Genomic DNA, 144,179 nt, shown 5'->3' with positions numbered 1-144,179 from the left:
ACTTTGAAAAGGGATTATACGTATGGGGAAGAGGCAAAAGGGTCTTGATGAGAAGGTGTATTACATACCAAGTTTATAAACTGCCCAGAAATAAAATTCTCAGAAAAGAAGATTGCTACTAAATTGACACATTCCACAGATGTGACTTCAGTGCACTCACTGCTGGAGATACCAGTACTCAGCACATGAAGAACTGAGTGCCTTGCCAGACTATTAGTAACAAATAGCTTTCACTAGACAGATACTAGATCAACAGTCATAAATTATTATGTGAACTGATTTCCATAGCCAAAGCCCAGGGACTTCAAATACAAGCATTTAGAGAAGTCTCACTAAGACAAGGACTCATATACCAGATTTGTTACTTTACAAGAGAAAATAAAACAATTTTTTGTAAGGCATATTTCATTTCTAAAAGAAAATTTTGCTGGTATACTGTGGTTGGGAAAATCTATTATTTAATACCATACATAATCCCTCTGAAGTAAAAAGTTATATAAATGATCAGTTTGGTTCTCAATATGCATTATTAATTCTTCATGATTTCATACAGTTTTCTGTTCTTTTCAAACTAAAATGTTTCAGACTCTTCGAACTATATTTTTCTTTTCTACTTTAATGTAATTTCTAGTAGCAATTAATTGTGTATTCTGTATTAATGAAGGAAATACAATATCATTTATGTGAACATCATGTAAAATATCTTCATGCAAAAATGCAAAATAATTTTTTTAAAATCATCTTTTGATTTATTTTATCATCATTTCATGCAGATTCCTACATATGCTTTTGACATCAATCCTATAAAATATGAAAGCCCCTAAATATACACTAGGGTAAACATTCTCTATAGCTAAGGACATGGTGAATGCATAATACTAAGAATATTTTTATTTTCAGAGCACTGAATATTTGGCAATTTCTGCTAACTTTTTGAAATTGTAAATAGGGAGAAATATTCTGCAGGAAAAAATGGAATAACACATTGCAATTTGGAACAAAAATATTGCTAAAATAATATACACTCACAAAATACTCAGAATACTAACAGAAGACTAACCAGAGTTAGTTTCCTGGAATTTCTTAACTCACAAAAGAAAAACAGAAGAGAAATTAGATTAATAGCTTTCTTAAAACGTGTTTTTCCTAAGTGCACGATTTGTACAGCCAAATGAGAAGTTTAAATGTAGCATGTCAAGTAACAAGCTCATTCAGTGCGCTGTACTTCAAATATATATATAAAAACATTTGCATTAAGTAACTTAGGGGGGTGGCTAGAATGCACCCATTAAATTTAAACCCAAGTTTTAAAACAACAGTAAGTCTTGTAAGGAAAAGTCTGCTATTTATATTGTAACAGAAACAAAAACAAAGAACTTCAAGGTATGAAATTTAGGGCATGTCTATACTGTGAAATGGACCATGGTGCTGTTATTCTTGAGTCACCAGAGGACCAAGACGATATGTCCGTATGGTTTAGTACTGTACTATGCAGTCTTAGTTGCATGAGCAACTCTTATGTGACAACAGTTATTAGCTCATCTATAATGCTGGAATAAAATGGTTATCCTAGGCCACAGACTTGTTGCCAGTACTGCAGTGGTGAGTTTAAGTCTGAATAAAGCAAGGGCAGATTCTTCAAGCACATCTAAATAAATGTGTTCTTACTGCTATTGGGACTTCAGTCTTTACTGACAAAGGGAAGCCACTTATTAGTAACTCTAAAGTGGAGTGGTCTACACAGACATTCACAGTCTGTGCATGTGTGTGTAGTCAAATATCTTAGACTAGGGATAGCCATAAGGTTTGTGCTCCCCTGTTTGCTGTCCTGCTGTCTGAACGTGAGATAAAAGCCACATAGAGTGACACACCTTTGGCTACAAACCTAACCTTTCCCTTTCAAAAGGACTTCAAATCAAGGGGAAGGAATGCAATTGTGAATATGGGCAACACTTTTCTAAAAATCCCCCCACCCCAAGTTTTTAAGGAAACACATTTTTCCTTCAGGTGATTATCCCCGCACACTCATGCTCCGGGTGACTCCAAGCAGTATCATTCCTAGTCTAACTGATTAGACAAACTCAGAGATACTAGGACATGTTCACTTCAGCAGTAGCACAATTTGTAACAAAAGCATGGGTTAATCTTCAGGCAGCAAGTTACGCACCACTACCTTAGAAACATTTCCAGAATTTTCATGGGAGTCCCTTTGGCTTAAGCTGACATCTTGCTGATGATAGCTCTCTCCAGGACCTTCACAGCAGATAAGCACAAAGCTCGCACTACCGTGGAGGAGAACTTAGTGAAAGCCTTAAAATAATCACATCAGGAAAAAGAAATAATATGCAGCAGTTCTTTTTAAAAAGCCTAAATCTATCTATTTTTTCCAGGGAAGACGACGGTCACCAAAAGGTCATTTGCATTGAAATATAAAGACACTAGGTACAGACATAAAGGTTCGCAGCAAACTGACATCCCTTTCTGGAATATGGTCTCTAGAAGAAGAAAATTTCATTTGCTTGAAGAGCTTAAGGGAGTCAGCATGTGAAAAAAATTAAACACTCTTCCACAAAAGTACTGAGCAGAATGATGCTACCTGCATCTTCACACAGTTCACAGAATTCCTCATGGTAAAGGGAGCCTAAATATTCGGGGGGGGCTGAAAGAAATCTGACTAATCCTACATTAGAATGCCAGTCCACTGCCTGTTTGCAGGTTCCTTTCTGTTATTAGTTATTACAGTGTTCCTTTCTGTTATTAGCCAAGTAAATTCGCTTTAGTCCTCAGAATCATAAAATATTCCAGTAGTCTGGACCAGATTATAAAGTCTGTGTGGATGCTTCATTCCAAGCTATTAGACAAGTCTGCCACCAAAGTTAAAGACTGCACTAGTAAGCAGAGTACATCCCAAAATCAAGACTTGTAACTACTATGGATGTGAAGTAATCTTCTTGGAAACATGCTGCCTTGCTTTCTTCTGTATTTATAGTACTAGAGGAAAACAGCTTGATAAAGCAGAAACAAAAAGACACATATCAGAGCCTCAGATAAAGACAACAGATAGATCCAACAGGGATCCATAGGCTAGCTCTGGAGTAGAAAAACTGGCATCTTCCTATTGGTGGAAGAGCTAGCAGTAGAGGAAAACTGGGAAAAGGTCCATTATGGGGCCAGTTCCTGGATGGCAGCAGAAGCTCCTGGGTTCAAGCCAGTGCACAGCCTGAGGGCACTACAGACACTGGCTGTTTCAGGGGAAGCAGAGCACTGTACTTTTTCTTTCCTTTATATTCCCCTGAATTATTCTCATGTAACATAAAGAAGCACCAGTTGTTATAGGCTTCCTCACATAATGCACCAGTCATGCAGAAGGTGAGCATGACCTTCCTTACAAATCCTGGACCAAAAAAAAATCCTTGAAATCTAGAACCAAATTATCAACTGAAAACACTCAGATTTTTCTCTGCAACTAAATCAGAGTCCAAAACCTGAACATCCATGAGTGCCTGATGAAACAAACAGTAGTGAGAATGTCAGAGTTTTTCCTGATAATTCTGCCTAATTCAGGGTTTGGATATCCAAACACTTAGATGCATGCACTGTTCTTTTAAAGAGTGGAAACGGACCCCCAAAACAGTGGCACAGCTGAATCTCAAGCAGTTCATCTGGGAGACAATAGAGAGACCAATGATAGAAAATTATGAAATGAACACTGAAATGTCAACATGAGAAACATAAACCAAAAACCAGTAAGTAAGGCAGAAGATTAACATATAGAATACAGCTGAAACACTGCAGCAGAAGACCTTTTCCTCCCCTGGACAGTTAAAAAGAGAGGTGGTATATTCTCTAAGAGTTTCACATAGTAAACAATGGAAGATTAGGAACATGCCTAATGCAGAGCGTATAAATGTCTGGGGTCTTGTTTACTGCCAAGTTTTGCAGGTCAGGCTTTAATTTTATCCTTTCACATCTAATCCTGTCAAGTTAATTAGAAGATACCTAGATGTGTTTGAAAACTTACAGAAATCAGTCCCATTGCACCTGTGTGGAACACTTACACAGGAAATAATGCCAAGAATCTTTCTTCGTACTTTCAAGCTTTTAACATTTCTTGAATAAGTTCTGAAAAAAAAACCCTAATTGTTTACACCTTTCACAAAGAACTGGGTTATTTTGCGTATTTAGGTTCCCTATTTATTATGTTATATAACTGTGGCTCTAAGTACCACTCTAGTAGGCTTTGCTACTGTTTACTATTCTTTCATGACAGCCTCTGGACACAATACTGCTCCAAATGAAACAGACAGCTGTTTCCACTAATGTCAATCAGAGCAAGGTCTACAGTTTTGATCCGGTACTTTCAGCATACAAAACATGAAAGCACCTTTGCTTATATTTTGAAATCATTGTAAAATTAAGTCCAACTACAGTGATTAACCTTTAAAAAAAGATCTGTATTTAGAAAAAGATCCTGTCTCCAAATATCAAGATTTTTCACCATACATACTGTATAATGTCCTATTCAGGCTAATCAAACCCTAAGCTCTTGGCCTGAAATGCAGAATCCACATCCAAATAAAATAGCAGCGTGGATCTGTTATAAACATTTGATGAAAATTTGTCAAACCTAGAGTTTTCAATCCTGTGAGTATATTCTGTATTCTAAAGAACTGAAATTCCTTCTGAAGTTAATTAAGCTTTTTTCCAGTTTTTCTCTCAATTTTAACACGTATAAGAAGATGTCTCTGGTGTAAATTAGTAATATACTATTTCTTTTTAAATTAGAATACTTACTAAAACAATTTCCTTCCCAGAACTCTGGAATTTGAAACTATATTTTTTTAATTTATAAGTCTGGAAAATTGGATCTACTTGCAAAAGTATGTTTGACACTACTACTATTATTAGTAGTCCTTATGCACAGTGGTTCAGATAATCCTTTGCATTTCAAGATGACATTAGAATCTACTGTTCCATAACACAAACTTTCTCCCATATGGCTATCAGAGCAAAATTCAATTTCTGTTGAATTATTACTATTTTTGGTGAAATGTAATTTCTAATGTCATTGTCTTGCAAATAAAAATCGCATCTCTTTTTTATTCACCTCATACTTACTGGTTTTTTTTAGTATTTTTTTTTTTCCATTACTCTGTTTTTGAAGAACTTTTCACCTTGTAAAAATAAACATTCTACCCTTTCCTGCACTTTAAAGCTTTACACTAAAATTGTGAGTGAATATGCAACTCTCCTTTGCTTCTTTCTTTCTTTTCTTTCAGGATGTTTACGTCTTCTTCTTCTTTTTTTGTTGTTACATTCCATGAGTTTAATTGTATACAATTATCTTACATGATGTTTTAATACTGTGATGTGCTAAATTGCTAATACTTCTTTTGAATGATAATTTTAAGTCAAATCACTGTCAAATATATTCCAGTATATACAAAAGAATAAACCTGTGATCTCAATAGATTTTTTTCTGTTATTTTTTCCTAGGAATTCTCCTTTTGGTCACAGAAAGAGCAGAAACAGGGAGAAATCTTATTACATACTTACTTAGTAGGTGTGTTTCTTTCTGGAATAAAAGGCTCTGCAAATGGAAACAAATAATCTTTTCTTCCTTTTTTTTTTTTTATTTTTTTCTTAGGTGACAGTATAAAATCAAGAATGTTAAACTGTCAAGGTCTGAAAGGTGTACACAGTGCTAATACCTCCTTTTTTAAAGGTACCTTTAGAATAAACACAAGCAACCAGATTAATAATATGTTACATGTATTACTGTAGAGTAGGATGGTGCAATTAGTCTTTTGGCAATCTAGAATTTCACATGGAGAATATAAAGTATAGCTATTTTGTCAAGTAATTATTCAAACATTTATTATTGGCATAAGCTAACACTAGTAAAAACTACCCATAAAGCAAATTTTTTTCCCTTGGTTCTTACTTCATTTGAAAAAGTCAGAACTTAAAAGAAGTTGTAAGACTGATGGATCACTTTGGAACAGCATGTCAAAGAGTTGCCATCATTCCTATAAAGTGTAATCCATAAAGATTATATTGGCCTATATAGCTAATAAAGAAAGATTTTAAGAGGCTCAAATGGATCTATGTTAAAATTGAGAAGAAAAGATTCTAGACACTTTTAAAGAAGATTACTCCATCCTCTTCCCCAAAAGCATAAGTTTCACAGCACTTTGCATAATGATACATAATATCAAAAAGATTAAACAAAGAACAATTGTAAAAATCTCTGCATACTCCATGAAGGGCTTCTATCTATACTTTGTGTGCTCAAAGTACAGATCTCAAACATAAGTCCTCTGAAGATAAAATATGGAATACCAGGAACTGCAATAGAAAAAAAGACAACAAACCCCTTCCCTAATGACAGATAAAATCTGCTTTATATGTGTATGGGTCCAGGAGCAACAATTTATACCTGACCTGGCAAACTGTGCTGCATCAGTTAAGCAGAAGAACAGCTTTAACTGTAGGAACTGTCAAGAAGTGTTTCAATTAAGATTCTGAGAACTATTTTTCTCTGCTTCTGGTGTGGTTACAACCTTGGCTAAATAATACTACTTTTCTAGCATGAAATTTCATGTCTGTAACCCCCATTGCTTCTTTCCTAACAGTCTTTATTTCTCCACAGTATTTTCCAGCTTTCAGCTTCCTTTTTCCCTACTGCAATGCCTGCTTCCTTGTCATTTGAGAAATTTCTCTTCTGTTCTCCTTTCCTGCCCCAAAGCCCCAGTCTCACAGATTAACTTATTTCCTTTATTCTCTCCCTTACTTATTAACCTATCAATGTCATCTGGCTCTTCCTCCTTCCAATGTAAACATTCCTTAGTTTCTGTGTCCTTAAAAGGCCTGCTGTTGTCCACACTTCTTTCTCCAGTTACAGACCATCTCTCATTTACTTAACAAAGAAAGTGCTGTTTGCAGTCAGGTTTGGTGGGTTTTTTCCAGTCCTTTTCTCTAATGTACGTTGTGCACTGAATTTCATTGAAATGACTCCTCACAATCCCTCTGTTCCTAGCCATAACTGAAAATAAATATCATCCTTATTTGCTTCCACCTATCAAGCTGCCTTCAATATAGCTGAAAATGGTTTTCCTGGAATCTAGATCTCTCTTGGCTTCTTTGGTTCCTCTCTGTCCTGATTATCTTTCTGCTCCATAAATCAGCCCTTCAGAAGAGTATTCTCATTTTCCAGTCAACTCCCTACAACCTCTCACAGAAGTCTTTTCTTTTTCCACCTCCCTCTTTACATCTTAATTTCAGATATCAAACCACTAGCTCTCTAAGCATGGCTCACAGTTAAACCTCTGTTCCTGTCCTATCTCCACATCTAATTATTCACCATTATTTCAAATCCAACAGGATTAGAACAAAGATCCTCATTTTAATTCTACTGAAATTTTTGCTCAAAACTTCTCCATCACTTCAGACAGCAACTTCTCATCGGTACAGGTAAGTTCGCAATTATCTACAACTTCGACTTCCTTCTGCATCATCACTTCTAGGTTATGTGTTCGTCCTACAAATTCTTTCTACTTATGGCATCAGGGACACAGTCTTCCACATTCATTTAAACAGCTAAAACACTTCTCTAAGTCTAGGTCTCATTGCAACAATGTCCTTTTTTCTTGCCTTGCTAGTTGCTTTTGTCCTTCCTTTCCTTCACTATCGGCACCCCTTGATTCAAAACAAAAATCACAAGTCCATCACTTTGACCATGCCACCACCTTCCCTTCTTTTTTTCACTGCATCAGACCTAAGCTAGTCATTTTCACTACCAAATTTGCAAAGTTTGTTCCTGCATCAAGCTTTGAGCATCTTGCTTGCACGGGAGCACAACTCATCTGTATCAGGCAACTCTGCAATGAATGATTCATTACCCTGCCTTTCTATTTAGAAAAAACAAAACAGTTATTGTGAAATGCTCCAAAGTGTTTATTAGTGCTACACTGATCTCTTTTCACATTCAAAGGTAGAAATTAATCTAATTGGTTCAAAACTAAGTTAATAACCAAAATGAGAAAATCAAAAAGATGATGTTTGAATGCCAAAGAAAATTACTCCTGAAAAGATTACTAATATAAATATAATTATCTTTGAGGTTTACTGCTATGTTAGTATAAAGTAAGAGAAAGCATGCAAGCAAGGTATACTGCTATTCTGTCAGAGTATTAATTCTTTTAGGTTATTAATAGAAAATGTGAATGTTGAATAAAGTTCTTTCACAGAATGACCAAGGACTTACAGACAGACAGGTCTGAAGAAATTATTTTATATTTACTCCGAGCAGAATAATGAAGACTCACAGGGAAGAGATAAAAAATGACTGTGATGTAAAAACACAAAGAGACATACCACTATTATTCTTTAATAGCACAATAACAAATTTAAATTGAAAATATTTACTAGTTTCATAACATGTCATCTATAACTATATTATTATTCTTTATATAACCTTTTGGTTTAAAAAGACCGTATTACATCAGCTATAATAATATGCGTTTCATGTCTCAAAAAAATAGCCTAAAATAAGCATTCAACACAAATTGCTAATGTCAAACAGAGATTAAGTTTCTTTGGAACTTGGAATATTTAGCTTCGGGAATGCCGAATGTGGGTCTAATGTGAAATTCCAGTACTTACAGTTGCCCACACATTGACCATAGAATCCCTTTATAGCACAAGAACAAACTATAACAAGGCAGGGTAAGCAATCTCTGGATTTTCTTTAACTACATGCTATGGCAGGAAACTTTCTTACTCAAGCAGACACACAATGGATGCTCATGAAGTCATTTCTTTAAAAATACATTCTTACCTTGTTGCAAACTCTCTGTCTCATTCGTTGGAAGTTTAGAAAATTCCCTAATGGGCTGGTCCCAAAGAAATACATCCTTAAAACATGTCAGGAATTCACTCAAAATAGGTAATTTTGCCTTTTTTTTTTTTAATTTTTTGTGGCTCCCTTTGTTTTCTCTCTCCTGTTACTCCTTCTTTATCTACATGCAATTCACTCTCATCAGCCTATTTCCTTCTCTCTTCTCTCCAGCTCCACTCCTGACTCAGGATCCATGCAGTTTCTAAAGGGCACAGTTTCCTTGCAGATCAAATGCTGTGCAGAAGCCTAGATGGTGACTATATTTCGGGCAATCTCACTGCCCTGTCAAAGCTTTTCATGTATGCAACTCTTGACATAAAGCAATTTCTTGAGACATGGACAACTTACCAGTTTTCCATTATTACAATTTTTACAAAGAAAGTTGTTAAATAGAAACCAGAAGTGATGGAGGTAACAGGTTGGTTTTGTTGCAAATACTTTAATGATTGATCTTGTTCTGTCACTTGTTATAAGCAAAGAACAAAAGTACAGACTGTTGACAACATCAAACTACCATTCATTACTCATTCTAAGCACCCAAAGTCCATTAAAATGAGATAGAGACATATGAGCCATTCTGCAGATGCTTCACTTTCTGAAAAATTAGTTAGCGTGATATCCCTTAAAAATCCACAGGTGAATTGAATCAAAGCAGAGTAGTGTGCGGGGTTGTCCAGCAGAGCCAACAGATAATCACAGACTATTTGAAATGGTGATAGAGCAGCTCAGTTAAGGACACAGAGAAATCAAAAAGAGCTGCCAACAGTTCTGCAAGATTTAATTATCCCCGGCCTGTCCACCTCAGCACGGTATCAGATCATATATGGGATCTAGCTGTGTAAAAATATTTTTTCAGCTGTAATGACAGGAAAAGATTGCTGCCTAAATTAAATTTCCATTTAGAAGTGTTCAAGAACATGTAAAAGCACAAACAGGTCATTAATTTGCTTTCATTTTCTGCAATCCCAGAAAGATTTCTCTGTCATTACCAATCAGGAAAAAAAAACAAAACAAAACCAAACAAACAAACAAACAAAGAAAAAAACAAAACAAAACAAACAAACAAAAAAAAAAAACAACAAAAAAAAGGTTTTCATTATGCCCAAATAACTAATTTACTTTTTCAAAATACCTACATTTCTTAAATAGCATGAAGGAATAAATGTCTTCAGTGACAACTGACAATATTTATAGCACCATAGTTATAAGCAGGCTGTAATGGCAGCCACAAACAGAATCATAGAATAGTTAGGGTTGGAAAAGACCTTAAGATCATCAAGTTCTAACTCCCCTGCCATGGGCAGGGACACCTCACATGAAACCATGTCACCCAAGAGTGTTCAGCCTGGCCTTGAACACTGCCAGGGATGAAGCATTTACCACTTCTTTGGGCAACCCATTCCAGTGCCTCACCAGCCTCACAGGAAAGAATTTCTTCCTTATATCCAATCGAAACTTCCCCTGTTTAAGTTTTAACCCATTACCCCTTGTCCTATCACTACAGTCCCTAATGAAGAGTCCCTCTCCAGCATCCCTATAGGCCCCCTTCAGATACTGGAAGGCTGCTATGAGGTCTCCATGCAGCCTTCTCTTCTCCAGGCTCAACAGCTCCAACTTTGTCAGCCTGTCTTCATACGGGAGGTGCTCCAGCCCCCTGATCATCCTCGTGGCCCTTCTCTGGACTTGTTCCAACAGTTCCGTGTCCTTTTTATGTTGAGGACACCAGAACTGCACACAATGCTCCAGGTGAGGTCTCACAAGAGCAGAGTAGAGGGGCAGGATCACCTCCTTCGACCTGCTGGTCACGCTCCTTTTGATGCGGCCCAGGATACGGTTGGCTTCCACACAATCGAGGAACCTCCTGGGTTGCTTAGGCCAGGCCATGTCATCCCTCCAACAGATATCAGGGCGGTTGAAGTCCCCCATGAGGACAAGGGCCTGTGAGCCTGAGGCTGCTCCTATTTGTCTATAGAGTGCTTCATCCACGCAGTCCTCCTGACTGGGTGGTCTGTAACAGACCCCCACAGTAATGTCCCCCATCGCCTTTCTCCCTTTGACCCTGACCCACAAACTCTCTGTTGACTGCTCACCTGTGCTCAGACAGAGTTCCATACTCTCTAGCCAATCACTGACATAAATAGCAACTCCCCCTCCCCATCTGCCAGGCCTGTCTTTCCTAAAGAGCCTATAACCTTCCATTCCAACACTCCAGCCATAGGAGCCATCCCACCATGTTTCATAAATAGCATACTTAACATAAATAGCAACTTCCTTGCCCCATCTGCCTGGCCTGTCTTTCCTAAAAAGCCTATAACCTTCCATTCCAACACTCCAGTCTTATTAACTCATTCCAAACGACAGCAATGTGAATTCAAAAATCATAAAGGGATAGTTTATTCTGTCATAAACACTAATATGCAGAGAAGTGACCATACCATTCAAGAAATCAGCTGCGAAATTAACCTATTCTTAATTTATTTGGTTTCAGGTTCACATGAGGAATTTTGAAAACAAAAGACACCAAGAGCCAATTTTTCTGAAATCACCAGGCAAACTTGAAGTGAATTCAAAATGCTGCCAAATGCACTTGCAAAATCAATTATCAGTGTTTATCTTGGAATAACCTTCATGTTTCTAGCCTAATTAGGCACGGATTTCTAAATAGCAAGATGACAAAGAACCCTAATTACAGCTAAAAGAAAGACTTCAGTAGTCTGTTTCTATTTTCGTATTATCAGAGAAGTAGAGGGATAAGAACAGGGACATAGTGCAGATTTCAGTAACTAGTCTGATTCATATGGTTGCATAACTAACCATAAAATTACCAATAGCTCATTCTGAGCTGTCCTTAATGCCGTTTTCTGTGACAGAATTAACTAATACTAATGCAGTGTAGTTTATTGTTTCTTTCTTTATGATCCTTTTTTCTCCCCACAAAATTAAGCAGCTTAAAGGCTCATGTCAGGTTTGTTGTACATGTGAAACATGATGCAGCAGACAACTGCAACTGTCTCTTCTCCTAAGCCAATGAAAGACACTTCATGAAAATACTAGATCCTGGTTATGATTTTAGTCTCTATTTCAGGCTGCTGAAGTATTCATATTTTTCAAGACAGACAAGAACAAGCACAGAAAACATGCAAATAAGAAGTCTTTTTGCTCACATAAAAAATACTGAAACTTTTTTCTTGAGAGCTGAGAAGAAAAACATGTGTTATTAATTTCCCCAAAAAGCAAAAAAAAACCAGTCAGAAATTAATAAACAACCGATGTGCTAAAATGAAAACATTCACAAAACTCTAGCATGATTCAACCTTAATAGCTGTTTATAGCAACATGCTTTTTCTGTTTTTATTTCGTTTCACTTAGCATAATTGTTTTTTATTATTGGAGGATTGACATTTTACAAAAAGACATGAGACTACTACAGTTTATGCGGAATAAACATACATTACTCAGACTGCTGGAATGAAAAAAAATAAAAAATGCTACTTTGCTGATTTGTCATTGCTGGATTTTACAGTTTACCATCTCTGACATAAATATGTTGATATAAACCACTGAGAATGGATAAATACACCGACATATGGGCAATCGATAGAAGAACTGAAACCATTAACAGTAGCACCACTGATATTTTAAACAAAAGGAACTGTACTACTGGAGGTAGTATCATTCTTAAGAAACAGTCAGCAAAAAGAAACTCTGCTTTAACAACAAGGCAATCAAAGTGATTCACTCCCATACTAAGCAAACAATTCAAATCAACATTTCCCTACAGAAGTCTGGCACACAAATTCCCTTCAGCTTCAAGGTCTGGAAAAGTTCTGTAGCTTGACAAGAAAGAAGCACAAGGGTGCAACTGTATACAGTATTAAGAAGCAAAACTGTATTCTTTCAGAAGAGTGTCACTATGATAATTAATGCAAAGAGTTTATCTATTTTACAGATATTAAAAAGTGTGTAATCAGATGTTCTGATCTTTCACTATCTTACCACAATCCAGTAATTATGCCTGCCTCTCTAGTTATAAATTTAGATTTGCAAACTCTGATTTTCTTCACTGAAAAATAAAAATACAGTTAAACACAGCATGCCTTGAGACTGTGACCTATGGGACCATTTCATACGGAGTTATTATGTATGCAGAATCTCCTTTTCCACATTTTCTATAACGTTTCTCTCCTTCCCAGTGGAGTGGCTGTCACAAGGTCAGCCATGCTTAGCAGAATAAATGGAGAACACATCTATGAACAGAAAGCGTTACTCCCATTCTAAGCACTGTCTTCCTTAAACTGTCCCTCCCAGGAAACCCTTGGACCACCCATGATACATGCTATTGACAGCTATTTGTTATTGACGGACTCTCCCAGACCGCCAGTGTATTATGACCACCCATTGTGGGTTTGCTTGAGGAATGCAATTCAGGCCATTCAACAAAACTGGGAAGAGCCTCCATGAGTTAAGCTAAAGGACTAAAAGCTCAAACCCCGAATAAAAGATCTAACAAATTAATAAATGATAGCTAAAATATGACAATCCCATCTTCAAAAGGATCTTAAAAAAGCTCTCAGAAGCCTGAATCACTTGAGCATCTTTACGTCATGTGACTTAGTCTTTCAGCCAACATGTGTAGTAGATGTCTTGCACTCTTACATATAAAATCCTGGAACAGTACAAAAGCCTCTGATATATTAATATGGATTGTATGTTCTTGCAACCTACTTATATTTCCAGACTGCAATATTACTACTGATAAGGTGTCTCTTTATCCATATGAATAGTTGTCTCATGAGTATGTCATGAATATTGGCATATGACCTATTCTAGCTATAAACCAAAATACTGTCCCTACCATGCACTGAATAAATCTCAGTCACTTTTGATGTTCTGTTAGTTTTAATTGTAGCAGTATTTATTTTTACTTTTAAATCATTCCAATTTTTAGTCTAGGAATTTGTAAGGTAGAAGCATAGTGGAAATGTAAATGGAACAAGAGGATGCACAGTGGATATGGTTTGAATATTGACCATTAATGACCTGTAACTTAAGTTTAGCTCTTAGGTAGCCCTTCATTCTAGGTCTTGAATATAATTCTGATAGACCCTCTCATTTGTTCTTCTCTTGAACTGTGAGGCCATACTTTGTACTCATCAGGCACAAAAGAGCAAAGAGTAAATCAAGTAATGTCAGAGAAACGGTATACATGTCTAAGTTGAAAGGCACTTTGCCATCTAGTATACACTATTCTACTAAATTAAAGTAAGTGCATTTCATATATGCTTTTTATACTCTGCTCACTGGCATCACTTCTTTCAAATCACGGCCCATCAAAACTCCTAAAATAACTCAGTGGAACAGGAAGTGTTTACAGAAGTGGAAGCTTAAAAACTATGACTGTTTTTCAGTTCAGCTGTAAGCACTGTAACAGGTGGACCAGCTGCAGTGGTGTCAGTCAAATGGATTCGTGACCTGATATCATATAGATAGTTACAAAACTATTTAATGAAATATATAAAAATCTCTTGTTTCTTTACAATTTCCCATATAGTGCAATAGATTAAAGAAAATCATCTCTTCTCTAATACAAGTCTGAATTAGTCTTTACTAATATTAGTCTTTACTAATATTAGTCTTTACTAATACAAGTCTGAATTAGGCAATTAAGCAAAAATATTAACATTTGTTTTCCTTATCTTGGTCCTCGAGAATCAAAAAAAAAGTCTCTTCCTCCAGACTCCATCATGGTCTGTTTTGTTTGCATCTCTTTTTTGAAGAGGCCAGAAATGCTAGCTCTAGTCCAGGGCTCCTTTGCATGCACACAGGAGATAATATGGCTCATTTCACTGTATAAAATTCCCTCACACTGATCAGGTTTTATTGGTTATATAATAATCATATTTTCATGAAATGTTAATAGCGATTTGCCTTTTAAAATAACCTATCTGAAAGAAATATTTCTGCCATTCTAACACACCCTGTAGTTCTTAATTCGCAACCTCATCATTCCATCTGAATGACTTAGATAACAACTGATTTTATTAGAAAAGTACTGTTTCCTTTTTTTAGAGGTTTTGTTTTACTCTGGGTGGTACTCACTTATTCTCTGTGGCTGAGAGTTTTATAAAGTATTTATGTGCCTGGATGATATAGCCTGGGACCCAAAATATATTTTATTTCTGAATTATTCCTCCCCATATCTATCTACCAACAGAAAGTTAATTTTATTTTTGGGTATTCCACCTTTTCCTCAGGAAAATATTTGCAGATCATAGCAAATTCAAAAGCCAAACCATGGTCTTAATTGACATACTGCATATTTAAACATTTTCAAGAGAAAGGGATATTCTGTTGTAAAATAATAAAGGCATATAACTGACACTTACAGAAAGTGGAGTCATACTTATTCCATACAGACCTTTGTAACACTTACAGGAACCTTGAAATAATGCATTTCATTTTCAAGATGGGCCTTATTATTTACAAGATGTTCTGAAACCTCTGTTTCTGTATCTAAAGTAAAAGTAACAGGAGCTGTTAAAGTCATGAGATAGCAATGCTTGCATAACACTTGGTAAAACAGTGGGAAAACCAGCTAAACCTGCCAGATTAGCAGCTTCCCAATGGAGAGTATATCATATTCTGCAGTGCAAACAAAACATTTTGAAGTTGAGTCATTCATAGACAGAATTTGTTCCAACCTTCAAATATAGAGTAAATCTGACATTTGGAAAGAGAATGCACTGAGAAGTGAAAAACACTTCACTCAATAAGTATCATAACTGCATGCACACATTATTGATGGAAGAACCTCAAAAGTTGGATTTCTGAGCAGATGCCAGCTAGCTAGCTAGAATTTGTTCAAAACTTTCAGATCTAATATAGATTACAAGGAAAACAAAGTGGTAGTGTGTGTTCATACTTCATACTAAAAATACAATATTCTGCCACACAGAGAAGGAATTTTGGAAATCCTCATGAATTTTGAAAGTAATCACAGTTTGGGTGTCCTTTATTAGGTATTTTTTTAACCTTAGGATGAGTTCTAATAGATATTTAACTAAAATAGCAAAATGAAAAGGTTATTTTTCCCAAATAGCACCTTTTTTTGCAAGTATTATTACTTTTCAGTAGGTAAATTACATATGATAGGTGTTTATAGGCATCTATCGTTATCATTGTGTTCCTCTAGACTTTTGAACTGCTTTGTAAGCGAAACCAAAAAAGATATTTCTTAATTTTGTATCCGACTTCATAGTAAAAAGGCCCTGAAAATAAAATGGAAGCAATGCAATTTTTAGTTAGAATCACAGGAGAAAATGTCACGTGCTCCAGATGCAACAGAATGCTGCCAGATGTAGTGTGATATTTGGTTTACAGTACAATTGCTTGGAAGTTCTCAAGATTCATCTGATGGCTCTATATCTACTACTTTTAAGAAATTCTAAAACAAATATTAACACTTGAAAAAGTAACCTTCATGTCATATTCTTCATAAATTTGTAAGAACTGTAATCTTACTTTATGCCTTCTCTTAGAATGACAGCTCTGAGATTTATTTCCTTTTCCTTATTGTATTATTAATTATATTTGGATCTATATATATTTTTTTTTAAATCTCTACTATAGCAAAGTTAGATAAAATCTGATAACTGGAATCAGCTGTTGCTTTTCACTACTGCAGGCTTTTCAACCCTAGTTCTGTTCAAATTCAACCTGGGCAGCTCAATTCTGATTATTCTGTTCTACAAAGGCTCCTCTACTACACTCCTCATCACATCTCAAAACCAGAATTTTGATTGTAAAAAACATAATCTGCACTGGTACATGCTACATTTTAATGTAAACTAAACGAGTGAAGAACAACCGGTGACTTTGCAGGGCTACTGCTGAGACAGAGCTAGTAAAGTCTAACGGACTCAAGCTGCCTCCATATGATCAGTATCTGTACCAGAATCCCTGGCCTATAATAAAAGTGTCCATATTACATAAATTTTTCATTGCCTGCAGTATGCCAGACCTTATAGAACTAAAAGAAGAAACTGGTGTGGAATAGCTGCCTTTCAAAACTTTTGAACTGCAGTAGATGCATGATAACAATTCTCTCTATGAGTTCCATCACTTATCACACAGTATCACAGTATGCTGGAGATTGGAAGGGACCTCAAAAGATCATCTTTCCCCCTGCCAGAGCAGGAACACCTAGATAACGTTACACAGGAATGTGTCCAGGCGGGCTTTGAATGTCTCCAGGGAAGGAGACTCCACAACCTCCCTGGGCAGCCTGTTCCAGTGTTCCGTCACCCTCACTGAGAAGAAGTTCCTTCTCAAGTTTAAGTGGAACCTCTTGTGTTCCAGTTTGCACCCATTACCCCTTGTCCTATCATTGTTTGCCACTGAGTAGAGCCTGGCTCCATCCTCGTGACACTCCCCCTTTATATATTTATAGACGCTTATAAGGTCACCCCTCAGTCTCCTCTTCTCTAAACTATAAAGACCCAGCTCCCTCATTCTTTCCTCATAAGGGAGATGCTCCACTCCCTTAATCATCTTGGTTGCCCTGCGCTGGACTCTCTCCAGCAGCTCCCTGTCCTTCTTGAACTGAGGGGCCCAGAACTGGACACAATATTCCAGATGGGGTCTCACCAGGGCAGAGTAGAGGGGAAGGAGGACCTCTCTCGACCTACTAACCACCGCCCTTCTAATACATCCCAGGATGCCATTGGCCTTCTTAGCCACAAGGGCACAGTGTTGGCTCATGGTCATCCTGTCGTCCACTAGGACCCCCAGGTCCCTCTCCCCTACACTGCTCTCTAGCAGGTCGTTCCCCAACCTATACTGGAACCTGGGGTTGTTCCTGCCCAGATGCAGGACTCTACACTTTCCCTTGTTATATTTCATCCCGTTATTCCCTGCCCAACTCTCCAGCCTGTCCAGGTCTCGCTGGATGGCAGCACAGCCTTCTGGCGTGTCAGCCACTCCTCCCAGCTTAGTGTCATCAGCAAACTTGCTGATGTGATGAATATATTAAATAATACTGGTCCCAGTACTGACCCTTGAGGCACTCCACTAGTTACAGGCCTCCAACTAGACTCAGCCCCATAGACTACAACTCTCTGGCTTCTCTCCTTCAGCCAGTTCGCAGTCCACCTCACTACCTGATCATCCAGTCCACACTTCCTCAATTTAGCCGTGAGGATGCTGTGGGAGACTGTGTCAAAGGCTTTGCTGAAGTCAAGGTAGACCACATCCACCGCTCTGCCATCATCCATCCACCGTGTTATTTCCTCATATCCACTTATACTGGATAATATGCTGTTAGCATATGAATCATTTTACTTTTAACATTTTTACTAGCAAAGGATGTTTCATATCGATAGTAGAAGTATTAATTTTCACCTTACCTGTGAGGCTTACAAGTGTTAAAATAAATCCAGAAAATTCCAGTGTTCTGAAAGGTCCCTTTTAATTTTTCTCAAATGCTTAAAAGGAGACAAAAGCCAAACCACAGACCAACAGAAAACTCAAAGGTGACAAAACCAGAAATGCACGATGAAAGATCTAGTGCTCCCAAAGTTAAAGCATGTTATTAATGGCATTGTCCAAATGCCTCTTAAACACTGACAGGTTGGGATATCGATCAGTTCTCCGGGAAGACTGTTCCAATGTTTGACTACTGTCTCTTTAGTGAAATGTCTCCTCACGTCAAGTCCAAACCTCCCCTGACGGATGAAGCTTTGAGCCATTCACACATGTCCTGTCACTGGATACAAGGGAGAAGAGGTCAGAACTGTGTCCACATCCCCATCTCAGGAAGTTGTAGAGAGCAGTGAGGTCATCCCTCAGCCTCTTTTCCCACACTTGACAAACCCAAAGGCCTTAGCCACTCCTCGCAGGAGATGAGCTTAAATGAAAGTCATGAATGTTGAAGTCCCGTATGTGGATCTATGGTAAGGTATGGCATGGTAAGATACGGCATGGTATGTCAGTTGGAAAATGATCTATTTCTTTCAGGTAAGGCTCTTGACTGACTAAGCAACTAGCTGGATTGAATACAGCTACAGTTCTGCAAAAAAACTTGTCACAGGGTGTCTCAGCTACTATGATATTCTAGACGAAGTAGATATATTGCATCTGAATTATGAAAAAGCTTAGATGAACCAATCCCCTCAGATTACAATGCCAGTATTTTAATGCATGAATTAATGTAATCATTAAGCATCTCAAATACCACTGTTTAGAAACACAGTGGCTAGGAACAATGGTGATTCCAGCTGCTGAATTTTTCTATGGGGTAGGAAAAAGGATCACAGGATCCCCTTCCCAGCCTTCTCCAGTTCACACTGCAAGCCTGAAAGGAAGAAGGCAAAGGAGAAGTCCCCACAGCTGCCAGATCAGCTCACAGGGGTAAACTTGTTAGGGAGTGCAGAACCAAGCACGTATGAGCCTGCTGTACTTTATGCAGTGAACTGGAAAAAAGAGGCACAAAAGGTAGCTTTAAAGAATTTTTGCTTCCCTCCTTCCCCTCACTATGCTGTACACAGTTCACATACAGCTAGGAGCTGGGCCAAAATGCTTGGTGTGGCTATCATACTCATTCTGACAGCTGGAATCATTCTATGTTGCTATTTTAATTTGAGACAGAAGAAGTTGTGTCTGTTTTTCTTTTCATATTTAATCTGTTAGCTAAGACTCTTCCCTTTCCAAAAGTTCATTTAGAATGCAGTTCATTCCATATTTCCTTTTCCTTATATTTTAACTAATTGTATATTTAATGGCTGAACTCTGCTTTTTATACATCCTCTATACATTTACATCATAATTGCCAAGCATTTTGGCCCTAAGTTTCTTAAAGACCATGTAAAAAGGAAGAATCTTCTTGGAATGCAAGTGCTTGAATTTTATCTAAGTGGGAAAGTGAAACCTACTCCAGAACGGCTTTTAGTATCAGCAAATGTCCAACTGCATTCTATGAATGTTGAGCAAGAGAAACGCATGATAGACACTTTTCAAGATGGCAAAAAAAAGAAATGAGATACTGTAAGGACACCTTCTTAGAGGGCTATGTGAGATAATTAAATTCTAATTTATACTTCTATATAAAAGGCATAACTGAACAAACTCCTAGTGATTTGTCCTTTAGCTCTTCCCATTTGGCAAACCTTCCTCACTTTAGCTTCTCAGGACAGAAGAGGAGACTGTATTCAAAATTCAAAGTACACAACATATATTTCTACATGCCCCTTCATAGAGCATGCTCACTTATCCCTTTCAATAGCGTATTACTGGCTCCTGGAAGACAGTTGTGTAGTGTGTGAAGGGAGTAAGAGAAGTTTATTTTGTCTGGCAGTTCTCTTCATGCCCTTTGAAAAAGCATTTTTTTTTCTGAGGCATTGAATACACTGACTTGCAGAACTGTTAATTCAAGAGCAACCTCTTCTAGCTCTCAGGAAGTCTGAAAACCAGGCCACGGGCATCTCACTTTTTGCAGCCTTTTTCAGAAAAAAAGGCTTAACTAAAAGTGCAGAAAATACAGTTCCCAACCTTGCAGCTATCTTCTCTCTGCAGAGCCTTCAATCCCTCCCTCTAGTCACTCTCGTAATCTCTCCATTATCATCACTTCTCTCCCCACATATGATCTTTCCATCCAGTTCTTACATAGTTAGTCTCCACCATTTGCTCTTCACTCTCATTTTCTATCATCTGATGATTTCCAAGAAGCTGTCTGTTCTCCAAATTATCCCTATGACTACAGTTAGTGCCTTTCCTTCCTACTCCCAGCCAATACTTTCTTTTCAGTCCACAGGGGACCCCCGCCCTTCATGTGTAGATACTTGGTAAACAGAATTTACATTAAACAGCTGAGTAATCAACTGTTTAGTACCACCCCTTTCAACCTAGTAGTACCATTCAATAAAGTATACCCTTGTAAGAAATGCAGTAAAGATTTTATAACAAACCTGCTATGAATTGAGAAGCATGCCACTGCAAGATTAATCTAAAATCATGTGGTGTACAGCTGTTATTTGTTGGCAACACACTTACAATGGCCAGAGTATCCCATGATTAAGCTGAATTATAATATCCCTTTTACTTTACAGAAGGCTTTTTCTTTCTTTTGTAAAAATCTGCCATCCTTCTTCAGAGTTGTCATACGTATTGACAAGAATTTCATTGGTACAAACAATTTTTTCCACTAAGCATCAATTCCTACATTAACTGGCACACAGCACCACAGGGTTTTCTTAGAAACTGTAGAAGAAATGATCTTCCTGCTATAAGTAGAGATATACATGTGCAGTGAGGAACTCTGATTCTGAATTCTCAGGGATTGGAATAAATTCAGTAGGACTATCTGTTGTGTGACATCAATAGGTTCTCCACAGGCTTGACCACTGTCATAGCAAGAGTATGATACAACCCAAAGCCCTACACTGTTTTCCATCAAAGCAGCTTTTAAGAAAGCTTGGCAAGGGCCAAGATTTCCAAATGTAACCAGTGACTCAAACACAGCAGCCAAATGAGGCACTGTAAGAAACCAAGTCCACTTTGAGAATCTCCCAAAGGTGAGTAAAGATGAAGCCCCTCTGTTCCCAGAAGCCACGTAGGGTAGGATTAAATTTAGGATAAAAGACAAACTATACCTCTGTGCTTTGCCTGAATTTCTAAATTCATTTAGCTGTTGAAAGTTGAAAGGTTATGCAATTCTCTAGATTTGAAGACTATCTCACAGGTTATTAACAAGTTACGGCCTTGTAAACTACACAGTGGCATCAGTCAGTGACTGCTAATGATTTTTTTAAAAGTCCTGTCTTACATAAAAAAACCCAAAGGTCTCACTCACTGTCATAATGATTTATTTGCTCACCAGCACTCAGCATGCTGCTACCTTTTGCAGAGATCTTTTTTACTGCAGTGCTTGGTCCAGGGAATCCAACTTCTCCCTCTGATAAATCTTATTTATGAGAATTATAAGAATAAGAAAGGGCACATGAATCTGCCTTAGACTGCATTATGTTAATATCTTAGTACCATTTACAAGTTGATCAAACTGGAACAGCCTTTAGCCCATGAAAATTAAGATAAATTGTATTAAGTTCCATCTCAGGTGTTTTTTTGTTTTACAATTAATACCAAGATAATAAATCTGTACATTTGAGGATAAATGAAGTATATTGAACATGATGGTGAATGAAAACAGAATGTTAATAAAATTTAGGCGGACTGTGATTTCAGTAAATTGGATAGAAAAATTAAACTTATATGTTCATTAAATTTAAGATATGTGTCCTCCAAATCCTTGTTTAATTCCCTGAGGTTACACAAATGAGAGTACACAAATCTGGCTAAAAGACAAGGAAATACATTCGGAAACCTCAGAAAGCATGCATATGAGGTCAGCAGCAGGCTTTTTTTTTTTTTAATGCAGCTGTCTTCTTTGGCTGGACATAGGTAAAGGAAATAATTTCTCAGCAGACACAAGCTGCAGCACAGCCTTTGGCTGTGATGGTCTGCATACAAAGCCTGCATTACTGCACACTACTGCTCATAAAGACAACTGATGAAATTTCTTCCTCAGCACCTTAAAGTAGTACATAGAAAGAGAACAGGTTTGTGAAATAAGTGAAGAGTTGAAAACTCGATGTTAAGAAGCATAAGGATGTGCTAAAAAAACACTAGTCTCTCTCTTTTGCAGTCTGCTCTGTTTTGTCATTTAATTTGAATCACACTTTGCACTTGAAGATTCTCAGCCAAGCCAGCTGAGTGACTGCATATACAGCACCAGACAATCAAAAGAATTAAGTCAAACATGCTAGCTTAAACTGCTATAGTTGCAAGCATGTTTTATTTAACATGTAACCTACATTTTCATAGGAGTACAAACCCTTAAGATGGCAGCACAGCAAATACTTGAAGGTCTCTACAGTAGAAAGTCCTAAAGTAAAAAAAAAAAAAGAGTAGGTTTGGGAATTCTTGTACTCAAGAATAATTAACAACTCAACAGTCTATTTCTGATGAAAAAAACCCACATCTTTGCTTCTTCTTTACCAATAATTCCTGAGCAGGACATTACTGCATTTAGAGAACTATGTTTCATTAACTGTATATTATGTATTATGTAAATTAACTGTAGCTGTTTAACATGCATAGTAGAGGTATATTGAGTTCCAGCTCAGGAAATCTGTGAATTTCCTCAAATTCCAGGAAAGTACGTTTTCTGAGATGAATAGTAACCTACTTGCAAAAGCCTATTACTTCTGAAGATATTTAAAATCCTAAAGAAAGTAATCTGTCTTCAGAGTTTTAGCAGGTGTCCTTTTCCACAGATACGCTTACATCCCTAGCCTCAGTTCCTAACTATCTGAGGCTTCAGAAAACCCATTCTAGCCTTTATATATGTGGATCTTTTTATTTTCTGAGACAGTACAAGAGGATCTCTGCCCATTGGCTGCTGCAGAGTTGACAGATTTTTGTTTAAGTGAGCTATTAACTCTGATCCTGACTGCTTTTCTCAGACTTCATCTCAAGCCTTTTCATTGCTACCTCGCTGCTTTCTTATTCCTTATGAGAGCACTCACACACTCCTGAAGTTTTTCTGACATGACAACAGTTTCCCCTCAGATGTCCAAGCTAGCTTTATTTTCCATCTTCTACTTGTTTCATGAATATATAGGTTGCTCAATCCAAAGGTAGTAAACAAGACAAAGGTATTTTACCAAGTAAGTTTTCAACAAATATCTATAGAAAACTTTTTAAAACCAGATTCTTGAAAGTTATTCTCATCTTCAAGCAGAATTAATTTTTTTTTAAATACATTTCAGAAAAGCAAAAGAAAAAATTGAATTTTAAGAATCTGATAGCATTTTCTGGCCTTTGAATTTGATCTTCTGGAATAGAAGATCAGAAAAGCTGGTAGCTGGCTCCTTATTCCTCTCAGAGATAAAATTACAGGAGAGATAAAACCAAAAATTATGAAACTACATTTACAACTAGCTTTGATGTACTTATGGATTATGAGAGGGAGTAATTGGGATCGGCTGGGACAAACAGTAGGGTCAAAAGAACCATGCGAAAGAGATTTCCTAACTTCTGTGATATCATATTAGAGGTCAAACCGGTCACAAGTTTTAAATCCACATGATCTAGTCTGTGACAAGATAGCCCTGAATCCTAAGGAAGAATATCATGCTGGAAAAAATGTGCTCTACATAGGAATCAGGAGAGACTAATACAATACTAAAGCCAAAACTCAGCAAATTAAAGTCTGAAAAAGAGTTTTCCACATCACTACAAAAGCTACCTCCATTGTGGAAAATCTTATGATTAAGTGAACCATCAATGGTGAACCAAAATTGCAACAGAATGGAGTTTTCATACAAGTTGATTTAAAGTGAAATCTCCAGATGTGACCCCCAGGAAAAATATACTTTGTTAGGAGCTAGTAAAAGGTGATAACTCATATTTCCAGACACATCCAAAACCACCTGTAGCCAACTCTGACTAAGCTGTGGTTTTAGTGTGAAATCGTATTACTATCTACCTGAGACCCACAAGCAAACATCCTGACTGGGAACACGAAATATGTCCCTCTTCAAGCAGGTCAGCAGAAAATCAGCATGAAATTTTCAGTGGCTCCCATGCAAATCTAGTCTGTGAGAGTTTCCAGATCTCTACTATTCATTTAACTTTCTCCAGCTGCCAAGTAATACACATGTGGTGAATTAGTATCTAATCTAAATGTGCCACAATATAATAACACCTAAAACTACTGTTATTTGAAATAGCTGTACCTCTAAACATAAAATCAGACTTATAAATCAATACAAAATAGATATATTCTATTGAGTATAAATTTTCATTAATAACTACCACACATGTAAATTAGATATTTTATTCATAAACAAGCCACTAGCTGAGTGTACATGGAAATCACAAGATGTTAATATTTACTACACAGCAATTTTAAACTGTCATATCTCCAGTAACAAGAGATTTATGGAGCTTCTATATATAGCACAGAGAATAATTCAATTTGCAGGAATAACATGAAATCTTATCATCCAGTCTGCTCGAAGGTGAACACTGAACTCAGACCAGGTTGCTGAGGACTTTGTACATTTTAGTCTAGTTTTGATCTGTGGGGTTTTTTTAATCTTGAAGTTATCTCTCGGGATATCAGTTGGATGGTTACATCATACTGTCAGATATTTACTTCCTTTAAATCTATAGACAAAGAGAATAGAACAGATCTTCCATATTTCATATAATGCAAATTATATTTTTGATTATTTTTCATCAAATGCCCTTCACCAACTTATCGAGCATGTGTTTAAATACCTGCATACTTCAAACAGGAAACCTTCTGAGGACTTGAGGAAATGGTCTCATTCAATCTTCCACTCAAAATAAGGTCAATGCTGAACTCAGATCAGGTTGCTCAGGGCGGGCTTGCTCTATTTAAGTGTAGTTTCTGGTGGGTTTTCTTTCCCTCTCTCAAAGCTACATCTGAGTGTATCAATATGGTGGCAGCAATTGCATACTGAATCCAAAGTTGTGATTCTGTCATAAAACATTAAATTCCAGCACATTGTACTGGCTCAGAGTTTGGAGCTTTTTTCTTCTTCTCTGCATTTTTTTAAATTATTTTTCTTAAGCAGCTACTGATGAGGGTAATAATATGCAAGAGTGTTCACTCAGCTTGTACAAAGATGAAACCAATACTCAACTACAAGCCACCAAAACCCAGCTGATGACAGTAGTATCCCCATTTGTTTTTATCTTGCTTCAAAAACATTTCAAAGAAAGATGATTTATTGTTCCCATATTTGGAAGATAAGACTCCCACCCTATTTTAACTTAGATTGACTCAAATGTGTTATAGTTATCACAATTAAACACTGTAATATCCCTTAATGTATTTTCCCTAAAATAGATTGAATTTCAATTAATATTTTTGATAAGATAAATGCTTTGTGCTATGTAAGTTTTGGACAATAACTGAAAATGAGGAAGTGACAATGAGAATAATAAAACAGATAAATCATCTTGAAAATAAATCTAAGATAATTGCAAAGCTTCTATCTTATTTCTCCTGTCCAGCTTTCATAGCAACCATTTGATAAATCATTCCAGAGTATTATATGATGAAAGCAACAATGCCCCCCATCAGTTAAAAAAAATTGCTATTATACCCATCCAGGTTTTTTCCCTTTTCTGGAAGAACACTTATGCAAGTGAGAGTTATAATAATGGCTGGAACAAACTACCTCATGGACAGGTGCTGGGCAAGCAACCACTGAACTGGAGTTCTGCCAGTACACCTCACTCTTGGCTGGATCTTTCCACAGCAGAAAGCTTAGCCGTAATGTTTGAATTTCACTCATCAGCCACTTCCCTTTTTTCACCCCTTACTTCTTCCCTGCCAGTGTCTCCCATTGAATGTAATGGGGCTTTGTGCAGAGGTTATTCAGAATCCAATATAATTCTCGGTCATATTCATTCAAACTTTGGATGAAACAGGAACAGTGTCAACTTTAAACCCCTCACTAGTGGTAGGTATAAAAATCTTCTAGTTTTGGAAACTCTGGTTGCCTAATGAAGTCCTTCTTTCAAGTCATGGCATTATTCTTCAATGATTTAATAGAAGTTTTCTTCCTTTCCACTCCACAAGATTACCATTTCTTAGCTTCTATTCCTAACTTCATGCTACATCCTATGTTGGAAAGTCCAGGTGATTTTTCTTCTTTTTTTGTTTTGTTTTTTTTTTTGTGGTTCTGCAACTCCCCAAAAGTACTTATTTAGAAAACATTTAGGAGTACTTATTATACAGATTGACTTGATTAATGGAATTTACAATGCAACTGTAACCCTTCTAAGGAGCATTTTCTGCACATTCCTTGCTTTTTAGTAAAGTCTTCCTACTAGCATCAGCTTCAAAATCTTCCCCCAAACCATATCTACAGGGAAATTTGTCAGCTGCTTCAAATCCACAGCTCTTGCTTCCCAGGAAAGCTCTTCAAGAAAAGGGTTTCTGGTCCTTGAACTTCAAATTTGCCTCTTAACCAAACTGACTCTACTTCATACAGTTCAGTATTATGGGCTTTGGGCCCCAAGGAACACTTTGCATTTAGACCAGTATGGCTTGTAACTACAGCCACTGTTTACTTTATACCATTTATGGATTCTACCCACCTGATCAACAACTTATTTGCCTGAACATAGTTACTTCAAAGTCTTGATTCGCAGCATTATTGCAATTGAGCCTCTAGGCTTTTAACAGTTAAACTTTAATAAGATATTTTCCACTAAAATGCATTCCAACAGCTGGACCACAGATCAGGATGCTGCAAGACTACAGATAGCTCTATTACTTGGTATATAATATAACATATTTTTTGCAGAACTCCTTCCAGTGTTAAACCTCAAACTAATTTTTATCTGGGTGCAAAATTTAATAAACTATACCATTTGGTTGAACATAGCATTGCTGAATCCAAAGAACAGAAATTCATAATGCTCACTACAAGATAGCAATTAACAGTTTCTCAGTTCAAACAACACATCGTACACAAGCAATAAAGCTTCCAGCAATTCTAAAATCACAGGAATGCTAGCATCCTTATTTACAAATGAAAGCAGATATGTAAATGTGACAATATTCCCGCATGTAAAGAAATTATGATTCCTCCATAAACATTTTTTGATAGTAACCAGTACAGCCAGTGTTGAGGATGTAAAGAGCTACTGTACACTCTTTTGTATGCAATGACCACTGTTGTCTTTTTAAAATAAGAAGTATAGAAAGCATCAATCCTTCAATGTATTTTCATGTTTCAATGAATGAAAACAAAGAAGGTAAGTCTATAGGATTCAAAACAATATGCAAAAAATTCATGCTGTGGGGAAGCTATTGTTCCAAGAGAAAACATATATACGCAGAAGTCTGTTTTCTACTGCTGCACTATAATTAAACCATTACATTGAAATACAATGCTGTTAACACAGTTTAGTATTAATGATCAATAAAAAATAGGAACTGTCATTGCCTAATACCTAAATTCTTTGGAGTACTTCTTACTTATAGATATCTGAAAGGCTCAAAACACAACAGCGTTCAAAACATTGTGATAAAGTTATTACACTATTTATTCTGACAGGGCATCATTTAAAATAACATTGCTTTTTAAATCTTTCAGGCCTTTGAGTAACTACAGCATGCCTAAGCCCCTTGCTATTTCCCTGCCCCTACTTACTTCTCTCTTATACTTTCTGAATTAATAGTCCAGTCAGGTAATTTGAGGCAGATGTACATTTTCCCAACATTCAACAAGTACAGTTGTGCAACAGTTCCCATGCCAGAATTCTTCTTTGTAGGCACTTAGTCAAAGCATTTGTCTCTGTAGCATGCAGCATTTTGTATGAGTTTATAATTGACACAATAACCACAGTGGAAGTAGATGAACAACCCTTACAGACACACAGCACTTTGGCAGGTGAATAAAAGAGTAGTAAAAAGCAAGCTTATAGTGAAGATTTTGCATATTTTAATTACAAATAGGGGGAAAAAAAGCAATGACTTACCTGTGGAGACGAGGGACTAAAAGTCACATTGATAACAGATTCTGTGTGTCCACCCAGTTTATGTGAAAAAGTGCTTGAACGCATTTCATATATGTAAGCCTAAAAAAAAACAGTAAAATTGTATTCACATTTAAAAAAAAAAAAAAAAAAAAAAAAACCAAAATATTTTGGAAGAAAGAAGTTATAGTATATGAAGACTAAAGATTCAGCCTACAGAGAAGTTAGAAAAATTTCATAATAGCTAAACAGATAGAAAAGTCACCAACATCTTAAAACTGATTTCTATAATTCAGGATAATTTAGCAAATGCTTAAGTTCAATCAAAAAAAAAAATATTTAGAGAGAGTAACACAATCTTTTCCCCTTAAATAACAAAACATTAGTTACATTTCACATAGGCAGGTAAAATGACCCTTTAAAAATGTATTTTAAAGGGTGTCCTTCAGAATTTAAACCATTTATTTTAAGTAGAAATATGTATAATCTAAACCCAAGGTTTAGAAACCTTAGTTTCTAAATTAAAAAACTCTTAAGTTTGTTGTTACACTAAAGAATATTTTTCAGTCTCTACACAGGTCTTTGGAGTTTTTAATTAAACAGTATTGAATTCAATAACAAGTCAATAATATTACAAGTGATGTGGATATCAAAAATGAGAAAAAGCATACTCTCTGCTTTTCTCCTTGAAGGAGAAAGGGAAAAGTACTTTCCAAGGAGTAAATTAATTTCAAAGCAAACTAATTATATTCTTTAATGAAAAAGTACTAATGCAAAACTGCATTAAGAAACGAATCCAGAATTCAGTGGAATTCAGTCATAGACATACTGATGAAAATGGCTGCATTGTGGTATTAAATTAGCATTATCATACATAAATAAAACAGAAAATTATTCAAAATAAATCCTGTAGTATAAGTCCTCCACATAAGAAACACTTGAGAGAGTTACATACAGGCACATAAGATTGTTTTAGACTATGCCTTATCTAGTAAAAATAACAATTATTTGCAGGATACAGTCAGACAGTATGCATACACAAGGCATAGCAAAAAAGACACAAATGTAGATGCAGACTTACTTTGTACATTCTAAATAAAATGTGCCTCTCAAAATAACATATTGTAAAGCATGCAAAAAATAGTCAAATACAACAATCCAAACTTTTCAGTCACAACAAAAAAAATAAAATGTTCCATTGTCTTTACTAAATCTCTGCAGTTAAGACTATGGACATGGAATTAGGAGCACAGCCTAACATATATTAACCCAAACTGCATAGACACTATTACAACAATATACCACTCTGTGACATTTTTTCATTGATACCACCCTTAACTTAGTCATCATTCAGAACCAAGGCAGCTGAGCTTCCCATAGCAGATGGCAAACTGCTACAAGATGTGTGTCCCAAAAACCTGTGGACTCAATAGACAGTCTTCCCAATTTATTAAAAGATTCATGGACCAGTGTAGGTCCTGAAAAACACTTAATGCCTTACTCGGAAAACAAATCTTATCAGTCAACTCCAAAGATTATCTAGTCCAAGCCAGCACTGAAAAAGCACTGGATAGTCCTCAGTGTCAAATATTCCATTCGTGACCATATTGACTGAGAGGTAAACCAACAGGCCAACTGTAAATCTACTTAATTGCATTCAGTTTATATACCTCACATATGCTGGATTCAGTCCAGGGTATAAAATTAAAGACAACTACTGGCATAAATGAAGTACTTAAAAACAGACAGAAACATAGGTATCCATTTTTAACCTCTTGATTTTACGTAGCATTCCACAAAGATATTGCCATACTAGCTGGGAAAGTAGCACAATTCCCAGTAATGTGTTAAAATCATTGCGTCCTTCCTAAAAGGATACAGCAAATGCTTGGTAATTGGAAATTCTCCCTTAAAAAGTAAGACCCTCCTCCCTGCTTTTCAGACGTCTCAGGAAACTGGTCATAATAATGAGTATTTGATTGCTAGTAATATGAAAGCAGATTTTTTTTTATGTTTGTTTTAAAGCATACGGCCCCACCACAATGCCATGACTTATACCATCTGGGACATGATCAGTTCACAAGGGAACAGATAGGAAAGGGGAACCCCAACAAGATAAAAGTGATATATATGATGCCACAAAGAAAACCATTCTGCTGTGTCTCTACGACATGAAATTGTTTTTCCTGATGGAAAGTACAGAATTAAAAAGAACTGAATAAGGAAAATACTGGAGATAATTGAATCAACTCCAAAATTTATAGATTTATGAAACTCCTATTGCAAACAATTATTTCCATTCATAAGCTAATTACTCTGCAATTGCAAGTTGTTTGAATGCCTGAATCGGTTCTTCTGCATATACTAAGACCAGTCTTTGGCAAACAGGTATAGGCACCAGACAGCACTATGCTGTCTATCACACACCATCTTTTCCCTTTCTGACCCCAAACTGCCCTACATTTACTTTTCAATCCTACTTTCCTCCCTCCCTTTCATATAATTAGGCACAAAGAAGAGGGAAAGTCAAGGACAGCAAGAGTCAAAGCACCAAATGCTCAGAATTACAGACCTACAATGCCTTCCAACAATTTCTGAGCTAAGAAGAAACATGGCTTCATGTTTTAACCAAGGGAACATACCACAGAGAGACATCGTTAGTGAAGCTGAAATTTTTCCATCCTAATCTAGTGGCTTATAGACCTTTGCCAAACTTATCCAATAAAAATTAATTTTCCATTCCAGGTTCTCGGTTTAATTTTGGGAGTACATTCATTTTTGGCTTAATCTCTATGTCCCCATTCCTCTCCGTAAAGTAGATGTGATAATATTTCAATGTTGGGTTGGTTTTTTTTTTCAAGACAAATCCAATGCTTGTGAAACCCAGGTATTCTAGTAATTTATGCTCTTCCACACAGTTTCTAAATCAACCATTTGGCTCATGCATTTCTTTCAAAAATAGCTATGCAGCAGTTGTGCAGCTTCAATAGAATCTAGCAAGCACGTATGCAGTTGTCTAAAAGAGATGACATCTAATCACACCTCTCAACCTAAAAAGCACTGAAAGTCTTACAGAAATTATTTCAAGGCCTGAGCTAGAGGGTTGGCTGGGATGCAGCACTCTTGTGAGTCATCACATTGTGTAACAAGAGTCACTCAGACAGAAAAATAATGACAAGCAAGTACTGAGAGATGCCCACCTGTAGCTAACCACTGAAGCATTCATCAGCTAGACAAAACACAGAACATGAGTGGGAACACAACTTTCCCTTGTACTTTATTCATACAATTCTATCCTAACAGAACTAGTGTTAAGCTTCTTTCTGATACTGAATTTCTAGCCCTATAAACATGAAATATTTAGGGTTGGCGGTTCAGCTTAACAAAAAAAAAAAAGTGGTAGATTCCCTAACATCCCAGAATAGTTTATTATGTAGTGGCAGCTATCATCTTCTCTTCCACTTACGGTAGCTTTAAGGAAAGTATAGCAAATATTTTAAATTGGAGAAATCTTGATGTGTAACACAATAAAATGTGATTAAAAGAAAAATATCACCATTAAAAAGTATATAAAAACAGATTCTATTTAAGTAACTCTGGTCACAGATGTTTAAGCTAGCCAGTGATAGTCTTAAATTCTGAGAATAAAAGTCAACTTGGAGCAAGATTGAAAATAAACTTTTCAGTAAATTTATTTTTAACTTCAATAAAAAAAAAAAAAAAGGAAATTGTATTTTAACAGAAATTACGTTCAGGTATTCATAAAAAGTGGAATAACTCCAGTATAAACATTCTCTTACTGTAGCCTGCCATCATTCTAGTTTTACTACATTTTGAAGTCATTCAAACTGGTTTTCTATTCTATACTTATGAGATTATTTTTTTTTAGCATATTCTTCTCTACAGAAAAAAACTTAAAGAACAGTAAGTGGATTATAAATGATACCGTAACACTAGCCAAAGAAGAAAAAAAAAATTAAAGTTGAAAATATAAATTCAATGACAGAGGAAGAACAGATTTTCAGCAAACCAGATGTAATAAAAAAGAAAGCAAAACAGTCTAGGAAGTACTCAGCAATCCCCAAAACACATATGTGCACATAATCTGTTATAGACTTTAGCCAAAGTCAATCCCTTTTTTTTATATTAAGACCAATTTCTTGTAATAAAAATACTGCTTCAGTAGATATTGGCATTTCCTTTCCATTTCTGTCCAAGGGTCAGCCAAAAGTAAAAATCGTTTACCTGTACCAATAGCTTCCAAACAAGTTTCCTGCACCTATAACCACATACATATTTCTGTTTCTTTTCTCTTGAAGTTTGAAGAAAATTTGGAGTAGTCAGTTTTCATTAACCCACAGTGTAAGAGCATATTTAGCACCTTACACATACATACAAACTTGTGCTTTCTTCTTTAAGTTTGTAGCAAGAGACAAGGAAAAAGGGTGAAGATCCCTTCTTAAGGGGAAGGATTTATATCAACATGGAAAACTACTTAATTGTACTGCACTGGTAGAGAGACTATGCTATATAAATTGACTCTTTATCTACAGAGTTTCACTAGACATTTTTTCCACTGTTTCTTATACTCTGTCTTCAAACGAAACTTGTCCCCATCTGTTCCCACAGCACCCTAGTCCAATCTATTGCCATATGCATTTGAGTCAAACTACTTGTACTCCTACTCCCTCCTGGGAGGGGAAAGAAAGGGAAGGAAATCACAGAACCATAGAATCATAGTATGGTTCGGGTTGGAAAGGATCTTAAGATCACCTATTTCCAACTCCCTTGCCAAGGGCAGGGACACCTCACCCTAGACCATGCTGCCAAAGACTCTGTCCAACCTGGCATTCAACACCGCCAGGGATGGAGCATTTACCACTTCTTTGGGCAACCTGTTCCAGTGCCTCACTACACTCACAGTAAAGAACTTCTTCCTTATATCTAACCTGAACTTCCGCTGTTTAAGTTTAAACCCACTACTCCCTTGTCTTAAATCAAGCAAAGAGAAATACTGAAAGCATAACAGAAAAATTCTCCTTTTTATCAGCTCTTGCACAGGGACCAGAAAAGCAACAGCAGTTTCAAGAAAAGACATTTATAATTGCTTTGGCTTTAAACTGGAGCACATATTTTACAAACAAATCACAAAAAAAAAAGAAAAAAAAAAAGAAAAAATAAAAAGAAAAAAAGAGACACTGGTATCCAGGACACTTAATTGGACTTTACAAAAATAAAGCTTTTTTTTAGTTCAGTAGTTTTGCATGGATTGGCCAGCCATCCCTTTCCTATGATTATTTTTACTAATATTTCAAATGAGCTACAGAAGATGGAGGCTTTAAAACCTCTTGATAGAAAAATAAATAATTAATCTTACTTACACTTTTATGAAAGATATCTGGATTCACTAATAAGGTATTAGTCTCCATTACTTCCATTAATGCCAGCAAACCTGATGCACATTCCCACACTACATGATATAATTGTTTGGCTTGTACTCCACCACCACCCCCTGTTTACACTGGGGCACATCTCCCACTGAACCATGTATTTTTCCTCAATCTCATGCTGAAAAAGCACCTGAACTACTTACACTAAAACAAAAAATAACAATCAGCCTAAAGCAGACACCCAGCATGGAAAGTTTCAGCCCAAAATGTTCTCAATTATAAGCAACTGAAAACAGAATTATAGTGGAAAGTGTTAGACTATGGTAACCATAGGCATCAGTGCCAAACCCACACATAATAAAACAGATTTCAGAAGTATCCTAAGTGCTGATTAACTTTCTTTAGTCCCAGGATATCTTATACACTTGCCACATGGTAGCATGGAAAGTCTATTCAACCCTGTCACCAAAATGTTGAGTACAGTATGCCCTCTGAAAGGCCCTTCCCCTTCTAAATGCCTCTTGTAGAGGCTGTCTTTGTGGTAGTCACAGGAAGCTGCCCACTATACTAAGATCCAAGTTTCCATCTGAGTTCTTTCGACATACCTACAAAAGGAGTAAGTGAAAATTAATAATGCTCTTTATTATTAAGAAGTTAATATTATCAAGATTGGTCATCTTTCAATTTGCAGGGGTTACTTTTCAATTGTATCAGTGTGCTGGTAGTTATAGTTAAAGGAGTTTGAATTTTCCTCACTAAAAAAATGATTACATAAACCAATCTAAACCATATCTCTGTAAGCCACCCTTTTTAGAAGCTTCCAATTTATATTTTTCCTTATTTTACTTTCTATTTAATTAGTCAATTTCAAAGCCTCATGTATAAGACCAACTTTACTTATCTGCCTGTGGAATTTGTGTAGCACCAAACACTGTTGTATTTAGGTTCCTTTTACTTTTACAACATACTTAGGTTTGGCAGAGTGCAGAATTATTACCTGAAGATTTTGTTCTAAGAACATAGAAAAGTTCACTTCTCATTACAAAGCAGCATGGTTGGATCACACCCGCTCTGGGCATGCCTCTTTCTGACTGCTGCTGAGATTCTTCTCTATTAACTGAACCAATAATTACATTCCCTGCTCACATGCCAGTGTTGACTGGCAGAAATACTGCAAGATTTACATGATGCAGAGGATCTTCATTCAGATCTTCAGGTATAATAGGAAATCTCATTAGCTTTACAAAGGATTACTCCATCTCAATAAATTTGCAAGCACAATGCAATCATCTTGTAGGTTTATAGGGATATGTACCAATGACACAAAATTCAGCAGCAGTCAAATTTGTGGAGTAGGAGGTACACATATAGAAAACACAAGCCCTCTGGGTATAACTCTATACATATCCGCTTTTGGCACTTCACTGCTACATGCATTCCAAATGAAATTTGGGTATTCATATCTACTTTGGGTTCCTGTTATGCTTACGTTTGAATATGGGGTATTTTTCAGTAAAGTTATTTTTCTTTAGCAAAAAAGGCTAAGTTCTCATGCTTTCACTCAGCTCTCTAATTACCACAATTAAAGGTTAACACAGTAACACACTGCAGCCTCATAAAATTCAGTTTAACAGGCCACTAGAAAAAAAAAAGTTCTGTAGTGGTTAAATATGCACACATCTATAGCCAGCAGAAAAATCCTCCCATAATCTCAACTGCCAGTCTGTTTTCTTGGTGGTCACTTCAGAGGTGCAGAGGCTTAGATAAAGCAATAGTCTGACCCAATCAAGAAGCAAACAAGAACAACTGATGTGCTCAGGCTCACATAATATCATGGTTCATAAAATAATCTTCCAAGGCTAAGATCTGCAATCATCTTTAAAGTTATACCCAAGAGATAACCAAGTAACAGCACTCTGTAAAGTCATGACTGTATTAATAAGAAATCAATGTTTATTTCTTCCCTCCTAGGATAATAGGTCTAAGAGACAATCACACTACCAAAGAATCGAAGAAACTGGGGTTCAAGAGTAACACAAAGTTGTATTCTCGTTTGGAAAGGGATAGATTTTCTCCAGCTGGCAGAGAGGTAGTTGCAGTATCTATCATTCATTCTCTGCCATGGTTTTCCTTCTGCCAAGCAATGTCAGTCATGGTCTTTCCACAGTAAACATTACCAGTGTTATCTTCTCCAGATGTTTTCCCTTAAAGAGTATCTTAGTTAAACAATATGGACATATGAAATAAAACTTGAGCAATATATCATTGGGATACCAAAGACACTGAAAACCAGAACACCCCAAATAGTCCCCGACACTGCTTCATACAATACATTGTGTTCTGCAAGCCTTCTGGTTTGAAGCATAGACCAGACAATATATACTACGCAACACCACTATCAGACATTTCTAGAAGTAACTTCCCAGTAAAGAAACTATCCTCATAGTTTTCAAACCCTGTATTAAAGTCAACACTACAGCATACTCTACTGTATCAAAGATACCTAATTTAAATATCAATGATACCTCCAAATACTCTCAAGAATAATGAACTACTATTAAACTACTTCAAGTTATAGAGCTCCTTTCACTACGGCTTCTCAAAGCCAAAACATATGTGGCTCAGTAAAGTAGATGACGAGTTTGACAGACAGCAGCGCTGAATTTTGAATGCATTTGTGATTGACAAAATAAGAAATAATATATTTAAAGATAGTTTTCCTGATGTAAGAATCAATAAAAATAAAACTAAGAGTTCTATTATACGTATTTTTCTTGTCCTTATAAATTATTTTCCTAATCCAAGAGGGAAAATAATAAAGATATTATGCTATTTGAGACAATGAATAATGAGACAACTAAATAAATATATCGTAGCAAAATATTAAAATATATTGCTCAGTAGGACTGACACTCTATTTGGAATATCAGCCTCTGTAACTAACAGTTCTAACAGTTTGTATTATGGCAGATGCAGAATCCTGTATCTGAAAACAACTGAGTCTGCAAGCACTATCAGGCCCAGGTTTGCACCCAGCCAGAACTCACAGGTTTGCAGAATTCTTTGGATCTGTCCTCTGATCAGTATGTTTTCAGCATCACTTGTATAATGGAAATTTACTCTAAAACCAATTTTGTCCAGATGTTAACATTCAGGGATTAACATGTGGTTAGAACTCTAGCGTTATGTATAAGCATCAAATTGCCTTATCCTGTCTCCTGTTACTTCTTTCAGTGCTGATGCCCTCTGGAGAAGACTTCATCTTACTCTCTCTAGACTTGTTGCCCTCACAGTTAGAAAGCATAAATTTAATCCTGGATTTAGAATGTGCTTCAAAGACAGCGTTTTAGACAAAATCCTTTACTTTGATATAAAGCATAAATAAAATGGAAGACAATTGCATACATTACCTGTTATGGTGAAAAATTTCTGGGTTTGCAATATGCGTCAGTCAGTGTGAACTGTAAGCCCAGGTCTGAGATTTGACATGGACACGGTTTTATGTTAGCAAATTCCATTTCAGCACTAGGATCAAACATGCCCCTTAAAGACTACAGTTCAAAGAGAGCTAGCAAGAATAAATTTGTAAACAACTAAAGAGCCAAATCTTGATTTCTGAACTCCCTGCTTTATTTTCTGGAAACTTGGAATTTAATCAGAGAACCCTAAGGTCTTCAGAAACAGAAATGAAGAACCTAATTAGATGTGAAGCAAACCAGCTAACTAGTACTACATGGAGCACAGGAGAAGTTTAGCAATTTCTATTTTTAAAGGGAGCATTTAACATCCTCCAGATATTTTTGTCCTTTTAAGACTAAGATTGCTTTGGCCAACAAATGTTTAGGTAAACATAATTGTACAGAGCCCAGGAAAATAGAAATCTAAATCAAATCAGAGTATTTGTCCAGCATCCTTAATACTATTGTCTGATAAACAGAAACCTCACACTGCCTTTTTGCACAATGGTTAGAAATTAAAATATTATGTGTATTCATTTAAGAAAATGTCACCCATGTCATTTGCAACCTTAGGCTATTTAAGATAAAGAGAAGATATTAGAAGTGTTGACTTTCTGTGTTTTCTAATCACAATGAATTATGGAAAGGGTAATCACAGTTCAAAGCCAGGATACTGCAGGTACCTGCCTTGATCACACTGTCAGGACCTACACGTGTCTTGACAAAGGTTCTCTTAAAGAAGTTGCAGTAATCAGTTAGGGGAACACTTTCAACATGTGAATTACAATATGTACAAATCTCATACTAACACACACAAAAGCAGTTCAAATAAAAACAAGCAGCTGCTTCAGCCACAGAGAAGTTGTTTTATATGAGAACATTTATATGAGAATGTTCTCATATAAAATAGGTCACCTACTTTGTAAGCAGAGAAAAAGGCAGACAGAATTTGCATCTCTTTGTTTACAATAGCATATTTCAGTTTTCTAATTCTATGCCCTGTGGAAATACGGTTTTGACTTTTATATTAATCAGTGCAGCCAAAATATTCCCCTCCGTCAAACACTTCAAATATTTTGAAATAAAAAAGGCAGTTTAAGATTAATGTCTCTCAATTATATTCCAATTCTGCCTCCTTAGTTGTAAATTCAATCACATTTGTTAACCACAGGGTTCAAGCATTGCACTTGATAAATTAATCTCTGAGATGATTGAAGATGCAGTTGCTGGTCAGTGGAAAGATACATAATGTATTTCCAGAATGCATTATTTTGAGGCAACACTTTGCATCCGCACTGCTGAAGTTTTGTGCAGCTTTTTGAATTCCAGTGGACATTCACTCATAAAATACAATCTGCAAAAATATGTGGCTTCTTGATGCTCTTAAAACAGTTCCAGTTGCACATCAGTCCATCTGTAAGGATATTATTAGTTTAGCAATGTGAATGAACTATTCAGTGCCATGTTCAATTTTCTTTTTTCAATAGGAAACACAAAAGTACATCCAGTCTCAATATTTCAAAGAGAAGCCTCTGAAAAATGCCCTCAAACTGTATTATGTCCTAACAGTACAGATGTAGCAAGAGTCTGAAACTTGACTCCATTTTCCTGAGGGGACAACAACAAGAACAATGAAAGAGCTTTACAGACATACGATGAAAATTATGCAAAATTCCAACCGAAGAGCCATACTAAAAAGTATTGACTGGCACAGCGCCCACCAGAGACCACATGCCAACTGGAGCAGGATGCAGTCCAGATATTCAGCTTCCTTTGACAAGCAGCCAAGTGCCAAGAAATTTGGAGTAATGGCAAAATCAAGTTTTATGCCTTCCTTTTCTTGAATCAGCAGTAATTCCAAATGACTTTAATGCAAAAGAGGAGACAGAAGGTCTTGTGACTGCACCTCTTTATACTAATCAAAATCAACTTTAATTAGCAATCTCAACTAAATATATTTATATCATATGTCATGAGCTGAGATCAATATTAGATGCATTTTGTTTCGCAAACAAAGCAAAAACTCTTTCTTTTGTATTGCAAGCTACATTTTGAAATGCAAATTACCAAAAACTTCAAAAAAATATTTTATCATGGAAATGTCAAGAACACATTAGGTATTGCCAAACCTCTAGCAATATGCCAGTAAAATCTCTAATCTTCACATGATCTGAGCCAGTATTTCAAAACTAGCCGCAACAATAAATTCCTCTTGTTCTGAATTTGAAGTTGACCAAAAAACGCTGTGTCATGGTCCTGGTGAGTCACCAAGAAATACGTAGAAGTTAAATAGCTTTCCTACCTAGTTGTTTTGGAAGGATGTGTTTACAGTGAAACCAACCCTAACCTAGTTTCAAAGGCATATATTACAAGCTAGAAGTCATCTACCTCTTAGAAAACACCAAGAAACTGAGGCAACAATGCAGGACTTACTGAATTAAAAATAAGTGCATAGTCAAAAAGGTAGCAACACACTTTTACTCAGGACTTTTCACTAAGTGTAATAATTTAAATACAGTTGACACTGAATGAGAAGAGAACCTGTCTGAGGAGGAAACACACACACAAAATTACACCATGAATTATCAAAAGTTCTAATTACAGTTGAATGACTTTTCCTTTTGTATTCAGCTGATGGGTTCATACGAAACAAGTAATTAAAGATTCATCATGCTGTATTTGGTAGCTTAAGTAAAATAATGTGTAGTTGATACATAGTTCCTAGTGGTCAGATATGTGCACACTACATAAAGCTGTGCTACAGAGGTATCATTCCCATCTTTGATGGCACGTGACAATTCAGAGTGAAAAAACTATGAAAACATTCAGAAACAAACTGTTAACAATTACTTTGAACAGTAAGATTTGGTTGTTCAGGGATTTTTTCAGGCAAAATAATGAACATACATTACGTATATCTGTATACCTGCTAATCATGTATAACTGCTACATAAAAATTAAAGATATGAAAGTATAATAGACCTGTTTTGCATCAAGCTGAATCCTAGAAACATGCATAAAAAGACTCCTTTGCGTACAGTAGGAGTAGTTCCTATGATTTAAGAGGAAAATAAGGAAAAACATTACTTACATATTTGTCATCTGATCCACTGGCTATAAACCGTCCACAAGGAGACACTGCAATTCCACATGGATAGCAGCGGCTACTGTGCCCTTCAAAACGACGTTCACACCTTCAGAGAAATTTCAGTCTTATTAAAACCAGCGGAAAACTAGCTCCTTTACTGCCATTTTCATGAAATGCTGCTGAAGTGTCATCTATTTCTCTTAGTCTACAAACTTACCGGAGCAAATCCACCACTTAAGTTTTAAATAGCTCTGCAGTAGGATTTTGTCAAAACTGAAAGTCATTAAAGAATATTAACAACTAAAAAGAAAATAAACACACAAAATTGCCACAGGTAAATGCCCAAAAACATACTTGGGCATTGTTTAGTTTACAAAGATCGAAGAATCATTCCTATTTAAAAATGAGAAGCTGCGATGCCTACCACTAAGTTACTGTTAGCCATCACAGCAGGGAAAGCCAAACTCCCCTGCATTAAGGGTAAGGTGCTGTGAAAGCCAGTCTGCCCTGTGACACTTTAGAAATCTCCCTTGAGTAATTTATAATACCAAATGAAAATCCAGTATGTGGAATCATAACATAGACAATTACTGTTTGCTTTTCTTATACCCAAATCTGGATATTTAATCTGTGCTACTCTATTTACATTCCTACTCCATGTACTAATTTATCTTGTAAATTCAAGAAAGACAATATCCAAATGACAATCAAACTGATAAGTCTAGCTATCTACCCTACAGCTGTAGATAACTTCTTACCTATCTGTGTTAATATAGTCTAAAGGAAAGAATGCATTTAAATTTAACACACAAAGAATTAATTTCCTACTTTACATGTTAACATTGCAAGGCACTATTGTAGAGTGAGTTCTTGATAGCTGAGCACACTTGGAACATTTAAAAAGAATGTTTTTAATGAAATGAAGATTAATATCTAAAAAAAATCCATGGTTGTAAAGATAACCTGGTAGCCACTACAAAACTAAGGAAAAAAGTAGTGTTTAAGAGTTGCTTCTATGTTAAAAGACATTTTAATAAAAGTTTCAACCCCATTCAGAATTATCATTTACATATGAATAACTCCTTTCAGAGCTTTATTTCTGTAGCCGTGAGGTATTATTTCAAAAGAGGCATAATAAACTGTTTTCTTCTTTTGCCTTTATTATGAATGTTATCAACTTCACCATAATGCAGCTGTTACACATTTTTTTTTATGCATGCTAGGTCCAGGAACAAATCTGGAAGAGTAAGATCTCCTGCCAACACCTGTGATACACAATTTTTCCTGGCCAGTGAAATCACAGTTTCTGTGTTAATGTGATTGACTGAACCCATATGCAGGAATCTCTAAATCTTTATACCACGTCGTTCTGTTTTAGACACACATCTATATGTAAGAATGCACTGAATACCAAGTTGATTTTGTTCACCCAGGTGAAACAGGCATACTTCAACAAAAACATCACTTTATGACTGATCCAATGGCTATCATGCAGTAAAACATAAAAAAAAGACACATCATTTTACAGAGTCTAACTTTGAACCTTCACAGGTAGTACACATTAATTTCTGTATAACAAAACTACTGATACTAATGGACAATTTCAGTATACAGTAACTGAACCTTTCATCTCAGACTAGTTCTACACTAAAACTGTTGAAGAAAACACTACAGTTCAGAGAAGTAATTTCTAAAGACTGTCAATTACTGTGACTAAGATGTAAAAGTATTCTTTAACTTCAGTTTGCACATAGCTCTGCAAGAATATTCAGGGACTTTGACTAATCGATGGCCACATTCGGGTCATTGAATAACCTACTTCAATTCAAGCTTCCTGTTGACACTAAATGAGGATATTAGCTACCTCAGTCCCTTCTCAAATGCAGCAGTCTAACATATACAACCCCAAATTTTAGGCAGTTTATGACAAGCCACATGTTTGATTTATACTTTCAAAAAACTTTCTTTTCTTGACGGTAATCTAAAAGAAAACATAAAGGGTAAGACACGCTTCTCACACCTCATTCTTCTCACCACAGAATCATAATGATTGAGGTTGGAAGGCATCTCTGGAGGTCACCTTATCCAGCCCCCCTCCCCACCTAGACTGTTACTGAGGACCATGTCTGAACGAGTTTTGAATATCTCCAAGGTACAAAACTCAACAACCTCACTGGGCAACATGTGCCAGTGCTCAGTCACTGGAAATGGTTTTCAGAATTACTTGTTCCATCACCTTCCCAGGGACCAAAACGAAACTGACCAGTCCCTACTTCCATGGGATCTTCTTCTTGGCCTTTCTGAAGATAGGATTAACATCTACTTTCTTTCAGTCTTCAGATACCTCTCCTGACTACCGTGATCTTTCAGAGACAATTGAGAGTGGCCTCACAATGACAGCAGCCATCAATGAGCTGAAGGTTGGCTTTAAAGAAAACAGACTTAGCTCTTTTCAGCAGTGCCCAGCGACAGGACAAGAGGCAATGGAAAAAATTGAAATACAGGAGATTCAGTCTTATCAGGAAACACTTTATTACTGTGAGGGTGACTGAGCACTGGCACAGGTTACCCAAGAGAGATCGCAGAATCTCTATCCTTAGAGATATTCAAGGGCCATCTGGATACAACGCAGACAACTAGCTGTAGGGAACCCTGCTTGAGCAGGGAAGTTAGACAATACCTCCAAAGGTACCTTCCAACCATCATCATTACATAATTCTGTGACTAAGCAGCAAAGGTATTATTGTAACTTTGGGCAATCCTTTCAAATTATTTAGGCAGAAATAAAAACAAAGCATGACGTGTTGCACCTGTCAGCTGTTCCCCTTTGTGGTCTGATTTGACATTGCAAGATTTTGCCCTCAGGCTCCCACCAAATATTCACTGCATACAGTAGATCTCTCCCACAACTTAGCCTCAATCATGTTTTTTTATTGCCTCTGCCAGAGTCTCAGTTGCACTGTTTCTGAACCAGAGTACCACCCCAAGAGAAAGTTCTTGTCAGTGTCGCTGCTCACTGTCACATGTGGAAAACTTTCATAGAAATGTTTGAAGGAAAAGTTTCTTTTTAATCTTGTACCATTCAAGGGCATCCCACGAAAGAAATTTCCTCATAAGAAAAATAAACAAAATTCATATATCCTCTGTCCCTCCTGAATATGCCTTCAGGATGACCATTAAGTAGAGCTCTGGCCAAACAGGACTAGTCCTCAGTGTTTAAGACCTTGGTCTCAAGGCCTGTAAAAGCTAACTTCCTCAATGAGGTGTTTCTTCTTCACAGAATAGTCGCCTAATAAATCACTGCAAACAACTTCCTTTCACAGGAATCTGACTCCTCCACATTTCTGACCAATAACTCAATTACTCCACCTAGAAATAGATGCATAAGAACTAACAGGATTCCAGTGCTTTCACTGATCATTTCTCTGCTATACTACAGCAACATAAAACAATGTCTGGGTGACAGGACAGTGTCACTTTTCCTTGTGCTAGTATGGTCGTAGTAATAACTAACATCCTGGATTCTATTTTCTTAATTGTTTTACTGTTCAACTTTTCCATTACAATCAGGATGTAAGTATTACAACTACAGCCCCACCTCCTCAAAACCCCGCTTTAAAAAGGCATTTAAAAAATTGATTCCAATTAAACTTTCCACAGAATCAAGCAGAAACTTTGTTATGCAATTAACTTCAGATATCTCCAGACAATGGAAAAAAAGTGGATAAAATATCTCAGAATAAATAGATAGATATTCTGCATATAATTTTAGCTTATTCTAGGAGTTCTCATTTCAATCTTCTTTTTTTTTTTTCCCTGTTATTTTTTAAGTAGCAACAGGTGGTGATTGAACTTATTTTGGATTTTGCAAGCTTTACATAGCCAACTGGCATGATGTCCAGCCTCCTAAGAATGCTTCTCTGGTTAAAGCTTTTCAGGGGTTACCATGACAAACATGTGGTAATTGCATGGACAGCAAACAGCCAAGTTTTCCCTATGTTCTCCATTGTATAGCTCCATTCCACATTCCAAAATATGTATCTTTTTATGTTGCAAACAAGTTGTAGAACATTAGAAAAAAAAAAAAAATGTTTTCTGTCTTTTTAAGAAAAAGATACTGGAATGGTGTAGACTTTATAAAATACTCTCACAAATAAGTCTATTTCATTCTACTTGCTGCATTAAAAACCGTAACTTGACAGCAAACAAAATTTTTTTTTCAACCAGTTTTCCTTGTATTCTACTGCTTTGTCTTAGTGTTCTGGTAATTGTTCATTGACCATTCAGTACTAAAAGATCCACTGAGGCTCTATGAAATCCAAGTAGAACTTTACAGCTGTAGAAGCTTTGTGAAACGTACATGTTTAATTTTAAACACACAGCAACCTTTCACGTAGGAGCTCAGCATGTTTTCGCCAATGGCATGCATCAGGTACTGCATGTTCTCCACCCTATATACTTTCATGCATCCCCAGTCCCAAAACTGGAGGAACTCCAGCCACTGCTTTCTCCCTTTTTACCCTCAGAATCCACATAACAAGACTGAAAGCTCCAGGGAAAAAAAAAGAGATGACAAATCATGGGATCCTCATGTTCAGAAGAGACCAAGAAGTAATCAAATTCTGAGTATGTATATATACATATCTAAGGATGATGTCAAGCAGTTAGTTCACAGTGGAGACACAAACTGGAAAGTATCTGAAAATTTAAGGGCCACTCACTCAAACTGCATGTCTGACCCTATGGCTCTCAAAGGGTAATTCTTAGAAAACGTATGAGATAAGCTCCATGCGGCTGCAGGAATTCTACTAAAATATGTGGCCAGGGAAGTTTATGATCTAGTTGCACAAGATGATAATGCTAATTGGAGATTTTACCTTAATGCCTGAAACTATCTATATATGACTGGCAAATCTTCTCAGAGTCTGAGAGAGGGTAAAATTGATTTTCCCTGGGATCATGCATCAAAGCACTATCATGAATCTAAGTTTCTGCAGAAGAAATTCACTTTGTCCAAGTAGCCCAATATTTTTTAGGTATCTTTCCTGTGGCCCAGTAAGCATCCACTGCCTTTTTTGCAGAAAGAGATGAGTAATGGTTATTTCAGCAGTAATCAGCATTAGGGCAGCTGAACTTCTATTCCTCAACTGTTCAGACCATGCATCAGAGGGAGGCTGCTTCTGCCACCAAAGGTAATACTATGGTGGCGGTTGGGAGCTCCTCCCAGCAATTTGCCCCTGCCAATCCCATTACTTACACCAGCAGTCTAGCAGCTTTCACATCTACCTTCCTACACCTACTATAGTAGCAGCTCAGACCTCTAAATTGAGCAGTAAGAACTTTTCCCTGCTCTCCCCACCTCTCAGTAGATGACAAGCACATCTGACAGCATGTCTCATGTCTTCTTCCTAAATTTATTTCCAGTTTCATAGAAACATAGAATGGTTTGGGTTGGAAGGGACCTGAAACAGCATCCCGTTTCAACCCCCCTGCCATGGGCAGGGACACCTAACACTAGACCACTCCACTAGATGAACCTCCACTAGAGATGCTCAAAGTTCCATTCAACCTGGCCTTGAACACTTCCAGGCATGGGGCAGTCACAGCTTCTCTGGGCAACCAGTTGGCAGTGCCTCACAGCCCTCACAGAAAATAATTTCTTGTACCTATTCTGAATCTTCCCTCTTTCAGTTTAAAACCATTGCCCCTGCCCTAACACTATGTGTCCTTGTAAAAAGTCACTCTCCAGCTTTCTTATACACCTCCTTTAGGTACTGGAAAGCTGCTCTAAGGTCTCCCCTGAATCTTCTCTCATACTGCTTTCTTACTTAAGATTATATCTGTTCTCCCAGCAAGTTTCCTATTTTTGTATTTCCGTTGGAAGTAGAGAAGACCAAATGTTAATTTCATAGAATCACAATGTCATGTTAAGGTTGAGGTTGCTAGGCAGCTCTGGAGGTCGTCCTGATCTAATTTCCCTGCTCACATAGAGCCAGTGTTGCTTCACCAATGCTAAGGAGAGGGGGACCATCACCTCCTTCAGTCTGCTGTCAACATTCCTTCGATGCAGCCCAGAGCATCCTCAGCCTTCTTTGCCACAAAGGCACATTTCTGACTCATGTTCATCTTGGTGTCTTTTTCTGCAAAGCTGCTTTCCAGCTATTCAATCCCCGCCCCCAAGCATATACTGGTGCCTGGGGATTTCACTTTTTGCCAAGGGGACTTTGCACTTCCCCTTGCTGAACACACGAGGCACCTGTCAGCCCATTTCTCCAGAGTGTTGAGGTCCTAGATCACAGCACAGCCCTCCAGTGTATCAGAAACTCCCCCCAGTTTTGTGTCACCATAAAACTTCTTACTCTGCCCCATCAGCCAGATACTTAATGAAGATGTCAAACAGGATTGTTTGGAACCAGTACTGATCCCAGAGGTACACTGCTAAATACTGGCCTCCAATTAGACTTCATGCCACTGATCAACCCTCCTCAATGTCTGCTCATCCAACCCATACTTCATCAGCTTCAACATGAGGATGTTATGGAAGACTGTGAAAGCCTTATTGAAGTCACAGTAGACAATACCCACTGCTCTCCCCTCATCTACACAGCCAGTAATTTCATCATAGATGTTTATCTCATTGGTCAAGCATGACCAATGAAAATAATTTTCAGAATTAAAATTGGTGAATGAAGTTAATTTTGCAGACCTATGCACCTTATGTGAGAAATAAATATAATGGTGAATATGCATGTCAGAATGGAGCAAAAGCAGGGCTGCTACAAGAGGGAAAACGAATGAGTGGTGTTGGTCATGGCACAGTTTTGTCACTGACCAGGGCACTGTCTGACCATATCTAAATAAGGTGAGCAGAGTAGCATACTGATAACAAGGTCCAACGACAGTCCCAGAAAAAGTGACGTGACAAACCAGGTCCAGGGGCATCCTGGGAGTCCATTCAGGAGTAGCAGGAGGTGAAGGCAGATACAGGGCTGAAGGCAAGATTACAGCGTGGGTCCACTGAAGACAGAACTCAAGGCAAACTAGCAGCAAGGTAGGTCAATGTCCATACAGAAAACAAGGCCAGAGGCAGGACCTGAGACAGGTACACTGACAGCGTAGTTCAGAAAAGGACTAAAAGTCTAGGCCCAAGCTTAAACAGAGTGCCTGAACCAAGGAGCAGAGAGTGCATGTGTGGGGTTTCAGGGCTGATCAGGGCACTTAGGACCCAGTAGTGCACTCAGGGCTCTTCGAGTGCAGTCTGTAACATCAGTAAAGATATATCCGAAAACCTGAGACCAACGAGGCCATACAATGTCAAAAGAAGGATGAAGCTTGACTGCACCATGACTTCAGCTGCATTTTACTGATGAGCAAGGAAGGTCCACATCAGTGCCTAAAAGCTTTACAGAAAATCTGAAATTTGCCTTGGGGAAGAAAAACTTCCATTACTTCACATACAAGAACATCTCTTAGGAAAATGGCTCTTTGGAACGAATCATGCAAGGGAAACAGCAAGCTACGGCAGAAATCTGGACAGCTGTTTTTTCTCAATATCAGTCAGTCATGAAGAGGAGGTTATTCATGTAACTTTACCAGCAAAGGTGAGCTGGTGCTATAACTAGGTGTTTAGTCAGCATTCTAAATGTCTTTGTCAATGTGAAGAGGACAACACATTGAATTTATAATTTCCTTTTAACATAATTAATGAAGGAAACTTCCTTTCTTCTAGATTTTTTAATATACTGAATTATCTGATCAACAGGTGGGAGGAAATGAGAAATTAGAAGGATCCAGACAGAATTAAAACCTGTCATATGAAATTTAACTGACATACGAACATATTGTATCAGCTAGTATTTAGTCTAGTCTGTCATTTTACATTCTTATGGGTTTACTGTGTAAGGGAATGGACTTTTCCTAATTCCCAAATTTCTACACTCTTTCTATGCCTTGGTTTTATAGCAATAGGATACTGAAATATCTGTCTCTCATTGTCCTACATGTTAATGAACATAGTCAATATAAACAGGGAGTACTGGCAGATGAGGAGGCTTAGTGTCCTGGAATTTTCTGATGTGTCTAGTCTGGGTGATCTGTAGACTCACCAACTTGTGCCATTCCAATCCAGACTTTCTCAAAAGATTAAAATTAATTGGTGGAGATAACCGGTACAGATCCCTATGAATCATTGTTAGATTCCCGACTTCAGAAGTTGTGATGTTTCTAAAAGACATTCAATAGACGGACAGCAGACAGAGGTAGAACAGTAAAGTTTCTTGCACATTATGGACAATTAAGAGTCTACTGCATCTTCTGTATGATTCATCATACAGAACACAAACTCCTTCAAAACATGTAAGCATGCATCAAGCTTTTGTACCTCCCAAAAACTAAATGTTTGTCAGGCTCTTTCTTGGTAATCCTGAAGATGGTAACTGTAATGATCTTCTCATTCAGTTTCCCATTGCACCTCAGTCTAACTCCTGTGTTCTGCTTCCACTTTGGACCCAAGAGAAAGTATTTTCCTTTGTTCTCCAAGTAGCTATTCTTTTAGACAATCTACTTAAATTCTTCTTCACAATTTCTTGGAATCTGATCAAAGGTCATTATCTTACCCTAATGTATTTATTCATGAAGCCTCACAGTTTATTATCCTAACCTGGAAGAAAAGTAGTCACCCTTCTTCTTCCAAAAAGATCTATTCTCCTTGGTTCTTTATTCATAAGTGTGCATTGTAGATTGTCTAGATCTTTTCTTAGCTGCAGTTATAAATGAGGAGAATGCAAGAGAAGTATAAAAACATTTGAAATATTGAGATGAACTTTTACAAATTCATGCATTTCAAAGCAAATGAAGCAGGAGTCTGAGTAAATCCAAAAGCCACTAGCAGTGTCCAAGATTCTCTCATTTATTGGCAAGATGACCTGGCTGCATGAGATTGGCTGACAAGATCAGAAAGCTAAAACATCTTTTCTTGTACCACATCCAGAGGAGCCCATAAGATTTTCTGGCATTCTCTGAAGAAATCCTGGAATGCCTCCAGATCATGAATAGTGAAAGAGAGAGACAGATCCATAGCTTTATCCAGTAAGGGTGATGAAAATGGAAGTTGCAAAATACTCTCACCAACTTATACATATAGAAAGAAAAAAAAAGTTAAATTATTTCCACTGGGGAAAAAAAAAAAAAAAGTAGGTTGATAACACAGACTGAGTGGAAAAAATCTTGCAGAACTCAGAGAAAAAAAAAGAAAAAAGAAAAAAATCAATATATTCAAAACCTCTAAAGCCACAGGCCAGGATAACAAGTCTGAAGATTTACTCTAAGCAAAGATCAGAAAAGAACCTGAGAGTCCTGCTGTGATTCCTGAGCCAATTAAGAGAACAGGAACACATGTCAGAAGAATAAAAAAAAGCAACCATCATCAATGAAATTAAATAAAGAAACAACTAAAGAGTCCCAGGAAACTCAGCAGTATTACTCTGAAAATTATTTCCCATGCTTTCAACTGCAGCTTTCTAGAGCACCATGCTGGAGATTTTTTCCCCCTATTTAATCAGAATTTTGTACTTTACAGAATTATTAAATACAGTAACAATGAATTGAAATCATGAAGTGCAACAAGCAAATTAAAACAAAAAGCAAAACAATTTTCACTGTGGATGTTTAGGGCAAATATTTAGAACAAAAATCAACAAACAATAAAGTTGAGATCTTGCAGTTAGTGTTATTAGCCACAACACTGCAAACGGTATAAATGAGAAGGTGGACTTACCTTTGCTATATTTCAAGAACACTGGACAAACATTTCGCTAAACAAACCCTATTCTGGCAAACCCAAAGCAGAAACAAAAAGAGGTCATTCCAGAGGGACCATTCAAAACACAGCAATGGCTGATGCACCAACTTTACAAATCAACAGCTTTAAGAGATTAAAGGTACTGGCCCACCATAAGATTGTATAGGAACTAATCTCCCCTTTAAGCACCCAACAGTTCAAGGGATGGACTAGATTTGATTGGACAAGACTATGAACAAAGAAAAAAAAAGAAAGAAACTGTACAGTAACTGTACAGTAGACCTAACACTTCAGTGGAGACTCATTCCAAGTTCAGATAGATCTTTCCAAACTCAGCCATTTCAATTTTATTTATGTGTAAAACACCTGGTGAACACATTAGGAAAAAGTGAACAGTTTTCTTCCTTCTGAGAACTCAAGAATAGATTTTAAAATGCAGAAGACTCGATCTCTGTTCTGAATAATGAGTGAAAATTTTGGTTTTAAATATTTATCTTTTTTTTTCCTGAAAGGTGAAGTGAAAGGGAAAAGTAATCATTTGTTTTCACCATTTCTTCTCCACAACAGTTACTACCACTGTTTAATGTGTAACAAACACACACATATACATAATACTTAACACCCTTGAAATATATGTCATTAAGGACTTGAACTACTTCTTTGAAGTTTGGCTAATAGAACTCAGTGGACATTGGAATACACCAACTTTGCCAAATTAAATATAGAGCAATAACATACATAAATTATTCCTCTCTTCCCAGGACATACTCATATAATTGATTGCCCAGATTTTACACTTTAACTATTTTACCATTCACCTGCTCTACTTATATTAACATTTAGAAACAAAGAGACAGATAAGTGATCTGTGAAAAGCTTTCTAATTTTTCATTACTCTTCAGCAACACAGTTTGAGTGGCTTATTAGAAAAACATAAAAAGGTAACAGATTCCAACCCCAGCAGTCTCTAGTTTCAATACTTTTTGATATTCAGTGCAGGTAATACAGCAATGTTTTTGGCAAGAACATATATGCCCCCTATAAATTTAATGTATTCTTTCCACAGAAAGAGGGAAATACATGAAATATTCATTAAGCATTTCCTAAATAGAAAATTCAGTACTAAAAAAAAAAAAAAAAAAAAAGTTACATCTTTCAATAAACTTATGCATACATACACACAAATCAAATATAAAATTATTCTTTAAAATATAAACATTCCCCTATCCAAACCCCTTTGCTTTTAAACATAATTCTTTCAGCTTCTTCAACAGGGATTACCCAAGTATTTCCTTTCCTGACCAATGTTCCCTTCCCACCACTATCTCTCTTTGTCCCACGGCTTTCCCAAGTACAACACTGAAACGTTTTTGGCAAGTGTAGCATTTTATTCTGAGTTTATGATAATGTATTATGCAAATTCATAGCACTACATACATAATTTCTCATTTCATACAATTACTTCTGTATTTTAAAAGCTGGATCATAAATTTTACCTCCTCTAGCAGTAATGAAATGCCATCAGCATTCAGTTCAAAATAGTATTTTATATATACAATTAGATGTACAAAGGTAGGTAAACATGGGTGATAAATCTTGAACATTTAGTGGTACAAAACTAACCACTACTGAGGAAGCAGCATTTTATCTGGTCTGTTGAAATTAGTAAGTTCCAATTAGCCTTTAATTTTCTTTTATAAAGACCTGACTGTAGATTTTATTCCACATCCAAATTGCTACTGGTATATCACAGCAAGTACGACAATTCTGAATATAGCATGGAGTTTTATTCCAAGGTATCTAATTCAGCCTTACCTCAGAGTTCTTAAATCCCATAGTTTGATGCCATCACCTGCAGCTGTGGTCATGAAGAGATTATAAGCTTCGGGTTGTTGAGTACTGAAGGATGATCCCTGTAAAATATGAAGTCAGCTTCAGATAACTATTCTTGTGGCACTAAATATATATAGAATTAAAGAATCGTAGAATACCTCAAGTTGGAAGGGACCCACAGGGATCAACAAGGCCAACTCTGTGCTCCTCACAAGACTACCTAAAACTAAACCATTTGACTACAAGCATCATCCAGACACTCCTTGAACTCTTACAGGCTCGGTGCTGTGACCACTTCCTGGAGAGTCTGTTCCAGTGACCAACCACTGTCTCAGTGAAGAATTTAGTCTATTTAAAAAACAAACAAAAGCTGTTTGTTAGACTATGCGTAAAAAAGCTTGTCTGCCCACACATAAAGGAGTGCAGAGGCAAGCTAGCATGTGGAGAAACCTCCATAATGCAGTCAGAGAAATGGAGCACTGCCTCGACTCTTTGACTGCCTCGACTCTTTGCAGTGTTGTCCCAGGACAGCCATGTGAGCCCTTTGGTCCAGGAGTGACACCCACCATGATGAGTCAACGGGAGAGGCTCTCCAGGTCATCTCACAAACTGATGGGGATTACTACCTATTGGGGTATGGGATCCTTTATAGGATGCACGGGAAGATAATTTTGTGATTGCACAAGACAATCATAGAACCATGGAATCAGAATAGTTAGGGTTGGAAAGGATCTTAAGATCATCTAGTTCCAACCCCCCTGCCATGGGGAGGGACACCTCACACTAAACCATGCCACCCAAGGCTTCGTCCAACCTGGCCTTGAACACTGCCAGGGATAGAGCATTCACAACCTCCCTGGGCAAGCTGTTGCAGTGCCTCACCACCCTAACAGGAAAGAATTTCCTCCTTATATCTAATCTAAACTTCCCCTGTTTAAGTTTTAACCCATTACCCTTTGTCCTGTCACTACAGTCCCTAATGAAGAGTCCCTCCTCAGCATCTCTATAGGCCCCATTCAGACACTGGAAGGCTGCTATGAGGTCTCCACGCAGCCTTCTCTTCTCCAGGCTAAACAGCCCCAACTTCCTCAGCCTGTCTTCACATGGGAGGTGCTCCAGTCCCCTGATCATCCTTGTGGCCCTCCTCTGGGCTTGTTCCAACAGTTCCATGTCCTTCTTATGTTGAGGACACCAGAACTGCACACAGTACTACACGTGAGGTCTCACAAGAGCAGAGGAGAGGGGCAGGATCACCTCCTTCGACCTGCTGGTCACGCTCCTTTTGATGCAGCCCAGGATACGGTTGGCTTTCTGGGCTGCAAGCGCATTTATTTAAGGCAGGAAATAAGGGCAGGAAAAGAGGGAGGGATCAAACAGTAGTCTAACAGTTAATTATAAGCCATGTTTAACCTTGTCATAAGTGGGCATATTTTCATTGACTTCAGTAGCAATTTCATTCATTCATAACAGGACTGATTTTGGCTTTGTACCTTTAAATAATTAAATTCAGCCTATATTTAAAACTCTGCTTTTTTAACATCCATGTTGGCAAATCCTGTGGCCTTTTCACTGGCTACAAACTTGTTTCTCCAGGGAACTAAGTATAAACAGTTAAAACCCCTTCTTTCCTTTCCCCACTGTTCACATTCTTGTTCTGGCTGAATACACCACAGAAACCTCAAGGCCATTTCCCGCAATCAGTGCTTCATTGCCAGGAATCTTCTATTTGTTATGAAAACTGGCATATAACTGGAAAATGCTTTAGTATTTAGTCAATAGAATTCCCCAAATGGCAAAACAAAGTGGCATACTCAGCATTAAAAAGACTATAGGAGCTTTCATTTATTTTGCTTTAAGTGGGTTTCCTTTCTAAACTGAGGATTACCACAGCCTGCTCTAACAGATGAACTAAAATGTACCATATTTCCCAACAAAGTCTACATAATTTCACATTAGCTGTGTGTATCTGTTAAAAAAAGAAAAAAAGGAAAAAAGAGTAATTGTAAAAGAGAAAGACAGTAGTTGTCCAAAGGATAGTATCCATTAAAAGTTACAGAACACCTTTTTTTGCTTTTGTAACTTTTCCTCACCATCCCTTTCTTCAGTCAGCAATGACCTCAGAGTCCAATACAAAAAGTTCTAAACATACATACACGTTCACTTCATGAACTAGTTGAAAATCACTGGTTGAATTTGATTCCATCAAATTTGAGTCTATCAATACAACAGTGTCAACACTGTTGACATACAGCAGTGTCAACACCAGCCTGTCACTGAAAAGTGGGAGATTTCCACCAGTTGCCTCAAGCTAGAGAGGAACAATAAACCTCTTTCCCCCAGCTGCTAAGTACCCGGAGAAGTAAGCTATTACATGAACCTGCAGCAGTATCACCACCACATCTCCACAGGACCATGTATTTAGCCCACTTTCCCAATGAAATTATGCTTATGCAAGTGTACTGTCTGCTGATTCCCATCCAGAAATTTTTTAACCTGCTTCACTATTTAAAACCAACCTGACAGAGGGATAACGGTCTTATGATGTTTCCACAATATACATATAATTAGCAGACAAGTTAAAACCAGCATAGCCATTAAGAAAAGCGATTTTCTTTGACAAGTCATTAACCAGCCAACATAAGAATAATTTAGAACAGGCATGGAGTATGGCATGCCTCTCAGTCAGCTAGTAATAAGGACAGCACAAGAAGATAAGGCTGTGATAGGGGAGAGTCTTTAGGGAACACAGGGAACAAAACTGAAAGTGCATGTGGTGGGAGCTGAAGGTTATAAAGAACACAACAGTAAAGTTTCTGTGATGGATTTGGAAAGCGATATTTGAGAAAGCAGGCTTTAGAAAGAATGCTCAGTTTTGTTACTGCTGCAAGAACCTGCACACAAAGACAGACAAGCTTTGTATCATCATCATATGGTATGCCCTATATTTCAGGGAAAATTGGTGCCAAAAAGTTTTTTAAGGAAACTAAAATACACTGAGGTTTAGAATAATGAACATTAATATGCTTAATTAGATTAAGATTATAGATGTTTTAAGCAAGCAGTATAAGGCCTGAAGTTCTGCAAGGAATTTAATTGAGTAAACTCTAATCATACGTGGAGGTTCAAGAACTAGGCATGTTTTTTGTGGTTTCCTCTGATGGACTTTGATAAACTAAATTGCATTATTGTAATTCCAGGATTAAGGGTTCTTCATATATCAAATCCTAAATAACTGTACTAATCTAAAGTAAATGTCAAATGGAAAGTAATGTGCCACATGTAATACAAATATATAGACAAAAATCTGGTGGTAAGCACACTACCCAGGACAACTTCTTCCCAAGGTGAAGATTTTGTTGTTACAATTTTGCCCAGCTTTCTCTTTTCCTTTTACTTATTTATTTTGTCCAGTACTTTAGATTTGTCACAGCCCCATATACGTAGATCTAAAATGGCCTTTTTATAAGTTTCAGAATATCTATTTCTCATCAGAGAGATGCTTGCTGCATTCTTGCTCTGATTTCCCTTCCCTTATGTTGACAAAATAACAAAAATTCACAACACAAAATACTGTTCTGTAGAATATAAGCAAAGACCCAAGGAAAACATAATCAAGTCAATGAAAACTATAGATGAAAGGTAAAGTGTGAAAATGTATATATATCCTTGGCAGACATATATATATACAGTGTATATATAGAGACATACATTACTTTCAACCACTGCTGTAATTTAAGGTTTTCAAATTAAGCAGGCCGGTATTAAGACCTTTGGCTATTCCTACAGTTAACAGAGATAAAGAAGGAAAGATAAAGCACAGCAGTGTATACTTTCCATCATGATGTGATGTTAGTGTGCAGATATATTTTCATTGTATTCATTATTCTTCATCTCACGATAAACATGTAACAACACAGCAGAGCTTCTTGTGCAAATATGGAAACTACTGATTTTTAAGATTTACCAGCTAAGACTTTTTTCTTACATTTCCGTCTGCTCTGAGTCACGGTAACAACTATTTTCCTCCAGCTTCCATGCAATTTTTATAATTTGTTTTCAGCATTATACTGTTGAATTTTTCATTTCTGAAATAAACCTTTGCATTCAAAGCTGGGTGTAAAATGAGACTTTCTAATTGTGCCACTGCCTTTAATTTAAAGATGCTTAGAATTATTCTTTATACTAAAGCAGAAATCTCAACCTTCTGGGAGTGAGCTTTACTGATGCTGCTCTCTTCGCCTCCCTGCATCCTTCTCCTCATGGCCATTACCTCTTTAAACTTAGTTTCTTCCAGTCCCTGCATATGTGTCCTCTGGACCCTTGCAAGACACTGAGGTTCAAGGAGGTGAGAAGGGAAGATGTAATCAGGAGCTCTGGAACAACAGTAATTAATGTGTGCTTGTAACTGGAACAGTATGGGGCAGGGGTAGTGGGGGAAAGATTTTACTAGAGTGAGGGAGTTAAGTATGAGAAGTAGCAGAAAGGAAAGAGGTTTTAAGAGGTGAAGACTCAGTTGCAGAAACAAAGCACCTGTAATGATATAGAGAGATACAGCCTAGCTTCAACTGGTGAAACAGGTGTGGAGATGCAAACTGGCCAAGCGACACAGAATCAGAGGTGCAGGCTTCAGCCATATGTTGGTTGTTCTGGAGCTCCAGCAAATTGTAAAGAAGCTTGAGGCAGTACAGTCATCCCAGAGGTTGCCAATGAGAAAGGGAGAAGAGTGACAAGATAGAAGACAAGCTGGAAGCCCCATCTGGTTGCTGCCACTGTTCTTGTCTCCAGCAAAGGAAAAGAGTCAGTAAGAATGGGCAGAACCACTGCCAGGTTGACACAGCTGAAAAGAACCATCACAGCAATTTGCTAGCCTACAACAGCAAACACTCCATGTACCTATTTTACAAATGTACACTGTATAGCTATGTACTCTATGTTCATCAGCAATATATCACAAAGTGATAACAAGAACAGAAATTATTTTGCATAATTCAAGCTTCAAGTAAGGGACAAGTATTCATCAACTCTACTTATATCTGTACATAGGCTGCAGATTTAATATCTCAGGCAAGGATACAGTCTGATTTTACAACCTTTTTACAGTTAGGAAGATTTAAAACATTCCTTTGTGATAAGCTAAGCCATAGCAAGTGATTCAGCAGGGTGGTTTATCATCTTCAGCATTCCATTACTGGATACAGGCTTCATCACATCATTGTAACTGCCACTGCAACAAGGGATGTGCTACTAAATGTAAAGTGATGGTTTGCACCACCTATGGTCATGGCACAGTGTGGGTGAACTCAATTATTTTAGCCAGCATAATTTGCACAGATTTAACGAAGGGCAACTATACTGCAGATTTTGACAAAGCAAGACAGGAATTACACACAGCTATTAAAACAGGTGTCCCACCTCATCATCTTCTAAGAGATATACTTTATAATAGTTCAGCCAAATCTTTAATATGTGTATATATATATATGTACACATATGCATATATATACATATTTGCAATATTCCTGCTAAACTATTATGGAAGAAGATTCAGAATACTGCTTATTATATATCAGACAATGCTGTGAAGAGAGCTCATTCAAAATTATACAATAAACTTATCAAGTAGATATTGACAGTTCTTGCAAACAATCCCTAAAATAGACCAAAAGACAGTTTAAAATTGAATTCATTACATTGCAAGTTACATAGACTTGCTTACAGCTGCTGCTGTCCAAAACCAGAAAAAAACAAGAATGTCCTGCTCTTCACCTTTTTCCAGAATACCCTATGTATTTAATCATTTGCTAACAAGTTTTTCCCACACTTAATCAGAACATATCTTCCATAGTGTTTTACAAGACCTTCTAAATAGATTTTCCTTTTTTTATTTATTTAAAGAATATATCTGATCATCCCGACTTACTACTGCCCAGGTAGCATCAAAAAGCAGTCTTGGAACATGGGGACTAATTTTAATGAATCTAAACCAGAAAATGCATTTCAAGAATATACATATGGCAACCATCAATGAGCGTTCAGTCCACAAGGCAAAACTAGGGCTATTCAAAAGGAAAGCCTTCATAAATTTTGTTGTGTAGGCACTGGATCTTCAGCATCAACTGCTTCACAGATTTACTTCTATTGCACTATCCTTCATGACTACCTAGCCTTAGACTCCAATATGTTACACTTCAAACAGAATGTAATTTATACACAGCATTCTGCATATTTTTCAAGGTCTATAAAATTTGTAGGGTATTTTCTTAATGTAAATTCACTGGCTTATATTTATGCTAACAGATATAAACTATACAACTGTAACAAAACGGTGCATAATTTTCCTATTGACTTATCTAAAGTATTAATTTCATGTAACAAAAAAATAGAGAACCTTGATCTATAATATTCACAAAATTGTCAGTTTTCTTTGCTATACCACATACCTCTAGGCTTTTTCCCAAGTGAATACTTGCCCACAGCTTTAAAGTTTTTCTTGATTAAATAACCTGAAGCCACTAAGCTGACCAAGCAAAAAGAAAAGCCAGAAACTTAAGCCTATGTGTTACAAACAGTACTGAAATAGTTAGCAAAAATTTAAGTGTTTTACCAGATCACAGTTCCCAGGAAAACCCACAAAAGTTCTACAAAAGTAGTAATAAGGAATTGTTTTAAACCCACAGAAGCAAGGACTTTCTAAATGGGGATGAGGAGCCATATTCAACCAAACCTAACGCAGTAGGCATTCCAGCATGTATGGTACCATGAGACCCCCAAACATTCAAATTAATCTTCAAGCAAGAGAAAACAAAAAAACAGCAAGGATGAGGGATTTTAAGTCATCTGTTTTGGTGCAGTAGTAAGCAATTTTTTTTTTTTTTTGGTTGCTGTTTCTGAAGTTTCAGAGTAAACCAGATGACTTCAGATTCAACTATAGAGGAGAAAAATTACATTAGGAAAAGTTCCCACTGAACTACAGTATTACAGTCAAGTAAAGCCAAGGGCAATATACAATCCCCTGATAGCAAGCTTGTTCATTTATTTTCACTGCTCCCTGCTTTCCATTAGACATCAAATGAGATCTGGGTGCCTTCATCACACAGACTTATAACCTTGCCCATCCTTCGAACATATAAATACTCTATTACTATCAACAATATTTTTAGCCTCCAATTTCTTCTTTGATGGAGTTGTGGTACTACAAATAAGATTCAATAAAGTATATACCTTATTTTGGCAGATCTGATGAACTGATCTAGTATGAACTTCTGGTATTGCTGCTGCACTGCAGCCTGCATTGAGGTCAAAAACTTCCAGTGCTCGGTTGCTACCAGCTGTAAGTACAATATCTGTACAGTTCTCTGTGTTAAAGTTAGTCTGATCTAAAGGTACAAAAGCACAGATAGACAACAAGACAGACATACAGGTATCAAGAGCCCAGTGTATTTACTGCTTTATGAATAGCATCAAAAATTTTACAGTCCGAAAATATTTATGTCCAGTTCTGAATTTCAATACCACAAAAAAAAGCAGCATTTTTACTCTGATAGAAAAACAGTAGTAAAGAACCAAATTGCAATTACTTTAACTGAAGTTATTTCCATGTAATTAAGTCCAAAGAACTACAAAGAATATAAGAAATATAAAGGATACAAGAGTAGAATTCATTTACTGCTGAAAGGCTGGTGATCTCCATTGTTGAAGCCATGGGAAATGTCTGTACCAATTTGCAAACACTTCTCTGTTTATATCTGCAAAAAATATCCAGTGACTGCTAGTGTTAATGAAATAAGTCATGATTTGTGGCCACCAGTAAACTCCTATTGGAATCACAAAGCAAATCAAGATGCTCTCCTTCATTATTAAAAATAAAAGCCATAAACCTTTTGACTTGTTGCTGAACTATATTAAAAACTTGGGAACAAAACTCATTTGGATGAAAAGAAACATGATATTCATATACATTAGATAGATCTTCCATCAACATGAAACACTGAAATAATCATGTATGTATATTGAATCTTAAATACACCAGTTTCAGTTACATAAAAAGAAAAAGAATCACTTCATCTTCTGGAATGTTTAGAATTTATCATAACTGAAAAACTATTCTCTCTCTTACACCAAGGAGAAGAGTGGATGTCATTCAATGACCCTCTAAAATGAATCTTATATATAGCAAAAGATAAGCACCAGAAAATCTAAAGCAGTTAGAGATGGTTGCTGTTAGAATCTTGTTAGAATTTGTCTTATGACTTAGGTACTTCTTATCTAGTTTCTCATAAAAAGCAAAGAGCGTTTCAGTTCTTTGATCTAAATGCTAAAGCTCAAAGGAACCAAGCTCAGAATATTTTTGTTATTATACTGCCAAATCAGGTTTGTGTAGCCCAATTATGTAAAAAGTTTAAACTGGCCTAAAGTGTCTTGCATGAAAATAATTATTTTCTTAAACATTAACTTTCCAGAAGTACCTGAAATAATCACTCCCCTATGTATGATTAGCATGCTACATTTTAAACCCACTTAGCATGGCCTTTGCTCTATCCATCTATAATATGTTCTATTATAGTTTCCCATTTAATCAGCGTAGGGATTTTCTCATTACTTCCCTTGCTGTATGTATAATCACTACAACCAGCTGCTAAATATAAATGACTTTTAAAGGCATTATTTCTGTGAATGGAACACATTTTCCCCTTTTCAAACTCCTTTCAATTTGCTCATGCTGATCTTTAAAAGAACATATAAAACTAAAAATGAGATAACAACCCAAATATGCTTTGTTCTGCACATATTCATACGTGAATTAAAAATAATTAAGAAACAAACAAAAGATAAACAGCACATTATACTTCATAACAGCATGCACAACTATTGATGAGTATGGAAATTCAACAGTTAGTAATTTTGGAGAATGTAAAGAAAATAATTTAGGTTGTGGATAGTTTTCAGATTAATCGTAGAAACAGAAGTCAGGGCATCTGTATCCTATTTCCAGGACTGCAATAAATCTCCTCTATGGCATTTGTAAATAAGGATATATTTAAATAAGGCAATAAGAAATACAACATTTTTTTTTCTTTTTTTCCACTTCTCAGTTTACCTTTAAAACTGAATCAATATTTAACCATTTTATTAAGTCGTTGTGATGTTTTAGTTAATTAGTTCTTTGAAAACTCTGCACAGAGAAACAGTGATTTGTCATTGTACTGTCTTCACCTCTGAAATACAGTAGCAATCTACTGGTTAGCCAGACTACACTGCCATGCCCTTCTAATTAAGGGTATAAAGCATGTTTTGGGTTAGAAGTAGCATCTTCTTGAATTAGTTCCATTCAAACATTCTTCCAAACTTGACTCAGAAGGCAGAATGACAAGAGTTGTGAGGAAAAAAAGAAGGAATGCTGCAGTGTTCCATAAAACAAATGCTGGGAAATTAACTCAATTCACAAGAAAATGTCAAAGCAAATTAACCTTTAATACCTTTTTTATAGATAGATATACATAAGGCCTCAAACTATTTTGTGGATTTGTTGTAATCCCTAAAATTGTGTGTTTGGTATTTTGGTATTACACTAACATCTCAGAGTATAAATGCACTTTTTTGAGGTAGTGTTAATAACATCAAGAAATACTGACAGCATGACAACAAAATTCTGCCATAAGCACAACCCTCCATACATACTTTGACAGCTTTAAACCAAGATTCTATATGGTCCTAACAAAGAAACTGGAACAACACAGAACACAGTACAAGTTCACTGCCCAAGTCCTTGGAAAACTGCTTGAGTGGATTCTACAATTACATCAAGTTCCATACTACTTTAAGTTTCTGAACTCACTAGCTTAAAGGTGGTTTAGACAAGTCTCCCATAACAGTAAATGCAGCATGGATTTTCCTCAGGTTCCTGGATACCTTCTCCTGGGAGGCATAGGTATTTGTTAATAAATAAATAAATAAGATACCTAGAGCCAGCACATTATATACTGCAATATCAGCTCCTTACTGAACACTAAGCCCACACAAATACAAGGAAAAAATAAATTAACTAAATCTTAAACCTGAAAAGCATTCTGATCTGAAAGATCAGAATATGGTTTTCCATCTTCTTTTTCTAAGTTCTTTCACAATCGCTTCTATAAATTTTAAGACTTATGAACGGTATGAGAGAAGCAATTGCCTGCTTCAGTTTCCAAATATTACTTGTCTGCACTATGAATAGATTTCTAGCAAAACTGGGAAAAGGAATCACTTTTCTACCCTTTCAGGTTCCTCCTGTACTGTTATACTTTGGGTTTCAGGGTTTGGGTTTGGGGTTTGTTTTGGTTTTTTTTTTCATTTTATTCTGTTAGTTTTACCCTCCTAATGTAATGTATATACTATAAAATCAAAGCAGAAAATTATCTATTTCTTAGTATTTATATTCTATCCTATTTGCTATATTCCCATTCCAAATAGAGCATATGGCTAAAATAAGAGCAACGACACCTCCTTTCATTAAGGATTTTGACCAGAAATGGAAGGTGAAGAATCACAAGTGAGAGTGGATTAACTGAAAAACCAAGCAGGTGCCTGAAAACCACAATTAGTTAGCCATTTTGAAGAATTTTTTAAAATAATTTAGATCATAATCTATTAGCTACTTTTTCAAATAAGAAGGAATTTCTGTTCTTTAAGAAGTATATATTAAAGGAGAGAGATAATTTGCCATTTTTTCTCCTTTTGTTTTATTGATAAGCATTTAACATTTCAGTGGTTGTACCTACCAGGTTCATACCTCAGTCCAGGAAAGCACTCCTATTCAAAAATGTACTTAACGCTGTGCTTAGTATGGTTTTCTGTACACTGGCAAAACTACCAAGGATATAGGCCAGTTTTTCCATCTAAGGCTGCAGCACAGTTATTTTTAATATCATGAACAGACAGAACACACCATTCACAATACTAATAGACTTCAGTGTCGCAACCTTAATTCTGTTTGTCCTTCCAGTCAAAATCTGAGGTCATAATATCAGGCAAATATCTCTTTGAGGTGTTTTTAAATGTTACTGTATTTAAACATACACATGTGTATATATATTTGAACGTAATAAAGTCTCATGTACACAAATACTGCTGAAAACCAGCAAGAGCAAATTAAGAGAAACTTAGTAAAAGGATACAAGGAGAATTTTAGCTCCAGTTAAAAACTAAAAGAACATAGAACATATATCAGACATTCAATAAAAGAACTGATTTCAAGTGGGAAAGAAGGAACAGGACAGTAATAGGAAAAAGTGTATGAACTGTGACTCATAATCAAGAAATACAGGGACAAAATAGGATAATAAGTAATTTGATGTAACGGTTGGAAAGTCAGTGAAAATTATAAAAAAGTGATTACTTCCATTTTACAGAGAAGGAAGAAAAGTGTCAGAGCATGTTGGTGTCTCTGAAGGAAAATGTATATACAATATTCCCACAAGAGAAAGTTTTGCAACAGCTACTCAAACATAACTTCAGACATTAATTCACACTGGGACGTAAACAGGCAAAAGGTAAAGCTCAGAAGTTCCCAAATGGTAACACTAATAGTAAAATAGTATTTGCAGCAGTTAAGCTATGCACTATAAAAAAAAAAATACTTTATGTTTTTTCTATTATGCCAGAACAAATATATTTTTACAATTAGCTTTTACTATTTGGTTGAGGTTTTTTTCCTTCTTTAATATTCTTGCCCCCAAGCCAATCTCACCACACACAAAATCCCAGATCAAACAGTACAAGTACTTTCACTAGTTTGTTAATGAAAAATTGTACTCGCCTTTTGAGGTCATCCTTGGTTGTGTCTGGATGGAAACTTAATACATGAAATTCAGCTCCACAACACAGCAATATAAATGCATCTATAAAATAAAACTGCGCAAAGCGTACAGTCTTATGGAACTTTTCTTTACCCTGAAATGTGAAGAAAATTATTAAGATTGGATTCTAAGATAATTAATATTTTTCCTGAGATTCCTACTGTTAAGGCATAGTTTCCCTGTTTCTCCTGATCATATGCCAGGAGGTTAACCTATTGTGTAGTGGCACTTCCTATTTCTGAGATGTTAATCTCAAAGTTTTCATTCTACTTAAATTAGTTGGCAGTAAAGTCAATAGTATCTGTAGTTTATTGAATCTAACACAATCTAGCTTCACACTCAACTTCCATTTGAATTGGGGAGTAGACTACACAGTCAAGTAGAGATGAGCCAATGAATGTAGAATAAACAGAGCAGAAAATAAACCCAGAACTTCCAGACATGTCCTCTAGTTTTGTCCACCAAGGTTGGTTTCTCATTTTCATAAATTAGCATGATAAAAGCTCAATTTGAAGCCATAAGGATCACCTGGATTGTAGTATCAGTTGGAATCACCACCATTCAGTAGCTCTGAAAATGAGGCTGCATGTTTCTTCTACAGAGCTGTTAAAATGGAAGCAGATGAAAGTGCAAAACAGTGCCCTTTTAATAAAGTGCCCTATGAACCAAACCATACGAAGTTTCTCATTACCAGAATTAAGGCAGGTTCATTACTGCAGACTGACCAGACTCTTAAAGTTCTGTCTTCTGATGCAGAAACTAACCACTTCTTGTCATGACTCCAGCCAACAGAGTTAACAGCACCATCATGACCTAATAAAAATAATAATGGAAATGTCATAAAGGTTGTTTCTTCTGTTTATATGTTTTTCCAGATTTAATTACATTGTTTTAATATAATTATACACAATATTAAAACACATTTTAAATACAGGCTTCAAATGGTTGGATTAAAACTGGTAACAGTAAACCAGGTATTGATTTTTTTTTTCTTCCACCAAAAATCATGGAAAAAATCTCTCTCATTAATAACCAGACAATGATAATTCTGACATTTTCCAAAGTTATTTGAAGAGCATTTCCAAGAAACATCCGTGATGTACGATTTAAGCAAAGATACAATATTACTTGAACAGAGAAAGCGGGTATTATATTATGATGAAATTTTATATTAAACATGATCTGGAAACAAGACCTTGCAAATACTTGCAATACTTTATTTTATTCATCAGGCTTTTACTACTGAGTTATCTGTTTTAAAAAAAAAAAAAACACAAAATGAACATGCCACAACAGGTTCTGCAGGATTGCCTCATTAGATTAAAAAAAAAAACAGAAATATAACTGCCTGTTTAAAATCATATTTTAAAATATTATAATCTCCAGTTAATAGCAAAAAGCTTCTGCAACAGACTTTTCCCCTTTGGTGTCACACAGTTAAAAACAAGATTAGAAACTTTCAAAGGAAGAACTTCAAAAGCCAGAAACATCATCGAGAAGCTAAAATTATTAATGTGATATAAAATTATGCTGATAAAAAAGGTTAAGAAGAACAACATACGTTAAACGTGTTTAACAAACTTTGGCCCATGTTATTCAAATTTGCCCAGATGAAGTCTGATGAATTTCACCTAGCCTTAAAGCATTCAAAGTTCTTATGCTGCCCTCTTGTGCACATTTTCTCTTTAGTCAAGTTTTATATTGCTTTAAATTACAGGAAGGCTAATCAATTTATCTCAGCAATTAAGATCATCTGCGGTAATACATATCTATAAAAAGGCTTATAAACAAGTTTTTTTTTAATTCCCAGTTACGGAAGTGCTGTAGAATTTTCACCAGGAAACTACACAGGTGCTTGGTAAATACATATGTAAGTACTATACTTCTTTTATTCTCAACAAAAGCATTTATTTGGAAGCTTCGGTTTTGTAAAACCATTTGGAAGCCTTGAATTACCTGCATAAAAAAAAAAAAAAGAAAGAAAACAAAAAAAACAGGAACATCAACAAAAAACCCTTACTAAAATACACAAAACAATAACACAAAAAGGGGTAAGGAACATGAGAAACTTCAGGAAAATCTGAGATTTGGAAAATGGAAGAGCCATGCAAAAAAAAAAAAAAAAAGGCTTAAGAATCTCTACACTCTAGGCCCCCCAAACCCAAAGCACGTAGAGGGAGATAACTGCATGCCGGCTGGCTTGCAAGAGGCCAGTAAGCTTCCAAACAGGCATTACTCAGGGTCCCCAGTGCTGAAGCACACTGAGAAGGACAGCAGCTGCCTTTGTAGAAAGACTTCTTCAAAAAGGCCATGCTGACTGCAACTCTTTTAAAGCTGGTCAGCATTACCTGCACTTCACTATAAGGCACATACACTTGAAGAGCCAACAGTGAACAGGAATGCAAAACTACTTAAAACTGTAACTGAGCACTTCACAGAACAAAACTGGATAGATTAGGCTTATAGCAAAACTGCTGTTGTTACACCACTGCTCTAACGTGCACTATAAAAATGATTTTCAATAAACAGCTATATTCAGATGTCAATGCTGCCTCAAAACCAATTTTTTTTTTTAGAGTACATGTCAGCCATTTCTTGAAAAAGGAAAGTTTTACATTACCACTGATTGCAGCTCTGAATAAGAGTAATGCATTCTCTTTTTTAATGAACAGAAAATACATTTATTATGACACTTCAAAACCAAAAGCATCTGAAGTAGAAAATAGGTGATTTCATGATAATTTGAACTATACAGAACGACATGAATGACATAAGCATGTAACTGATGGTTTGCAGTTCCTACTGCCCTACAGAACACTATCTGACATAAGCATGCAACTGATAGTTTGCAGTTCCTACTGCCCTACAGAACCCTATCTAACAGTGTCACATTTACGTGGCTTTTGAAAAAAACTATATGCACAGGTTGCACTCTTATGCTACCTAAAGAGCATAAAGTAGAATTTGGTTTACACCAAATTTATGTTCTACTTCATGTTCAGAGTAGCACTGCTACAAACAAAATGACAAAGTTCTTGAAAATCATTTACATTTTAGTTTCTTCAGATTACTTAAAAAGATGTTATTAATAATCTGAAGAAACAAAAAAATTCTTTGGGCATGACTGTTAATCTGTTGTGTGCCACTGCTGTATTATTATTTTTACAGATGCTTGTAACAAGTAAGGGAAGGAAATACAGAATTTTTGATCTCTTTTGGTTTATTGCATTTTTTTAAAAATCCTGATCTTCTTCAGAATAATATTCAATATATTCAAGACATATGGGGTCCCTTCGGATAAAATTACTGCTTTTGTTCCAATAAAACCGCACAACACTATTCCTGAGTGTTGTTTATATAAAATTGCACCATGAATTTGCTCAAATTAGTCTGTGATACATGAGAAAGAATAACTTCAAATAGTCTAATTCTATATTTGTTAAGGTCTGCTAGTAAATTATAGGCATCTTCCATTATGAAATTACACAGGAAGTTCATTTAATTGGATTGAGATAAAACCGTAAGATTTACTGTTCTTAAAAATTTAACAGTTCTTGCAGAAATTTAGAATTAATTTTTAAGGCTCATTTGCAATGCTAACTAATGCAATATACACAAGAATTACCATTACAACTGCCTTTATTATTTCTATTTAATTATTGTCATATACATATGCAAGCCAGATTGCATACATTGTGATAGATTATTATTTACCTCCTAAAAAATAAGAAAACCTAGTAGGCAGTTTAATTCTAGAACAAAATTAACCAATCACAGAAATTACTTCTACATCTTGAATCAGCAGTATCCCCTCTCTCTTGTTCTTCTCAGGGTGATATAAATGAAAACTTTTGGTTACTATGCTATTTTAGGTTAAACTTGATCATATTAAATAATTTATTAAATAATATAGTTCATAACTCTACCTGAAAAAACATTATATGTATCAGTGAGATTGGAACTGAAGATCAGCACACTTTTGTCAGCCAGGCCGCAAGCCAGCTTCTCTCCATCCCCTGTAAAGAAGAGTGTCTGATGATTTACGCTTGAAAGCAAAAGACCTAATATGCTGTTTCTTTTATAATAAAAATCCCACATCAACAAAACACAGAACAGATACTTATTTCATACGTTAAATACTTATTTTGTATGGACATCACAAACTCATGTTACAGAATTTGGTAGGAATTTGTACACAATTAATTTATTGTCCTGGCATATTCTGAAAATAGTTATCCATCACACGGGATAATTTCACTTTTCACCAAAAAAAAGGCTAAAAAATTTAAGTGCCATGGTCCTAATAAACCATGTCAAACAATTACTTGTTTTCTTTCTGCACACTGACAGAATTGTACATTTTATAAACCTGTACATACCAGAATACTGAATGGAACAAATTGAGGTTGGTTTACAGGTTACAGATATCTCTTTCTCATACTTGATTGGAGGACAACTTTCCAATGGATATTCTTTATTTTTACTTCAAAGAAGGAAAAAAGACAAAGAGAATAAAAATATTAAGATATCTAAACCCAGCACATTTTCATTTCACTTACAAAATAAATGTGCTTTGGGTGTTATTCTAAGCATCTTTATATAAATATTTCCAGGGAAAAATATGTTAAATCCAACATAAGAGGCAGGGTTAATTTTAAATCATCATAATTAAATTACTCCTGTTATGAATTCATGAGAATAAGAATTAACATAGATTGGTACATAAAACCGCTTAATTTGCATATCTATCTATAGTGTTTAAAGAATGCAAACTCTACCTTGTTGTGACAAAAAGCAATTTGAAAATATCTTCATATGTAAAAATAAGAATTACATTGATCATTTAATCAAGATACTGAAAGAACACCACACAAAAAATACTACGTAGCTTAACCTGTCATAAAATACCACAAACCAACCTTGAAATTATCTGAAGTGCTTATCTAATATGTGCAAGGATTATAAAAACTTAGTTTTAAGATATTGAGCAGTTTTTAACACACTAACAGGTTGCTGTTTCTTTTTTTAAGAGCATAATGATGGCACTAATTATTCTTTACATGTATATTTGTAGTACATAGATCAAAGTCTTATATAATGCTAAAGAGAAATAAAAAGTTCCAATGGGACCTTCCAACAGACTTGTATTTATCCTCATTTTAATTTTTTCCTCCTCTAATGGAATTGTTAAATAATCTACCGTTTACAACTGGTCTTCCACTTCGATAGCCTATTTTTCTTCAGATTATTAACAGGGGAAAACATGGTCATCCTAGAAAAAAATGAACACAGATTCTCCTATATGAAATATGAAACACTGCACGAGAGAAACAGTTTATTTCAAACAAAAACCAATCCTGCTTCATTCTTACTATTCATGTCTACATGCAATGTCAGTAATTAAGATAATGTACTCATTGATGACAACATAACTTTCTAAAGATCTAATGCTCACACTTGCACCTAAGTTTTCTTTTCTGCATGTTATTTGTTGAATAATTCATTCTGAAGGTCAAAATCCATTGACATAAAGTTCTCAGATACTTCTTTCTGCAAGCTGAAGGAACAAGAGTTTAATTATGTGAAAGAGACAGAACACCTAATACAGCTATTGAAAGGAGGTTGAACACCAGCCAGAAGCTGTGAATTTTTTTTTTTACAACATACTTTTTAAATTGTTTGATAGCATATCTGCTTTTCATGAGTGATTAATTTTACAGTCACTAGACTACGTGTCTTTAACGTGACAAAACATCACACACCGATAAAACATAGTAATGCATCTACTCACCGTGGTGCTGCTGTATAACCTGATGACTTAATTTTATTATGGAAAACTAATGGCTGACCTTTCACTGTGCTTTTCGTTCCTACAGTAAAATAATTTAATTTACATTAAAATGAGGGGGATTTAACATCATTTTTTTACAGTTATGTAGATAGGCTAGTACAGTAGAAATATCTGATGTCTCCTTACATTACAAAACATTTACTATCAGTCACTCTAAAATAAAGATTACTGAGGAAAGAAATATGAACTGTTACACTGCATAATAGTTCTCCTCCAATAATATCAATGAGAAAGAACTTCTTTAAACTTTGAATTAACAAGAATATAATTCTGTGGAACTTTTTTCATCGTTCTGTCACAAATGTGTTTTCTCAAGGCCTACTTTATGCTTTGACTTTATACACACTACCCATACTGTATTCAGACCTTATACTTGGAATATGGGATCGGTGAAAGATCATTAAAATACTGTCAGTGAGTACACATAGATGCCTGAGGTTTTACGTGACTTAAGTCATTAATAATGTCTGCATTCACACTACTGTACTAAGAAGGCTGAAGAACAGCCTCTAGCCCAAAACTAATTATGAGTACTTCACACCAGCAGAAAGTAACTAATAAAATAAATGTTGCAAAAGGGGAAATCTTGCTCATATTCCTGGGGAAAAATTTCAGGTGCATTGGGAGTGATCTCATGGACACAGTTACGTATGCTCAGGATAGAAGCTCCTTAAACTCCCAGAAGCTATCTTTTCTCTTTGAGCATCGATGAGACAAAGAAGTGCCATTCCTGGGAAGCTCACAGTACCATTTGTCATAAGAGACCATAGGACTTCCTCAGAACACCTAATCTATCTGAGTATGAGGTCTCAACATGGGTAGTACAGGTGTCAGTGCTGGGTGTCCAAAGCAGACAAATTCTGTAGATGCATTCTTGGAATATCATACAACATTAAAGATAAAACCTTTGACATTTTAATAGGTCCAACAAGTGCAATTAGTGTAGTAAAAATCAATTATTTCTACATGTCTACAGCTGCCAGTATTTTTACACCTCTCCTAAAGAAACAGTGATGAAGATAGTTATTTTGTAAGTACTTTTTGGACTTTGCTTAACTATTGCTAAGCAAACAAGCTACAGGTGTTTCAACAGCAACTGGAAGTCAGATTTTTATTTTTTTTTTAAACAGGAGGACAATGAGGCCAAAATTAACTTCCTAAACTTGCAGGTATTGACAAAAGACTATTCAGGACAATAAAATTAACCATAAAAGGTAATCAAAGTCAAGAGAAAAACAACAAATTATAAGGAATAGAGTGCATGCCATGGAAAAAGAAATGAAAAAAAATGAAAGAAATGACTTATGAAAAATCTAAACATTCTACACCTTAACTCATTTAAAAACCACATAAAGTATTCTTTTTTAAATAAGAAAAATACCTTACTACCATCATTTTCACTACAATTATATATGTATGCTATGAAACACTGCTAGAAGTATAAAATTCTTCCAACTAAAATAAAAATATAATGCAAGATATATTTAAAACAGAAATCAATATACTAGTTGTATTAGGCACCAGCCAGATGTGACTCAGTTGCTTTTAATAAAAAAAAATATATAACTGTATTAATTAACTTCAAGATTGGTTTATACTTACCAAGTTTTTTACTAGAAGGTTCTTTCATGTTTTTCTTTAAACCTTTACACAATGGAGAACTTTTCAGTAAAGAACACCTGAGTTATAAAACCAAGCACAAAAAAAACAATCAACATAATGAACAAAAGCATCATATTAGGAAAAGGTGCCAAAAAATATTTTTAGTTATTTGTGTGCTTGCGTGTATGTATATGTGTGGTATCAGTGAAATATCATAAATATAGATAAGACACTGTATTAGTTATCAGCTCAGATATCCAGCAGCACAGGCAAGCCTTGGCCCCAAGTAGATTCATAGACCATTGCATTTACATGTTAAATCCCATTTCTGTGACTATTACCTGATGATTTTACTATAAGTACTGAAATCCACACTTCAATCATAGAAAACTTAGGGTTGGAAAGGACCTTATAGTTCCAACCCCCCCACCGTGGGCAGGGACACCTCTCATTAAATCATGTCACCCAAGGCTTTGTCCAACCTGGCCTTGAACACCACCAGGGATGGAGCATTCACAGCTTCCTTGGGCAGCCCATTCCAGTGCATCACCACCCTAACAGTAAAGAATGTCTTCCTTATATCCAATCTAAACTTCCCCTAATTAAGTTTTAACCCATTACCCCTTGTCCTATCACTACAGTCCCTAACGAAGACTCCCTCCCCAGCATTTGTTTTCCTGACAATGAAGTGCATCAGATGGTTTTGTACAGTGCTATCTGTTGGCAAGGTTTTATTTTACTTCTTTTTCTGTCATGCCTTAGTTGTATTGAGTGGGAGAAGTCACAGAATGGTTGAAATTGCAAGGCATCCATGAAATGGATGGTCATCTTGTCCAACTGCCCTGCTCAAGCAAGGATACCTGGAGTCAATTGCCAAGCACCGTGTCCAAATGAGTTTTGAATTTCTCCAAGGAGGGAGACAACACAACCTCTCTAGGCAACCTGTCTGTGCAAGTGCTCAGTCACCCTCACAGTAAAAAAGCGTTAAAAAAAAGTAAAAAAAAAAAAAAAAAAGCATTTAGTTATTTTGTACCTGGCAATAACTGATAGACTCTTCTCATTTCCACATGGGAGAAAAGCCCTCTGCTGAGTTCTCACCAATGCAGTAAGGTTAACTTCCAACACAGCAATCATATCTTCGAACATTGATGTGACCAAGCATAAAACCTGCACCAATTATGCCATCAGATCTATTTAATTCATAATTGAAGCTTCAACACTGTATGGATGCGTATGAATTATATGGAGTATTTATAATGAAAAATTAAATCACTTTGTCACTTATGAAAATTAGCAAAAAAATCCACAAGTTTAATCTTGCAGAGCATTAAAGAGCAGGAAGTCCTTCAAAATATGCTTATGTTGCTTAAATATGTGCCTTATATCTGGAAGTCACAGAAATTCCCAAATGTTCCACAATAGAGATATTTCTGCAGTAAGAGTTGTGAGAAAAGCAGCAAACATGGAAGAAAGATTGCATTCAGAGACATGCTGAGAACATGGTAAGAGCCGAATTTCAAACAAAATCCGTCTTTAAAAAAAAACACTGGTATGCTAAATATGTAGAAAGGCCTAGATTGAGCTCAGTTCTATAGGAAAACTCAGTTCTACAGGAAAACATCAAAAATGGACTAATCAGACAAGAATGCCTTTCAATTCCTTAAAAGCACTTTTAGTGACTTTTCACAAACATTTTTCACAACTCAAATAGTTTTCACAGATTTTTTGGAAGGATTCAAAAGTAGTTCATCCTAATATTTGTTTGAACAGGGTGTAACAGTGCTTATATCTTTTTTCTCCCCCTAAAAGATTGCCTCTGCTTCCCCCGTGGTCATTCTTGAAATTCAAGGTACACACCAAACACTATAAAAAGCAATACACCTTTTGCTTATTAATCACTTTGGACAGTACACAAGTTATGACAGCTTTAAATCTACGCAGCTATTGAAAATAGCAGATCCCATAAAGAAGAATCAACCCTCTCCAGAGAAGCTACTGTGTAATTCACATCAAGAAAAAGAAATGTGTACATCAATCTGCAAACAAAATGCATAAGTGGTAATTACTGAAAATGAATAGAAATGTAAACATTCGTTAAATAGATATTTATTGTATACTCACCTTTCCATTAACTGACTTCCTTGTTAATGAACATGATCTGACAAATCGAATGCTGAGGTCACTGAAATCTTTATCAAAAAGAACATAGTGCTATAAAACTGTATTTGCATTTCAAAAGAAAAAGCTATCATCTCTAAGAGTGGAAAAAAAAAAATTACTCATACTGATTTTACACCATTATAATTCACCATCTTCAGTGTACATCCTGCTAGCTTACTTATACATTATAAAGTGGTAGAATAACATTCCTTGTGTTTAACACTCATGAACTGCAAAATTGAAATAAAAATTCATTGCTAGCCAGTACCAAAATCTAGTGCCAACACATCTTCTGAGACAAGTCAGCAATGCCAGAAAAACACAGAAATTAATTAGAATGAACATTTAGGGAAAAAAAAACACAAAAACCAACCAAACACAAAACCCACACACAGTTTCTACCGTATTCTGCTATTTTGCAAACCAAATTGTTATACTATTTGTATCAGGTAACAAAGCAAAGCAATCACATTATGGTATGGTCAGATACCTTATAATCATACCTTTGTAAGATAAAAAAGCTTCTAATTCAAAGTTTGCCAAATTAAGTATTAACAAGCCAGTGGAGCTTCCTATCCAAAAGTACCTAGTATTCAGGGCTGAACACCTGTTAAGAAAGGAGGGAAAAAAAATAAATCTAAGTATGATGATGAAGCCTTCCTTATTACCATATAGGACACAGCAATTGCTTTTTTTTAATACTTGTTACCTAGTCCCAATAAAACAACAATAAACACCAAAAAGGGATTTTAAATTTACAGCATTTTTATGAAATCTGTAGCACAAAGTAAAATCTTTCAATCAAAACTGATGAAGCTTTGAAAACTAAAACCAGGACACAATCATTGATTTTATGAAAGTGCTCGTGGCAAGTCTAAACCAGCATAGGAAATACTTTTCAAAAAATACTGTGGTTTGTAACAGCTGGGAGGTACTGTAAAAGCATTCTATATACAGAGAGTAAATTCAAACAAAGAGGCAAGTCCATATGTATTCTTACTTTCACCACCTGTAACATGAACATGTAAAAAATGGTGAAATTTAAAGTGTCTTTGTACATAGTTAAAGTACTAGAGAAAAAACAGCACAAACTAAGGGGGAAAAACAAACCAGGCAAGCCTGGAACATCTGTCTCAGTCTCTGCTTAGTGGCAGTAGTACTGCTGTTAAGTAATGAAACCCAGTCTTCACAAACACCAGAGTAAACCAACCGGTTACAATTTCAGTCAACACCCTCACAGAAAAAAAATGTTATCAAGCAGAAGATGATTATTACAAAATAACAGCTGTCCTTCTCAAAACTCAAAAATGTTTTGATGCCACAGTAAATAAAAATTGACATCAACATTTTAATAGTTTTTCCAAACAAGAGTGAGTAAACTTATTGGTTTGATTTCTAAAGTCAGACCACAAGAGCAGAATCAAGGGTATGAAAAAATAATCAAGCTGAAACTTGGCATGAAAAGACTCACCACAGTGGCTTTTTTCTTTTTTTTTTTTTTTCCCCTTATACAAAAAAAGGGAAGAGAAACAGTCGGATACTTTATAAAGCAGACTGGGAAAGAGTTTCAGTTCTGGTCTGTGATACTTTTATGTGCTTCATATAGTTTTATTTGTGGTTTGTGTTACTTTCATGCACGGTGGTAACAGACTGATTTAATTTGTGAATCCTTTGAATTATTTCAAAGTGGCATTATAAAGTTATTATAAACAACGATATCAAGTGATAGATACAGGAAGTTGATCTCACACCCACTTTACAATAATGAAAGGCTGCGATGAAATTACTCAATGTCAAAAAGTTTATAGCAGACACATAATTTTTTGGACATCAGTGTTGCAAAAATATTTCATTGTTGCATTTCATTTCAGGCAGAAAAAGTGGTAAATCAGGGATTGTTCAGTTGTTCAGAAGAATCTGAGCCACCTGCTAAAACCAATACATGGTAATTTTAAAAGTGAACAGAAAAATATTATAAAAACAGAAACATAAAACCAGAAGACAATGGAACTCAATTAATAATAAGATTTTTATTGTCATGGTTGTTTATAAGCAGAACAAAACCTCCAACTGTGATGCAATAACTGAAAGGGCAAATAGTCCTTAGATGTACAATGCTAGGCAGCATCAGGTGGGTATTGGAAATTGATGTTATCTGAACTCAGAAAATTATTTCAATTAACGTATTACCAGGGGTCAATTTCAGGCAACCATGTCCAGAAAAAAAAGCATTGAAAAAGAAACGAGACTGAGTCTGCCAAAAGTTTGCCTAGAACAGGTTATGTAATTTAGAAGTTATTTACATTTAGAAAGCAAACAGGCACAGGCACACAGTGACTGCATCCGACATATTTCCACGGGAATGCAAACTAAAATAAATTTGGCTTTTTAATTCTAACGGGCTTCTTCATTATTTTTTAATTTTTATTTCCTTGATCAACTGGCATCAATAGATGCTAAAACGGATATTCCCAATGCCATTTTTATAAAATTACTTTGCAAACAAGAAACCAGTTTTAACTGTGTATCACTTTGTGTATATTATCTCCCCAAACCAGACCACCAAAACTTGCAGATCACTAAAAATATTCTTTTATTCTTCCTATTGCATGTTTAAAAGAGTAAGCTGCAATGAAAATAATCCAAGAACCAATGGGAACTCCTAGGAATAGATTCCATCCAAGTATTTGGTGGTATTTTAAGGGACTTACATGTTCTCTTCATTATGGAAACACACCAAAAAGTCACAGTGTTCAATTAAGAGGATAGGTAACGATGTTTCCACTGATCCTTCTGGTCTCATGGGTTTTGTTCTGCAAAGCTTGGAAGTATTTTGCCCTTCACCTAAGAAATATAATCAACACTAGCTATCAAAAAACAATGGACTAAGGGAAAGAGTTGGGATTTAATAGAGAATTTGAAGGAATAAAGTACTATAAATAAATATAGCACTATAAATAGAAAAATAAATTACTATAAAGGAATAAGGTAGCACGAACTAACTCCACACTCCAGAAGTTTCTATTTCAACAGACTGATATAGCCTAAGACAGCCCTCTTGAAATATCCTCATTACTATGCTTTTTTTAGTACAGTCTTCTTTCAAATACCTAGAGATACAAATCTAAAGAGCCTACTTATGTACCAAAAAGCAGTTGGCAAAATTCAGATGTGTCCATCTCAAAAAGCCATATTCTAACAACCCTTAAATATGCTGGGCAGCTTTCCACTTAATCTGAAAACTCCCTTGACCCTAAAGTTATAACATAATCCAAAACCAAGTTGGAAAGTTACCACTATTTTTATCCTCCCAAGAAGTCTCCATCGATTATGCATACGCAGTTAAAACCTAGGAATGACTAGCACTGAATTCATCATTAGACACAGCCACTATATCACTCTCTTTCAAACATCCAAATATGAAAGTGCCATCCATATATTTTAAATAATCACAAGAAATGTAGCAGTCTTTCTCATTAGATCAGGACCTTAGAATTGTTGAAGCTGGACCGCTAAGAACGCAACAGTCATTGAATCTAGAAAAAGAGCAAGCAAGGGAAACCAGATCTCCCTTTCCCTAAAGAAAGCTTCCTCTTGCTTGCCTTTCAGAGGACCTGATCTCACTTCATGTGGGGTGCAGGTAGTCTGAATGCCTCATTTGGGAACATGAAATCACCTTGCTGAGGTGACCAAGTGCAGTCTTTTATAAGTACTCTGCATTATACCACTGGAAATACCACAGCCAGAGAAATATCATACCATGGAGGCGTTAGTATGGATTTAAACAAAAAAAAAAAAAAGAAGAAAATAAAAGGAAAGTTTCCTAGAAGTATCAAATGTAGCTGAAAAATGGCATCCCACTTAGACAACAGATTAATTTTTAGGCACCCATTCTGTTCTCACTAAAGTCTTGGTCAATGAATTCAGTAAAAACCAAATACTTAATAGTTCACATCCTGCAATGTTTTATAAGCAGATGCATTACCCAAGATTTTATTACACACATACAAGCTTAATTCTTTCCAGATATGTCATATAATTCTTTCCAGATACGCGAATACCCCACTTCACATCAGCTTCAGTAAGAATTCCATGCCACAGTCTGAGACTCATAACTATCACTTATAAAAAATTCTCGTTGTATGAAAAGCATACAGTCAGTAGCCAATAACAACTAGACTATATCATAAACAGCATTCTAAAAGCAATGTGCTACCTATTTCTTTTCCAGATTTCAACATTTCAGTATAGAATTTCTCTTGCTTTTTCTTTAAGTTGATATGTGTTACACAACGGTAATTATGATCACTGATTAAACTGAAGATCCAAAGCTGCAAAAAAAAGAAAAAGCAATTGCAATAACCTTTTGACAGTAAACATAAAGCTTACATGAATACAAACTAAAGGTCAGATATAAAACTATACATGCAACTGTTGAATTTTTGTATCTGTAATCTCAACTTGGATGAAAAATTCAATTATATGCATTTTTAAGATTATTAAAGAATATATTCAATATTAGCAGAAGCAGTCATTATAAATTTGAGCTGCACATCTAATTCCCATATTTATGTCTTTGGAAAAAAAAAGCCTCACAGACTATTTTCCACATTAAAAAGAACAAGTAATCTGCATGTAATTGTTCACTGAATAATGTACAATAATATTTCATTTATACGTCTCTGATTTTAGGCAGCACTATAGTTAAATCTTTAACTTCCTTCACAATTCACTGAACAATAACACTGAAGGAAAGCAACTGGAAAATCTTATGTAAATATATTCTTAACATTAAATTAAAGAGCAGGTAAAATGCATATTCATATTTATCACATTTTTATTAGAATTTCAACATGCAGAAATCATAGTCTCTTCCATTTACTGTCATGTGTTTCATTCCTTAGCTAGAATAGAAGAATCCTATTTTTCACCTTTTTGATTTTGAAACAGATATATTTATAGCCTGTCAGTGTACTCTTCTTATATAAACACTGACTGTGCTCTTAAACACTTTCCTGGTTTTCAGAAGAAAGTTTCCATTTTGTAATAGAAGTCTTATATACCATTTATGGTTTGTGCTCAAAGCATTGAATTATACCTAAAAAAGTAACTGTTGTAACAATTCAAAACAAATATGCAGATTATGAAGATTTTTATAGACAGATACATTAACAGTAGATGACTATTTTGACAGAGACTTTTCTGGGTAATTCTCACCTGTCCCTCAGAACATCCAGTGATAATCTGTTTATTTTCTTCATCAACCAGCAGACTTAGCAAAGGAAATGCTGGTTCAAAAAAAACATGATAGAATTATTTCCAGAGTAGACACAAATCAGATATGCAACTCAAATTGAATCCTCCTGTTTATAAAAATGAGTAGAAAAAAAACTCTTATTGCAATTCCTATGGTTGCACAATACTTTGTCCGGCTAAGGGCTTTCCATTCACAGGTCTACAGTCTGCTTTCCACCCACACTGCCACAGTGATTTTCTGCAACCTTTCACCCACGCTGCTGTGGTATGGTTTTCAGAGCCCCATGTGGCAGTTTTCATTCCCCTGCTGTTCCTCTCACGGCCTCCACCTGCAAACCCTGATTGCAGTTGGGGCAGGTTTTCAAGGGAAGCAACTGCCACAGCCAACCAGGGTAGAATCACCCCTTCTTCCTCTCCTTTCCTACCATGTGGTGTTAGCTTTTAGTTTACCTGAGACAGTTCAATAATACATATGCACAAAGCTTAACAACCAGTCTCCTCACAGCTCATGCCCCAGAGTGTGCTCCAATAACCACTAGTAGCACCACAATCAGGCACAATCAAAGGCGAGTTGGCTCAAGTCCCATTGAAAACTACATGTTTCTTATGTGGAAAGTACTATTGGAGGATGAAGTCCTGCTGCACTGGAAACAATGCTTGTCCTCCTCCTCCTCTTATCTTGCCATAAAAGTAGCTTTCACCTTTAAAGTCAACATATGCCATCAGCTGCAGACACTGCTAATAGATCTACATATGGCATAGTATTTCTTTCTATGTCATATATAAGGCTGAAAGAAAACAAGCACATAGTACTCAGAGAGCAGAACTGTACCTACAAATAAGACAGCTTCATTTGCTTATCTCAGTAAAATGGCAACAGCTACATGCACACCCTGTACAAAAAGAGCTGTTTATAAAAGTATACTAAATCTGCCCAGAAGTACACATTAAAGGAAAATATATTTACTACTGGCTTTAAAGGATATGTTTACTACTACCTAGTCTACTAGAATTATTTTCACTAAATCATCTAAATACTTCTATAATAATTGTGTGTTATTGTTTAGGGAAAACAATTTTTTGCTATGAAAAAGCATATATAAAAATAAAACTTCCCTGTTAATACTCCTGACTGATGTATTAACTGGCCGGCGGCATAGTCCCACACCTTTAGGAAAAAAATATATATAGTCAACTACTTAGATCCTTAAGGAAAACAAACTTCAAAGGCCATCGTGTGGTGAAAACGGAAAAATGCAGCCACTAAAGGTGATGCAACACGGTAAGGGCTTCTTTCAGCATTTTTTAATAACTACAAAGAGATTTGCTTAACTGATAAGTATCTATAGTGGAAAAGGTGAAACTCACCTGGTAAGGATACACAAAGTACTCAGAATACTTATCATCTTTGCTTAGGTGACTTAAGCTAAATCAATGAAAATACACACTTGAACTGGTTCTAAATTTCACACAGGGACCTTGCATAATGTCATAGTTTTCATACTGAGCTCAGGAATAACAGCTATACACACATATAAGTCAGCTTTCTTTATTAACAAGACAAAGTGATGAATTCTGTGCTTAATAGTCAATTAAGAAAGCCAAATAAAACCAAATTTTTCCTCTTATTACCTCTACGAGCCTTCCTCTCCACAAATACTTTCACTACATTATTATAGTTATCACAGCTGCGATTGAAAAAGTCACAGCCAGACAGACAGTCCCTGCTCTTTTAAAGTGCAACTATGCAATTTCCTTACCTTAAAGGTTCTGTCTTCTGACACTGATATAAGCATACTTTTCTCCCATGTACAAAACTCAGCAGCAGTCACTGGAGCCAGGTGGCCATCCAGTTCAGCTAGTATAGCTTCCTTCTGTGATAAGTCAAAACAAAAAGAGATTATATTTCAAACTAAAAATTAGAATTAGTTAAACATTTTAATAATTAATAACAGTTGCTAAGAGTTGTGAGATTTGGATACAAAATATTATATCAATAAGATTTTTCTTTTGAAACTGCAGCCCTGTATATTATCCTGCTGAGAAAACCACACATTTACATTTTCTTCTTCAGAATGAATGATATAGGAGTAACTTTTCAGATCTCCTCAGAATGTTTTCTTCTTGTAAGTTACTGCAACACAAATTCAATTTTTTAATCTAGTCTTCTACCTGGTGTATGATGCATTATGAAGCATTAGTTCATACTTATTGTCATCTATATGAGAAAAAATGAATGCTTTTGCTTAATTATGCTAATATTTCTGTATCATGATTTTATTTGAAAGTAAGTTTAAAAAATACCAGCACCATATCTACAAAGAATGGAGTCTCACCTTTGCACTTAACATGCAGATCTGATTTCCAGCACATACTGCCACTTGTTGATCATCCAGACTAAATCTTACATGAAGTACCGTTCCCAGAAGAGATCCAATAACAACTCCTTGAGGTGTTAATCCTGTAGCAATTTCATTGTTAGGGAGACTCACTGAAATATAAAACTCTAGTGCAGTGAGATTCTTAGAAACTTTTGCCTAACCACAGTGCTATCCCAGTGTGTGTCAGGAAGCTCTACCGAACAAACCACAGCTTTATTGTACCAGACTATTGGAAAGCAAAGCACAGTACTATGTATCAGTAAGATTCCTCCATTTGCCCTGTTGCCTGGACATGACGTGGTACTCTTTGAAACACTAATAAAAAGTGTGCCTATCAAATCATACTTCCATGGAAGATTGCCAGGGACAGGACTTTTGGAGTAGGGTTATATGCCCAAGGAACCTGATAGTACCATGTTCATTTTAAAGGCAAGAAATCCTGACCAGCATCATCATATAAAATGACTGAAGCCCAGGAAAACAGGCGTTTGAAAAATACTTCTTCCAGTACAATATCCCAGACATTCAGCTATCAAGCAAGGGAGACTTTCCTTTTCCTGGTTTTAATTCTTCTGTGCGCTGAAAGAGGAAGTACACCACTAAATATCATTACAGACTCAGATGGTAAGACTAGTTTTGAGAACAGGCTCATGTTTCATCCCTCTCTTCATAGTTTCATTCTGGTCATCTCACTTCTTCAAACAGCCTGGTTTCTGCAGTTCCCAGTTTTAGGATGCTACCTTTAAGAGTGTGAAAAGGTTTCAGACATCTCATTAAATTTCGGGATTTCACAGGCAACAAATTAACTAGGATACAGGCACAACAACTATAGGTGTCCTTTTATAGGTTTCATTCTAGATGCTATGGAGTGCTTCTACAGCTGATTAATAAGTCAAGATATAGCAGGATGGAGAGATGGATCAAACACCTCGATGCAGTTGTTAAGAATATGGTCAGAAAAAACATGCCAAGATTGTGTAGAACACAGTCTGGGGAAAGAAAGCCTGTAGATAGAAAAAAGAAAAAGAAGCAAGCCAGAAGCAGAGAATCTGGCTTTCAAAAGTCTTTGTGCTAAAACTACATGACTCCTTTTCTTTGTTTTTCAGCATTCCCCTACTTTCCAAACAATTTAAGCTTGAAGAGGGGTTAGAACTGATCCTTAGAATCTAACTCCATTGGCTGAGGCTCCAAACCAAGCCAGTAGTTAGGACACTAGAACTTCGGCTTCCTTTGTTTAATGCCATCACAGCTCTCTTTCACGCATGCACTCTGCTCCCAGATCCGGGCATTACTCACACACACACACCAGTGTTTCAGAGAGAGGCAGAACGAGAGACAAAGCAGAATGTAAAACACTAGTTCTACAGATATTCCAGAAAAGGCAGCATTCGGTTATTCTGGCATTTTATGTTCAGTTACGCAGTGCTACTGTGATTAATTTTTTTTCCCGTCCGTGTTTTTCCACAGTGGCGGAACTCCCTCCCGTTTCCCCGCCTGTCTCCAGCGATCGTCTACTCCTGCCCAGCACCTCGGCCAGCTCCCGGGGTCGCCCCGGCCGTGCACGGCGTCCACCGCAGGGCTGCACGGCCCAGCGGCCGCGAGGGGTGACCCCCGCAGTTCCAGAAGGTACGGTGAGCAGGCTAGCTGGGCCGCTGCCCTGATGGCGCTTGGAACTGCCGGAGAGAAGCAGCAGAGAAGTAAGCACTCTTTATTGGTGCTGGGGCTGCTGAACCTGAATGGCTAACACCTGCTCCTCAGAAATAACCATCTCTTTATACAAGTAGTACTGGAAGAAAGGGTGGTACTGGGGGGTCATCTTATAACGTGGCCATTGCTCAGAGACTGGCTGGGCCTTGGTCTGTTTGTAGGAGGTGGTGAGTTATTGCTTTTGCACTTCTTTTTTATATGTACAACATGTATAGATTATATAAACAGTACTCTACCTTCTTGCACCTTCTGTGTGCATTCATCAAGATTCCACACTATCACACGTTCATGAGATGCAGAGCAGACAAGAAGGGAGTTGGTTTTACTTCCAAATGACAATGCAGAAATTGGGTAATGATGTCCTGACAAAAGTAATGGCTGACAAATGTACATAAAGAAGAGTTAAATGAGTCACCTCAAACAAAGGTTATGACAAAATTACAAATGGATCGTGTACATGCAATTAACAAGACAACAACTATTTTTCTTTACTGTTTCAAAACCACTTAATCAGCTGCAGTGTACAGGGTTTGGCTGGGATGGGGTTCACTTTCTTCATAGCAGCTTTGGATTGGTGCAGTGCTTTGGATTTTGTAATGAAACCCAGTGACAACCTGAAACAGAGTTTTGGCTGTTGCACAGCATGAAGACTTTATGAAAGCTTTCTCTTTTCCCACTCTGTCCCAGCCCCAAACTGCCCCAGCAAATAGGAGGGAGGAAGGGAAGACAGCTTTAACAGCTTACCCAAACTGACAAAGGGATAATCCCTATGATATGATGTTGTGCTCAGCAATAAAACTGGGGTATTGGATAAAGAAGGTGTTGGGGATAGGAGGGAGGGTATCTTCTAAGGTGGCCATTGCTTGAAACTTGTATGGGGATTGGTCTGCTTGTAGGAACTGATGAGTGACTGCCTTTGTATCACTTTTTCCCTCTTCACTCATTAAACTAGCTTCTTTAGTTTATCATGGGGGCCCATGACTTCTCACTTTTGCCTATCTGGTTCTTCCTCCAAGCCTGCTGGGAAGGAGTGAGCCTGAGACTGGCTGGTAGTTTAGCTGCCAGACACCACAGTTTACATTATTCTCATCACGGGAACAAAGCTTTATAACAAAAGCTAGCCTCTTTACAGCACTAGAGTCAAACCCTCACTCCTACACTGCCCTCAGATATTTTTATACCTTCCTTAAGAGGTATAAACAGCCACCTTCTGAAATAGCAGCCTGTGGAGGGATGTGGTTTGGGTTTACCTGAGCAGTCACTGTATTCCAGACGCATAACTCATTTTGATTCAAAGGGAAAGCGCAGTGATGGTGACTACACGCTAGCTGAACGAGGGACTCTGACAGTTCGGACCTAAACAACTGTTTTTCGCAGACAACGTCAGGATCGCAGCTTCCTCCAGAAGCACATCCGTCCCAGTCGCTTTCCATCCTACGGCGGGGCACCGGATTCGCCTCACCGGCTGTGTCCTGATTCCCTGGTAGCGGCACCCTTACACGGGGAGGCGGAGGGGCCCGCCCGGCTCCGCGTCCCGCCGACAGCACAACACGGGCCCCGCTTCACCGGCCCCGCCGCACAACAGCCGGCCCGTAACCAGGGCAGCGGCTCCGCCGACGGGTCGCCGAGCGGGAAAAAAAACCTCCCTCGCCCGCAGACCGCGATGGGCCCAGGCGGCCGCCTCCCTCGGGGACCTCTAGCCCATCTGCGGCACCGGGCAAAGTCCCCTTGCCTGGGCCAACTGTCCTTTTTACAAGGACATGTAGGGATAGGACAAGGGGGAATGGCTTTAAACTGACAGAAGGAAGATTTATATTAGACATTAGGAATAAATTCTTCATTGTGAGGGTGGTGGGACACTGGCACAAGTTGCCCAGAGAACCTGTGGCTGCCCCATCCCTGGCAGTGCTCAAGGCCAGGTTGGATGGGGTTTTGAGCAATCTGGTCTAGTGGAAGGTGTCGCTGCCCGAGGCAGGGGGCGTGGAACTGGATTAACTTTAAAGTCCCTTCCAACCCAAACCATTCTGTGGTTCTTTGTTACAGTGGGCACAGCATGGACCAGCTCATGACAGTGTGTGAAGCATCACTGAGAAGAAAAACAAACCTCTTGCTCTCACCAAGTTTGTGGGTGATGGGAAGCAGTCACCAAGGGGGTGGGCAGGGCTGGCAGTCAGAGGGACTCATCAGGCACAAGAAATTGCTAACAAAAATCTCATGGAGTCCAACAATAGTAAATGCAGAGCCCTGCGTCTGGCACAGGGTAGACCATGCAGGAGGGCAAGCTGAAGGCTGTCTGTCTGGGAAGAAGCTCTCCAGAAAATGATCCAAAGATCCTGCTGGACAAGCTGAATATGAGCCATCTCTGCACCCTTGCAGCAGAGGCAGCCAGCTGCATCCTTCAGCCTGGAGAAGAGACCTTACTGGTCCCTACCTAATGGGAGGATGCAGGGAAGTTGGAGCTAGACTCTTTTCAGAGGCAATCAGTGGTAAGACAAGCTGGAACCTGGGAAAATCCAATTAGATGTCAGGAATTTTTATTTACTTATTTATTTTAAATACCATGAGGGTGGTTGAATATTCAAACATGTTTCTAAAGAGAGGTGGTGGATCTCTATCCCTGGAGTTGTCCAAGAGTCACATGGACATGGCCTTGAGCAACCTGATTTAATTAGACCTGTTCTGAACAGGAAGTTGGAGAAGTCTGAAAGTCCCTTTCATCCCAAGTTATGATTCTATGATCAAGATTTTGATCCACCAACTTAAACCATTTTGGTGCAGGTCAATCTGCAGACTCAGCATCCACCTCAACTGCATTTCAAACAGATACTTTCTACAGGAATGTCTTTCTTGTAACTGTCTGTAATTAACAGTACAAGCATTTTTGCACTGTATGACCACCTAATTTATATTATCATTGACAATACAACCCCCTTTTATTAGTTTTGCCTGGAGAAAGTACCTATCCAAATTCTCTTTCATGTGTCCTTGTGAATTTGGATAAAACCACCGTACTGAGCACTGGCCACAAAGCAGTAACTCAGTGTACTGCATAGGACAGTATTTCTTTTCTGAACTGTAACTCATGGATAAGAATACTAGCGAAAAAATTCACTGTGATTTGCTGATGACAGTTTCCATGACTGATACAGTCATGAATGTGTCATGACAGTTTAGGTATCAGTATAGAAAAATAAACACCGGTAGAGAAAAAAAGGTGTTGTTCAGACAGGCAAACAACCCTTAGGAGTAAAGAACTTGTTCTGAAACGTGGTGTGCCTTTGTCCATAACTGTTTCTAGGCAGTTTAGCATGTTTCTCCCCAGTTCTTTCCACTATGGTTTATTTTCATGTTAAAAGTATTGTAGCTACAACAACCCCCTGTCCATAACAACTCAGGAACTAGTAAGATCAAAAAAAGTATTTGAGACCTTGGTCTGATTTCTTGACTGATCAAACAGGGGTTAGAACACCAGCTCCTTTCCTGCAGCTGGACCCTCAGCCAGCAGCATCAACCTCATGGAGACAGATTCAGACAGGTGCAAATCATCAGTGATTTTTGCTTTCCAATAGATGCTGTTACTCCTCAGTGGCTAAAACACCACTCATCCAAGAATGACAAGAAGCAGATTGCTGCCCTTTTGGCACAAGGTGACAGCTGCATGTGAATACTAGTGATAGTGTGAGCGTGCAGTGAGAAATTTATATCACACGCCCATAAAGCACACTTCCTGCCACATCCCTTTTCTGTGCAACAGGATGCTCAAAGATCTTGGCTCCGGCATGTTCCCTCAGCTCGGCTATCCATCCATTTCTGATTGAACTGACAGACATGTGAAAAAAGGGTCATTTTAGCCAAACAGCAGTTCACTATCATAGCAGTTTTTGTGTCAAACAGCATATTTCTATTGGTCTCAATATTCTTCAAAGCTCTCTAACTTCATAAACACTAGGTAACACATTCTATCAAATCATACGTCAAACTAACAGGCTGCATAAACTTGCCGAATGTGGATTCTGTTACATCTGAGTTTTATTAAATCAATTTAAATCTTTCAAACAGGCTTATCAACTGCTTAGTACACACTGAAACATTAAACCTGATAAATTTCATTATTTAAAGTTGTTCTATCACTGGTTACTTAGGTAAAGAGACCAGCCATCTCTTCACTCCGTCCCCCCTTCAGGTAGCTCTAGAGAATAATAAGGTCGCCCCTGAGCCTTCTCTTCTTCAGCTCTCCCCAGCTGCCTCAGCCGTTCCTCATAAGACTTGTGCACCAGGCCTCCCCAGCTGCCTCAGCCGTTCCTCATAAGACTTGTGCACCAGGCCCTCCACCAGCTTCGTTGCCCTCCCTGGACCTGCTCCACCAACTCAATGTCTGTCTTGCGGTGAGGGTGAGCACAGTATCCGAGGTGCAGCCTCCCCAATACAAAGTCCGGGGGATGGTCATTACCCTAGTCCTGCCACAGCCCACCGACCCAGCCTGCCCAGACTCCTCTGCAGAGCCTTCCTACCGCCGCACTCCGCCACAGCTCCGCACCGAGGGGGCGCAGCAGCATCCCTGCGGCCCGCGGCCCCGCCGGCTCTGTGGGTGCGTATGTGTGTGCCGGGTAGTGCGCGTTGCCGTGGGGACGCCCCCCGCCGTCCTCTCTCGCGATAGCTGGGAGAGGTGGGAACGCTCCTCCCCGCCCCTTCGGGGAGGTAGGGCGGGCTGGGGCTGGAGCGCTCGGCGGTGCGGGCTGAGCGCCGGGCCTCGTTGGTCTGTGAGGGGGGCGGTGCGGTGCGGAGCGGAGCGGAGGCCTTGTCCCGTCCGTCTCCAGCCAGCCTCCGCCGCTGGTGGACGCCCTTGCGGGGCCGGGCTCGGCTCCGGGGTGTGCAGGGGCCGGCCGGCGCCTCGGGGGCCGCCTCCGTGCCAGCCCGCCCCGGGGAGGGGCTCTTCCGCGGCGCCCCGGCCGCTCTGTGCTGCCGCACGTCCGCGGAGCCCGCTGCTGTGCCTCGCCGCGGCCTCGCCGTGCCGGAGTCCCTCGGCCGGTCAGAGGTGAGCCGTGCCCCAGCTGTCTGTCGGCGGAGGGTGGCGGGGGTCAGCGGGGCGGGCAGCTCTCCAAACCGCGGCCCTTCGCAGGTGCTGTTGCACTCCGGAGCGGCGCCTGGTGTCCTTCGGTAACTTCATCGTTCGCCGGTCAGGAGCGGAGCCGTGCGTCTCCCCGCGCGGGTACCTCACCGTCGCTTCGGTTTGAAAGTGGCCGAGGGTCAGTCCCCGGATATGGGGAGGCAGAAGAGTGCTTTTTAATGTCGCTGTTGAGGGTGTTGTGTCGGCTGGGCAAGTTCTGCGAATGCTGTGAGGATTGCTTTTATGCCGTCTGTGCTCAATTGTGGCCTTGTATAGAGGCCTCCGGGGCAGCAAATGCGGAGCTAAAGAAATACTCTCAGCTTTTTCCCTTGTTGTGTTTAGCTGTAAAACCTCTTAAGGTTTAAGTGACATCGCAGTGGAAGCAGTTTGTTTCGATGCCAGCAGGGTACAAAACAGCTTGTAGCTTTCATGTTTGACACTGTAGTGTCCTAATGGAAGGAATGAAGGGATGAGAAGCTTCCTCTTAAACCTGGAAGTGTGTATGTCTACGTGTGGCTGTTGTACTTGAGTGTGACCGCATGTCACAGTCAAGTACACAGTCAGCTGTGTACTTTGGAAGCTGTCAGAAGGGTTCACAAGTTGCGTCTGAACAGTTGCATTAAGTTTCTGCTTGCAAAGAGCTGAGTGCTTGTACGGCAACAGGATCTCTAGGAAACTCCTCTTTTCACGGGTAATATGCCAAGTTTAGTCCTAGAAACAATCACACAGTAGCATCATATCTGAATGTGTTAATTCAGTAGATAACTCAGTTTTATTTCTAATTCCATTCCCGTTGCAAGTCAGAGTGCGTACTGCTTCTTGTGTGTGCCCAGGTTTACACCTTTACTGCCCTTGGAAGTTAAGATGAGTGGATGGGGGAACAAATAGGATCCTCTGAACACCTGAACAGGTTGAACTTCTTCAAGCATACAACAGCATTCTTTTTAACTGCCTTTTTTTTTTAAAAACAGGCTAAAATCATTATTGGGTTTCATCTCAGTCAAATGTATCAGCTATGCAGGTAGAATAAAACTAATGGCCCTGTGTCAGTCCTGGATGATAAAACATCTACCTGCTTGATTAATTCCTGTTTAACTTCATTAAGAAATTCAGGCCACTTTAATCCGACAGAGCTCTGAATCTTAGCAATGAGGTTTTCTTACTAAAACCAGAAAAGTTAATGAACATACTTAATTAAAGTTGCTTAACTGTGTGTGGACTAGAGAACTTATAAAAATTACCAAGTTAAATTTGATTCCTTCCAAGAAGGGTATATACTGAAATCTGAATTATGTTTTGTATTCAGAAGGAGGAGACAAGAACAGGAGAAAGGAAGAGTCTGAATATAGCTCCAGACCATGGCGGCACGCTGGAAAAGAATCCTGATGATTTTTGTAGCAGCTCAAGTACTCGTTGTGGTAAATGCCTTCGAGGAAGAGGATGTACCTGAAGAATGGGTGCTTCTCCATGTTGTTCAGGGTCAGATTGGAGCAGGCAACTACAGCTATTTGAGACTAAATCATGAGGGAAAGATCGTGCTTCAGATGCGGAGTTTAAAAGGTGATGCAGACTTGTACGTATCTGACATGACACTTCACCCCAGCTTTGACGAGTACGAGTTACAGTCTGTAACCTGTGGCCAGGATGTTGTCCACGTACCAGCGCACTTCCGCCGCCCAGTGGGAATAGGGATTTATGGCCACCCCTCTCACTTGGAGAGCGAGTTTGAAATGAAAGTGTACTATGATCGGACGGTTGTACAGTACCCATCTGGTGAGGCTTCTTACAACCCTGAGGAGATGGAGGCCAACCAGAAATACTCACAGTCTACAGAAGATGAGTCTCAGGACGAGGAGTCTGTTTTCTGGACTATACTGATTGGAATCTTGAAATTAATACTTGAAATTCTTTTTTAAATTGACGCACACTGGGCTAAGTCACATTTCAGCCTGTGAAATTGAACATGAATGACTTGCTGTGATATTTAATACACTTTGTAATGGTTCCTGAAGAGGTATTCAGGTTATTTTTCCTAAACCATAAAGGAAGTGGGGGAAAAAGCCATATTTAATTTTATATTGTAAATCCTCCCTCCCCTATACATAAAATGAGCAGCGAGTACAGTATTTGCAGTGTTCTTCAGAGATCAGGGCTTAAAAACGAATGTACAGTTGGGATCTTGTTAAATTAACTTTAAACAGGTGCTTAGGAAAATCAACTCTGATTCAGTATTTTCTATTCTTTTTATAAAGAAAAGTAAAATTAAGTGCTGTACTTCAGGGCCACTCTCAATCTAGTGCATGGTTAAAAATAAAATCTACTTCTGAGCAAGGATCTCCAGTATAATTAGCAATGAGGCTTGAGCACATTGAAGCTGAGGAGCCGAGGGCGAAGGGAGGAAAAACCTCTCAATCGTCTAGGGGGATAGATGATCTATATTTTGCCTGCTTGTGCTCTACATCATGCCAAGCAGAGATCTGTCCAGTCACTCATCACTTCTGCAAAGCCACCACCCAAACTGAATGCGTGTCACTTCTCTGCTGTCACTGTGAGCTGTCAGCTGTTGTTACTTGTCAGTAGGGTGGTTTTGTTCCTCCTTAAAAGCGATGCACTGTAAGGTATCTTGAACTTGGGAGGTGTTTTCTTACACCTCCCCTGATAGCTTGTTGTGATTGATTGTTTGGTTTTCTTTTTTTAGAACATCTTTATGAATAAGTCATGAGCTTGCAAAGAAAACTTCTGCTGAGTGTGCAGTCGGCTGTAAGAAGGTCAGGCTGTGCCCACTCTTTGTTGAAAATCAGTTTTGCCAGGAATAGTTTTTGCCTTGGTTGAGTCTTTCAGAATAACCAGTTGCTATGCAAATAGTGGGTATTGAAGTTGCTCTGTAATTTTCTCTTCACAGAGCTTACTGATGAGTGCACTGAGATAAACAAGTACATTACTATAACTTTATGCAAACGGTGCGTGTACAATTTAAATTTGATTACCAAAAGCCTTCTTTTTGAGTGGGAATTTGATTTGTCTGTCTCTATCCAGACATCCGACAGGATGGGATTAGTGATTTGTATCACAAAAAAAAGTCATTATATAGACAAAATTAAGAGTTTATTTGGTAAAAAGCTAAAAAAAAAAAAAAACAACACCAAAAAGAAGTGGTATTGTTCCTCTTAGAGTGGTTGGTTAAATAGCACCAAAGTATTACTTCAGTTTGTGCAGTTTTGGACAGCAAGGTTTTGGGGGTTTTAGCCCTCCTTGCTGGTTTTCCCCCTTCTTCCTCCTCTTCTTGGTACGGGAGAGTCTTTCTGACAACAATCACAAATCCAGCGACCTAAGAACAGAAAGTTATCAATTATTGGGAAACTTTGTTACTCACCCACCTAGTTATGCACCTTTCACCACTCTTTATCAGTGCTCATCTGTTGGCAGTACTTCCTTCAATGTAAACAGCCAGTGCTTTGCTTTGAAATGCAAACACCTTTGGAGAAGGTGCTGAAGGCAGTGTGTGCAGTGTGCCCTCCCTTGTGGATTCTTGATGTGTAACAACTGGCTACACCGATCTGTGGACCTCAGGAAGCTCCAGCACTGCTAAGGAGGTGGATTATTAGGAAAGAACCTGATGAACGATGCTTCGCGTTTGCGGATTGTTTTGACGTGAATGACCCATGGCCCAAGGTGAACGAACAGCAGCTGGGGAGCACTGCTCTCCTGCTGCAGGTCTGGGGTCCTGTTCCTCAAACCAGTGCCTGTTATTTGAGCGCAGTCAGGCAGCACAGACAACTGCTGGCAGGGCTTCATCACTAGACCTTGTACTGAAAATTACTGACCCTCAAAAAAGGGTTGAGCAAAGAGCAGAAGTATTTAACTGTTTGTATTACAGCAGCTGCAATCATAAGGGCTGCTTTGGTAATTTCATTGTCTAGCAGGCGTATAATCTGTTTCGTTTAGATTCTGTCCTTACGTCAGCCTGAAATGGGCCACAGAACCTGTACTAAGGTGACAGCTAGTGCCAGTGCTTCCCAAAATGGGAATGTACCACATATTTGGAGCACTGTACTTACAGGGGATTCTGTTGCTGCACAACTCACAGCCACTGTGCACTTATTCATGAATTTACTTACCATGGATTTAGTATTACACAAAAAGCAACAGTACCACCAGTTACTTTCTTTACACTGCCTTGAGCTGGCTAGCTGATAACAAATGACCAAGTAATTTTAAGGTACAGGCTGCCTGACATCTAGGTACTGCATTCCAGCTTTGATGTTCAAGAAAAAAAGGAAGGAATGGGTTTAAAAAGATGTTTACAAATACTAAATTGAGTGTACTTTTTAATTTAGAAACTGACGTGATAGCACAAACACTTTGTTAATGTGAAAGCTATACTCCAGCAATATGCAGCAATACAGCCTTTCTACAGGTTTCTTTTATGAAGAGAGGTAATTATTCTCAGTATTCTGTGGATTTGGGGGAAAAAAAAAAACTAGTTCTGAGTGAGTCTGTTTGGATTCTGTTGTACAAGCCAATTCTATTTCCTATACAGGAATGGCCAGGTTAAACTGCACAACCAAATATACCAAAATAAAGCTTATTAAAAAAAATTGTATCCTATGGTGTGCTTTCCTACAGCACTTCTCACTCCTACTGTTCACGTTTGTTTTAAACTATTCTTTCAAAAGCAAAGTGTATATTAACTCTGACAGAGAAAGCCCAGAACTCCAAGAAGGTGGGAACAATTATTACCTGAAGGGATGGCATGAAGTCCCACACAGAAAGTGTGGTAACCACGGTCACATACATCACAGAACATCATTTCTTCTTCATGGTGAGGTTGCCCGCATATAATGCATGTTTTACACTCCATACATTGCCAAGGGTAAGTCTTAATCATAGCAACAAGCTCCGGGGTCATATCAAGGCAAGAAGGGTGCCCTAGATTAAAACCAGTATTATTACTTCTATGTCTGAAATGAAATTTAAGATTAGTTAGAATGTTTGCTTTTACAGAAGCTGAATCTTGGCTCACCTCCTGGTGAGATCCCACAGCACACCCAATGTGCTGGTGCATGTAATGTTAAACAGAGATGGAGTCTTTAACGAAGGACAGAAAAGGCAGCTGAACCGTTGAAACGCAAGCCTAGTACACTAAGTATTTCCACAAACAGATCTGACAAACAGACTCCCTTAGGAATCCACTTAGTGTATGCAGATACTTACCGCTGTTGTCACACTGGGAGCAATGTATAAGAGCTTCAGCTTTTCCTTTCTTGTTGGACTCCTTACCCTTCAGACAAATCCCACATATAGCATTTGGAATGACCTTTGGCTGGAAGGGTAGAAGAGGGCTATAAATTTGTTCCACAAGAATTGACAGATTTAACAGGAAATGTCATAGAACTCCTTAACTCTTAAAATCAATTAAATATCTGTTAGGGTGTGTGAAACTTAAAACAGGACAATCATTGACAAGCAGAGGCACTGAAAAAAAATGCAGGTTAACTACGTAAGATTTTGCATTTGGCACATGTGGCAACTTATACGTAGATCAGATTGGAGCAAAAGCATGTACCTGCTGCTTCCTATGAATTCATCAGCTAACATTCTCCTCAGTGTAAATAAACTGTGACAGAGGATGAAATTGTCAGTCATTTTTTTTCCAACAGAGGATACTCCTGCAGATTTCCCATTTATGGAGGAAATAAAACTTTCCATTTGCAATATATCTGTCCCTGAATATACAAAAATAATTACAAAATCAGTAAACTTTATTTTTCTTTAATTTCAAAATACCTGGTTAGCTCTGCTGCACACAGCTGCCTGTTTTACCATTCTATCTTGTATCCAGCCATAACTGTGGTTATAAGCCTTGTATTTAACTAGTTTTACATTCATCATCTGTCTAAATTATCACCTGGAGTGTATTTGGGTTCCTGAGATCCATTTAGAAGGTAAGAGAAATAGCAGGCTGCTACAGTGAGCAACAGCTGTGTACATATTCTGTGTGCCAACCCAAGAGATACACCAGTGGGAGTCTAAAATCCCAATGAGGACAAGGCAGGAGTAAGGCATTACAAGTTTCTGAAACGTTTCAGTAGTTCTGTTGTTCAGCTCTGCCCCTACATAATGAGATCAATGAGAAATGTTGTTTAAAATTAACACTGTACTCACTGGTGTTAAACAGTGGTGTTAAAACCCAATGTTGCTGCAAAGATGTAGCTAACAGAGTTCAAGGCACAACCTGGTCTCAAAGGAGCTAAACGGCTTGTCAGTAACCAAGAGTTCCAGTCAACTACTAACCATGTGTGGGGAGATGAATGAGGTTTAATTTTAAAATAAATTTTAGAAGCAAAACCAAATAAATATGTGCGTATCTATATATATATTCATATATATACATATATAAAATCAGTGAGATCTTCTGCACTACAACTTATCTGAGTGTGCCTATATCCCCAGACAGTTTTTCTAGCACCTAGCAAGATAATTAGCATCTTGACTCATGTTTAGAGCAGTCACTTTGAGTTCTCGGAAGTTTCATTCTGCTTTTGAAGTTAAAACATGGCTACAGTGTGCTTCAAATTGTCTGAAGCAGTTTATTTACGAAACCAGCACAACACACCAGATGTTTATAGGTGACTTCCTTCAAAAGATGACAGAGGCATTTATGCAGACTTTTTTTTGCTTATTTATTTTAAAAAAGCAGAGTCAACCTGTTTTATACATAATTATAATAAAACAATAAGAAAAGTCTAACATTCACAAATGTCTCTACAAAATAATAAATATAATGAAAGCAATACTACACAAACTCCTTTACGGTTTACTATGTGTCCTACATGTATACCTTTATACCCTGCTCCTCACAACAAAAGTGGCACATGCTTAAACCTTGTCAGTGTTGCAGCATTTACCCTTCCATTGATTAGGCTAAATTCTAATTTTATTGTGTTTTTATCTATTTCTAAGTAAACCAAGCCTTTCTAGAATATCAAGTGCACTTTTCTAATCAGACTTCTAGTTTGTCACGGATTTATATCTGACTGCCTTTAATACACAGCAGTGTACTCCCTGGTAATCAGGAAAGCTAAAGTGAGTTGCTTTTCAGTCACTGTTAACCTGCGTTAAGTGTATGTGGAGTCAACACTCTGATACACAGAACTCCCAAGTTAGACACTAATATAGATGCATTTACCAACAGTGCTTCCATCTAGTCTTACTTCACTAAATTGTGTTCATTAGAAATTGTGCATGTTGGGGTGGTGAGAATCACAGCCTATTAATAATAAAGTTTCAACAGAATGGAAGTATTTTTACAAAAACGAAAAAATTTAAAAGAATGCAAGACTATTCACATTTCAAATCAGTTCAAGTTCTACCACCATAAATGGCTTTTAGAAACACTATGAACAAAGTCTATAAAATCCAGATGCGAAGTTACAATATCCCATCTGATTAAACTTTGCTTTCTACATCCTCATCTCATTGGGATAAGGAATGGAGAGGGAATGAATGCAGAGTCAAAGTGACCACTGCCTGCTCTGTAAGTTTTTGCTTCCATGATGCTGTGCTGCAGCTCTCAAAGTAAGCATTCCGACTACACCACTTTTAGAAGGTCCTATTCAGAATGCAAAGCGTTCCATTTTCATATATAGTGACCTGAAACAGAATTGTTGTAAAATATAGTTTCTAAATACATTTCAGTTTTATGTGCAAAATATCTCCTGTACTTTCAACAGTACCCTGTGTGTGCAATTGTAGTAGCAAGTACTGCAGCAACAAAGACTCGCTACCTGTAACATGATAAAAATGTAAAACATGCTAGCCGTTCTTTGTTAAAGAACTGACAATAAAAATGCCTCTGTATAAAATACATTATTCTTTTACTCAAAAATAACTCAGTGGAAATGTGTGAATTCTATAATACTTATAACGTGGCTATAACTATACATTTGCATGTTGATGCCATAGCAATTATCCTTCAATTTTAACTACATGTAATGAAAAATTACTGCCCTACAAAAATAGTCAAATATTAGAGAACAATACAGAAGTATTACAAAGATTTAGAGTTCATAGGGATGACATTTTAAATGAGTTAAGCCTTCAGCTCAAAGTGCCTTAACATTTAGACACGTTTGGTGTATCAGTATCTGGTGCTTTTATGACTAACAAACAAAAATCTTTGTGTTTTACCAGTTAAAACAGCTCACGTGATTGGGATTACTGAAAGCATTCAAACGTTCCCACAAACAAGAAAGCCAATTCTCTCACCCTCCCAAAACAACATCACCACCTCTGACTTACCAACAGCCTGATGGCTGCTGCGGGTCAGGCATGCCACAGTGCAAGATGTGGCACTGTACATTTACAGTAACACCTTGTTACTGTAACACTAACACAGCCACTGATTTTAAACCAATAAGCAACTGCTACCAGATCCCATTTTCAAAATGCAATGCTGTATGCTACCATTGCTCTTCTACAATTAGAAGTTCAGAACCTTACAGGAAGCTCTGCTCCACCAGTTCTCTCTCTGTGCTTTCCTAATGTCAATTAAACACACTGGACTAATCAAGCACTCTGACATCTCACAGCTAAGTGAAACTTCTGTAACAAACCAGTGGCACACAATCTCTAATGTTAAGTTAAAACAAAGCTAAAAAATAATTTCAAAATCCATCTTTGGATTTCATGTTCATGGGAATATTGGTATGCACTGTGTCTACAACAATTTGGAAAGTCACATATAAAAAAATATACATATGGTACCACAGTCTAAATCTCCATTTTCACATATTTCTGAGTAAGTTCTGGGAAAGAGAAAACACAGCTGGTGCTTTCTCTCTTGTACAGATATCCTATGTGGAGAAAATTTATCAGAGCTGTCCAATTCTTGCTGGAAATTAGCTTCTTAACAGAAGTGACAGTTTACTTTAACTGGTAAATACAGACAGTAAATATTTATGAACATCAAATGCAAGCCATCAACACCTTGCTTTTGCTAAGACAGTTTCTCCATATGCATGATCCTGTCCCTGACAAAGGTGTTCATTGTCCCATAACCTCTCTTAACAAGCACTCCTGATTGCTAAATACTAAACCCTATCTTAATGTAGTGTTTTAGCTCTTACAAGTTTAGTCCTGCTCCCATGTAAGTCAACAGAAAATTCTCATTCCTTTCAGTGGAACCAAACTAGGCACTAATGTGCTTTGAAAGTGTTACATTATATTCATACATTACATATATTCAGGTCCTCCCTTAATATGCAGAAAAACAACACATAAATAATGCATGTCAATTCCCATTTCCTCTGAAAATTATTATTTTATCTTAATTTTTGAAATTATTATACAATAATACTGAAGATTTGGGCCCTACGTTTGGCAACCACCTCTTGACAGCTGAAATGTCTTAACATCCTCACCAAGTCTTTAGCTTGGATATAAGCATATTGCCCACAAACATTTCTACATAGTGTGAACTACATAAAAAGCTATTTTCCATATACTGTTAAAGTGGTTATGTAGTGTTGCCTATACAACTGTAGTAAGCTTCTTGCCTTCCGTGCTATACATAGCAACATCTCAGGATGAAAGGCTGTATTTAAAAGGAACATCGTAACAATATGTTCAGCCACATAGCTGCACTTTACAGCACTGATCTCTTGGTATGCTGCCATACTAAATAGTAGAAAAAAATATGATGGATACTGAATGGTAGTTTTGAACTGGCAAGTAATTTTGACTGTTACGTTACGGCAGACAGAAAGATGCAGAGTTCCAGTGATAAAACCGCAATGGATTTTTCTGATGTTACTGCCTGGGAATCCGAGAAATACACAGAAACAGAGGCCACTGTATAGCTAGGGTAAAGGAAAGGCCCACATGAAATAAAAGTAAAAAGGAAGTAAGGAAGCAAACAGGTGGAGCGCACAAGAGAGCAGCTAGTGAAGTACAGCAAGCAGAAGTTCCATATTATTTTAAAAACGTGTATTTCAGGGAGAGGCTGGTCAGTAAAGAAGTTCCATCAGGGGCTTTTTTCTTCTACCTTGTACCCAGGAACTGATTTGGATAATACAGAACGTTTGGAACCATCTTTTCTTGGAGTAGCACTTTTGTCTCTTGTTTTTTGTCTTCCCTGAAAAGAATCCTCCTGGTTCTCTGTGGCGCAATCACCTTCAGATACATTGCCAGACGAATTGTCCTATAATAAAAATACCATAGCTATTTTTTTTATTTTTTGGATAGACAGACAAGTCCTCCTTTGCCCCTTAGAGCCAACTAAGGTAAGAGAAGGATACATCTTTCCTTCTGCAAAAGCACAGGGTACATTATAATCTAGAACACCTTTGCTTATAACCTTCATTATCTATTTTTTCTTATGCTGAGAGACTGGCACCAGCAGTACCAGTCATATTTTCCAGTTGGTCTTGATAACAGAGTGGGAGCACATTAGTATAGTTCTTTGAACCGTTTTCCTTTAAAAGTCAGCAAGAAAACAACTGTATGTGAGATACCGTTTTCAATGTAAAGGGCCAGCAAAAAGTTAAAAGTGCCCTTGCCATGCATTTAAGTGTACTAAAAAATAGCACTGCTTTGAATTAAACATGTGAAGGTTTTTTCTGCCACCCTCATCTACTATTTTCACCAGGAGCAATCTAAATATTTAATTTGGATTGCAGCAGAACAGTGCCATCAAAGGCAAAACACAATAGAATTTATGAATATATGCTGCAGTTAAAGCTTTTTTGCTGTTGTTGTTTTGAGGAATGAGGAGGCAAGAAAGAGGGGCTTGAAAGAGGTTCAAAGAAGGTAAAAGATCAATGTAAGCATAATTAATAGCAGCAGCACAAGATTTTTTTCAGAAAAGCGTTAACAAAGGCCTCCAAGAAGCTCCAGAAGAAAGCAATATAATTAATATAACATTGATTACAATAAAAAACAAGAGGCCAAATAACAATGGTGCCCTACAGTAAAAAGCACTCTGTATAAACATAACAGTAGTCAGCCTATGTCCCAGAGCTTAAAATCAAAACAGACAAAAGAGACACAGGGCAAAGGGAGGAGTATAATACAAAAGTAAGCGAACTCTGTGGCAGGAAGAAGTGGTATGTTTCATCATTATTTTAGGGGGTTATTTATGACAGGCCTGTTAAAACACTACAGAACAGGCAAACTGCCACCTGACTCCAACAATGGGGAGGGTGAAAGGAAAAAGCATAAAGCATATTGTAGGACTCACCAGAGAGATCTGAGGAATGGTAGGGAGCCCAAAACTGAGGCCTGACAGCTGCCCACTTCTGTGTTCAACAGATATTTTTCCCAAACAGTATGCCCCAATGACTAGCAAAGAACCCCTGCTCCCATAGTCAAACCACACTCCACAGGAATCTCATTTCAAATTTTCCCTATGCTTTTCCAACACAAGCACATTTTCCCTTCTGCACTATCACCAAAAACTGTGAGTTTCTTTGAAAAATGAGAACACAGTCTGTGTGGTCCAGTTACTTTTCTTTACCACTAAGGGGAATGGAAGTTAAAGGAAAAGGGAACTAGGAAGAAATGGTTAAAGACCAACTGTAAAAAAGCTGGAATGTAATGAAATAAAAATTTTGAGTTGACATTTAGCTTGCTAAGTTTGTATGATCCTTTCTCCACAAAATGCAAGCAGAAAGGGTGTATTAATACTGATCTCACTTTTGTTAGCCTACAAGCGGACCATTTCTTTTTCAGTTATGAGTATCTTATGAATATTCAAACAAAATAAATGTTTATATGGCAAAATTTAGCACTAAATACACCCACCATCTAAAATGTTTGTGAACTGAACCAGAAACTGTTCAATGCACCCCTGACTTTATGTTTTATTTCTCTTAAAACTAGGGTTAACTTTCTGGAAAATGGTTTTCACCAACATACTAACTGTACCGACAGACCAATGGTTCAGTTGTACTCAGACAGCTCATCTGAAGCTCAGCTGCTCTTAAGCATTTAAAACACTGCCAAGGTATGCATGTGAAAGTTTCCCTTAACTTCCAGCAACAGTTAATTCGGCATTTGCATACACAGAGAGAATACAAGCATCTTTTTAAAGATGTGTTGTAAAGCAAAAAAACTAGTGCTTTTCACCTTGTTTTTGAATTGGAATAAAGTATCTGTTTCTGTATTGAATACTTCCCGCTTCTACTTCACAAGAAGAAAAATTCCTCAGACTTTAGCGACAGATTCTGGGGGACTTGAATAGCAAAATATACTGTGGCCTGAACTACAAGGCTCATTCCCCTCAGAAATGCCAGCAACTTCCCACTGAGGAAAAAGGCATAGCAGAGCTGGAGTTGGGAAGGCTTTTCAAGATTTCTTTAAAAAGAACAGAGAAAGGGCCTGAAATTTCAAGTATCTGTTCAATTTACTTTAAAACGGATCAAAACAGAAAGCTGGAGAGCAATGTTACAAAAATAAAAAGAAGCACTAAAAACAGGGAGTACACTTTTAATTTATGATTCTCCTTCATTTTGCAAATGTTAAAGATTCTACTGAACCTAACAAAAGTGAAGGGAAAGGATTTTCCTGTTGAAGAATACTTTCAATTTGTCTCACCGAATTGCCTTTGGTTTTCCGTTTCTCATCCCCTCGTCCTTCTTCTGCATCATCTGAATCTCCATCACTGTCTAACGCAGGCAGCTCTGGATCCAAAGGAGGTTCGTAAAGAGCTGTGTTTAATGGCAAGTAACGAAGTTCATCTGGAGAGTATCTAAAGTTAATAGACAAATTTAATTCATGTGTACTTTATACATTAATGTTACGTCACACAGTGTACAAGGACTTCAATGAAAAAGAGCAAGAAAAGCTCCCTTTTTTGCAGGGAAGCATGTAAAAACATGCAATTCTGAAAACAAAGGAAACATTAATTTCTCCTTCCAAACGTGGTACCCTATAGTACTTGTCTTCTTTGTATAGCAGGTATTTTTGGAATGCAGGAAGAGTATCTCCGCAATATTCCAAACCTACATAATCATAAAAGGCCACAGACGACCTAAAAATTTTTAACCAATCCATATTTCTATGCCCAACAATACACTTTATTTATAAATGTAGTGTCCATATAGCACATGCACAACAGTTCTAGCACAGGGCACATGAACAGCTAGGGTCCAAAGCAAAGTAGGTAAAGAATATAGCTATACATCCAAGTTCCTTGATTACTGAAGGAGAATAAAAAGTGCATATAAAAATACAATTTCAGAAGACTGAAGACCTAATCACATTGCTTATAAGCAGATACAGTTTAACAGGTGTAACATACTTCTTTTTTTAACCTGAGATACTAAGAAAAAATTGAAAGTCCTTTTATTATTAAGGACAGACATTGTAAGGAATAGGATATTATTTTAATGCATATTTTGAAAAGTTGTGTCCTTCATTAACAAGGATAAGCAGTTCCACTTGCAGCTTGTGTGAAATAAGTAAGATATTTAATCTTTAATTCAAAATTAAATTCAAACTCTTTAATTCAATTAATTTAATAAAATGTAAGTCCTTCAGAATGTCCTGTAACATGCAAATTTGTGGTGGTCTGTATGCACACACACTGGAATAAGCAAGGCATTTACAGATAAAGAGTTTCTCTCAAGAAAACCGTGCAGGTACAGGATGAGTAATGTCTCTGTTGCATGGATGGTAAGACTTAGGGAACAATTTTCAAATCAGTGAGTATTTCTCAAATGGGATCATACCACTGGAAAAGTCTTAAATTTGTGTAGACAGTCAGGTCCGCATTTTTCACAAAATACAAGATCCAACTAGTGATACCCTTCTCACCCACTTACAAATCTAACATTAAACTTAGCCCACAAGAACAATCAGGGTGTTTTTTTTTAATTAAGAACTTTGTAAAGAAGGACAGCAAGACTGTCACACAGAAAACACAATTACAAGCCAGCATTACAAAATTCTGATATAGTAACATTAACCGTAGCACTCATGCAGATGATCAGTAAACACATGAGGGTGGCAAAAATGAAATCAGTGCCTCCTTTTACCACAGTAAAATCTGAGTAGGCCACATTCCAGGCACTGCAACACATCAGCAGGGACATACCCCTTGCAACTAGCACTGTTTCGTTGACAGTTCTTGTCACACTATGCATCTCTTAGACTAGCAAGTGTCTCAAACATAAAAATTCAAAACCTCGCAGGAAATACATTCAAATGTTTTCTATTTGCTAGATGCAGAGAAAACAGATCAGTGCAACAGAATCAGCAGTTAGGATGCTTTTAAAATACCTTTTGTAGTACTCCTGGAACTGGCCGGGTATGAGAGCCACTGGATAAGGACTAACCTTTGTTCTCTCTGTAGGTAAGATTTTATATTTTCCTTGAGGCACCTGGATAATCTGTATTGTTTAAGACAAAACAAAGACATTTTTGTTTCACACACAAACTTTTGAGCCTTCTTCACCATCTTGCCCCCAAACATTTTTTAACTAGTCAGTTTTATTGAATTGCAACAGCTACCCAAGCTCTCCCATGGGAAATTAATTCATTGAAATGGTTAGAGATCCCACTCACAGAATAGTACCACAGTTTAAATCCAATCACTGAGTATCTAGTGAACTGAAAAATTATCAGCTAAGACTACTTCTAATAATACATTACATAAAATAGTTTGAAAATTAAAATTTGAATTGAAATTGAAACAATACAATTGAATTTCAATACAATTGAAACTGTAAATATTACTTTTGTGACTGGCATCTTTAGCATGAATTAACATTGTTGGTCCATACTGGCAGCAAGCAGCAAGAACACATCCATCTAATTCTGAAACCAGATTGCAGCATTAAAAAAATACCACTAATAATAAAAATATATGGAAAGGAGAAGCCTACACAGACGTCTTCTTTCCCTTCGAAATAAATTAACTATCCACTATCTTGTCTCTAACATGGGTCAGTACCAAAAAAACATAATAGACTGACATGTAACAATTTGCACTGAGAAGATTTTCACTGTCTTCACATGAGCAGGACAGTCCTGCTTCAAAATGGCAGCTAATTTTTTTTTAAATAGGGCACTGAAACATTAAATCTATCTAATACAAAAATCATATAGCACCTAACAAAAACAAAGGCATAATATTGCAGACTCTTAGGGCATATATAGTTTACTTTTTTTCCTAGGTATTGTTTAGGCAAAATTTTGAAGGTATTCCAAAACAGAATTAGCCATTCATACGAATAGATAAAATAGTAACAGAAGCTTCTTAGTTACCTAAGCCTCCCTCTTTAAGTTTTGTACTACCAGTAGATGACAACAAAGTTACACTGAAACTTTTAAAGCTTCCCAAGACAAATGTTTTCAGGTTAAAAGAAAAATATAAAAACTTCACCTTAAATGTACTTGAAATTATTGCTTTTAGCTGTATTACCCATTTAACAGCAAAGCTGTTTAAGTCCCTACATGACTGAAATAAGACTAATCAAAACCCTTGACAATAACAGTTAAAAATGGTATGAAAACCAACTTAACCTTAAACAAGCAAGGAGATACCTATTAAGATTGATAAGAAATTTAAATCTGCCTACATGTGTCTGTAAATCAAAATAGGCTCTACGTTCTTCCATCCGCTCCCGGTTTAAATTGCTGTTGAATTCCGCAGCTTTCTTGGCAGCTTTTTTAATGTATTCTGGAACTTTGCTGGCTTCTACTTTCTGTGTGTTCTGCTGCTGCATTTGCTGGAATAAAAACAATTTTATCAATTCACATATATTTCACTATCAGCCTGAGAACAGCCTTTTCTTACATTGCACATGGTACAGATCCAGTTAATTTATATGCTAGCTACTTACAGAGTACTCTTTATAATGATCTGTTATTCGCTGACGCTCTTTCTCTTGCAGTATAACAGAATACTCAGCATGTTTGGCAGGATATTCTTTAATCATAAGGTCAATTACTTCATCACTACGCAAAGCTGTTAGACCTAAAATAGATAAAAGCAATAATGATACTATCTGGCAAAACTATCTGTAGGTTATTTATATCTCACAATGATCAGCTTAACTTTTTGAGCAGCTAGAAACAACAACCTGCTGTGCACAGTACTTCTCTCTCTCTAAAGTAGAAGTGAATTTGTGCCATTTAGCTCTCAAGGCTGATTAGGGGTTTGCTTCTACCCAATGAGTCAAGACTCATTTGTTCCTTACAGTTACAGATCCCTGAACACTGACTCAGCCAGCTACTGAATTCCTGTGTGAGGCAGAACCTTAGTTCTAAGTGGGACCTGGTGAAATGGAACATAGCTTTCATTTCCAATATTGGTGAAATCTTAAATTTCATTAACTTGCAGAACCTTAACTGAAATTAAGAGGTTTAGATAATCTCTACATACAAATCAAGGAAGAATCAGTGTGAGGGTAATTCAGAGCAGCAAACCACACACAGACTTCTGACTCCAAAGTAAATCATTTGAAGTTCAGAAGGCAAAATGCCTCAGTTTGCAGCTACAATGCACAACTCCTTTAAAGGTTCAAACACAACTATTCTCTCATCATTAACTATAGAATGGAGGATGACTTATGTTACTACCACCAATTATAAATATAACCTTAAAAAAATAGGGATAGTTAACTCAGCACACATCTCTACTGAATATACGAGGCAGGATACAGCATTTTACTTCTATTGATAAAGATCAGACACTGTTCTTTCACACATGTTTAAGTTAAAGAAAAAAAATAATGAAGAGGGCTGGCAGAAGAGACATAAAGGTGGTATTCCAAAGACTGTCAGTATATAAAATGACACTGCATTTACACAGACCCATGAATTACAGAAAAAAGACGTGACAGGCACCATTCAATCACTAACATGCTCCAAGGCATGTGTACTAGCAGAGGAAGAAGAAAATACTTCAAGCTCTTTCAATATATGCCAAATCAATGGGATCATTCAATTTCAAGTACATTAAAGTGCTTTAATACACACCCTTCTAACTTCAAACATATAAACTGTACCATGTAAGATACACTAATATTTGCTGGGTTCCAACTAACTCAACAAAACAAGACTGATGCACTTTTCAATTTGAAAAATTAATGGTGCTCTCTTTTCTAGAAAAAGGTTCTAGAAGTTAATTTCCAACACAGAAGGGATTTTTCTTCGTAATTAAAATAGATCCAAAACTTATTTCTTATAATAAGATTGGAACCCTGATACCCTGTGGCCAATTCATGCAAATTAATAATAATTCAGTTTTCATTTCAAAATTTGTTTTAAGAGTGATGCAATTCTTTACCAAACTGAATCACATTTTCAGTGTGTCATATTTTTAATATGCCAAGAAGGAATCTAACAATTTGTTTTCTTACCTAGTGTGCACTGAGTCTCTGTGATAACATTTAGTTCTCTGAGGTAGAGTTTCTCCTTGTGAGATAGATCTCGTCTTTCTAAATCTCCAAAGAAAACAAAAGAGAACAGTAAAAATGTATGAAGGTACTCAAACTCACCCATAAGCAGGGTCAAAGTATTTTGACAATTTTATTTCTAGGCCATGAAAGTCTATTATATTACTATTTCTACAAACATGTAAATCTTGTAAATTAATCTTAAATTAAGCTTGTACTGTAGGGACATGGTCAATTTTTCTGAGTACCCTGCCCGTTGTTATGATTTCAAGAAATACCAAAGAAACCTGACCCATGAGCTCAGACACGAAAAACATTATCAAGTACTGACAGCATTTTTTCTTTTAATATGCCTCTTAGAAATAAGCTCCATGACAGAAGTACCAGATTTGACAATTCTGAATAATGAAGGCTCAAATCCTAGAACGTCCCCATCTAACTGCTGCCACAATTCAGAAAACAGAATACAGAGATATAGCTATGTAGTAAGAAATCACCAACGGATTACTTAAAAATGAAACTGAGGTCAGTTTTCAAAAGACTCTTGCTGATTTAACCCCCAAATCAGACTTGTTTACAGATTTTCAGTTGCAATACCAAGAAGTCTTAAATTATTTGGAAAACCATGGGATACATTTTCAATATGCCAGTAACAAATTATAAAATAGAAATACCAATATAAATAATTCAGGGTCTTTTTAATCAGTTGGCTCATGCTACATAGTCAAAGAGACACAGATTACATCCAAAATATACAAAGATTTTTTTAGAAGAAAAGCTTCAAAAATAAATACCTGGGTATTTTCTTTTAAAGGAAGTCACACCCAAATATTCACTGACTTGCTCCTGAAGCATATAGTATTCTCCTGTTTCATCTGGTGGCCACTTGTACTCTATCAAGTTTTCAGCAGGAAAATAGCTGTATCTAAGAACAATGTAAGAACAAATCAAAGAATCCTTAAGAGGGCCACTTGTATTTCTAGAAATTCAGTAACTTATATTTATATGAAGTTGGACAAGCACTTTAGGACACTGCAGCCTGTTCATCCACTTCAAAGTCACTTTGTTACACCCCACTTCACATATATTTCTCCAAACCCGCATTCATCAATATGCTGAGGGACAGAATACAAAGGGATACCCATGACAGCAGACAGAAGACCAGGAAAAGCAGCTACTCAAGTGTCAAAATTAAGCTTAAAAATTATGTTATGCTTTAAAACATGTAAGCTGTGCCTCTGATTGTAAATTAGATGCAGCACATTCTGTGCTGTTTTACAATAAAATTTCTTAAAATATGCTGGGAGAAAAATACAGCTGGCTACTCACAGGACACTGCCTCAATTCAGAAAGATGTATGAAGAACAAGGGCAAGCAAAGGAGGAAGAACTAATTCTTACGCATATCAAACAATACAGTAAGACTAGCAATAAAAAAGTAGGAATTCTTAAAAAAAAAATAAAAAATATTACCCAAGGTCTTGGCTAGAAGTTTCACAGCTCCGAGAACTGTCCCCTGAGCCCATGCGTCGTCTTTTGGACGGCTGGCTGCCATCATTGGAATTTTCTTCTGTGTCATCCTACAATGAAAATAAAGATGAACATTAAAGGAATTCAGAGTAATCAGCAGATAATGTAAAACATCAGAAAAAATTGCGAGGCAATCGAGATTTTAAATACACCTGAACTACCAAGCTATTGAATAACGCTCTTCACTAACAACTCATAGGACAGTTCATGTAGCAAATTATTCTTAGCTATGAACTACCTGTATGACACAGGGTGGCACAGAAGGAGGATTAGGTAGTTTCTCACCTGTGGTGTAGGTGGAGCACTGAACAGACAGAGCTGTAGCTCTGACAACCAAGTTCACTGCTCTTGATGTAAACTACCTTGGCATTAGCACAGCCAGCCAGCTGTACACACAGCATACTTCCCTCACTTACGATTGTTAGAGACAAGACCGATTCACCTAATCAGACTAGCTCACAAAAGCAAGGGCAGAGCAAAACCACCAAGCCTTTGCTGAGAGCTGATACTCACAAAATCAAGGAAAATATTATGGACGCACAGTTAAAATTAAAGGACTAGTACACAGTTCACAAAAAGATATGATTACAGCAAGCAGCAAAGACTTGTCTTTTGTGGGGAAACTATAAATAACAACAAAAAAGTTGTATTGCAACAGATATAGAAGCTATTACAGGCAAACATTTAGAATTTAACTTACAGATGTCACTATTCAGATTTCATGAGATCTATATAAAGAAAGAATAAAATGACAACAAAACAAAACAAGGAGTTCTGTAAAATCAAGCAGACCAGGATTCAGTGGATGATTCTGTGTTTTTTTGCTGCTTTGTTATCCAATAACGCTATACAACTCCTACCTATATTATCAATTCTTAAAGCATTTAGTGACTATAATTAAGAAACAGAAGGCAGAAGCGTTCAAGTGAATCACCGGTTGTAACCAGTAGTAGAGCCAAGAACAAGATAGCTCTCTAGGTAATCGAAACTCTGAGTGGAGCGCTATGGAAGAGTCACATTTTGTACCTTCTGAGAAAAGTTTAAGAAAGAATTAACATACCAGAAATAAATGGATGAAGCCAAACTATATACACTTATGAAATAACAATTATTAGGTCTACCTTAGCTAATGTCTTCATTCTAGTATGTTTTACATACTACTTGAAATATAACTTAAAAAGATTACAGCAAAAGAGAATATATTACTTTTGATAAGTACATTTCAAAGTACTATAACCAAGACAGGCCCCAGGCTTTTGTTTCCTGTATTTTTAGTTTATTTAATGTTTTTCGCATTTTTTCTTTCTTGTGGACTAGCAATAATGCATTTCATAAGTATCTTTCATACAACAAAAAAAAATGAAACACAACTTAATAAAGCTATACTTAAATAATCAGGTAAGTAGCATCTCCCCCAGCATGACTACTAGTACTATTTCCCAATATTGTTGATATACCCTGTATAAACCCAACCAGACAAACCAAGCAGCCATCTTCAATCAAAACAGTATAGCACCACGGTAACTTGTGACACAGCTATGCCTCATCAGTAGTTCATACCTACTTCCCCCACAGAACATGAATGTATGCCTAACGTTTTCAACTGAGAGAAAAACTTGAGCAGGGCCAAAGCCAAGTTTTGCTATACCAAAGCTACCGAGAAACTTCAAAACATCTTTAAAAGACAGAACTCGACAATAAAGAGGAAGTGCCTCACATCAGTTTCTGCTTTTGCTTTGAAATTTTATTAAATCCAGTACTGTTAAAAATGTGTACATTCACACCACAGGGAACAGCAGTGTCCTCCATTTCCACTTTCGGTTTCTCATTCGCTGAAAACGTCAGCAAACTCTATCACACAGGCTCACAAATTAAAACGCTCCCGGAAATGAGGCAGCTTCTTGGAGAGGACTTTGCAGAAAGAAGTGAAAACATTTGCACTGCGGTCTAAGAAACACACACTGTACTTCAACCACTGCTACTGTAAACAAGATTAGTAATGAGGGAAGGTCTGTGACTTTCTTCGCATCGAAAGTCAAACATTGGTAAAAAAGGCCTCTTCTTCCCCTGAAAGCGCATGTTTCTGTTAGTCCTTACAAAACAAGGTTACATTACGCATTCCTGGTACGCCTATCAATTACAAGATCTACGTAACGATGCCTTATTATGCAACGGGAAAGCCTGAATGACCAAGATGTCTTTCAAAAAGTAACTGCCCACCCGCACCCGAGCGGCAAGTGCTCGGCGCCACAAACCCTACCGCTGCCTGGAAAGCGCGGGTGCGACTCCGCGGGCCTGCACACGGGAGCCTGCCACCAGACACAAACTTTGCTGGGCGCCGCACCCGGGAAGGCGCCTCAGGACTTTGAGCGAGGCTCCGGGCACCCCGCGGGGCCTTTCCCCCACCAGCCTGGATCCACAGCGCAAGTTCGGAGCGGAGGCCGCCAACCCGCCGCCCAGATCCCCTGGGAGGCGTGAGGTGAACCCAAGGAGGGGGTCACGGAGTTCGCGCGAGGGTAATGGGGCGCAGCCCAGGCCTCCCGCCGAAGCGGACGCTACACCACAGCCCCAGGCCTCCGCGCCGAGCCCGCAGACCCGCGGCCGCCACATGCTCTCACCTTGAGGGACTGTGCGCCTGGCGTAGCCGGGTCGCTGTCGCAAAGGCGCGGGGACAGGACGGCCGCCATCACCGCCGCGGGGCCCGCCGGCGGCTGAGCGAGGAGAAGCGCCGCCGCCCCGCGCCCCGGCCTCGCGCCGCGCCCGGCTCCGCCCCCCCTTCCCCTGCGGGGGGTGGCAACGGCCCCTACCGGCCAGCTCGCGCACGAGCGCGGCGGCTCTCGCAGCTCCTGCTCCGCCCCCCTCCGGGCAGCCCGCGGCGACCCCGGCCCGCGCCGCCGGACCGGCAGCCGGCCCGGGCCGACGCCGCCGCGCGGGCCCAGCGCCGGGGCGCCGCCGCCCGTGATGCTGATGGTGGTGGTGTTGCTGCTGCCGCCGCCTCCGCCGCTGCCGCGCCCTCCTCCTCCTCCTCCTGCCGCCGCTCGGGCGGCCGCGCGGCCCGGCCGCGAGCGCGGAGCCGAGCCGCCCCGGTATCGCTTGGGCAGCAGCGCGGGGCGAAGGGGCAGCATCCCCCCGCGATGGTGAGCGCCAGGCGCCGCTGCTGACCGGCACGGGAGCTGGCAAGCGGCAGGGCTGGGCTGCTCCGCCGCCAGGCTCCCGTCTCCGGGAACGTCAGCCGGGGACGAGCTACGTTTGTGAACCATCAGCCCCCGCAGGAGGGGGGCACGGGGGGCGGGGGGCGCGCTCGCCCCTGCGAGGAAGGCGCTCGCAGCCGGCCCCGCCGCTGCGCGGAAGCGCCGAACCAGCTGCGCGCCGGGCGGCGCCTCGTCCCGCTCCCGCCGCAGTGGCGGGGCGAAGGCGGAGCACGGACACCACCACCTCCCACCCGCCAGCAAAGACCCCCGTCCTGTCGCCGCCGCCTACTGCGCGCGCACGCGCCGGGCACCGTGGCCGCGCACGGGCCCCCGCTCCGGCGAACAAAGCGCGAAGCCGCTCCCCAGCCGCAGCCCCCACGGGCTCTCCTCGCCCACCCAGCGAAACACCGCCCGCACCTCGGGCCCGTCCCCCTCCCATCGCTTTCTGCCCATATGCGGCCAAACCCGAGCAGGCCAAGGGACACTCAGAAGCACCACAGCCCACTGGTGCTCGAACACGCTCACTTGCGGCTCTCCACAATACAAGGGATGTGGAAAAGGCAGTGGCGCTCTGCTTCCACGCACGGCCGTTCCAAAGCAGATGTCTGCACACCGAACATATCTGCCAAAGTCTTTACTTTTCAAAATATGGTCACCGCTATCGTTGCCCATTAAGGCCCAGTTATCAATAACCTTGACACTGACACCACCATCCTGCCATTGCCATCAGAAGCCACTAGACCAAAACGATCAAATCCGCCTGATTAAGCACTCAGCCACCAGCCCCAACGCAGCTGACACTCGACATGAAGGGAACATCAGGGAAGTTCAAACATCAGCGAAGCTGCTGACTGAACTCACACTTCATCCGAGGCAAACGACTGGAAATGTCCATAAATTTTTTGGTGTGCAAAGCATACCTGCCCTCCCGGCCAGGTTTCTACACAGACTGGCATTTTACCATAGGCACAAGTAGGAAAAGACTGAACACTGGACTTTTTTTACAAGGAGAATGCTTTTAAGAATAGCGATACCTGCCATTTATTGTAAACTTTCATTATCAATCCTAGGCATGCAACAGACAAGCAACATTAAAAATCTGGCAAAGTTTGGTCTCCAAGCAGCTACCAAGCTGCTTCAACTTCCACAGCAGAGCATTCCAGCAGTTGAAGCTCATAGGTACAGAATAATACACATTTCAAAACTTTTTCTTTCATTTGTTGGGTTGTGGTTTTATTAACACAGAAAAATGAGCAAAATTATCTCAACTGTATGTCAATTTCAACAAACTAAGAGCACTAGGGCAAAAAAATAGTGCTAAAATAATGACATTCTGGAAAATTTTTCATATACCAAAACCAGGTGTGGCTTTTAGAGTATTACTCGTAATAACAAGCCACTACCAAAGCCAGTGCAAAAAATGTGTTAGTTTCATATTCAACTGAAACCCAAGTGTCTCTCTGAACATCCCAGACCCATCTGCTGGCAACCTAAGGGAAAGAAAAGAAAAAGTTATTTGTGAAACTCTATACTGCACAGATTTTGTATGTCTCTATAGAACACACAGCATTATATAAATGCTGATGCAATTGCATTACAAGACAAGTAGTAACAACTGCAAAATCACAGTGAGAATAAACAGGTCCTATTCAATGTTAAAATACATATTCTCGCTCACACCCCAAAAGATCCAAAAATCTCTACACCAAAACTTCAATTCTCTCATGTTCTCTTGTTGGTACTTTAGCGTACTGTAACAGCACCCCTTCAAAAGCCAGGTAAATAGACATCAGTTTGCAGAACATGTAACAAAGAAGTTACTTCTCCCACTCTTCCACCTCCAGCTTACTGCAGTCCATTTCAGACCATTTACTGGGCTCTCAGCTTTTTTGATGAAACTGTTTTCAAAGCTAAAAGGTGTGAATTGGCTTCTGGAATAAACACATTCCTTGGGAGAAAAAAAACACAAAAAACAAACAAAACAACTTGAACCTATCCTACAGCTCCTCAGTCAAAGGACAACTTCAGGGCAGCATGCCATGAGACAGTACCAGAAAAGTGGGTAGGTCCTCTTGTCTTAATGCTGTTGGCTTGTTGAAAACGCAGCCCCCCCACCCCCCCACCCCCCCGACTGGCTTTGGTACTGAAGATGACAACCCTTAGGAGACTGTTTCTTGTAACCCACTAAAACCACGTATAGTCTCATCAGGTTTCATCAGGTTCAAGAGCTGATGTCAAAACACTCCTAAATAAAAGTGCTCTGAAACAGCAAGACACCTAAAGGTGTTCTGAATGTCAGCAGGAGCTTGCAATACATGTACATTTATATACAAACATAGGAATATCTAGTATACTTTCCTTTTGGGTGTGCCAAGTTCAGATCACTAATGTCAATTTATAGTTCCAGGAGCATGTCTGGTGGCAGCTACAGTTGAAACAGTTCCCATCCCTTTCTTTGTCACCCCTTCCTTTCCATATCACCTCAAGCTGCAGCCACACAGCATTTTGTGCTGAATGTGACAACCCAAGTGGAGATCAAAACACACTGAAAAAAGAAATTCACTGCAGTTGTGCAATTCCACTGGCACAGCACACAGTGGAAATAACTGCTTGATGGGGAAGAGCAGCATGGGCTGCTTACCACTGTTGCCACTCTCAGATTACACTTTCCACAAGGGTTAAGCAGAACTGCAGCAGCACTTTCAACTGTCCCCCGGCCTACTGTTCCACATAAAGAACCCAAAGGCTCCAAGACCACCTCGAACTAATAAAGCTGCTGAATGTGGATGAATGCCTAGGAGTTAACAACAATTCTAAAAATTATTTTCAGTTTGCAAGAGATAGTACGAGTAATATGTTTGCTCACTTCCATTGCCTGATTTGCCTTTTCCACAATTAGTACTGATACCACATATTTATAGCGATCAAAGTTCAATTCCTTCACAGCCTTTAATATTTCTTCTGAGATCGAAGCACACAAGGTGAGACTAGAAGCTCCATCATATTCGTCTTGTTGAAGTTTACTCTATCAAAAACAATTTTGAAAAATCTTAAGTTTTTCATCCTGGTAGTCTTTTGCTGAAGAACTTTGAGTCATTTCTGTTACAAGAGCATTAGAAGAACTAATGAGTACAACAATCAATATAGACAGTGCTCTCAAACAGCAAAGGCTGCACTATTTTTAGTGTTTTATTATTTATTTTTTTTTAAAATGTGTTTATTATTTAAATGTTTTATCTATTTTTTGAAAGTGACAAACACAGCCAGACAATTTCTATTTATCAAACAGGAGTGTATTCTCCATCATTTGAACTTGGTTCACTGGAAAACAGCACTGCAAATACCTATTCCAAATATCCAAGGCATGTCTTCCAGACAGCAGAATTACAAGAGTTCGGTTTATCTATTCAAGTTATCACTAACAGCTGAATATCTCAAGATATTATGTTGTCCTCTGCCACCAGTGTGGTGAACAACCAAGGACAACCTGGAGCTTCAGCAGGGAGGAACATCCTTGTGTTTGCCACATTTCTGTTTTTCTCTTTTACTCATGAAAAGGCAGAAAGCTGAAGCTAAACAGAATTTCACAGCAATTTTTGTAGACTCCTAGAAGGACTTAGGGTGGAAGGGTTCCCTGGAGGTACCTAGGCCAGCCTCCTGCTCAAAACAAAATTGTCACAGACCTCGCTCAGGCCCCTCTTAATGTATCCTTTCAATATATAAATGGGCCTTATAAGGAGGATAGAGAAGACTTTGCACCTGCACCTCCAGTGACTGGACAAGGAACAATGGTTTTAACCTGAAAGAGGGTAGATTGAGATTGGATATAAGGAAGAAATTTTTTACAATGAGGGTGGTGAGACACGGAAGGAGGTTTTCTGGAGAAGATGTGGATGCCCCATCACTAGAAGTGTTCAAGGGCAGGCAGGATGTGGCAGCCTGGTCTAGTGGAAAGTGTCCTTGCCCATAGCAGGGGAGTTGGGAGTGGATGATCTTTAAGGTCCCTTCCAACCCAAACCGTTCTATGATGGTTCTATAACAGATTGTTCTCCTTCATTGTTGCATAATTTTTGTACATGGCAGTCAGACTGTCAAGGACACCAAGTATATTTTGTGGTCATGTGACAGTAGTATAACTAATTGAAGGAGTACAATCCCACAAATTCAAGGTGAGGATCTTTTGATAGCTCGATGCAGATTAGTGTACTCTTAACTTTGCTACAGCTCAATTTGATTTAGAAATGGCTAAGAGTTTAAGAAGCTTCAGCTCCATCTTAATAGCATGTGTTCACACCGTGGTGACCTTGCAGAGGGCCACCTGCACTTAGCAAAACAGAGTGCATTCATTCTACATTTGTGTGCAAAAACCCAAAGTCTGCAGATTTATCATACGTCTAAGATTATGCAATTTACACGTGTCTTTGCAAAACACACTACTTTTGCAATAAAATCAGACAATTAAAATAAATACTATACCATTAGTACTGCTTGAGCTTTGTTTCTTACTAAGTAGTCCTGAACTCTATTGTACGGATCCAGCCTGTAAGTATTAGCATATCTTATCTTTGCCTTATTAGCTTTGGATGCTAGCTTAGATTTTGCTGGATCACTAGCTTGCTCTTCTTCCACTGGAGCCAGACCTGAAACTTCATAATAAGACTGTGCCCTTTTTCCTTTCACCTGTGAAAAATAATAAAAAAACTCTACTTCACATGTCAATATTTTAGCATTTAACACTTGAAATAATACTTTATGATTTACAGTTAAGAGGAAAAAAGCACCACAATTTGTCTAGGAACATGTGACAAAGCAGAAAAGCTAGAAAATGGCTATCACCTTCTGGCTGTTTTGACACTACTGTTTTGACTGAAAAAAAGAGAACAGTAGTTAATTTCTGCCTAAATTTGACTTCTTCTTAACCAAAACCCAAATAAAGTTTGAATTTAAACTCAATCAGACACATCATACTAGCACTCTGCATCCGCTCCACTTCCAAAGTAGAACCACATAGACATTAACATGTGTCCAAAACTGTAAACCACAACTTCTAGATTTTCATTCAAAAAGGCTACACAAAACATATGCTCAATTAATTTACTATGGAATTTCATTCTTGTCCTCATTCCTTATGAAGCTACCAAACAAATGCATCCTGTTTTAATGATTTAATTTCTCATTAATAAAAATAAAGGGGGGAGGGAATTATGCTCCAACTTGTGAGCTTTGTAATTGCTTGGAACTTAAAAACAGAGCAGTTCTTTTTATTTGTCATCAGAACTCTGAAGAGCCATGTTTTCTTCCCATTCAGCTTGTATATGATCATTCTCTTCAACAAACATAATAAAATTTGGCCCTCTGTGAATGCAAGCTGCAAGTCTGATGATGCACACAAAAGTTGTCACCTCCTGTCCTCCACGGCTGGCTTAAAACAGAACTGTAAAAGGATAACAAAACAGGAGAGGAAAGCACATGGAACCTATGAGATCACAACAAATGCTACAGACTGTGGTCTTCCATACCTTCTGCCTCCCAACTAACTGCTTTCAAGTTCTGCTAACTCTTCAGTCTCTCGCTCCATTACCTGACTACAGCTGGAACTTAGGTGAGAGAAAATCATCAGTTCCTTTTCAGAAGAGCAGAAAAGAGCACAAAGGTGATAAAACATCACAGTGTAACGCTTACACTAAGACGTATAATAAAACAATCATACACTTATGGATAATATAAGAGTCCGGTGAAAAGATTCACTGCTCAGGGGCTCACAAGCCCTTCAAGTCAGAGGAGTTTGAGAATAAGGGAAGCAATGCAGTTTCTTCTCTGTGAGATCACATACATGCTGTCATGTACCCTGTCAACACTGTGGACATCACCTACATCTGTCCTTTAGTTCCTTACCATTAGATAGCTGTTGAAAACTAGTGATATTGCACTAGGGCTGCCATTCTGGCTGCAGGTGTTTGTTGATACCATGCCAACAATGCAAACTCCAAATAGTACTTACACTACAATAAAAATGCAAGGAACAAACACATTTGCACTTAGGTTGTGCATACTTATTATCCTCTAACTGAAACTCAGATCTACAAAGACTACAACTCCTACTTGCTCATCACAGGTCTCCTAACAGAATAAAAACCACCTCAAGTTTGCCAGCTGAGCTGCTCAAATGAGCATCCCAATCCATGTCAGTGGAAATGAACCTGTGAAAAACATCTCAATGCAAACGGCAATTCTTTGCTAACATGGTTCAGCATAAGTCACAACACCTTCAGGCTGTACCAGTACAGACAGCAGAAAATTCATGTCTATAGCACATTACTTCTAACAATGCTGTTACTTACAAGTTTAACTGCTACTATTAGTGACAAGAGTCTTCCTAATCATTTGCTCATGTGCAAGAAGCAATTTATTAGAGACAACCAAAAACATTACTGATACCTCTACACAAATGGCTTGTAAATAAACTTACCTCTTTATTTCACAATATGGTGATTCAAAGTTTCAGCACAACATAACAATTACCTTTCTATATATTTGCATCCCTTGTGAAAGGAATACATTTGACACTGTCCATCATATTTGAAAAATCATGACAGTCAGGTGACGTTCCTGACAACTGGAAAAAGGGAAATAAAACTCCCATTTTCAAGAAGGGGAAAATGGATGACCCAGGGAACTACAGACCAGTCAATCTCACCTCTGTGCCAGGCAAAATCTTGGAGTAAATTCTCCTGGAAGGCATGCTAAGGCACATGAAAAACAACAGGGTGCTTGGTGACAGCCAACATAGCTTCACTAAGGGGAAATCCTGCCTGACCAATTTGGTGGCCTTCTATGATGGGGCTATGGAACTGATGGACAGGGGTAGAGCAGTTGATGTCATCTACCTGGACTTGTGCAAAGCGTTCGACACTGTCCTGCACAACATCCTTGTCTCTAAATTGCACAGACATCAATTTGATGGATGGACCACTCAGTGGATAAAGAACTGGCTGGATGGCCAAACGCAAAGAGTTCTGGTCAACAGCTCAATGTCCGGCTGGAGACCAGTAACGAGTGGTGTCCCTCAGGGATCAGTGTTGGAACCAGTCTTTTCAACATCTTTGTCGCTGACATGGAGAGTGGGATTGACAGTGCCCTCAGCAAGTTTGCCGATGACACCAAGCTGTGTGGTTCAGTTGATACGCTGGAGGGAATGAATGCAATCCAGAGGGACCTTGACACGCTTGTGAGGTGGGCAGATGCCAACTTTATGAAGTTTAACCATGCCAATTGCAAGGTCCTACACCTGGGTCGGAGCAATCCCAGGCACAGCTACAGGTTGGGCAGAGAAGAGATTCAGATTTCTGTGGAGAAAGACTTGGGGGGTGTTGGTTGATGAGAAAATGAACATGAGCTGGCTTCAGTGTGCGCTTGCAGCTCAGAAAGCCAACTGTATCTTGGTCTGCATCAAAAGGAGCGTGACCAGCAGGTTGAAGAAAGTGATCCTGCCCCTCTATTCTGCTCTCTTGAGACCTCACTTGGAGTACTGTCTGTAGTTCTGGTGTCCTCAACATAAAAAGGACATGGAAGTGTTGGAACAAGTCCAGAGGAGGACCATGAGGATGATCAGGGGACTGGAACACCTCCCACATGAAGATGGGCTGAGAAAGTTGGTGCTGTTCAGCCTGGAGAAGAGAAGGTTGCGTGGAGACCTCATAGCAGCCTTCCAGTATCTGAAGGGGGCCTACAATGATGCTGGAGAGGGACTTTTCATTAGGGGCTGTAGTGACAGGACAAGGGGTAATGGGTTAAAACTTAAACAGGGTAAGTTTAGATTGGGTATTAGGAAGAAGTTCTTTACTGTAAGGGTGATGAGGCACTGGAATGGGTTGCCCAGGGAGGTTGTGAGTGCTCCATCCCTGGCGGTGTTCAAGGCCAGGTTGGACAGAGCCTTGAGTGACATGGTTTAGTGTGAGGTGTCCCTGCCCATGGCAGGGGGGTTGGAACTAGGTAATTTTAAGGTCCTTTCCAACCCTAACTATTCCATGATTCTATGATTGTACAAAATCCTGTTCTTATGTAACTGTATGCTACTAGATAGGCTTAACCTTGGACACACAGAAATAAGCATACCGAGGTAACAAAACTTTTGTTATTTGAAAGAAATGCCGCTTGGTGACAAGTCTGTTTTAACAATCAGTAGCTGCTTTATAATAAAAGAAATAGTTCTTGGTTATTTCTTCAAAAGAGGGCACACTCCCTAAACTAGAGAACCTAAAGTACCACCCTAAGCTGGAAAGACTGCACCACTAAAGGGAGGCTCACTCTTGCCTTCTTTTTACCTTCACAAGCTTTTAATAACTTTGCCTGCCAATACATGAGGCAGCATGGCAACTGCAAGGTTGACATGAACATGCCATGTGACCAAGTGGAAAGGGGACAAGCTATCCCAAACCTGGTATAAACCAGATGGCAGTAGCATTTCTGGTACAAGTTTGAACAAGATCACACTCACCTTTTAAGCACACACCAAGCCCCACATTCTCCCACTGCATCGGCCCTCCTAAGGGCCCAAGCCCCATCACTCCCTCCTTCCACCGGCAGCTGAAGCGCTCCAGGCCAAGCCAGCGCCCCTGCCTCACAGAGCACAACGGAACGGGAGGACACGAGCCACCGCAGCACACCCAGCCCGCGCTCGGGCCACACGACGGGCGCGCGGTCCGGCCGTTGCGGCCGTTACCGCTGCCCTCACACCCGTTTCCCTTCCCACACAGCTGGTATACCGCAGCCGCCAGCGGCTTAACCCGCCGGGGCTGCCAGGCGGCCGCTCATGCTGCCTTTATCCACCAAGCCCTGCCGCACCGGAACGTCGAGCTTCTGAGCCTCGGAGCCCATCTCTGGTCCTTGCGGCAAACAGCGCCGCTTCCCTCGAGGGGAAGCAAAGCGAAGACCTACGCCGCCTCGCCTCGCCTTTCCTCTCTTCTCTCCTCCCGCTCCCGCCGACGTGCCGCCAAATACATCCACCTGCGTCCGCCGCAGCGTGGCCCAACCCTCTGCCGAGGCGGGGCTCTTCCCGCGCGAGCCAGGCGTGACGCCGCGCGCTAGCCCTGCGTCGTGACGTAGAGCGGTTGCGTCAAGCAGTAGCGGAGGTAACAGCGCTCTGGCGGGGTGAGCTCTGTGAGCGGGAGAGGGCGGCTCGGGGGCTTTCGGCCCCGGATTGCTGCCGGCCTGGGGAACGTGCGGGTGCTGCGGGAGGGGAGTGTCAGCCGCAGGTGGAACCGGGGCTTGGTCACGCTCCCTGCAAATGGCAGCTGCCTGCTCCGTATCGGGTCCGTTCTAGGCAGTAAAGGGCGGCGGTGATCATGTTTTGCATCCTGTCTTTGACAGTGAAATGGGGAGCGGGGCTCAGAGTAGGGCGGAGAGCTGAATTATATGTTGTGTGAACGTTATAGGTATTTTTTTTTCAGTAGTAGATAGGATACTCCTGATGGCAGCCAGTGTCAGTTCCTGGTACGAACTGTCATACCTACTCTGTGCTGTTACCCACGTATATGTATAGTGTCTCCTTAACGCCGTGAATTCAGAAATTGTGTACTGTCATGAGGGTCACTTCCACCACCTAATTAAAGAGGGAAAAAAAAAAGTTTAATGGGGTCCTTTTATATTCGTTGTGATACTTCATTTTCAAACCATTTCTGTCTATTTTTTCTGTTTAATTAATGAGTTTAATTAGGTTTTGGTGGTTTTTTTTTTGTTTTTTTTTTTTTACCAAATCAGAAGGGTTTTCCTCCTTTTTAGCATAAGTATTTCTATCTTTGCAAATTCTTTAATTTAAATGTGTACTTCTGTATCTGTCTCTCTGTTTAGACTAATGTGCAAATAACATTTATGTTTAGGTTGTTCTACCAGTTCATGTAGAATTCACGTCATTTTCCTCTCTCCCCTCCCTCTTTTCCCCCACTGATTTTGCTATTCATAACGACTGAAGGTCTTGGTTTTACTTGAAGTAGCATAATTTTCTCTGCAAACTCAGAAACTATACAGAACAGGTGTATGTAAACTGGGATCTTTTGCTTCAGTCTATCTTGGTATCAGTTCAGTAGATCAGACATTCAGAAACATACCATCCTGGTGTTATGAGAGCAGTTCTTCACCTCAATTTTCCACAAGGTGGTTCTGCTCAGAGTTCCTTTCATTATATGCACAGATGCAAGTTGCATTGTTAACCTTAACAACTTGCATACAGATGCTGTATTGCTATATGTATGTCTGTGCTTACGGGTATGCTTCAATGATAATTTTGTTTCATATACTTTCTTAATTGCAAAGGCTCTTTATTTTTCTGTGTGTGTGTGTTGTAGATGGCGTTGTCAGACTCAGTCACTACATGTCTTTCTCTACCTGTGCATTATCTGATTTGCAAAGTTGGATTTGAGAAGAAAGACACCTATGATATTAATAATATTTTATCTGAAAATGGCGAAGTACGTTGGCAAGCTGTTGCAGAGCATGTATGTTACCTTGAATCAGGTTGGTGATACATGAATGCAGAATCTCAGTACAGTTCATAGCAGTCCTAGCTTGGTTATAACATTTTATCACAGTACAGCATTAGATTTGCTGAAGATTAGAATACATACAGTTCATATCTACAAGCAGCTTTAAATTTTTCATCCACATTTGGTATTTGGTTATTGCTGGCTCCAAAGATTCATGTAATCTGTGCTACATAAGTAGCTGCTCCTTTGCTTTCTCATTCATCTTGGTTCTCAACTTCTTGTGCCTGTACATAAAGGGTTCAGTTCATGAAGGGTTCAGTTCTGCTTCTCTCCTGCCTCGTCATTGCTTTCTTCTGTGTTCTTTATATCTTTTTTCCTTTTTTTTTTTTTTTTTCAGTAAATCTAAAACACGCTGGTGCCATCAGTATTCCTGCTATTGCTTAGGCTCTTTTTTGTTTCCCCAACTTTAGCTTGTTCAGAAGTACAAGCTTCTGTACTTCTGGTTCTCCTTCTGTTTGTAGAACATTTATAATTAGTTTGTTAATTGTTTTAATCAAAAGTATTTATGCCCTGATGAACTAACTGAATTTTAATTTGCCAAATTGCATCATACAACCTCTATTACTTATTTCCAGAAATGATACATACTTCTGCCTCAAGCAGTATCTTTCAGTAAATCAGAAGAATTTCTTTTCCTATAAAAATGTCCCACCAAAGAGGAGCAGTTGATACCACACTGTAAGGTATCATATCCATCTGCACTCTTTAAAGGGTATAGGTGGTGCAAGTTGACTGATCCCTCTGAGCCTGCACTAGCTTCCATCTTGATGTGGAATTTATGTGCACTAGTAGGTTCTTCCCATTTCAACAAAATCAGAACATAATAACCCTCTTCCATTAAGTTTTGGGGTTTTTTGTTTTGTTGTGGTGGGTTTTTTTTTGTTTGGTTTTTGGTTGGTTGGTTTTTTTGGTGGTGGTTTGGGTTTCAGTTGGTTTGGTTTTGGTTTGCTTTTTTGGTGAAGGTACTTGATCTTACCTGGTTGCACACTACACTTTTGCTTTTCTGTATCTTATCTATTTTGGATAGTAAGTTGTATTGTATTAATTGTGCTAAAATAGTTTGGGTAAAATTCTTTGTCATAAATATGTACACAAGGTTTTACTCCCTGTGAGTTTTAAAATATTGGATCTTTGGAAGGTTTGGTACTCTAATCACCTTCTGTTTTTCAATTTAAGATCAAAGTGTGGATTATATCAAAAGTATACGATCATTAGGACCTGTATGTGAATCTGTTTATTTGCACTTCAAATCTCTGACCAAGGAGCAATTTGTAATTCAGTATGCATTGTGGTTCCACTGGACAAACTGCACAGAGGTATGGCTATTTCTGTTTACAATTTGTATTTTGGTATATGAACCCTTTGGGGAAGTTTAATTTCAGAACACAGAAGAGATATCAATGTACGAAAATACTTAGAATTTGTAACTGATTGTCATTCTTTATACATACTTGCTTCTAATTTTCCTGACTTTCTAATTAGGTTTTAAATCAGAGAACATGAGGTGCTAGGCCTATTCTAACCTAAGATGGTAGGAATTTATTTTTCTAATAATCTGTGTTTAGTACCAAGTTTTACCATGTAAAATTATTGTTGATAATTTTCATAGATGTAAGGCACTAGATACATTGTGACCGAAAATACAAGAGGTTCTCTGGGGAAGTTTCTTTCCAGGCATCTACATTTTCATGTTGTTGGGATGGTTTTCTTTCTGCATTTATATAGCAACTATAACAGAGGAATATTTAATCTTCTCTATGCTTTTGACCATTTGATTGTTCCTTCTGACTGTTTAACACAGCATTCTTCCTCTTCCCCATCATACAGTTATTTCTTGAAATATTTGAGGTTCTGCAATATACACAAACTACAGAAGTTGCTCTTGGATTAATGAAGCTAACATCATGCCTGGAACGAGCCTTGGGTGATGTAAGTGCCAGCATGAGAAGCCTGTCACAGGTTTGGGTTTACAAGAAGAGAATAAGCTCTTACATTTAATTGCATGTTGAGAAAGTGAGGTGACACTGTACTATGGTAGTACACTAGTAGCCCAGTTGCATTTTAACTTGGACACATGTTACTTTCTGGATCCAGTTTTGCTAATGGAAACATCTGGGACTCCTTCACCTGTGCTGTTAGAGTTGCTTGTGTGAGTTTGATTTAAAAAGAGCAAAGTTTGCTCAATCAGTGTACGTATGGTAGGTCCTTATTGCGCCAACTTACTTAAGTGAAACAGGGAGCAGCATACCTTTCACAGAAGATCTGATGGTGTAGTAACTTCTGTGAGGGGAGGCAGCAGCATGTAGCATGGGTGAAATAGTCAAGTTGTGTATTTGAAATACAGAGAAGTATACTGAATTACTTATGTTATCTGATTTGCTTTTGTTTGTTTGTTTTATTTTTTAATAGGTGTATTTACTGATTGGTAAAGATTGCCCTTTCCTTCTAAGAGACTTGCTTGCTTCTGAGCAGCTTGCAGTTGTCTTTGGACAAGCTGTAGTAAGTGCATAGTTTTGAAATGCGTAATAAGTGTTGAACTGGTTTTCTTCTTGCCAAATGGCAGATTTCCAAGAGCAGCCTTTGCTTTCACTGAAGATGAGTTTACAAATTCTGTAATATATTGGAAAAACTTTCATTTTATATATGTTACAGTCTGGGGATATATGGGAAAAATAGTGACTATTGTAATTTGAAATATTTTATAGTCAAGATAATAAGTTCTTTCTTGCTTTTCTACATGAAAAAACCCTGTGTGTGTAAAATGTCACGTATCTGTCAAGGAGGTGAGCATACTGCAGAGTTGTCTGCCTCTTTCTGAGTTGCATAGCTTTAAAATACACATCTTGTGCTGTTTCTGACAAGCTGTGTTCCCCTTCACCATCACTGTAGTAAGATGCTTTGTAAGGTTTACAACACTAAAATTTTTTGAAATAGAGGAAATTAGTTTCTTCATCCTCATGTGCAAAAGCATAATAATAAGAATAAAATATTAAATTTACAGTCTGTGTAAGCAGAGTAGATGGTCTTTCGCATACAGTTTTGCAAACGTAAATTCTTTGTTAGGACAAAATATTGAATATGAACTGTCAAAGCTTGTATTGTTAGCCACTCTATTATTGTTATAAGGATTATTTATTAAATTTCGATAGAATGTGGAATAGGTCAATTCTTACAGTTAGAAAATAAAAATAAAATTTCCCTTTTTGATTGATAGTGATCTAAGGATACAGCTTTGAACACAAATTCTGTATTTTTGTTAATTTGTGTTAAATTGTAGTGGATTTACACTACAAGAAGTAAGACCTAACCTTGATCTTATTTGTTTTTGTGCAATAACTGTTTGGAATGTCTAATAATTGGTTTTGTTCTTCCTGTGTTATATTCGGTAGCATGTACAATTAAGCTGAAAGATTGTCTTTCAGAGAACACTGGGAATTGCAAGTAAAGAGTTGCTGTTACTGTGACAAGCTGTGGCCAGTTATCTTGACAGTAGACATTGTAGTTTCTCAGTAACTTCTGAAATTTTCTGTGAGGGAAAGAGGCAGGTGATAAATAACAGATTTCTTCATGCAGTAACTACTTTGCTTTTTTTAATCAGATGAATGTACTGAGGGTGTTCATTGGATCTCCATATGGTCTGAACCTTCGTAATGTTTTGTGGCATGGGTTTGCATCCCCAAAAGAAATTCCTGCAAAGTAAGTCACCAAAAAGAACCTTACTTTCTTACCAGTCAGACTTGAGAGCGCTCAAAAAGCCATTAGTAAAACGTACTGCTTGTACTGAAAAAGAAAAAAAAAGTCCTAAGGCCTCTGGCAGCATCCTGACTCTTTTCCGTTGCTGCTGCTGCTTAATTTGAGGAGAGATTTCCATAGAATACTTCAGCTGTTATAAAGTTGGTCAGTTTTAGGTCCAGTGTATTTTTTATTAACCGGAAAAACAAGAAAGCTGAAAGTCTTTTATTGAAACCTAGTTCATTGTCTGTTGGAGCAGTCAGGCATAACTCAGAATGAAAGGCAGAGGAATGGGAGAGGAGGAGCAGCAGTCAACCAGCATAGAATACAGTGATGCTTTATTCCTAATTCTGCATAGTTTTATCATGTTTGTGAATGCAGTTGTATTAACGGCCCGTACTCAAAAGAGATGGGGAACCCAGGTTTTGGATGGCCTTTGAAAGATAAAAAAAAAAACCCAAACTTTATCCTCAACCCAGAAATGTTGATTCTTTATAAAAGATTCAGTTTTATAGGCTTTTCTAATATATTATGGTATTCTCCCTAGATATTGTGCTATGCTGCTTTTTTTAACTGCAGGATTGGGTCAGTTGTTACAGACGTATCTTCTACAAAATAAATGCATTTTACTACATCGACCTTACGTGATCTTCGTTAGCTTAGAGGAGCTTGATATATTTCCAGGTAAGTATTGAACCATTAGCAAGTTTTTGTCATACTATATTTGCTATTCTTTCATTTTCCAAAAGTACAGTTGAAAATAATGCATTTTTCTCTGTCCTAAGATTGAATCTTAAAGATACCTCTACCTATATACACTGGCATAAGATGAGTAGTCATACAAGTAGTATTCTGCTCTCTTCAGACCTCACTTATTGTGCAGTTCTGGTGTCCTTAGCATAGAAAGGACATGGAGTTGTTGGAACAAGTCCAGAGGAGGGCCATGAGTATGATCAGGCAACTGGAGCGCCTCCCATATGAAGACAGACTGAGAAAGTTGGGGCTGTCCAGCCTGGATAAGAGAAGGCTGCATGGAGACCTCATAACAGCTTTCCAGTACCTGAAGGGGGCCTATAGGGATGCTGGGGATGGACTTTTCATTAGGGACTGTAGCGATAGGACAAGGGGTAACGGGTTAAAACTTAAACAGAGGAAGTTTAGATTGGATATAAGGAGGAAGTTTTTTACTGTGAGGGTGGTGAGGCACTGGAATGGGTTGCCAGGGAAGTTGTGAATGCTCCATCCCTGGCGGTGTTCAAGGCCAGGTTGGACAGAGCCTTGAGTGACATGGTTTAGTGTGAGGTGTCCTTGCCCATGGCAGGGGGGTTGGAACTAGATGATCTTAAGGTCCTTTCCAGCCCCAACTATTCTATGATTCTGTGAATCTTTTTTAATATGTAGGCAGTTCCACTGACTATTGAATAAAAAAATACTACATTCTAAAATAATTGTAACAATTTGAAATGTGTGGCATTACTGCTTTTAAAAGACTTCAACTGTATATTCCAGGTTTTTGGTGATGAGAGTCTTTTTCATGTAACAGTCATCTAATTTGCCTTTATAAAATCTAATTCTTTCCAAAATCAGTGGGTTCTAGCTGCAAGGGTCCCAGCAGGAGTGCCCTGCATCTTACTGGGTAGGTAGTGGTGAGACAGAGTAAAGAATGGTGACACATCTTCAGTATACTGATGTTTTTTTCAGGGAAGGAATTGAAGTGTCAGATTAAGATCTCACCTCTCTGGCTACAGACCTTTTTTGGTTTATTCCTACTATTTTTAAAACAGTAAGAGCATATGAGGAATCTTGGTGTCAGTGATTGTCATGACATAGTTTGTGCTATGTCATTGATTTACCAGTGGCCTGTCTGCTCACACAACTGAGATAGGGCTTTTGGGAACCAAATCGATCTGATAACATTCCAGTCATCATGTAGTATAAGTCCTATAGCTGTTGATATGCTTTGAAACAGCACCTACTGTAATAAAGTTGCAGTTGCCATTTTAAGCTTTCTTTTGGATAAGATATTTAAAATGTGCATTCGTAAGTGTGAGTTTCATTATATTACATTATATTGAAGCGCAAAGTGTGAATTTGTTATGCCAGCACAGAAAATTGATAAAGTAGGAACAATGTTCTTGTTCAAATGTTCGTACTACTGTACTGATTCTGGCTGAATTAAAATGATTAATACATATTGCACTTTTAAAAAGTATTTGAAGTAGGTAGAGAACAAGTAATTTAACACAAGCTTCGTCCAGTTGCTGTGTAGTCTTTTAATGTCAGTAAAAAGCAGCCATGACTTTTTAACTAGTTTTACTCTGTAATTCTACATTATCGCTAAAAATGCAATCTTATAAACTCAGATCCTCATCTGAAATGTAGACTACCATTGTACTTGCATAGTTAAAATAAACTGGGTAGCTTTCAAGTCTCCCTTTACAAATGCTGAAATTATCTTACATTTTCAGTGAAATACTAAGAATTAATTAGTAAACCATAGATTGTATGTAGTTTTTCAATGTTGGTTTGCTAACTTGCAGATCTTAATCATGAAGCAGTTTCCATAGCTGAAGAGCTAGTAAACCTGTCCAGTTTTGTATTAAAAACAATGATACCATTTTGGATGGCTGCTTTAACAGCTTTCAAGCAAAGCAGGTAACAGGTTTGGTTGTTTTGGTTTCTTTTTTTAATAGAATGTAAAAATAATATATTCTATATTTAAAGAATAATAGCAGCATTTTTAGATAGCAGAGGTTTTTGCTAAATCTGTTGCTTAACAATATCTAGTTATGCATTGTTGTGGTGGTCTCAGAAAGTTTGTAGACTTTATTTTATGTCAATTAGGATTATAAACTATATTTGAAACCTAAAAAGAACTACAGCAGATGTAGCAAAAACCTGGAATTTTACAAAACAAGTGGAAACAAATCTTCAATTGTTAACATTTTGTTTTCCTCACTCATGCTCCACTTTTTTGTAAGTTATTCTCATCTCTGAGCTGGCTTGAATTTGGTGGTCAGATTCTCTTGGGCACAGCTTGTCATTTATTGTTTGTTTATAAAGTACTGGTCTGGGTTGTTTGGCCTGAGAGTATAAGCCTGAGATGGCTTTAATTTCCATTAGGATTGTATTTATAAGGGAGGAAAACCTCTTTGGCTATGTCTGTTATTTTTTCAGGTATGCTGACTGTGTGATTCTCTTACTTCCTCAGCTGGAAGTTGGACTTAGACTGCTTTTCACTACAACCAATAAATGTCCAAATCGATTGCTAACAGCTGAGGTAAAATTTCTGTCTAAAGTCAATTTTGTTTCAGTGCTTAAAAATATTTGCAAAATAGATAGTCTAGAAGTATAATGTCTAAACATTTACAGATTCTCCCCCAAAATTTTTTCAGTAAGTTGTGGAACATTATTTACAAGTTTCCAGTGGAGTTCATGAATGCCTCTTATGGTTTTTGTAAAAGTATCTACCAGTAAAAGAGGTCTGAAAAGGCACTTGAAGGTTAGTGTTCATAAACAGTAATTTAGGATGGAAAGTAGATCATGTTATACATATTTTAAGAAACTTGGCACAAAATCCAGAAGTCCCTTTTGTAATTTAATTTATTTGCAATTCATGTACTTTTGGTATCTCATGCAAATGAACAAATATAAGCTTGGTATATGTGTCTAGTTAATTGTTTTCATTTGAAAATCAAATAATACTGTCTTTTATTCCAGTCTTCTGCTCTCTACACCACTTTCGATGAGGTATGTGTGAAGTTTTTTTATTTTTTTTTCTCAATATAGATCAATGTCAGAATTTAAGCACATGTATGTTTCCCATTACTGGAGAGCAGAAGGCACTTTCTTGTGTTGCATAAGACATTATTTCTAATTTTTTTTTTCAAACAGAAGACGATGGACAGAAAACATGTAAAATCTGAAATTTCCAGATAATACCAAAAATAATAGAAATTTTAATAAACAGAGTTAGTTTAATTTCTTCTGAATATTTTTATCTTTAATTTCTTCATCTCGCAGAAACGTTCTGTCATGTTTCCTAATTTCAGTTACTCAAAATAAATGTAAATAAGCACTGCAAGCAGAAATCTTCAATTTTACAACTATCTTGATTTATCTCAAATAATCTGTCACTAATAATTAGGCAACTTGGTTCTTGTGTGGTGGAAATAGTTCCTTAAAATTAGGGAAACCAGTTAACTTGGTGTTTCCTCTTTGAGTGTTTGGCTTTCAGTAATAGGCTTCTATTCAAATTACATTTTTTCTAGATGCTAGCAAAGCATTTGGATAATGAAGAAGTCAACCAGCTCCCCGCAGTTCTTGAGGAGCCGGCCATGGCAAGTGTTTTAAAAGTTTATGCTTTGCTGCTTTGTTGTTTGGTTGGGGTTTCGGTTGGTTTTGGTTTTGTTTTTTTATTATTGGTTGGTTGGTTGGAGGTTTTTTGTTTGGTTTTGTTGGGTTTTTCTTTTGTCCCCCCCTTTTTTTTTTAATACAAGTATAGTTTGCATTGTTTTCTCTATCTAAATGCTCCTTTCCTATAGACATGATCGCATACTTACCTTTCAGAGGTATTTTATATACTGAATGCATTCTATTCAGTATGAATACACATGGAATAGAGTTCTATACACTTGGTGTTTCTACAGGAATTTCTTTGGGATTTCTTGAGCCACCAGGAGGGTCCACGTATAAGAGATCGTTTAAGCCATGGAGAGATCAATCTAGAAGCATTTCCCAGAGAAGTAGCTAATCAGATAGTTGCATTTGCAATTACTCTTCTCTGCAGATTCTCAGATGAGGATATGTTTGCTTTTAAGGTAGGATCAATATGTTCTCAGAAGATTTTTTTTTTCATTTGCTTTGGATGCCAAGTCAATTTCAGAATATCTTATGACTGAATCTTTCCTGGCAGCAATTTTTCATGGAAATGAGGTATTCCTCCACATAAAGATTATGAAAGTATGTTTTTTTTTCTAGTTTTGTAGTGAAATAAGTACAGGCGGTTTTCCTAAAGATTACCTTTTCTCACTTTTTGTTTACTTAATTTGTTTACTTAATTTTGTTTACTTAAACACTCCTGATTCGTATGGTTGATCCAAAAGTTTTAGTGATTCCACTTAATTTTATTTGTGAAATTGTATCAATACCTAGCCTGTTCATATGCGGAATTATCTGGAAGTTTTTTAGAACAGCTGTAGCTCAGCCATGGAGGTATGTAATATTTGAGATTTTTTTTTGTCTCAGAGACACTATATAATGGCATGGTGGTGTGATTTGTATCATCTACATGCTCTGAATTTGTGAACACCTTTTGTCTAGCAGTGCATGTTTCTGAACATTAGCAATTATTATATATTTTCACCCCAGTTTCCTCTTAATATTGGGGATTACTTCTTTCAATATCATACACCAACCTGTGAAATAAATCTTCCATTTATTAGTTGCAGCTCTTGTTAGTGTAACAAGATGTATTGCATGCTGCTGATTAGAGGAGTACTTGGTTGCTTTTCTGTCAGCTGCTGTCAGGTTTCATAGTTAAAATGTGTCAGAGAAATTAAGCTTTAAACACTCAACTGTGCTGATTACTGCTTTCAGCCCTCAGACATTTGGAAGTCTTTATTGACTTCAGTACTATAGGTGGCTTGCATAAAATTAAATATAGACCATGGTCTGTGTATGATTAGGACAGTTTAAAGAAACCTTTGTGTATTGTGTGTGATTTTGTAAATCAGGAACACATGGTCATAAAACCACTGATGAAGTGTGCAAGTTGCTACTGTTCTCGATTTCATCCAATTTCCCGACTCAAGAAACAGGTATGTACTTCCAACTGTGAAAGCATTTCAGTCCTTAAAATTTCTAATCCTTAAGAATGGTCCAGTTGTTGTCTTCTTGCTTTGATTCTATCAAAAAGTTAAAATCTTACATATTTTTTGTAATGTTATCTTTCAGAATTTACAGTTGCTAAAATGAAATGTAATTAAGCACACTACTGTGGATGCAATTGATGCTGTGTTTGTGTATAGATCACTGAATAGTTTTATTCTTGCCTGAATATTTGCTGTTCTGTAGTTTTCTTAATTTCCTTGTGCTTTCTTATATCAAGAGCACTCTGTTTGGTAATGTTGCTGGTCATCTTGGATTATGCTATGACTAATGTTTTTAGTGTGTGAAAGCCAGCTGATTAAGATTCTGTCACTGGAGCAAAATCTGCTTTCAAGTGATGTGACAGTTCTCTGCCGATCACTCTATGAGTTATTGAGCTGCTTGAATATATTCCTCTAGTGAATTGAGATTGCAGTAAGCATACTTTGTGCTTTTAATTTTTGACAGCATTCAAACTGAATTTTACAAAATCTATGGGAAGAAGCAGTAGTAACCAGTTTATTCAGATGATGTTTTAGCATAAAAGTGTACATCAAGACATTTTGACCTAACATGATCCTTAACAAGTGATGTCAGTTTACACAGTTATGACTACTGAGCAAGTACCTTACTGCCTGTTGCGTTTTTTTCTAAAAATGCCACTAAGGAAAATAAAATATATTGTCCTGGCTGTCAAAGGCTATACTTTACATAACATTTTTCATGATATATTTTTAAGGTACTGGAATGTATGAAGAGCATTCACTTATGGCCTGAATTGCCAACAGTGCCTGAAGAGCATGTTCAGACAACTAAAGGGTATGTATATGCAAAAAAAAAAAAAAAAGATAATTCTCAAGGTAGTGATGAAGAATGGGATTTGAGATGGTGAAATGTCTCTTCAAATACTTTACTAGGAAGGTAATAGATACCACAGGGGTTGTGAGAAGACCCCTTTTGCTCTTTTTAGCTTAAGCCGTGCTATACGCATCAGTACAGATAGCATACTGTTGATCGTATAGTATCTTGAAGGAAATGAGAAGACATCTGAAACATACAAAGGTGTTAGTGAGTCCATATTCTATTTCTGAAAAGATGCTGAGGAGTCTCTTAGGAAGTGAAACTAAAACTTAAGTTTCACAATTTAAAAAAAAAAAAGGTGTGCCAGATGTAAAACAGAAAACAATTGCTGATTCTGAAAAGGACTTGGTAACCTCATCAGTGAAAGACTTTACATGAGGTATTACTCATAAAAGGAATGTAATATTCTTATTTGAAAAAGAGGAAGTCAAGAGTAATATCACTGGAGGAAATTATACTTGTTTATAGCTGAGAGAAGAAAATTCAGTGTATCTACCACATACTCAATATGCTGCAGGATTTTGGTGAATGGAGTGTTAAGAGGGCTGAGGGCTTCAAAAGAATGCTGAGACTGAAAAAAAGTTGGATATATTTGGAGAAACAAAATCATGCTTACAAGGTAGAGGGAAAAGAATCACAGTATCAGAGAGTGGGTACTGAATATAACTCTGTCCCCAGAATCTGCATTTTGATCTATGCCATTTGAGAAATAATGAGTACTACACAGTTTTATAATCTCAAATTATTTTTTTTCTTTTGTTTTTAAGATTGGAAGGAAATACAGAAGCTAGTACTTTAATTTTTATAATATCTGAAATTCTATCTCAGTTGCAAGAATACATGCCCCAGAATTGCTGTAGTTCAGATGATCCAATCAATAATGTCCTAACAGAGAGGTGAGTTTCACATCGTACTGATTCCCACTGTCAGCTTCTCCACACATCCCAACACAAGTACTCTCAAACCTGAGTTACTCATTGACTTTTTTTAGAATAGTGCTTGAAATACTGCATGTTGCTGCTGATTTAATCTAAATGTTTTCAGAATGCAGCTGAGCATCATCTTCAAAATGAAAATTGTAGATTTGGGACATCATTACAGTAGAGATTTTACTTGGAAATCTGCATGAGAAAAATGACCATTGTTCTTCCAGACTGGGGAAGCAATATGCCTTAAATATTTATATACTGACTATATTTAGTTGGTTTTACTCTGTTTTGTGTGCTAAAACTGCATCGGAAATTGATTTTAATGTGCTTTGTGTCACAGCTGTGTGTGGCATTTAAAATAATATGTAGCTACATAATTCTATTCTTACATGCTTTAGTATCAAGATTCTGAAATAGAAGATATCTTGTTATACTCTTGTCAGACTTGGAGGTATGTTAGTTCCAATTATATCTGACTTGGAATAATGATCAAAACACTTTTAGTTGTCACTCTTACAGAAGTCTTAAGAGGCCTGTGACTGAATAAATAGATTGGAACAAAACTCCTCCTAATCAAACCTGTTAGGCATGGATAGGATAGTGCAAGGAAGACTTTATCTGTTACTTTACGTAACATAGCATGTGTGCCTTCTGTTTTCTATCTACTGTTCTGCACTTTATTTACGAAAAAGAAGCCCAATTACTAAAGTATTAAACTGTTTATAGAGTTTTCTCCCTTTATCACTTTTAGTCATTAATGTTTTGCTGTCTCAGAGATAATTTGATCATGAGGGAGATTAAGAGACATTTCTTTAAGAACAGAGTATTTAAAGTGATGTGTGACACATTAGGTTAGCAGATCAGAATATGACAGCAGAAAGATAATTGAGTGCTTCAACAAAGCATATTCTGGTGTGGTGTTGATTAAAACAATAGCTCCACCACCTGCATTTTGCGAAATGTGAAATCTGCTTCTTGTTCTTCACAAAAGAAAGACCACACACTAATGGGAGGACTAATTAATGCCATTTGTTTGAATGAGTTTTATTATGGTAGATGTTAATTCATTGTGAGTTGAATTATGGTGGGAGGCTTCAACCCCAACGACCCTACTGCGATTTGATGTGTTCAGTATATCATTTCAGCCAGGCAGTTTTGTTTACTGTGGACATATTTCTTTGATCTGAAATGGGAAACGTATTTATCACCAGAAGTTGTGTATTTAATATTCAGTAAAGCGATAGAGAACACAATCACTACCCCTACTAATAGATACAGATACTTGTGTTTTTTCAGTCATGAGGTAGCAGTAACCTGATTCCAGGTTTTCTGAGTTAAAACATGACTAATCAAACCACACCGAATCTGAATGTATCTCATGTTAAATCCAGCTAACAAAAGATTGAAATTAACAATTCCTTCCTGTTTTGGAGGCTGTTGACTGAACTCTGTGATACACGTATTTGCACACTTTATTCTCCGAGACCTGTTCTGGAAATACTGGTGGTACTCCGTAAAATAAGCACACAGTGCCATCAAGTGTCTGAACAAGTTATTGCCAGCACAGAGTTGAGATACAAACAGTGCGTGAGCAAGACTCTACGTTCTCGTCAGAGGCATAACTATCTACGAATGTTGAGCAGGTTGGCTGATGGTTTTTCTTTACTTCGTGGTTAGGTTTATGAGAAAGTGGCTGCTTGCTGCTGTTGCTAGCTTTCAGTGCTTTGTCTTAGAAGTTTAACATCAACGGTGCTTATGTGCTCTTGTTAACCATTTCAGAGTAAAGTGTCAACCCGGACGTGTGTTTTGTAGTAGTACTGAGATGACAACAAAATCTCAAATTGGAGAATAATTCGTGGGTGTTTTTAGCATTGCTAGATCATTTTACTGTAAATTGTAAGTTTTCAAATAAAAGTGTAGATGCTGCAGTGTAATTCTTAAGTTGCTAGTTTTTCCTATTTAAGCATATAAAGGCGATTCAAATTTTATCTGAATGTAATAGGTTAAACTGCTTTCAAGACCATGCCTACTTTATTTCTACTTTTTATCTTTATGCCTGGGTCAGCATCTTTATAGATATGAGTTTTTTTAGTATTCCATTAATTTTGTTCCTATTCAGAAGTATTTTTCAGGGATTTATGAATCTACTTTAAAAACTGGGAAAATTGTTAATATTGTGTTCTTGGTCAGGTTATGTTCCTAAAAGTGTTAACCATCTTATTTAAGAAGCGTAGCTTAAACTGACAACTTGTGGTACATATTTGCACATCAGTTGACTTCCACTTTGTTATCTGTGGATTAATAGGTGCTGGTGAGGTTTCCTTTGGAATCTTAACTATATGTGTTACTCTTTTTTTTTCCTCTTTTGAGGCTTCATCATTTATAGTCTTTAATTATAATATTGATATTTGCTCTGCTTTTTACTGAAGGACTTTTCATAGTCGTCTCCCCCTTTGTCTCCCACATTATCCAGCTACTTAGGATGGAAGCAGAAGAATTTATTATAGTAATGAATTGTATTTAGTTTGGAGTTAGTTTGTTTATTTTAAAATATTTTTCTTATTTCTAGCATTAAATTTTTGTCTCCAGTGTTGCGGCTCATCTTAGTGTTGATGACTCTGGAACTAGTCAACATTCACTCGGTTTGTAAGAAGAATCCTTCAGATTATCAGCAGTATCTAAAGTGAGTATATAAGTTTACTTTATGAAAACAGGAAATTTTACACATTCCTTTTTGATCTGTAATACAAATTATGTAGAGAAAGAAAAGGAACAGCATGACTTTAAGTACATTATCAACCTTCTTGTCATTATAGTCATCATCATACCTCAGACAATGTTCACTCAAGAACTAAAATAACTGAAAATATATGGTGCAGTTATTCACATTTTTAATTTTTACTAGACTCTTCCTTAGTATAGATAGAGAAAAATCACTCAAAAAAAAAATTTTAATATATAAAAGCCATATTTAAAATTTTTTAGTCCTTGTGTGTCAATTCACAGCTGGTTGGAGGCCATAGGCGTTGTGAAACATTTGCTGAGAAAGGAAAGGAAGCCACTTGGGGAAAATTCTATTACACATTTTATCACTGCATTCTTTCTATGGCAGTGTTCAGTTGCAGTTCTGAAAATTATGACTTGGTACTGTGGGAATGAGGGAGTGGTTCTCTTCTAGAAGTAGAAGAAATCTTTAATGTATTCTCCATCCTGAGGGGGATTTGGAAATTTGGAAACATTAGCCGCTTTCCATTAGGCATTGAGATATTTTTCTTTATTTTATTTTTCCTTTTAAATCCTTTCTTGAGTTTGTATTCTTTTGTCTTATTTCTTGTAGGTTTTTGAAGTCAGTGTTGCAGTATACTGAGAACTTGGTGACATACACCAGCCCCAACAAAAACAAGTGGGATGAAACCCTGGAGCTTACAAACAAGACTTTGATAAAAATCAAGAGAATCAGTGACAGAAAGCTAATGTTAATGCAGCTAGCTACATAATGGCTTTAAGGTTATTTGGACATTGTTATATCTTAAAAATTATGGAGTCCTCAAGTTTGATGAGTCTAATTCAAAGTCAGACATCATGAGTCACTGTCAAAGTTTGGATGCAAAATTTACTCTTTTTATTCGAAGGTGACTGTTGAGACTGGAGTTGTTATGATCAAGCTTCTGAAGAACAGACTGTTTGCTAAATCCAGTGATAAAGATTTACTGAACTAAATCAGGATGATGCAAGTTCTACTTTATGTGTTTTGTAGCTTGGACTTTTGTTGTTTGGTTGTTTTCTTGTCATTTTCTATTGTTATTGTATTTTTCTACTGAAAATATTGAAGAAGAGGGTGTGAATTAAAGCTCTGGAAAATTTTAAATGCAAAAAGTAATTTTTTACTTTAAAATATACTGGAAATTATGTTAGACACTGGCAAACGGGTTAAGAAATGATGAACGTTTAGCAGAAGGTAGTGTTCATTGGCAGCTGTGCTGCTTGTTAGTTCAAAACAGAATCGGATCTTGCACTGAGGTAGAGCTGATAACGTAGTAACCAGCTGTTGATGTACTAGGATTTAAAGGAGACAGGGTGGAATAACTTTTGCACAATATGTGTTTCTTTAATTTCATCTGCTCTTCCCCAATAAATATCTAGTTAGTTAGTAAATAATCTCCTTCAGAATAAATGAGCACTTGTACGTAGTCACAGTCACAAATGTATTATGGTTCAAAAAGTTACCGTCTTGTTGCACACAACATCAATTTGAATAACTTGTTTTTTCAAAATAAATTCTTCCCCTTTCTCATCTCCAAAGAGTAGAATTTCAGAGGAATGCAGCAGTTGAAGAACAGATTCACGAAAGATCCCCGATCTCTATCCATTTGCTTTCTCCTGAGGAGAGTAAAACCAGAGGGTAATGTCTGGAGAATGTTTGGCTATACAAAGGATCACAGATTCAAGTTACTTTTTAATAAGATTCTTTGCAGTGTTTCTTGACTGGAAATTACAGTGAGAGAATTACTAGTTTGGTTTATTTGGTGTGGGAGATGGAGAAAATCATATTACTTCCTTTATGTTAATTTTGCAACGTATTATGTGTATTTGGAATCAACTATTGTCACTTTCCATGAGTTTTTTTTTTGTTACTGTGGAAATATATGATGTGAAGAAGTGTGAACTAGCTAAGAAAGATAAAAACTAGGAATAGAGAATAATGAATTAAACGCAGCGTATGAGCAACAGTCTGAAATTTCGGCTCTTTTTAAAGTCTGAGTTGGCAAATCCTCATTATATTTTTGAAAGCTGATTTTGTACCCATTGACTGCTCAGACATGTTAACATCTGCTAAGTGTAGGTTGGTAGGGACATTTATGACGACACTTGCTTTGATGGTGGTAAATGTTGTAAGGCAAAAAATTTATTTAAGTTTTACATATTTATTGTAGGAAAGAGATCAAGAAATCCAAACACAGAGTCATGGTTTAAAAGTACATTAACAGCTGACCTGCTCTCTCCTTTTGGATGTATATTTATGTACTGAAAAGCACCTTATAGACCACAGATGTATATTTTCAGCAATATAAGTTGTCCTATATGTAAACTTTGCTAAAATGATCTTGCATGTTGTTCTCTTCATATGCTTTTACTTAAGATGGAGCACCTTGATAGTTTCTCTTTTATTAATTAGCACCATGGATGGGATTTGCTGCTTTAAGTCTGCAGTAAGAAACGTGATGGACCTGGCAATTTTGTCAATGATGCTTTTCCAGTTTGTTTTCCTACCTTTGAAGCTCTCTGATGGGAATGCTTCTACCATCTCTTGAACAAATCTGGAGCAGGCTGAGACAATCCAATTTATTCTGACTTAATGCTGTCATTTACCAGTAGAGCTACATGCAGGGCTTATAGTTTCTCCCTGGTGTTAAAAGACTTGCAGAATAGAGCTGCAGAATAAGTGTATATTCTACAAAGCACGCTAAAGAACAAATTGCAAGAGACATGGTAAAGATCATAGGGTTTGTCCTTTATCAGTTACTTGAACTGACTTCTTCAGTTTAAACCATGGCAGGTAATCTTTGCCATCTGTTTGGAGTCAATTTGAGTTTTAAGAACTGTCGTGGTTTAAACCCAGTCAGGTAATTCGTTCGCTCACTTCCCCCCCTTTTCTTGCCCTCCCCCTGCTCTCGGAGGGAAGAATCTCCCACGGGTTGAGATAAGAACAGTTTAGTAACTAAGGTATAACACAAATCACTACTGCTACCACCAATGATAATAATGATAAAGGAAATAACAAGGGAAGAGAATACGATACCACCGGCCAAGAAAATGAGTTCCACCCGGAAGCCCCTGTCCTTCCGGGTAACTCCCAGTTACCCCTCACCCCGGGCATGACGTGCTGTGGTATGGAATACCTCCCCGGCTAGCCCGGGTCAGGCGCCCCGTCTCTGCTTACCCACAGCCTCCCCTCCTCCCTGGCAGAGCATGAGCCTCACAAAGTCCTTGGCCAAACCAAAATATCCTTGTTATCAGCTCTGTTCCCGAGCTGAAAGTCAAAACACTGCACTGCACCAGTTAACACAAAGGAAAAACATGACTGCTACTGCGGAACCCAGGACAAGATATTAGAAAGAATCTTGACTGTGAACACTCAGTATTCCTAAGAGCAAAAGAAGCTTGTAATAAGCAAGGGCATCCAGTGGGTACACGCATGAGTAATGCTGACAAAACACATCATGTTTAAATGCAAGTGTTCTGACTTCTTTTTGTCCTAATCAGAATAAATTCTGGAGCTGAGCTGTCCAGAACTGTGTAGTCATCCATTAGCCATTCAAGTAGCTGTTCAGCCTTTTTTCAAAATTCAGTCTTTCCTGCAGTTTTGGCTGCCCATGGCAGAGGGTTTGAACTATATGATCTTAAGGTCCTTTCCAACCCAAATCATTCTATGGTTCTATGATTCTAATTTCAAATACCTAGAATTGTACCAAAGAATGTTTTCTTACAAGGTGTTCTTTCATCTGAGTGTTACTTGCAGTTGTTTTAGTCATTGGCTTTCTGCATAGATGTAGAATCTACAGCATCCTCCAAGGAAGGTTGTTGAAATATTTTGTTTACCTGGATAATGCTGATGAAGGAGTAAAGATTCTTCAGTTGTTTCTTCTGAGTTCAGTTAATCGATTCATATGTGTGTCCATATGTATTAATTAAAAATAGCTGATATTTGTTCCTCGTACTTCATGATCTTACAAGCTAATGTTAGACATCCCAAGTCAAAGAATTTGTGACAAAAGTTTTAAAAACGTGTCATAAAGAAAAATCAGGTATCCATCTTTTTTTACTAAATCACTGGAATTTCTTTGTCTCTTCTTGAATATCCTGGTTAGATGAGAAGAGGAGCATCTGTAATCATACTAGCTTTTCAGTAGGGAGGTGCAGTTCCCCTGCCTGCCTTACACCTCAAGGGGAGTTTTCAGGTGAGAGATTGTGTGAAATAATAATAAATAGAATACTCTTAATTCAAGTTGGAATGGATATAGTTTTCAAGTAAGAGTAGTAAGTTTTGGTACCTTCTACAAATCATAAAGATGAAGTTTGCTGAGATGGGCACTGCACAAATACAATGAAACATCAATTATGGTAGGCATCTGGCTTGTCCATGATTCTCTCAGTCATTCTCTACTTGGTGCTCTCCATGATGATGATAGGAGGGGTTACAAACAGAAGCATGTGTTCTTATACAGCTGTAACACAAGTAGCTAGAAGTACTTGCAACTTTTTTTGAGGTTGTCATCACTATTGCATTATACAGAAACATGTAATAGATAGAGCAACAAATTTGATCTGCTTTATCTTTTAGTATCTTTTAATATCTCTATACTAGCTCTTTTCAAGCAGCCTGATAGTCTTTGAAATGATCACATGGTGGCAGTGTTTGGTAATTCAAAAATAGCATTGCATCCTGACATATTTCTTGCCTCTTAGAATGTGTGTGAAGAAATCAAGTTTTTGTCTGATTTCATCATCTTTGTTATATGTGTCTTTAATTGTGGCCACTGCTTCTGGTGCTTTCTCTCCTCATTTGTTTCAGATCCCTTGAAATCAAACACCTCTGACAAAGTTTTGCAAACAGCGTTTTTATAATTAGGTAGAGGTTCATCACATTCACTGCATTATTTGCTGAAGTTTTCAGCTTTTCCAGAAATTCATCAACTGCCCCTTTCCTCATAGAGAAGAGAGTGGATTTCATAAATAAGCTTATTTTTGCGTGTTACTGTTTATTACAAAACATATGAAGGTATTGATAACTCGAGATTGTCCTTTGCTAATTGATGTGGTATCATGAAAAATCTTATCTCAAAAGCAAAATACATCTTTGAACAAAAATAATAATTGTCAAGGAATGTGTTTATTGAGAAAATTGCTCTGAGGTCTTAGCCTTATTGCTGTGTTAATGATTTTTCAGTCTGTTAAAACTGAAATGTGCTATTCATATGCCACCCTATGAAGAAGATATTAGTTGAGCATTGCTTGTTGGGTGGCCTTTGAAAACCTTGTCCACAGTAGCACTTTCAAACCATGCAGAGGGGTTGCAGTTAAAAAGGATTTTCTTTCACATTAAGTAATTTTTGTACACTGTGAAATCTTGTGTAGGAATGTTGGAGCATCCCCAGCAGAGCTTGTTTTTGCCTTACACTGCAATAATGCATCTGGTCCATGTATGGTGTCTCACCTTTTTTTCATAAATTGGTCTGCAGATGCAGAGCAGATTGCTGGCTGGCATAAACTATTCCTTTCCCATCTTCATCAGTGCAGATCCTTTACTCCACTAAGGATCTGCCCCATGCTGTTTGGGTTTCCCTTGAAGTCTATTGGTTCCTATCTGTGCTGCTTTTTCAGGCTTGCATATTTTCAGGGAACTGGAAGAAAGAGCTATGTATTTCAGATAAAATTTCTGTATAGCAAAGCCTAATTAATTTAGTGGCTTACTTCACAGGGAACTGAGGATCATGTGTGGGGCTTAACAGCTCTATACCAAATACTTGATGCTTAAATATTTCCGTGTTTCAGAAAGGACTTCACCTAGAGTAGAAATCAGTTTTCTTTTTGAGGCTTTCTCAGGAGCAATACTGTAGGTTAAGTCACCTGATTTTTGTTTTTTAAAAATCTTCAAGGATAAATAAAGATCTGTTATTTAAGAAGCCTTTTAAGTCATATAGGTTTTCAGATAGAAATTGACTGAAATGAAAATGCCCGTTGTATGCCTTCCCTGGGCCCCAGGCAATAGGATGTAAATATGGGTAGTGAATACTGCGTGAGATCAAACTGGCATTTTTTTCTGAAGGTGAGAATCCAAGACAATATATACAATTAAAGCCTACCAAAAGGAGTCCATGCCTTCTGGCATTCTCCACTGAATACCTTCTCTGTTCCTCTCCCATGTATATGCATCTCACAGTTTCTCTAAAAAAAAAAAAAAAAGAAAAGCATAGTAGAACCAGCCAGTGCCAGTTTGTTTTCCATGTTTTCTTTTCTGTGTAAGGGATTAGTTGTAGTAACAGATTTCATGTGCCAGAAAGTGGGTGAACATTAACTATTTTGTCATGCACTGATCCTTCCCACAGCCCTGCAAAATTTGAAATGCAGGAATGGTTATTCATTAACATTTCTTTGTGTCTACAGGAAGTACATTTACTATGTAAACATGTTTTATATAGAACATACAGCTGTTTTGAACAAGCACTCAATGAGACATAAGAGTACAGTGCCTACACTGCCACTTCAGAAACTCTGAGATACCACAGCATTGTGTTTTGGAAGAGTGAACACACAAAGACACTGCCTGGAAAACTGAATGCTGAAAGTTTCTTTTAAAGCCAAAAATCTTTCCTTTAATTGGTTTGATTTTTTTTTTTTTTTTCCCTCTGAAATGTCTGCACACTGAACTATTGACATGCAGTCAATATTTTGAAGTGGGGTGGCTAGGGGTGTGTTTCTCAAGTTCCTTTTGCTGATTTTAGTAGAGAACTCATTAGAGCAGGAAAATTCAAGCACCATCACATAGTCCATTTTTTAACAGGCTGTGGAGTGTATTGTCATGAGTAGAAAAATGTGAGGTGTGGGGAAAATGTGCCTAGAATAGCTAGAATCATGGGCCTCTTGTCCTGAGAATGTCAGTTTCTAATTTGGGAAGAGCTTTACTGGTAATGCTACTTCCTTGTCTAATAGGTAGAATTGTATCTGATACGTCTTTCTGCAAGCAATTCCACTAGCTAAGCTCCACCTTAAGTGCCTTTTCTGGAGTGGACGTTTTCTGATAAAAGCAAGGAATGTTTTTGCTTCCCAGAAATGGCAGTCAAGCAGAATGTCTTGGATGGGCTGAAACCCCTTCAGAGCTGTCAGATGGTGCATTTACCAAGGTGCTTCTCAATCAGGCTGTACTCTATAGGCTTTCCCATGTGAAGTTTACCATTCTTAAGGACCACAGGACTGAGTAGCATGATGGGCTGTGGAGAGGGGTCATGAACAGCATACCAAGCCCTTGGACAGCTCTCACCTCACAAGGGTGTAGATACTGTGGTATTGAGCTAGCCAGCATTTGGACCACAGGCTGGTATACTGTGGTTTTGTGTTTGGCCTTTAGCTTAGATAATTCTTGCTCAGAAAAGCCCAAGATGGGAGAAGGGGGGTCTTGGCTGCGTAACAAGTCTGACGTGCACCTTCTAGGTGTAACTTCTATTAAATGTTAAGAAAGGGGAGGGGTTTAAATTGTTTTAATAGGAAAAAATAATAATACTCTTTAACCAGCAGGACAGTACAATGATAGGAGCAATCACTGTGAGAATAATGAGCTCATGAATTTTGGACCAATGGCACCAGTGCAAGAGTGGAATGTTAATTCTACACAATTGGTAAAGAAAAGGTATCCTCAAAAATAAATAAATAAATAAAAAGCTGCAGTTGACCCTTCAGGATATAATGCACTGTGTCAACATGGACTCTGCCCAAACATTGTTCTGCCGTGGAAGCAGCTGGATGCCCTGCCCTCTGGTTTATATAGCACCAAAGGGAAGGGGTAGGGAGAAATAAGGTGGGCAGAGAGGGAGGGGAAAAAGAGGCAGGAGGAAGATAAAGGAAACCCAGCTCACCTCTTCAACACCACACTGAACTGAAAATATCCTCTCAGCACTCATTTCTTGATATTTAAAGACCTGCATCAGCAGAGAAAGAGTGTCTACCTCAAAAACACAGGCTTTATTACAAGGAGGCATTTTTTCTGCTTCATTTACAAATATTTTCTTTGGGAGGGTAGGTGGGGATGGAGAAAGTAGGGCAGCGGAGAGGATAATAGCTATTTCTGTCTCGCCTGTTATATTCAAGGTCTAATTTATCGTATTCCATGTAGCACGATGGTGTCATTTTAATGGTGTATTAACACTGAAGTCTGGAATATTTATTTGGTTGAAAAATGCATCTGATACTAAATACATCTCTGGGGAGATGTCTATGGGATGATTACTGAACTGATGGCCATCAAATTGATAGCATTTCTATGTCCTCCTGAGTCTTCTGCTGTAAAAGTGGGACAGGGTGTTTTCTGGGTAAGAATAATGGTCTCTGTGCTACCCTCAGGGGCAGATGTGGCCCAGCACCTGTGCTCTGGATCCAGGATAGACAGAGCTGCTCCACAATTATCTTCCAGTTTGCTGTTAATTTCTATTCATATTAATCAGCAGTTGCTTGACATGAGGAATCACATTGTGAGCTTTAAAGCTTTACCACACGCCATTGTTGGTTATTTATTTACAGCCTATTATTCATGCTAGAAATACTGGCCAATTTAACCTGATCTGTAATCGTCCTTCTTATTTTATTTTTTCCCTTTTTTTGTCCTTTTTTTTGGGGAGGGGGGGGATGAAGTCTCCCATGTGATTTGCATATGTATAAATCCAGGGGGAGCTTATTGCTGGGTTGGGGTTTTTTTGGTTGACTATCTGTACCAAGCAATATGAGATAATGCCCAATAGAAATTCTTGGCATCCCTTACTTTAAACCAGGATAATGTACTGGAGCAAGAGAGACATTACCAATCTCAGGAAAGGGACCCTTCCTGAGCATTACAACTGCATTTTGTTTATTATTTCCACTGTGGCTGTGATTGGATGTCCTAAGTGAGATTATAAATCACCTGAAGTGAACTAGATCTCTCAGTTTGTGTGATGTGTGATTTCATCAGTGTGTGATGCTGTGTACAGATCAGGAGCGAACAACCATCTCTGCAAATACATCTACTTGACTCATGGAGATTAATTTATCATGGACTGTGTCAAATCTATGCCATGGATATTTTGATTAACATATTTTTTTAACATTCAAGCAAGGTGCAGTCCTGTTTGTGGGAAAGACAGGATGAAGGGAGCCCTGCATCCCTGCATCTGCAGCACGATGATCTATAGCTGTGGCTTCTGCACTCATAGCAAACAGGGTGTGAGCATGAGTGCATTGGCCATGTAGGTTGGTGGGCCTGTGATGGTGGGGATTCACTTGCCAACACCCTTGCTGAATGGCAGGGATTGCAGCTGTTAGCAATCAAGAGGAAGCTATCATTTCCTTTTGACTTTTACAAACTGTCCTAATAGAAGTTCTATTTATTCAGGTGTTTTTATACAAATTTTCCAAAGATCCTGAATTTGACCT

General features: G+C 37.8%; 5 protein-coding genes across 7 annotated transcripts; 2 read left to right on the top strand and 3 right to left on the bottom strand.

The window, feature by feature from the left end:
• Nucleotides 1-27,825: 27,825 nt before the first annotated feature.
• On the bottom strand, nt 27,826-84,508 carry WDR27 (WD repeat domain 27). Its single transcript, XM_062641716.1, has 24 exons — nt 84,090-84,508; nt 83,076-83,217; nt 81,088-81,212; nt 80,512-80,625; nt 79,871-79,919; nt 78,713-78,786; nt 77,712-77,826; nt 76,207-76,339; nt 73,999-74,102; nt 73,457-73,524; nt 72,369-72,502; nt 71,336-71,412; nt 69,674-69,752; nt 69,083-69,154; nt 68,262-68,365; nt 67,809-67,898; nt 64,574-64,695; nt 63,843-63,976; nt 59,693-59,790; nt 59,267-59,388; nt 52,028-52,125; nt 40,417-40,519; nt 28,481-28,579; nt 27,826-28,383 (listed from the first exon to the last, which is right to left on the bottom strand). The coding sequence occupies exons 1-24, from the start codon at nt 84,270-84,272 to the stop codon at nt 28,324-28,326; spliced, it is 2,499 nt and encodes an 832-aa protein (XP_062497700.1). The 5' UTR covers nt 84,273-84,508; the 3' UTR covers nt 27,826-28,323.
• A 3,199-nt stretch (nt 84,509-87,707) lies between these two features.
• Nucleotides 87,708-90,164, top strand: CUNH6orf120 (chromosome unknown C6orf120 homolog). Its single transcript, XM_062641795.1, has 2 exons — nt 87,708-87,874; nt 89,253-90,164. The coding sequence occupies exon 2, from the start codon at nt 89,305-89,307 to the stop codon at nt 89,860-89,862; it is 558 nt and encodes a 185-aa protein (XP_062497779.1). The 5' UTR covers nt 87,708-87,874; nt 89,253-89,304; the 3' UTR covers nt 89,863-90,164.
• Nucleotides 90,165-91,029: 865 nt separating this feature from the next.
• On the bottom strand, nt 91,030-110,152 carry PHF10 (PHD finger protein 10). Of its 3 annotated transcripts, none has more exons than XM_062641792.1 (12): nt 109,496-110,152; nt 106,821-106,927; nt 106,143-106,273; nt 105,313-105,396; nt 103,792-103,925; nt 103,528-103,677; nt 102,227-102,336; nt 100,541-100,694; nt 97,992-98,147; nt 93,161-93,269; nt 92,687-92,875; nt 91,030-91,274 (listed from the first exon to the last, which is right to left on the bottom strand). In XM_062641792.1, the coding sequence occupies exons 1-12, from the start codon at nt 110,135-110,137 to the stop codon at nt 91,189-91,191; spliced, it is 2,052 nt and encodes a 683-aa protein (XP_062497776.1). In that variant the 5' UTR covers nt 110,138-110,152; the 3' UTR covers nt 91,030-91,188. The 3 variants fall into 3 exon arrangements, with proteins under 3 accessions (XP_062497776.1, XP_062497778.1, XP_062497777.1); XM_062641794.1 differs by having other exon boundaries at nt 105,313-105,390; nt 109,496-109,670; XM_062641793.1 differs by lacking the exon at nt 97,992-98,147.
• A 1,242-nt stretch (nt 110,153-111,394) lies between these two features.
• Nucleotides 111,395-118,972, bottom strand: DYNLT2 (dynein light chain Tctex-type 2). The gene is made up of 4 exons (XM_062641924.1): nt 118,913-118,972; nt 114,545-114,748; nt 112,935-113,093; nt 111,395-111,558 (listed from the first exon to the last, which is right to left on the bottom strand). The coding sequence occupies exons 1-4, from the start codon at nt 118,943-118,945 to the stop codon at nt 111,448-111,450; spliced, it is 507 nt and encodes a 168-aa protein (XP_062497908.1). The 5' UTR covers nt 118,946-118,972; the 3' UTR covers nt 111,395-111,447.
• A 1,024-nt stretch (nt 118,973-119,996) lies between these two features.
• ERMARD (ER membrane associated RNA degradation) lies at nt 119,997-136,491 on the top strand. Its single transcript, XM_062641923.1, has 18 exons — nt 119,997-120,099; nt 120,412-120,580; nt 121,786-121,925; nt 122,437-122,538; nt 123,019-123,108; nt 124,208-124,305; nt 124,889-125,025; nt 126,882-126,996; nt 127,519-127,621; nt 128,062-128,091; nt 128,613-128,681; nt 128,991-129,161; nt 130,077-130,160; nt 130,949-131,028; nt 131,838-131,966; nt 133,433-133,642; nt 134,569-134,682; nt 135,337-136,491. The coding sequence occupies exons 2-18, from the start codon at nt 120,412-120,414 to the stop codon at nt 135,494-135,496; spliced, it is 2,001 nt and encodes a 666-aa protein (XP_062497907.1). The 5' UTR covers nt 119,997-120,099; the 3' UTR covers nt 135,497-136,491.
• The last annotated feature ends 7,688 nt before the right edge of the window (nt 136,492-144,179 follow it).

Source organism: Pezoporus occidentalis, unplaced genomic scaffold (genome assembly GCF_034315485.1).
Source record: "Pezoporus occidentalis ecotype Australia unplaced genomic scaffold, CSIRO_AGI_Poc_V1 ctg7, whole genome shotgun sequence".
NCBI classification, from domain to species: Eukaryota; Metazoa; Chordata; class Aves; order Psittaciformes; family Psittacidae; genus Pezoporus; species Pezoporus occidentalis.
This window is presented reverse-complemented; position numbering and strand designations above follow the sequence as displayed.

What these genes read in the sequence shown, in the direction of transcription:
- WDR27 (XM_062641716.1), bottom strand. Translation starts at nt 84,272, where the DNA reads ATGGAAAGCGACTGGGACGGATGTGCTTCTGGAGGAAGCTGCGATCCT. An exon ending in AGCTTTTTTATCTTACAAAG is followed by an intron (nt 73,525 to 73,998) that starts GTATGATTATAA and finishes TTTTTGATAAAG; the next exon opens with ATTTCAGTGACCTCAGCATT. An exon ending in GGAAGTCAGTTAATGGAAAG is followed by an intron (nt 72,503 to 73,456) that starts GTGAGTATACAA and finishes TAATTGGTGCAG; the next exon opens with GTTTTATGCTTGGTCACATC.
- CUNH6orf120 (XM_062641795.1), top strand. Translation starts at nt 89,305, where the DNA reads ATGGCGGCACGCTGGAAAAGAATCCTGATGATTTTTGTAGCAGCTCAA.
- PHF10 (XM_062641792.1), bottom strand. Translation starts at nt 110,137, where the DNA reads ATGGTTCACAAACGTAGCTCGTCCCCGGCTGACGTTCCCGGAGACGGG. An exon ending in ATTTTGATTTACAGACACAT is followed by an intron (nt 102,337 to 103,527) that starts GTAGGCAGATTT and finishes TAAACAATACAG; the next exon opens with ATTATCCAGGTGCCTCAAGG. An exon ending in AATCAGTTCCTGGGTACAAG is followed by an intron (nt 93,270 to 97,991) that starts GTAGAAGAAAAA and finishes CTACCCTTCCAG; the next exon opens with CCAAAGGTCATTCCAAATGC.
- DYNLT2 (XM_062641924.1), bottom strand. Translation starts at nt 118,945, where the DNA reads ATGGGCTCCGAGGCTCAGAAGCTCGACGTTCCG. An exon ending in AAGCTCAAGCAGTACTAATG is followed by an intron (nt 113,094 to 114,544) that starts GTATAGTATTTA and finishes TGTTTTTGATAG; the next exon opens with AGTAAACTTCAACAAGACGA. An exon ending in AGGCAAATCAGGCAATGGAA is followed by an intron (nt 111,559 to 112,934) that starts GTGAGCAAACAT and finishes TCTTTCCCTTAG; the next exon opens with GTTGCCAGCAGATGGGTCTG.
- ERMARD (XM_062641923.1), top strand. Translation starts at nt 120,412, where the DNA reads ATGGCGTTGTCAGACTCAGTCACTACATGTCTTTCTCTACCTGTGCAT. An exon ending in ACTGGACAAACTGCACAGAG is followed by an intron (nt 121,926 to 122,436) that starts GTATGGCTATTT and finishes CCCATCATACAG; the next exon opens with TTATTTCTTGAAATATTTGA. An exon ending in TATCTACGAATGTTGAGCAG is followed by an intron (nt 133,643 to 134,568) that starts GTTGGCTGATGG and finishes TCTTATTTCTAG; the next exon opens with CATTAAATTTTTGTCTCCAG.